This window comes from Akebia trifoliata, chromosome 1, assembly GCF_017979445.1.
Source record: "Akebia trifoliata isolate Shusen 1 chromosome 1, ASM1797944v1, whole genome shotgun sequence".
Classification (NCBI taxonomy): Eukaryota; Viridiplantae; Streptophyta; class Magnoliopsida; order Ranunculales; family Lardizabalaceae; genus Akebia; species Akebia trifoliata.
This window is the reverse complement of record NC_141375.1, coordinates 24148939-24257590: the sequence shown is the minus strand read 5'-3', so window position 1 is coordinate 24257590 and position 108652 is coordinate 24148939. Positions and strand designations below refer to the sequence as shown.

General features: G+C 34.7%; 8 protein-coding genes, 2 long non-coding RNA genes and 1 pseudogene across 21 annotated transcripts; 8 read left to right on the top strand and 3 right to left on the bottom strand.

Moving 5' to 3' along the window:
* Window positions 1–2646: 2646 nt before the first annotated feature.
* On the bottom strand, window positions 2647–9128 carry LOC147411122 (Pre-mRNA-splicing factor 3). Its single transcript, XM_086444732.1, has 6 exons — window positions 8274–9128; window positions 5178–5468; window positions 4610–5086; window positions 4320–4514; window positions 4090–4250; window positions 2647–3814 (listed from the first exon to the last, which is right to left on the bottom strand). Exons 1-6 carry the CDS (start codon window positions 9042–9044, stop codon window positions 2938–2940), a joined length of 2772 nt encoding a protein of 923 aa, XP_086300858.1. The 5' UTR covers window positions 9045–9128; the 3' UTR covers window positions 2647–2937.
* A 5317-nt stretch (window positions 9129–14445) lies between these two features.
* LOC147411120 (acetylornithine aminotransferase, mitochondrial-like) lies at window positions 14446–36470 on the top strand. Of its 3 annotated transcripts, XM_086444616.1 has the most exons (5): window positions 26976–27491; window positions 27540–27782; window positions 30619–31053; window positions 32491–33029; window positions 35897–36470. In XM_086444616.1, exons 1-5 carry the CDS (start codon window positions 27354–27356, stop codon window positions 35940–35942), a joined length of 1401 nt encoding a protein of 466 aa, XP_086300742.1. In that variant the 5' UTR covers window positions 26976–27353; the 3' UTR covers window positions 35943–36470. The 3 variants fall into 3 exon arrangements, with proteins under 3 accessions (XP_086300738.1, XP_086300742.1, XP_086300735.1); XM_086444612.1 differs by lacking the exons at window positions 26976–27491; window positions 27540–27782 and adding an exon at window positions 14446–15049; XM_086444609.1 differs by having other exon boundaries at window positions 26978–27782.
* LOC147411121 (beta-galactosidase 15-like) lies at window positions 18870–23441 on the top strand. 4 transcript variants are annotated; one of them, XM_086444714.1, is made up of 8 exons: window positions 18870–19225; window positions 19353–19441; window positions 19531–19636; window positions 19723–19825; window positions 19931–20086; window positions 20896–21059; window positions 22865–22963; window positions 23085–23441. In XM_086444714.1, exons 1-4 carry the CDS (start codon window positions 19193–19195, stop codon window positions 19729–19731), a joined length of 237 nt encoding a protein of 78 aa, XP_086300840.1. In that variant the 5' UTR covers window positions 18870–19192; the 3' UTR covers window positions 19732–19825; window positions 19931–20086; window positions 20896–21059; window positions 22865–22963; window positions 23085–23441. The 4 variants fall into 4 exon arrangements, with proteins under 4 accessions (XP_086300840.1, XP_086300830.1, XP_086300820.1 ...); XM_086444704.1 differs by having other exon boundaries at window positions 19937–20086; window positions 23085–23438; XM_086444694.1 differs by having other exon boundaries at window positions 19723–19839; window positions 19937–20086; window positions 23085–23438.
* Window positions 36471–38158: 1688 nt separating the features above from the next.
* LOC147411119 (syntaxin-43-like) lies at window positions 38159–40181 on the bottom strand. 4 transcript variants are annotated; one of them, XM_086444657.1, is made up of 5 exons: window positions 39131–40181; window positions 38879–38935; window positions 38624–38689; window positions 38492–38547; window positions 38159–38421 (listed from the first exon to the last, which is right to left on the bottom strand). In XM_086444657.1, the coding sequence occupies exons 1-5, from the start codon at window positions 39350–39352 to the stop codon at window positions 38403–38405; spliced, it is 420 nt and encodes a 139-aa protein (XP_086300783.1). In that variant the 5' UTR covers window positions 39353–40181; the 3' UTR covers window positions 38159–38402. The 4 variants fall into 4 exon arrangements, with proteins under 4 accessions (XP_086300783.1, XP_086300774.1, XP_086300798.1 ...); XM_086444648.1 differs by having other exon boundaries at window positions 38159–38402; XM_086444672.1 differs by lacking the exon at window positions 38879–38935.
* Window positions 40182–42242: 2061 nt separating this feature from the next.
* LOC147411118 (acetylornithine aminotransferase, mitochondrial pseudogene) lies at window positions 42243–42593 on the top strand (annotated as a pseudogene).
* A 3386-nt stretch (window positions 42594–45979) lies between these two features.
* LOC147411117 (uncharacterized) lies at window positions 45980–50726 on the top strand. 4 transcript variants are annotated; one of them, XR_015179027.1, is made up of 4 exons: window positions 45980–46387; window positions 46479–46563; window positions 49159–49522; window positions 50678–50726. It is a non-coding gene; the product is annotated as an uncharacterized LOC147411117 (long non-coding RNA). The 4 variants fall into 4 exon arrangements; XR_015179026.1 differs by lacking the exon at window positions 50678–50726 and adding an exon at window positions 47386–47456 and having other exon boundaries at window positions 45982–46387; window positions 49159–50660; XR_015179024.1 differs by lacking the exons at window positions 49159–49522; window positions 50678–50726 and adding an exon at window positions 47386–47826 and having other exon boundaries at window positions 45989–46387.
* Window positions 50727–57622: 6896 nt separating this feature from the next.
* On the top strand, window positions 57623–63560 carry LOC147411116 (acetylornithine aminotransferase, mitochondrial-like). Its single transcript, XM_086444623.1, has 4 exons — window positions 57623–57727; window positions 58210–58687; window positions 61213–61647; window positions 62624–63560. Exons 2-4 carry the CDS (start codon window positions 58259–58261, stop codon window positions 63161–63163), a joined length of 1404 nt encoding a protein of 467 aa, XP_086300749.1. The 5' UTR covers window positions 57623–57727; window positions 58210–58258; the 3' UTR covers window positions 63164–63560.
* A 9958-nt stretch (window positions 63561–73518) lies between these two features.
* Window positions 73519–80665, top strand: LOC147411115 (acetylornithine aminotransferase, mitochondrial-like). Its single transcript, XM_086444636.1, has 3 exons — window positions 73519–74259; window positions 78125–78559; window positions 79990–80665. The coding sequence occupies exons 1-3, from the start codon at window positions 73831–73833 to the stop codon at window positions 80527–80529; spliced, it is 1404 nt and encodes a 467-aa protein (XP_086300762.1). The 5' UTR covers window positions 73519–73830; the 3' UTR covers window positions 80530–80665.
* A 3516-nt stretch (window positions 80666–84181) lies between these two features.
* On the bottom strand, window positions 84182–87036 carry LOC147411114 (uncharacterized). The gene is made up of 3 exons (XR_015179046.1): window positions 86337–87036; window positions 86167–86212; window positions 84182–84892 (listed from the first exon to the last, which is right to left on the bottom strand). It is a non-coding gene; the product is annotated as an uncharacterized LOC147411114 (long non-coding RNA).
* Window positions 87037–87077: 41 nt separating this feature from the next.
* Window positions 87078–93663, top strand: LOC147411113 (acetylornithine aminotransferase, mitochondrial-like). The gene is made up of 3 exons (XM_086444617.1): window positions 87078–88123; window positions 90684–91118; window positions 92514–93663. Exons 1-3 carry the CDS (start codon window positions 87695–87697, stop codon window positions 93051–93053), a joined length of 1404 nt encoding a protein of 467 aa, XP_086300743.1. The 5' UTR covers window positions 87078–87694; the 3' UTR covers window positions 93054–93663.
* Window positions 93664–106347: 12684 nt separating this feature from the next.
* Window positions 106348–108379, top strand: LOC147411112 (protein GRAVITROPIC IN THE LIGHT 1-like). Its single transcript, XM_086444596.1, has one exon. The coding sequence runs from the start codon at window positions 106616–106618 to the stop codon at window positions 107981–107983; it is 1368 nt and encodes a 455-aa protein (XP_086300722.1). The 5' UTR covers window positions 106348–106615; the 3' UTR covers window positions 107984–108379.
* Window positions 108380–108652: the final 273 nt, after the last annotated feature.

Below are 108652 nucleotides of genomic sequence, written 5' to 3'. Positions count from 1 at the left end.
AACTTCTGTGTCATGGCAATTTGAAACGAATTGCCCATCCACAGAATCCACATCATTATCCCTTCCCAGTTGCTTAGACAAGGCTTGTGGTGATGATCGCTCATCTTCCGCCACTTTCTGTCGAGACGTCTCGCTATGCTGTTCTGCTGAATGATCTATAAGAGCTGAATCAAACCATTTCAGTTGCTTCGTCACTCCCAGGTCATCTTCATAGCTTAACCTCTGGTTATTCTCTCTAAAATCCTTCCTAGCTGACCTTTCTACCTCACCCAAGGTTGACGGTGTGCCATCGACTTCAAAACCCGACCAGACCTCCTGATCAACTGCGGCTAAAGTACTTCTGTCTTCAGAACTCGGGCGAATTGAAGATGGCGACTGAATTTCCTTCGAAATCTCCTTCCCGGTAGCTCCCTTATTGACCTTAACGCCCCTAATTAAGCACCCATGGGCTTTCCCCACTAGTCCAGATCTCTTATCAGATGGTCGGACTTGAGTCTTAATCCCCCCTATCTGGACTTTGGGCCTCAAGACAAGACCTGGGCCAGGGTCTGAAACTAAGGCTTTCGAAACTCTTCTCGATTCTACTCGGGTCTTCGTCACAGTCTGTCCAACCTTCTTACCCATCGGACCAACACAGCCCAGCCCATGAATACTCTTCAGATTAGCTTTCACAGGCCGCTGCTCTCCACCTTGGGCCTCTAAAAGACTAGGCCCTAACCCATAAACTTTGGGCTTAGTGGCCTCCACCATACCGTTCGATCGCAGCCACCTAGTAAACTCTAGGTTTCTAGCTGCCTTACTTAATAACTTCACCGTACGAGCGAGTTTTCCAGTCTGACGACGTGGCTGCAATATTTTGAGGCGTTTGACACGTGTCCAAAAAAACTGACGGGTTTTGAATTTTCGATTGTCTCGCACGCAATCTCCTACTAGCCTTGATATTGCCCGTTCCAAAATGCTACTACCAGATCTCTTCTTCTCCGTTCGTCTCTCTACTTCTTTTGACTGAACATGCTCATCAACTCCCTGATTTCCTAACTCAGCTAAGATATGAACCCCCACTTCGTCTCCTTTCTTCTTGTTCTCTACGGATTCCAACCGTTGCGCTTCTGTTTCTACCACCTCCACCCCTAACTTGTACCGAAAACCATCTACCCAAAGATACAAACCCCTTGGCATCTTCCATGGAGAGCATCCGACCTTTAGCTTCGCGCCGTCCAGACTCGCACAATACAGGGTATTTCGATCCACCTCTAAGAGTCCACCCAGCTGGGCACCGATTTTCTAAAAGGCTAAGTTAACCCATAAATGAAACGGAAGGCCTTTGATGCACACCCATGTTCCATTTTCACTCCATTCTGGTTTTAATATGTTACAGTCCGCATACCATGGTTTTAAATAGAAAGACACTTTACCCAGCGACACTGTTCTATTTGAATTCACCTTCAGAAACTCTGTTTTGTTACCCACCATCAGCACCCGAGTCATTGGCTCCCACGTTAACAATTTAACCTTCACCGCCTGAGAAAGGCCTTGCTTCATTACTGACAAAAATTCTTCCCAATCTGCCTCCCCTGAATTTGAGCTACAAATAAAAGCCCATCTCCATTTGCCAAAAACTATGCCATTGTTGTGAGCTTGTTTAACCATTTCACTGGGACTCCTCTTCTCTCCTGACGTCTCAGAACGTTCTGTATTAGAAACGAAAGATTTATTTAAATCCTTCACCCACGGATTGACTATCCCACCCTCTACCATTGGCGCCTTCATCTTCTCATCTGGAATAAATCGTATTTTGATCGCTAGGCTAACTTCCCCCCATCCTTGACCTCCTACTCCTGCTGGGAACACAATCCCACGAGAACGAGAATTTTCAGAGAACTGTTGAAGCTTCAGAAATCTACCATATAGATTTCGCTCTTCCTGAATCAGGAATATTCTTCCATCCTTCGCATACTTCGCCTTGAAGCTTTTCGATGAGGTCCTCACTACATCAAGTTGTTTGGATACCCATAAAGCTTCCTCCTCCATCAACTGAATTGTTGACTCCATTCTTCTTCCTTTCTCCTTAATCTCAAGCCCTCTTCTACGTCGAACCCAGACCTCTTTAAGCTCATAAACTTTGCGTTCTACCTTTATCATTTCCATGGTTAGTTTGAGCTATAGGTTTATTCGGGTACCTACCTATTTCTCATGATTGATTGTTTTCATGGTACCTTAGTATCTGGAGCAGTTATGGCATACTCCTTGATCTTTGCACCGAGTTCTTCAGCAGAGAGATCATCTAGGACAGCAAGAATGTGTTTCAGCTCCGTTGCCTTCTCTACAGGCATACTGAGGTCCTTACAAAAGTCATGGCTCTTAGACAAAATAAAATGGATGAAGAAAAATATCCGTTCAGCATGACACCATATTTTCAAAATTCATTGTAGATTGATCGTTCTAGCAAGGCCTCTCTCACCGGGTTATACTTTCCCTGTATCTTAAGTTTCTTATTATTTTTACATATCCAAAATATTAAAACAGTGATCAAAACGAGTTAAGAAATTCCAGATTGATGGGCATGCCATGCAGTGTAACAATGATGGTTATTACGGCTTATCACTACAGCATTTTCATCATAATAACATGGGGCCAATAAACAGATTAATGTTAAATCCTGTCAAAACTCAAAGACAGTTTATATTATATGTAAAGCAATCCGCAATTTAATATATAGAAAGTAAACCACTTCACAACCTGTCTGCGGTTGTCAACTGAATAGATAAATCAACAAGGTTGGATGCACGAATGGGTAGAGTCTACAGATTGGCCACAACGCGAATAACCAAAAAAGATCCAAGTGGGGAAAGACAAGCATACCTATCAGGAGTTCCTTCCAAAACCATCAATTTCTGATGGGAAAAAAGACAATTCATCCACTATTGGATTACCCACTTATGCTTGATCATCGACAAAATTAACTGCTAGATCCCAATAATGAGCTACCCCAGCATCAGAGAACACTTTGCGTGCAGCAGCTTCGGTCCTGCATTGATGAACAAGAAACCTATTGAAGCTCGGTTTAGCGACACTGCCCTGCCACACTAACAGACATTTGTTGACTGGTTTGTCCTCATTTTCATCCTCGTCGTCTTCATCTGCCACAGCAGTGGCCCAGTTTATCCGCTTAAGCATCAGTTTGCCATACCTCTTGATTGGCTTACAGCCACCTTCGACAATCACCACACACATACTGTCAGCGATCACTGCACAACCCGTCAAACGGTTCTCCTGGGCATTAACATCGACCTTAAAGCGCGTCTGTGGATGTGAGAGGTCATTGATCTTGTAAACGGACACGACAGTCTCCAGCGTGTTTGGGTCCTCGAAGAGCTTCCTCTCTTTCTTTTCTCGGCGCTCAGCTGGAGTGAGCTTACGTGCAATGTTCCTGTCAACATGGGCTTGTTCACGCTCAGCTGCTGCACTCCGGATTTCCATTTCAAGCCTAGTGGGATCTTGGGTGGCTTCGGAGCCAAGGACTTTCATGAGATTGCTCATCTTGATCTTGGCCTTCGGGGGTTCGATCAGGCCCTGTCTTATCATCTCTTGCCTATCTTTTTCTTTTGCCAGACGTCGTTGAGTCCGTAATTTCTTCTGCTCTTTCTTGGTTAGTTTCAAGGGTTGTGGTGGTGGTGGGGCAGGCTCAGCTGGGGGTTCGATAGGACGTGGATGCTCTATGTAGATTGTGATCTTTTCCATTTTCAATTTATCTTCGGTAATGCTTCCCTTGGTGATGTCACCATAGGTACCAGAAGGCAAAAGCGACACATCCCTGATTTATTCAACGTACATTATTAGTTATTACATGTGCATCTATTAAAAAAAAATATGATAAGGTCACTGAATATCAAATTGGTAAAAACTCTTCATCTAAGAGGGGCATGAAAGTCACAAACTCAAGGGGTTCCCTCAATGAGTTTCTTCACATACATGTAGTGACCCAAATCCACTTCATTAGAGTATGTGGACGAATCCACGGTCAAGTGTTCCCATCACCGAGGATGATGGCACTTGCCTAGTATAATATGTCAAAGTAAATTAACTTACCACCACTCGACATCAGGGATCGGGTCCTTGGGTTTTTCTTTGATGATAATCCTCTCTGATACCTCTATCAAATTTGGGTTGATATCAGGCTCAGTTTTTGCCTTTGCAAGCTGGGCTTGCTTCGTCTTCAACTCTTTCGCTTGTGCTTCTCCAAATTGACTCTGAAAAGAAAGGTAAATTATCAAGACAGAAAACCAGGAAGTCATTAGTCTCATTGTCACATACACTACCTTGAATTTAATTATCTCTGCCTGTTTGGACCATTTGCCTTCCTCTACAAACTGGAAAGTCATCCTCTTGGGCCTCAATATCTTTGTCTTGTCAATACCCATTCTTGGGTCAAAATGGGGATTTGAATCTGGATCGACATCCAATTCAGGCTTAAGAATTTGGAATGCTTCTTTTTTCTGTTTGTTGATGTTAACCTGGAAATTTTACAAATAACATGACACTAGCAACTTCAGTAACAAAGAAGATATTAATGAGAAGAGCAGCCAACTGATTGGAACAAAGAACAAACCTTTAGGGTGCTGAGGTTTGTCAGCTTGGGCATATTGATCACATTCCCATGTTCATCAATTTCTCTACCGAGTGCATCTAAACGGAGAACAGGAGCTTTGGCTGGCTTCTGCTGTACAGTCACATCTGTGGGCATCAGCTGCCCGGGAAACATATTTATGAGAGGAGCAAATTCAGGGTCATGGTGAAATCCCATCTTGGCAGCAAGTTCTTGTGCTCGTTTTACAGCATCGTAGTTGGGTAAATTTGTAAGGCTGGCAAGAGCAGTCATGCCACTGGGCGATGGATTAATATTGGCCACAGTGACAGCAGGTAAAGTTGATGCGCTTGCTAACGGCTGAGGAGGAGCAACCACAGTGGTAGTTGTCCGGGGTATAGACCCATGCTGTGTTCCCATGCTCATTGAGGTGGAATTTGGCCCCTCATTAAATCCCACATGTGAAGTATCATCCGAGCTTGAGGTAGCAACCTTGCTCAACTACAAAACCAAGAAATACCATGTGATAAACCGTTCTCTAGTCACTCATGGAAAATATATGTTTATGGTTATACATAACTAAACAACTTACCAATGGAATCTTCTTCAGCTTTTCTGATAATTCCTTCTGCATTTGTAAAGCTTTTTTAGCTTTTGTTAAAGCATCAAGAGACAGACTTCCTTTCTTGGCGGTGGATGAAGTTGTTGGCCCATCTGTACTGGATTTTCCATGAACCTCATGAGATCTGATAACACTAACTCCCTTATTTTCATTGGTGGTAGAAATGGAAGATACCTTGGTAGGAGGGGGGTGATGACTAGGTGCCGAAGAAGTCTCAGACACAGCACTTGATTTCATGTTGTGTGGTTCCAAAGAAGCACCCTGTAGAGTGAACAGTTGCATGCTAGAATTAGAAACTGAAGATCCATTTTGTCTACATATTCTAACATATCACAAAAGAAGATTTTGTAGGCTTAGAAAGAGAAGAAACAGCATGATTTCCTTAATATAGTTGCTAGCTATATCAAAATGAAGAAGAGATAACTATAGAAAAAAACAACTTTTTACATAATTATCTGCTCTTTGCTTATCATACATTACACAAATCCTTACTATTTAACAACTTTGATGTATCAATGGAAGGAAAAAAAAAACTTTATTTTGACTAAATGCATATTTTTAAGATTTGTCAAAGTGGCTGATGACCAGGGCCAAACCATCTGAATGTGGCTAATATATATTTTTTCTCTTCCATCATCTTGATAGTCCATATGCACATATGAGTATGCACGCCTATGCATGAACTTGGCACCATCATGGGTGCTGCAGCAGGCATGAACATCTCCATGGCCACAGGAGCATATTTTACAATTAAGTAGAGCAAGCAACTTAAGATATTTGATCAAATACAGTCTTGGTTGAATCCCAGAGATAGTGCTGACAAAAAATTGCTTATAGGAACAAGGTTGTAAAAAGCTTTGACTAGCTTCAATAACTGTTAATGTGCCTTCAAGTTTTGATTTGAATAAATAAAAAATTAAATAACCAAAACTATTTTTCAAAACCTGTCTAGCGTGCAATGATATTTATTAGTTTTATGAATGAAATCAACTGCTCAAACTCTTTGGTGGTGCACTACAATCTCTATTGGAGTCTAAAATGCCAACTGACGGAAAGCTTTGATGAGCCTTGAGGGTTAGCGGTTACAAAAGATGCAAAGTAGTTCTCATTCATATAATCCCTTGCCAAACATAAAAAAGTGTCGCAGATGCTATTGTTCATTTTTAATCATATCAACCATACAGAAGCTTGAGAAGAGAACTGGGCATTACTCACCATTTAATACAACACTCCTATTTCGGGTCCAAATACTAATCATTCATTGTCAACCAATAGAAACTACACTGTGGGCACTAGAAGCTGTCTCAACCCAGGGTAAAGATTGCATTAAAGAATAAAAAATACCAGAGAAGATCCAAGTCCATTTGCACAAAACTAATGTTTGAGATCAGGAACAAATCTCAGTAAACTCTTCATGTAGTTTACTACTTAAAATGTCATAACTTCTGTTTCTAACCAGTATTGATATAATAGATCGCTCGTTAATCAATGACCATCAGTGATGCCTGATATGTATATGTTGTTCCAAGGAAATGGCTAACTGCTAAGTGGTACAGACTACATCTATGAATCCCTCCAATCTTGTATAAGACTAAATTTGAAGAGTTTGTCTTTAGATGGGAGTCTTGGTGCCCCAGTTAGTTTTTTCTTTTTTTTTCCGGTTACCTAGGTTGGTCATCTCAACTTCTTGTTGTACTTATTTCCTTCTTTTAGAAATAAAATTATACTTATAAAAAAAAAAATACATGAACAATGAAGGGAACATCAGATACTGGGTGTTTTTTAAAAATTGTGACGTTGCCTAAAATCAGATTATATGGTGAAGTCAGAAATAATTACAGAATACCAAATTGACATAAAAGGTAGCCCTCTCATTTATCATACTTTAAGTACTTTTCTTTTTCTAATTACTGGTAAAACACCTATCAAAAAAAAATTATTAGTAAAACTATCAGAATTCTCACTATAATTTGGCTCTAAATTCAGAAGAAACCCAAACCAGAAGCATAGGTAATCCCAGCAATATACAGAATTCTCTGAGAATCTTGTGTCCAAAATCTTGATTACAAATTTCTGATCCAAAGTGTAGCATAATGAAAGAAAAAAAAAATCTCTAACTATATCTACAACAATGAACATTTTTTTATCTGAAGTGCATGATACCTAGAAAGACCATTTTCAAGAATTTTACAAGACAAAATTCAGACTTAATGCATTATTTTTATAGACAAGCATGTTGGTGCTTAGTGTGTTGTCATGGGGTTTTTAATCCAAGTGCTTGTTATCAAATGCTGAGACTTCTCCAGATATAATGAATTTTTAACTGGAAAAACCTTGTGCAAAAGCTACATCAACAGGTAACCCCTGTAGTATAGTTCTATCTTTTTCTAGATTCAATCACCTCCACCCCCAACACCCTACCCCCCAAAATAAATAAAATAAATAATTTAAAACCTTGCACTTATAGACAAAGATTGCTGCTTCTCTTTGAAGGGATATAGAGGATTCATAAATGCAGATCCTTTTGTGTTTATAAAGTTTGACACCACGTTTTAGAAGTCGAGTGACCATTTTATCTAAATAATTGTTTTATTCTCAATTTCCGCCCCCAACGTTCAAATCTTTTCGTGGGGTACATGAATCAAGTTTTTTAACCGAAGGTGGCGACAAAATTGCCTATAGCATGAGTCAGGATTCAGTTTCGTGCTTAAACTAAAGTTTATGTTGGCATTTGATTTGCTTTTCTCACTTCTACTCTTCAGAAATATGACTTTCTAATACATCATTTTCTTGGTGCAAGCAGCTTTAGTTCTTCAATTCGTAATCATGGTTTCAAAACACAAGGATAACGATAACCCAACACAGTATGACTAGTCCTACAACAGGAATTCAATTTATTTCAATTATTTATTTCTAATTTATGGTTAAATTCATTTGCAGAAAAATCTGAATATATTAAACAAAAGGCAGTAAAAAACAGTGATCAATAAAATTCCACATTATTAGCCACACTCCAAGAATTCAATTAAATTTTGATTATTAAAAGGAAAGTGTTTATCAACTCACATTAACAATGGAGCTGCTCACAATTGAAGTGTATGTGCTTTGATCTTTATTATCGACTCGCTCATTTACCACTTGTTTTGTTTCTGATTTTACATCAAAAACATGTTTCTCTTCCAAATCTTCCTTCGCTCGATCATCAAATCTTCGCCTTTCTCTCCTATCCTCTCTACTACTTCCTCCATTAACATCTCTCATATGTTCTTCCTTTACTTCGTCACCGAATTCTCGTCCGTCACTCATCTCTTCTTTAATATTCCCATTCAAAACCCTAGAAGCAGAATCCTCTACAGCCTTATCTCCAAACCTCCGTTTCTCTCTCTTCTCCTCCTTCGAAACCCTAATTCGTTTATCACTCTTATCCGATCGATCCTCGCTCTCACCACGTTCTTTCCTCTTGTTGTGTGAAGAAGATCGCCTCTCAACAGATTCTTCTCGTGAAACCCTTTCATCCTTGCTTTCTTCTCTCCCATTCTTCGGCTCTTGAGATCGCTCGCGCTTCGATTCATCAACATCGTACGAGTAATCCTTCGCTCGATGTCGATCTCCATCTCTGTGTTTCTCTTCCTTAGAAGAGCGTTTCTCCTCTCGATTCTTGTGACTGTGATGCCTTTCTTCTGATTCTCTCGATCGATCGTCTCTACTACTTCGATGCTTCTGATCTCGATCTCGATCGCGATGTTCTCTGTGATGATCTTTGCTTGATTCCCTGTCTCTCTCTCTACCGTCTCTGTTTTTTCTGCTCGATTTCTCCTTCTCGTGAACCCTATCCATCTCTTTCTCTCCCTCTCTCTCTAGGGTTTCAGTGATCTTTGGGACCTCTGACCTCTCATCTTCGATGAGGACTCTGTACAAAATAGGTTTCTAATCTCAAACAACGTTTGATGCTCAATTTCAGATAGACGGCTAAGATGAGATGAAAAACATTGTTTTCTTTTCTTGGTTTTAAAACTCGTTTTCTCGTCTGGTCCTCGCTACCGAGTTGTCTCGGACGAGTCATCTCATCACGATCGGCATCGGGACAATGATTTTAAACCATTTAAAAATTCTAAAATGATTCTATAAATGAGAGAAAGAGAGAGATTACTTGATTAGAAGGAGAAAGAAGAAGCAAACCCTCAACAATTTCGTCTTGATTTAGAGGAGGAAGATGGTGTTTTTTACTAAACTCTTTTGTTCTTTGATTCACTTAGCTAAGAACTGAGAAGAAGATAAAAAATCATTTGTGGGAATGAAATGATATGGTTTGGAGATGAAAACAGAGGAGATCTTGTTTATCTCGGACGAGATTTTTGATATATCGTCTGATATGTATTGTTTGTCTTGCAAGATGTTATCAAACCCTAATATTTTGTGTGTCCGTCTCATTGTTGGGAGATATCGAGACAACTTGAGAGAAATGTCTCGGACGAATTTTAAAATCATGTTTCTTATCGATTGAATTAAATATCTTAATGATGTTTGTTGAAAATCCTTAGGTCCCATAATCTCATCTTTATTATTTGTTGGAAGGACAGTTAAGATTTTATTTTCCTCTTTTTGTGTTTCTACGGGTGTCTTTGTGATACTAATTAGGGTATATCCAGCTATGCACTCAATTTTACTTAAGTTGGAGATTTGGAGTGAAATTTTGAATAATTTTTTTATTTGATGTGGAGCATTCTAATGACAAATTAAAAATCTCTAATGATAAAGCTCAAATTTTTATTTAAATAAATTTTTTTTTAATAAATAAGAACTGTTATTGGCACCTCAACTTTTATTTATTGTACCCAATTTCTTAATTTTTTTGTCGCACCCCAATTAAAAATTAAAACACACCATTCAAACATATGATGGTTTGGTTCTAATTATTATATCAACATTACAACATGTTCAAACCATCTTAATAGTTGTTTACAATTATGATTATGCTCATATAAATATTAAATTTAAAATAAAATAAAAAAATAGAAATTTAGCAACAAAAAAAAGAGTGAGCTTCAATCGACACCACAACTATTATTTATTCCAAGTCATTTACTTATTTTATTTATGAGATTTTTCCCAAAACCTGCGCAACTTATGTCCACATTCAAGTTTGATACATTGATCATTTTAATTCTCAAAACATGATTTTTCAGTGAATTCGTCGTTTTTCACGAATTTGTAGATTATAAAAGTGATGAATTCACTGCAATTGGGAATAAAAATGAACAGTGTACTATTGAGATTCAGCGTTTTATTTATTTTTAATTGTGTGTAATAAGTAAAGGTTGGGGTGCCAACAGTAACTCTCTTAAAAATTCCTTCTTATTTAAAAATTTTCTTTCTTTCAACTTTTTCCACTAAAATTTATTCAAATATAACTATGGAGAATTTAGGTAAACATTTGAGTCTCTTGTGCATGATACATTTTGAGTAAAGGAGTGGAGCTCCTTTTTTATTTTTTATTATTTTTTTTAAATTTATTAGTAAGTTTGTTTTTATTGAGTTCAATAACTTTATATTGATTGGATTTAAACTTAGGTCTTCCATATCGTCATGCAAAGACTTTATCAACTAAGCTAGCCAATACCTACTTTGATTGGTGAGTCTTTTATCACTTTTTTACATGAATTTGAATTTGAAAATAGCCTTGAGTTAGAACTGGAGATGTCTTTATATTTGATTGTAGATGATCAAGTTTTATAGTATTCAAATATCTCTCAATTTTTTGTTGAGTTGCAATTTTCTGATTCCCCTTCTATCATACTCCCCTTCTACACTCTTGATGCGGCATGTGTCAAAACAGTAGATTTTCTTTCTTTGAGATGCACAACTACACATCTCTGTAAACATGTGTGGTTATGCATTTCGAGAAAATCTACAATTTTGTCACATACTACATTGGGAGTAGTGGAGGGGGAGTATGTTAGAGTGGTGGAGTCAGACAATCATTATTATTATTATTATTATTTTTTCATTTATTATGAATCATGTATATATATATACGGGTTAGCAGTTTCATAATAGGCTGATTTTTTGTGAGGATGATTTGTCTGACGAGGAGAACATCCTCACAAAAAAGAGGCCATTATGAAACTTCTAACCCTATCAAGAGTGGCTTACAAAAATTAGACGGTCCACAATTCTTCAACTTGTAAATTAGGGTTAGAAGTTTCGGAATGAGCCGATTTTTTGTGAGGATGATTTCTTCATTATAGAGATCCACCCTCACAAAAAATCAGCTCATTCCTAAACTTCTAACCTATGTTTTGAAAAATGTTTGGCTCTCTTTAAGGCCTCTGAATGCTCCCCATATAGATAATAAAGAGAGTTTCAATTGGCATACCAACTTTTACTTATAATGTACTATTCCTATTGAAATTGAACATCTATATGTAGTTAGGCTATGTTTGATTGCATTGAAAGTGATTTTCAAGAAATTTGAAATCAATGAAAAAATGAGAGTGGAAAATGGGTAGGGTTCGAATTTCAAAACCGATTGGTTGATTTCATTTGATAAATCATGGGGAAAAATATATATGAGGAAAAAGAAGATTAAGATGAGAGAGAGGAGGAGGATGAGAGGGGTGGCCTCGGTAATGGAAATGATAGATATGATTGTTATTACAGTGGTGGTGGGAAAAAAGAAGAAGAGATAAGGTTATGACTTTGATTTGGGGATAGAAAATAGGGTGAATTTCATTTTTTCCACGTTCATTTTCCTACATGTAATGATGGAAAAATGAAATCCACAATTTCATAAATATTTTGAAGATAGTGAAAAAATCATTTTCTATCCCCGAAAATCAAACACCCAATTTCCAACAAGATCATAATTGGTGATTTTTTTTAGAAAGGAGATTTTTTAAAAATCTCAAATCAAATTCTCGAAAAAAGATTTTCTATAAAAGAAAATGTAATTCACTAGTGTATTTGATTGTGCATTTTCTCGAGAAAGTATTATTCTTAGATACCACGATATATTTCTTAGACAAATGATTCTAAGAGAATTAGAAAAATCCATGAATGGGTAATTCTAAAACTAAAATTAAAACTAATTCTTGTTTTGACGATGGTTTTAAATTTCTTTCGAGACTAAGATGACTCATCCGATACATTTCGGTATCGTCTACCAACAAGATGGATAGACAAGTCAATGTATCGGACGAGATTTAAAACCCACGTTTATTTTTCTCATTGTTGAATGAGACATCTCAAATGTGTCGAAAATTTCGTTTGAGACGACTCAGTCTTGTTCATTGACGAGACGCCAAAAGGAGTTTTAAAACCGTGCTTTTGACATTTTCCTGTTGTAATCATGAATTTAAATCTTGTTCGAGATTGACATTACTCGGACGACCCATCTTGATCTCCTTGTTAGATGATAAGAAAACAGTGACTCAAATATCACACTATCTTGTGAGACAAGCATGACATCATGCAAATCTCGAACGAGATAAGCAATATAACTAATATTTCCCAATTAATGCGGAAAAAACAAAAATGGAGAAATCTCGCACACGGTAAACCTATAACATAAATATTTTTCTTACTAATTAGTAAAAGATTTTTACCTTTACTTGCTCAAATGGATTACCACATTAGCAATCCAACACCACAACTCTTAAGTTTCATTGAAAAACTCATATCCAAAATATTTAAAAAAAAAAAAAAACAATTTATTTTGAGCCTGATCCAAGGTTTTGAAAATGAACGGCTGTTGAACTTCCACATAAATCCCAAACTTAAAATTGAAAATTCAAAAAATAGCCTTTTCGGGAAATTGTTTTTCCCATATTCATAGAATTTGTCCCATTTTTTAAACTGTCCATGTAAACCAATTGTGATTATTCTCATAAAAATAAATATAGTGTTTTTTAAGAACTTAAATAAATAAATGTGTGTGTTCTACACAAAATGTGATTTTGTGATCTAGCAGCATTTCTCCATCCAATTTACAACTGAATAAAAAAAATATAAATATTTATTTTAATAAATATAGAAATGATAGTAAATATTGCAACCATGAACCTTATATTTTTAGAATTTTTTAAGGGCAAAATCCTATGTCTCATTGATAATCGAGATGACTCGATCGATATGAGATGACTCAAACGAGTCATCTCGATCTCGTTAATGAACGAGATGAGACGTACAACTATGGTTTTAAATCTCAATTAGACGTCTTGTCTCGTCCATGCTAGATACTGAGTAGTCTCGGACGAGTTTTTCTAATATGTTTGAGATGTCTCGTTCTAAAAAATGAAAAATGAACTTGGAGTTTAATATCCCGTCTGAAAAATTGACTTGTCTGGCCTTCTTGTCCATGCCTGATACCGAGATGATTCAGGCGATACATCTCAGTCTCGGACAAGTTTTGAAACCATGATAGTTGTAAATTGTAATCTAACATAAATTGAATTATCCATACTTGCTGAAATTGATTTTGTTTAGAAAATATTTTCTAGAAAATCTTAGAGAAACCTTGAAAAGGTGAGTTAGGTAGGGTTGTCAATGGATATTCAAAATTCAAATCCGAATCCGGATTCGATTTGAAAAAATCGGATATTATCCGAAAATTTTGGATATCAAATTCGAATTCGGATAGTAATTTCAGATTCGAATTAAGATATTGATACATTCGATTAGATAATATTTGATACGATGTAATATAAAGATATATAATAATATTTATTAAATAAGATTAGAATATTATAAAGATCTAGTGGTCTAGTAGATTGGTCTCTCCTTCAAGAAGATTTTTTTCATCAACACCATCTTCGTCTTCATCTGTTTTTTGCTTCATCAAGTTCGAGTTTCTCCTCTCGATCTATTGATTTTTTACACATTATTGGCTTCTCCTTCTTGAGTAAATCCCTACTGATGGATCTTTTTTCAATGATGATTGAAAATGGAAGGTTGGAAGATTGGATTTGAGGGGATGAACATCAAGAGGGTTTTATGCTACAGTTAAAAGATGGGGATTTTCATCTATGATTTTTTTTTAAAGTTTTGTCGGACGAATCGGATATTATCCGATATCCGATAGGATAATCGGATTCGAATTCGAAAGGTGTTTTGGGATTATCCGTCGAATTCGAATTCGAATATTAAAAAAAAATCGGATTTGGATTCGAATAGAGCTGCATTCGAACCGATAAGTATCCGTTGAAAGCCCGGGTCTTAGGTCTCCGCTTTCATTTTCCTTTATGAATATCGAAACCATTAGATCTTCCTTTCTCCGAATTTGTTCTTGAATTTGATTCCTTATAGTCGCGTTTTTTTAATCTATTTAAGCCATCTCAATCTCTTCCTGTTGTATCAATCTGACCAGTTAAACTAGAAATCAAGCTATTCTGTGAGATTAAGGAGAGTTCTTGAACATGAGTTCTCTTAGTTTATTACGCAACCATTCAATTTCTCCTGCAATCGATCGTCCTTGTTTGTTTAACCTAAAGAAAGTAAGATCTTTTGTTCGAATTATTGGTGTTGTGAGAATTTATTCCTGTCTTAATTTGGAGGTGCAAGCACCGGTTTCTGCGAATTTGGGGAAATTAGGGTTTGAGGAGAGTAAAGAGGTTATAGCGATGGAGGTTAGTGTTATAGTTGGAACTTATGCTAGAACTCCAATTGTTCTCTCGAGTGGCAAAGGATGTAAATTGTATGATATTGAAGGGCGAGAGTATTTGGATATGACCTCTGGTATAGCGGTTAATGCTCTCGGCCATGGTGATCCAGACTGGGTGAAGGCTGTCACAGAGCAGGCGAACACTCTCACTAATCTCAGCAATCTCTTCTACTCGATCCCTCAGGTGAAGTTTTTTTCAAAGTTCCATTGTTTTGTTTTTGATTCTTTGTGTTTGTTTTAATTTGTTGGTTTTTTTTAGTGTTTCATTGGGTTTTATAATAAACATTTATAAAGAAAATCTAAATCTAACTAACCCTAATTCAGAACATGGTTTCGAAAAATGCCCGAGAGACCGGTATTATTCACAAACAAGACAAGACAGGAAGTCCAAGTTAAGCTCTTTTCATGCTCTTCTTCCTTCTAGTTATGGAAAGTTGGGTTTTATTTGACATTATCATTGCTCCATGGGTGATTTTAACTTGTTAAGATCATTTTTCTGTTTCATGGCGGCTAAAAAGAAATACAATATTGTAGGTTGAGCTTGCAAAATGTCTTGTGGAGAGCTCGTTTGCCGATCGTGTTTTCTTCACAAATTCTGGAATAGAATCAGATGAAGTAGTTATTAAATGTGCGAGGAAATTTCAAAGATTTTTGCATCCTGACAAGAAACAGCCAGCCACTGAGTTTATTTCTTTTAAAAATAGCTTCCATGGGAGGACAATGGGAGCTCTAGCTTTGACAAGTAAAGAAAATTACAGGTCACCATTTGAATCTGTTATGCCTGGAGTCACTTACCTAGAATATCACTACCAAAAAATTGCAAAATTGGAACATAACGTTAAAACGGCATTAAGCCGTTTTTATTAAAAAACGGTATTAAACCGTTTTATTTTAAAAAATCGTTTTATATGACCCATATCCGATTCTTTAGATGGAATGAAAGTCCGGTTGAACTCTCTCAGTCGTCTCTCTCTCACTCGATCGTTTCTCTGATCTCAGTCGCTCTCTCACTTGATCGTCTCTCACGATCTCATCTCTCTCTCGCTCAGTTGCTTGCTCGATCGTCTCTCTCTCTCTCTCTCAATCTCAGCCGCTCTCCCTCGATCTCATCTCTCTCTCGCTCAGTCGCTCACTCGGTCGTCTCTCTCGCTCAGTCGCTCGCTTGATCTCAGTCGTTCTCCCTCGATCTCATCTCTCTCTTGCTCAGTCGCTCGTTCAATCGATCTCTCAGGCTAGGTACTCTCTCTAATCCCTCTTTTCTTTATATAGATTGTATTAGGGATTTGGATTGAAGATTTAGGTTTTTAGATGTGATTAAACACTGTTTTGTTAGTTCTATTATCTCACAGTTCTGATTTACATTGGATTCAATCTTAGATCTCTTGACTTTATTTTGATGTTTTTGATTTTCTTTTGTACTAGAAACAATGTGGTTTAAATGTACTAGTTCTGCCTATTCATGTTAATGTTTGTGGGATTTTTTAGTTATTATCCTAGAAGACATAAATCATTTTTAAATGTCAAGAGGTTAACAACAACTCCTATCCCCTCATTTTGCTGCTTGTTCTTATAAAAAATGTTTACTCTTCTTTCACACTTTTTATTTTCTTTTCTGATATGTAAAAAATATTTATGTAGTTTTCATTTGCTTCAAATAATAAAAAAGTCAGATCTACGATTTCTAGTGTACAAAATGATGCCCTAAATGATGAATACTTGTCATGAGCTATGGATTTTTTTTTTTTTAAACAAAAAAAATCGAAGTGAGGTTTTTTGTCATAGTTACTTTGATAGGAGAATAAATTGTATTGGTGTTTTTTTTTTTTTTTTTGGTTGAATTTAAATGAAAGTGGTAGGTATCATAAATTTGATTTGATCTTTGAAAAAAAAAATAAAGGCAACTTTGCCGAGGTGATCAGATTCTTTATTGATTCCCTCTTTTCCCTGTTGCCTATATTGTAATTGGCTATATTTAGGTGTTTCAGATTGATCAGTTATGTTGATTGATTCATATATTCCTCTCTTAGCCTAAATCTTTTTTAGTTGATCAATATTATGGATCAGTTTGCTTCTTACTTCTCTAAGTGATCAAATAACCACCAATAGAGGTAAAATAACAGAAATTGGTCTCCAATTAGAAGGAGATCTAACCCAATCAGAATTATAATATTTATATATCTTAGGGCTGTCAACGAATTCTTATCGGTTTGGATTCAGCTGTATCTGAAAATTTTATTTGATATCATAAACCTGTAATCTGAAAATTCTATTTGAGTGTTACTCAACTAAAAATTCTCTCTTTATCATTGTCTTTTGATCTCATAGTTCTTTCTAGTTTATTTTATTTATTTATTCATTGGGTAGTTGGGATCGCATGGACAAGTATTGCACTTTGAAGAGGGTGGTATCATGTTTCAAACTTTTGAAGCAATCCTTCCAATCATAATCATGTTATTTTAGTTGCCTACACTAAACATTTGGAATACTGTATGGGTGTTCAATATGATGCCGATTATGTGTTTTCTATTGTTATGGATGTGTCAATTCTTAATCCTTACACCACATATTCTCACAATATACAATTGGCAGATCATCTAATTGCCTTTTTTATTGTTGGCATACTTTCAGATGTTAGCCACACTTAAAAACTCCCCCGATTCAATGAGCATGTCAAGCTTGAAAGAATGCATTGATCCAAATTTGATGGACTTATATCCTCATGATTGTGTATACAAGGTAAGCATCATCTTTATGCAAATGACATTGTCCAAATAAAAATAAGAATACATTGTTTGATGTTGCATAAAATAAAATTGATTGAATAGGAAATTGCAGCCACTCAATTAAATTATAACAGGAAGAAGTTGTCAAGACTTCGTTGACTTTTCCAAAGTAGGTCACTGTTCAAGTGGCTGAGGATTAGGAGAAAAATTTGTGCAATATCTATTGGAGAGGGGAACTATGAATATAAGAGGATCACGGGGCTTAACTGGGGTATGACAAACCCGAAAGTGGAGGAAAGTATACACTCAACAAGATATGCCCTGTTAAAACACTTTATATACAGGTTTTTAACTAATGTAGGGATCTAGATTCTGGACTTCTGTTTTGGAGCTCAATTTCAACTAGTTGTTGACATGAACTAGAGAAGTCCGCTTTTATCGGTTTGGAATCTTAAAGTTATCATTATCGGGTCTTCTAACACAATAGAATCGTCATGTGTAGGTGGAACAGCTGCACAAGATTTTTAAGTTATGTGGGTCCCCATCAGAGGAATATTTGAAAAAGTCAAAGCTGCCGAATGCAACTATTTTTAAGCCGCAGCAACCGTACAAGCGTTGTTTAGCGGAAAATTTTACAGATTTCCCACCTTCTTCACTACCTTTGGTCGAAACTCTTCTTTCAATTGACCCAGATGAACGAGGCACTGCCACTGCTGCTCTCAAAAGTGAGGTAAGTGTTCGAATATAAAATCCCATATTTTAGTTTGCAAGTAGATAAATAAATAAATAAATTAATATATATATATATATAATGAAAATTTTCAGATTGCTGATTCAATATGTTAGGCTGTTGCCTTGAAAGCTTGAAACTAATTTGAAAACCTTAAGACTGTCTAGATCCCAATGTATTGAGGCTTGAAAATTGGGTGAGGTGCTGTGGGTATGGAATGAGTGTCATTACTTCATTGTTAGAAGCCTCTAAAGTAATCTCAATGCATGTCATGCTATTACCACTAGTAACAATGTTATTTGCATAAAGATGATGCTTACCTTGTATACACAATCATGAGGATATAAGTCCATCAAATTTGGACAATGTTATTTTTATTTGGAAAATGCAATTCGGGGTTGCCCATCCTACGGTTGTGTAGGCGATGACACATGCAATCTTCTCACTTCTACTAGATTCGATGATCTTCCTAATAAGTTTCTCTAATTGGGCCGGCATGGTTTTAGGGATGGTGTCAAATTTCTTCAAGGAATCACTCTGTTCTTCTGGTGTAAGCCCATCTGGAATGGAAACTAGACATATCTTTCCAACCTCGTTTTTCTTCACTGGTGAAGCTGCCATGATGACTCTAGCATGGATGCAGTTAGTGTTCACAAATGTGATCTTGAACCCTCTATCAGCGAAGCAACGTGAGAGTTTCATGAGAGGCATCACATGGCCTTGTGCCGGGTATGGAATAACTAACATGTGTGGCTGGTTGCTCATGATCATTGTCAGCTGTCGTCCCTCCACTTGTGTTTATGCTCATTTGTCTTAAAAACAATTAAGATGGAGGGACTCGTGCATAAAAATATCCATCGGTGTCCCATGGATTATGTGCCAACAGGAAGATGCCCCTCAGCCAATGGTACTTATTTTATTATTAATTTAGTCTAAATAATCACTAATTACCATTTCTTTGCATATTTTCACAATTAATTATATTTATATTTACTCATAGAGGTTATATAAATTATGTTAATATTTCTAAACAGATCAACACTTGCAATGGATGGTATTGTGATGGTTTTGAGCCTAATAATCCAAATAGTCCAAAGAAGTGGACTGAGAATTGGACTGGCTGGTGAGTTTATTATTATTTTGATTTACTTTTACTTATTTTATTATCATAAATAAATTGGTATTTTAAAATGTGTTTTTTGTTTTGTTTAGGTATAAGAATTGGGGTGGTAAAGATCCACACAGAACTGCTGAAGATCTTGTATTTGCCGTTGCTTGTTTCTTTCAGTTTGGAGGCACTTTCCAAAATTATTACATGGTTTCACCAAAATTTATATATATAAAATGAAATAATAAATTATTTTGTAAATTATATACTTAATTAGCCAATAATGAATCATATAGGCTACTTAAATCAACCAAAATGGGGACATCTTAAGCAACTTCATCTCCTTCTGAAATCAATGGAGAAGGCGCTCACCTACGGCGATATTTCAACCAGAGTTTGGTAATTCAGTAACTGTGAGTATTGATTAATTTTGATTTTTTTTTTTTGTAGCATATATATTTGAAGTACAAAATTTTAACATATAATAATTGATTTTATTATTACCATTAGGCGACGATGTACTCTACAAATGAAACTCGTAGCTGTTTTATTGGCAATGCAAACAAGACTGAGGATTTCACCATCTCCTTCCAAGGCAACCAACATACTGTACCTGTTTGGTCTGTTCGAGGTCCGATCGATCTCCGTTGACTTCCAAAGGTAAGAACCTCTTGCCGAACACAAATAGATCATCGATTTATCTTCCATCAACCCTTTAATCATTGTATTCTTCAATCTACTGGTGAGATAACGTGCGCATTGTGTTCTTCTGATTTTGTGCGGACTTCTCATCATTGAGTAGTGGTATCACTCCAAAATCCATTCAACTGAAATTTGAATGTGCTTAAAAAAACTACTCGAACCAAACCAAACCAAATGAAGATGAGATTTTTTTAATTCTTATAGATTTTTCAATTTTTGTTTATATTATATCCATCTTATTTGAGAATAATAGATCTTCTGTTTGTCGAATAATGTTATTATAGTGAATTATATCATCTGAGTAAATTTTCGTTTTTTATATGTTGAATTTTTGGCTATTTATGGAAATTAATTATTTGTAGAATCAAATATGGTGTGAATTGTTTGATGTTTGTGACATCTTTGAGGAATGAAGCATAGGAAAGCCGGATTTCAGTTTTGTTGTAGTGTGTGGTTGTTTGGACTTTAATTGCAGGAACTTATGGTAGTTTTTTTTTAAAGAAAAAGCTACTTTTATTCGGTTTGATTATCGATGTAAGGGGTAACTCTTATATTTTTAGGAAGATACCTAGTTTTGATGAAGGTGAACTTGAATCCAACATAGGAAAAGACACCCAACTTGTAAGAAGTCTCTTTTACATTGGTAGATCACTTCAGAAGCATTTAAAGCTAAATCGTGAGAATTATACAAAATTAATTTTATGTAGTTCAGAGATCTCTGTGCTTTATCAGCATATGGTATTTGAAATATGAATCCATTTTTGTAGGTGGTCTTCAAATAGGCAGCACTGTGGCTGTTCTTATAACTATGACATTAGCAGCGTCTGTGGCTGCATAGCAGGGTCCTTTATCTATGGCTGGTCATCCAATTTGCTTGCAAGTTTGGTTGGCTGTTTCTTTACTTACTGATGCTTTAGCTCTTGCTGGTCAGGTAACGGTTTTTCAATTCCCACCTGTATTGTATGTTTTATGGCATATGTAACGTTGTATTGATATGGGTGCATTTCAAATTTGTGGATCTGCATTGGTACCTTGTTTGATTAAAGACTACAAATGCTTCTTCATGATAGTTGAAACTAGGAAATAAATGCCAAAGAGTCTCTTAAGTGATAGAGACCACACATCGCAAAATGTTTAGACAACAAGCTCAATCAAAATTAGGTGAATTTTCTCACTTGGGAAGACCACAAACAAATCACTACTAGTTGTTAGAGTAATAATACCAACTCAAATATTATTTCAGATCATAACTAAGCAGAGGTATAGAGATTTAAATGCAATGAGACACTTGACAATTGCAGGTGCTACTTTCTTGCAATCCATCTGAATCATCTATTCAACGTCTTGGGTTCTATAAAACAGAGACCAATTATATTTCAAATACCAAAATCATCGGAGCTAATTTAGTGGGTATTAGGAAAGAACGGAGTGCTGAATGGACACATTTGACATAATTAAGGAGATATATGCAAGGGTTGTGACTAATATGAGAGTAAACAGAGAAAGGATGAATGAGTCTGTGTCCATATTCATTTGCCCCAGTAACCAAAATATGAGGGAAAAAAAATGCCTCATTATAGTTAAGGAATGAGGTTAGGGCCAGAGATTCTCTAGTTGATTGCTTGCAAGTAATGGGCCTATAACTAGAGGCATTTCATAGTTGAAGATGATTCTATAGCGAGAGATATTACTTGTCCTTTGCAATCTTCGACTAATTCTTATAAAACTTAGATATTAGTAATTTGTAGACCATTAAATATGGGCTTATTTTTGGTTGGCGCACACTTCTTTATATGACTTATTGCACCTACAAGGCGCCAACAACCGAAAAATAAATAAATAAATAAATAAATTGTGGAATCCTGTTGGACATTTGAAATTTTCTTCCTTAAATCAAAGATGATCCGATGGATCACGTCTCTTAACTTTGACCATACCACTTGCATTCCACGTAGGTTAATTGAATTAAAGACAAGAAGACATGGCATAATTCGACAACTAATAGATGATTAAGTTTCTTAGATGCCTCACCTAACTATTCTAAGCCTAGTTGTCAATGTATGAAATAGTTAAGGTACGTGGCTTGATTCTATGGATCAAAACTCTTTAGTAGACTAGACTCAAATGAATTTTAAATTGACTAGGTGTACTAAACTAGTAAACTTAAATAATGCTCCGGACTCTTAAAAAAAATAAGTATCGTGATAATCTGACCATCTCATGTGGCACATTCAATTGACTCTCCTGACGTGACATGAAAATCATAGATTTGTATGTCTTGGGATACTAAACTGCACTTCCCCATACAAATATGTATCTTGAGACATACAGATCTACGGTTTCCAAATTTGTCATGTTAGGAGAGTCGATTGAGGTCTTGTACAGGTTCTACCACAGGTGGAGGCATTTAGCAGCACGGATTTCAACCTGATGAGAGAAAAAAATAATCTGACGATCACCTTCTAATCTTGAACAATGTGATTTATAGTCTTGTACCACCTCATAATATTTCAGCCTAGATATTCGAGTTGGGATACAAGGTTTAAAATCTGATTTTGAGGAATTGTCTCAGTTATTATATAAACTGAGACTGTATTATTGACCAAGAGTATGAAACTTTAAACCATGCACGTAGTAAATATTTACAGTATTAGATGGGTTGCCCTTGTACGACTTTCTTATAAATTTGTAGCTGTCTTCTCTTAATGGTGCCACTCCTTGCTTATGTTGATGCAGAATCTAATTGCTATGATACTTGGGGTTCAGAAAATCACTGGACTCATTCTATTCGACATGAAAGAGAAGAGAACTTATGACCAATTGCCAGATTTGGAGGTTAATTTTTGTTCATCTTTAGTTTGTTGTGAGGCCTGTTGTCGTTAGGACTTGAAACTGCAAAGCTATGTGTTATTGTCCATGTTTCTAATCGATCTGAATTACGTGCATCATGTTGTAGATATTTGTGGATTCTGATTGATTCAATGGGTGAATATGCCCTCTCAGAGTAGAAGATTGGCCTGCACATGATCTATTTACCAAGATGGCTCGTCTTGTTTACGTGACCAAATCGGTCGAGTATGTATCAGTATACTATTTGATTGCTTTCACTCAATAAAGCTGAATCAAAACAATGGAGAGCGTCAGAGGAGCCCACAGGTCATGCAGCAGGAATTATGATTGAGGTCTTGGTGAATGCTGAGTGTGATGGTGTCATTAATGTAGTTAAAAAGAATTTACTTCTCTATTGTTTTGTGCCCTATTTTTTTTTTTTGACATAACCGTTATATTGATTACGGTAGAAATGAAAACTAATTTGACCAAAAAATTAAAATTTATTTTTTTTTTTTAAAAAAACTTTAGATATCGGTTTATGACCACTGTAGATATCGGTTTGTAACCGATGTCTAAAGTCTCAGACTTAAGACATCAGATTATAAATCGATTTCAGAAGGCTTTTTTATTTTTTATATGAATGCAGATTTGGAACGGTTTTAAGCCGTTCTAAAATCTGAGTTAAGAAATCCTTTTTAGCCGTTCCAAATTTTGAGATCTAGAAATTAGCCGTTTAAAATCATTAGCGACGCCTCGATTAAAGACGGTTCATCAACTGTTTCATACTGGTTTAGGAACGGTTATAAACCGTTCCTAATTTCCATATTTGTTGTAGTAATATACAATCAGCAAAAGTAACTATTCAACGTGACAAAACAATGGCAGTTTTTGTGGAGCCCATCCAGGGTGAGGGGTGTTCACAGCGCCACAAAAGAATTTTTGCAATAATTGCGTAGTGCTTGTGATGATGCGGGTGCCCTCTTGGTTTTTGATGAGGTAGGCAACTCTTTAATTTTGATGGATACCTACTTTATGATAGTAGGACAAATGTGCCATCATTTGGTTGGCTCCTTTGAGAAGGTTTCATGGGTTCAAAATGATCCGAGTCTTATGATTCTAGCTTTGGTCATCTATGACATTCTTTGGATAGTTAGAAAAGATGACAAACTGTTCAGATTTCTATCTATAGATTTTTATGGAAATATTCATTTCTTGGGACTGATCTTTGTCTTTCAAGACCTTTTTGGTACATTTTTGAAAGTCTTTATTTTGAGGTCCTGATTGTCTAGTTTACAGACTGAGTTGACTCAACCTATTTAAGTAGCAGGGGAGCCCATGGAGCTCTAGGAAAATACATCATCATCGTCATTTTCATACTTGTTCAATTATTTACTTATGTATCATTGTTTGCTACCTGTGATTTTTTGAATATTTCCATCGTTGTCATCATCTATCATTCTATCCCTCATCTAGTTGTGGTCAGCAACATAAAAATCCTATTTCTCCTTGCAACTCTGTTGAGAGATATATTCTGTAAATATGTATATGTCACCATCATCTCCCAAGTCCCAACTATTTGGGGTTAGCTTAACAACGTTAATCCTATGTTGCCTTCCAACTCTATCTAGAGCTAGATCTTCTGTCAAGGCATGTGTCTTCAGTTTTTTTAAAGTTCTAAGATTTTTAGAACATTTCCATGGACCTTTTTTTAAAGTTCCTTGGAATTTTTCCTCTTCCTAGGTATCGGAGTTTAGTCAAACATTGACATATACGTGAAATGACACATTGTTAGGCTAGTTGTTGCAAATGAACTTCCATTTATTCTTGAACTTCAAAACTAATATTTTATTTTGATTCAAGTCTCGAACAACTTCAACTAGCATGCTTGGTTGGAAGAAGGAAACATTCAATGAAGCTTTAGTGAGAGTTTTTGCATGGGTTTGTGATTATGGTTGAAATACTCTTGACATTTTCACTGAATCAACCTTCTTAATGTTAATCCCTTTCTTAGATTTTGAGATTTCTTTGTTTTTGGTGTTTTTTTTCTTCGATTAGTACATTTTGTTGGTTTTTGTTTTTGAAATGAACTTCGACCATACCGACGAACTCTTGTCATTTGCTTAAGTTTGATTAGGAAAAACTTTGTAATTTGCGTTGTATGGGGACAGTATTTGGTAGTGCACCACATCTTTAACATAAGCCCAATGGCATAGTTGCAGTCTATTGGACACTTTCCCAAAACAAGTACTTTGGCTTCTTTTCTAATCAACGAGAATAATTCAATCAGCTTTTTGTATGCTTGAAGAATAAACCTTTTATTCAAATATAACTATTTAGAATTTAGGTAAACATTTGAGTGTCTTACTAAGCTTTTTATTAGTAAGTTTGTTTTTATTGAGTTCAATAACTTTGTACTTACTGGATTTAAATCCAAGTCTCTTGTATCATCACACGAAGACTTTACCAATTAAACTAGCTAGTACCTACTTTGATCGGTAAGTCTTTTATCATTTTTTACTTGAATTTGATTTTGGGAATAGATCTGAGTTAGAACTGGAGATGTCTTTATACTTGACAGTAGATGATCAAGTTTTATAGTGTTCAAATATCTCTCAATTTTTTGTTAGGTTGTGATTTTCTGATTCTCCCTCTATTGTACTCCCCCCTCTACACTCACAACGTGGCATGTGTCAAAATGATAGATTTTCTTTCCTTGGAATGCATAACTACACATCCCCGTAAACACATGTGGTTGTGTATCTCAAGGAAAATCTACAATTCTATCATATGTCACGTTTGGAGAGTAGAGGGGGAGTATGTTTGAGTGGGGAGATAGAAAATCATTATTCTTTTCTTCATTTATATATATATTGATAATAAAGAGAGCTTCAATTGGCACGCCAACTTTTACTTATAAGACACTATTCCCCTTGAAATTGAACATCTATATGCAGTTTGGCTATGTTTGATTGCATTGAAAGCGATTTACATGAACTTTGAAATCAATGAAAAAATGAGGGTGGAAAATGGGTAGGGTTTGAATATCAAAACGCATTGGTTTATTTCATCTGATAAATCATGGAGGGAAAAAAATCCGAGGAAGAAGAAGATGAAGATGAGAGAGAGAAAGGAGGATAAGAGTGGTGGCCAGTGACGGAAAGGATAAATATGATTGCTATTATGGTGGTGGTGGGGGAGAAGAAGAAGACATAAGATTAAGATTTTGATTTGATGGTAGAAAATTAGGTGGATTTCATTTTTCCACATTCATTTTGTTACGAGGTGTAGGTGGAAAAATGAAATCCACAATTTAATAAATAGTTTGAAGATGGTAAAAAAATCATTTTCTATCCCCGAAAATCAAACACCCTATTTCCAACGAGATCGGAATTGGTGATTTTTTTCAAAACTAGATTTTTTAAAAATCTCAAATCAAATTCCCGAAAAAAGATTTTCTATAAAAAAAATGTAATTCACTGGTGCATTTGATTGTGCATTTTCTTGAGAAAGTATTATTCTCAAATAACACGATTTTTTCCTCAATATTTCTTAGAAAAATGATTCTAAGAGAATTGGAAAAATCCATGAATGGGTCATTGTAAAATTAAAATTAAAACTAATTCATGTTTTAACCATGGTTTTAAATTTATTTCGAGACTGAGATGACTCATCCGATATATTTCGATATCGTCCACCAACAGGATGGATAGATAAGTCAATGTATCGGATGAGATTTCAAACCCATGTTTATTTTTCTCATTGTTGAACGAGACATCTAAAATGTGTCGAAAATCTTGTTCGAGACGACTCAGTCATCTTAACAAACGAGAAAGGAGTTTTAAAACCATGCTTTTGACATTTTCTTGTAATAATCATGATTTTAAATCTTGTTCGAGATAAACATTACTCGGACGAGTCATCTTGATCTCGTTGTTAGACGATAAGGAAATAACGTGTGACGCAAATATCACACTATCTTGCATGATATCTCGCAAATATCGCGTACAACAAACCTATAACAGAAATATTTTCCTTACTAATAGCGCTGCATTCGAATCAATGAGTTTCCTTACTAATAGGTCTCCGCTGTCATTTTTGAAAATTTTTAAATACCGAAGCCATCAGATCTTCCTTCCTCTGAATCTCCGCTGTTATTTTTGGAATCGAGATTTGCATGCTGTCCACGAATTCTCCTCCATTGATCTCGCTAACTTTTCTTTGGCATCGAATCTCCTTCTTTCCTCAATAATATACAGAACTTGTTCTTGAATTTGATTCCTTAGTCGCGTTTTTTTAGTCTATTTAAGACATCTCAATCTCTTCCAGTTGTATCTATCTGACCAGTTCAACTAGAAATCAAGCTTTTCTGTGAGATCAAGGAGAGTTCTTGAACATGAGTTCTCTTAGTTTATTAATCAACCATTCAATTTCTCCTGCAATTGATCGTCCTTGTTTGTTTAACCTAAAGAAAGGAAGATCTTTTGTTCGAGTTAATGGTGTTGGGAGAATTTCTTCGTGTCTTAATTTGGAGGTGCAAGCACCGGTTTCTGCGAATTTGGGGAAATTAGGGTTTGAGGAGAGTAAAGAGGTTATAGCGATGGAGGCTAGTGATATAGTTGGAACATATGCTAGAACTCCAATTGTTGTTTCGAGTGGCAAAGGCTGTAAATTGTATGATATTGAAGGGCGAGAGTATTTGGATATGACCTCTGGTATAGCGGTTAATGCTCTCGGCTATGGTGATCCAGACTGGGTGAAGGCTGTCACAGAGGAGGCGAACACTCTCACTCATATCAGCAATCTCTTCTACTCGATCCCTCAGGTGAAGTTTTTTTCAAAGTTCCATTGTTTTGTTTTTGTTTCTTTGTATTTGTTTTAATTTGTTGCTTTTTTGTTTTTTGTTTTTTTAGTGTTTCATTGGGTTTTATTTATTTATTTTGTTTGTTTATTTGTATTTTTTTCGTAATTTGTTGGTTCATGGGCTTTAATTAGTTATTTGTTACAAATTTAATTCCTAACTTGATGAATTAGATATCAAAATAAGAATTAAATATGATGATTTGAGGTGGATTGGATTTTTCATTCATGACGTCTAAATGAAAAATATAATAAACATTTATAAAGAAAATCTAAACCTAACTAACCCTAATTCAAAACGTGGTTTCGAAAAATGCCCGAGAGCCAGTATTGTTCACGAACAAGACAAGACAGGAAGTCCAAGCTAAGCCCTTTTCATGCTCTTCTTCCTGCGAATGGATCTGTAAGAAAGACCTTGTTTCGCTTGAGATAACATGATTTCTCGTCTGAGTTATCTGGGTTTCATTTGCGAATGAGACAGGAAAATGAGATTGAAAACATGATTCAAAATTCAAATTCATCTCAATGTGAATCGAATCAATCTTAATCCTTAAAATTAAGCAACTAACTTTAGTTCTATATAGCCTAATGCCCTAATGCTTAAATATTATCGAACTACTAACTAATAAAATTTGATACCTAACATTATGTTTGTGATTTCCCCCCCTCCCATTGTATGGGTTTCCTTTGTGTGTACTTGAATTATTTTTTTCACATTTCTTGGTTTGCGTATGTGGGTGCATTGGAGCGAGGGATATCAAATAATCAAATAGTCACCCCTAATTACAGTGACTAAGTTGCACTAGAATAATATTTATAATTTTAGTCTTAAACTTACTAACATCCTCATTCTTGGAATACAAATCAACTGTCTATATCTTGTATATAACTAGCTGGAAATTTTCTCAACCAATTGTTATAGTAGTTTAATGGAAGCATCACCTAGATCTTTGATCATGAAAATAGTAACCCTTCACGCATCGAGTGCAGTAAAATTTGACATACTTTTCTTCTGCAATTATACTGACATTTAGACTCTTCAATGTTTCAATCTCTTAAACTGTTTCTTTATTCAAACTTCTTAACATGCCCCATCTCTTTATTCAAAGCAGTGACGTCTTTTCTATTTTTCTTTTCTTTTGGTACTAGGAGAGAAAATAGTTTTACTGAAAAAAGGTCTCCCAAATAGTAGCGCCAATGTCTACTCACAAAAAAATAAAAAAGAAAAAGAAAAAGAAAAAGAAAAAAATCGAAAATAAAAGAAAGAAAGATGATTAAACCGTGGTTTGTCAGACTTGTTAACTCTCCAAGGATATCATTTGGAATGTTCAATTCCATATGTTTGCTTAAGGTTATTTGAAAAGATTGATGAAAGAGTTTGAGACTTCCCCCTCTGGTACTTAATAAGGACTGAAAGTAAAGGGAAAGAAAAGGCTGAAAAGAGAGGACCCAAGGTTATAGGTTGACAAACCATCTTCTTCTTCTTTTTTATTTGTTTTTATTTTTATGCCAGACAATGCAGTGGAACCACTCTATGAATCCTTTATCTGTTGCATTTTCACCAGAAACGAAAGATGCCTCTCCACCGTGTAGGCAAGTTATTGTAGTTCTTTGTCCTTAAAAAGGCCCAGAGGATATCATTAGAAGTGTACCTCACTTGGAAAGGGTCTCAAGAAATTGGAGAAGAAAAATCTTCACCAATTCTCTTGAATCTTTGATCTTGATTGACCCATGGAAAGACCTTTAAGATGATCTTTCGTCATTTCCCCATTGAGCAATTTGGGTGTTGCCTTTTCCCTTTTCGGTACACAATTTCATCATGTTTCGTAAAGCTTTGAAAATTCTAGTCATTCTACGTTCTATTTCCACTACCATCTCTGCTTGTCAGCCACCATCACCACCATGTTCACCACCACCCACCCAACTTCTTCTCATGCCCTTCATGAGGCCACCACCACAACCAAAATACCTCGACTTCCAACCAACACTACCGCCGTGACCACAACCACCATTACACGACAACACAGCCACTACCACCATTGCCACACCCATCACCATGTCTTGTTCCTTGCACCAATAGGGCCCGCTTGGTGAGCCACTGAGGTGGTAGAGTTCATCATATGAGAAATCAACATGCATAACATTCTTCGTGGTTTGCCGTGGGATCAATAGAGTACAAATCATTATGTGTGGTGGTGTGTAGACATGATTGGGCATTGTTAGCTCATCACATGTGTCTATGTGGAATTCTTGGTGGTTTAACTAAGTTGACATGTAGCCATTCATACTACGAGGTGTGGGATCCAAAAATGTGCCATCTACAAAAGCTAGTCGACAGGTGGATTACTAATTGTTTAACAATTTATTTTTGTTTGTGTTTGTACATGACATTAATAAATGCTCTTCCCGTGTAAGAGAAAGTTGGGTTCTATTTGACATTCTCATTGCTCCATAGTTGATTTTAACTTGTTAACATCATTTTTCTATTTCATGGTGGTTAAAAAGAAAATACATGTCTATGTGGAATTTTTGGTGGTTTAACTAAGCTAACATGTAGCCATTCATACTACGAGGTGTGGGATCCAAAAATGTGCCATCTACAAAAGTTAGTCGACAGGTGGATTACTAACTGTTTAACAATTTATTTTTGTGTGTGTTTGTACATGACATTAATAAATGCTCTTCCGGTGTAAGTGAAAGTTGGGTTCTATTTGACATTCTCATTGCTCCATAGGTGATTTTAACTTGCTAACATCATTTATCTGTTTCATGGAGGTTAAAAGGAAAATACAATATTGCAGGTTGAGCTTGCAAAACGTCTTGTGGAGAGCTCGTTTGCCGATCGTGTCTTCTTCACAAATTCTGGAACGGAAGCAAATGAAGCAGCTATTAAATTTGCGAGGAAATTGCAAAGATTTTTGCATCCTGACGAGAAACAGCCAGCCATAGAGTTTATTTCTTTTACAAATAGCTTCCATGGGAGGACAATGGGAGCTCTAGCTTTGACAAGCAAAGAAAATTACAGGTCAGCATTTGAACCTGTTATGCCTGGAGTCACTTTCCTAGAATTTGGTAATATACAATCAGCAAAAGAAGCTATTCAACGTGGCAAAACAGCGGCGGTTTTTGTGGAGCCCATCCAGGGTGAGGGGGGTATTCACAGCGCCACAAAGGAATTTTTGCAATCATTGCGTAGTGCTTGTGATGATGCGGGAGCTCTCTTGGTTTTTGATGAGGTAGGTAACTCTTTTATTTTGAAGGATACCTGTTTTATGATAGTAGGACAAATGTGCATATGTGGCATCATTCGGTTGGCTCCTTTGAGAAGGTTTCATGGGTTCAAAATGAGCCCAGTCTTATGATCCTAGCTTTGTTCATCTATGACATTCTTTGGGCAGTTAAAAAAGATGACAAACTGTTCAGATATCTATCTATAGATTTTTATGGAAATATTCATTTCTTGGGGCTGATCTTTGTCTTTCAAGATCTCTTTGGTACATTTTTCAAAGTCCTTATCTTGAGGTCCTGGTTGTTTGGTTTGCAGACTGAGTTGACTCAGCCTATCCAAGTAGCAGGGGAGCCAATGGAGCTCGAGAGAAATACATCATCATCATCATCATCATCATTTTCATACTAGTTCAATTATTTACTTAAGTATCATTGTTTGCTACCGGTGATTTTTTGAACATTTCCTTCGTTGTCATCATCTATCATTCTAGTCGTGGTCAGTATCATGAATCCTATTTCTCCTTGCAACTCTGTTGAGAGATATTTTCTGTAAATATGTATATGTCACCATCATCTCCCAATTCCCAACTATTTGGGGTCAGCTCAACAACATTAATCCTATTTTGCCTTCCAACTCATCTCGAGCTAGATCTTCTGTCAAGGCATGTCTTCAATTTTTTTAAAGTTCTGAGATTTTTAGAACATTTCCATGGACCTTTTCTTAAAGTTCCATGGAATTTTTCCACTTCCTAGGTATCGGAGTTTAGTGAAACACTGACATATATGTGAAATGACACATTGTTAGGCTAGTGGTTGCAATAGATTTATTCCCGAGATTCAAAACTAGTATTTTATTCTGATTTAAGTCTTAAACAACTTCAACTAGCATGCTAAGTTGGAAGAAAGAAACATTCAATGAAGTTTTAGTGAGAGTTTTTGCATGGGTTTGTGATTATGGTTGAAATACTCTTGACATTTTCACTGAATCAACCTTTTTAATGTTAATCCCTTTCTTAGATTATGAGATATCTTTGTTTTTGGTGTTTTTTTTCTTCAATCAGTGCATTTTGTTGGTTTTTGTTCTTGAAATGAACTTCGACCATGACTATAAACTCTTATCATTTGCTAAAGCTTGATTAGGAAAAACTTTGTAATTTGTATTGTATAGAGACAATATTTGGTAGTGCACCACATCTTTAACAGAAACCCAATGACATAGTTGCAGTCTATTGGATACTTTCCCAAAACAAGTACTTTGGCAACTTTTCTAATCAACGGGAATAATTCAATCAGCTACTTCTATTCTCCAAGAATAAACCTTTTAACTATTTCCAGTAGACTTGTATCATCTGTCATGAGTTTCTCTGATAATAAATAGTTTTTTTTTTTTTTGTTTTTCATTATCATACTTACAAATTAACCATTTCTGGTTTTTGAATTATTAGATTCAATGTGGATTAGGCAGAACCGGGGACCTCTGGGCCCATGAGGCATATGGAGTATTCCCAGACATAATGACTCTCGCAAAACCTCTCGCTGGAGGTCTACCCATTGGTGCTGTCCTAGTAACCGAGAGAGTTGCTTCTGCAATTGAGTATGGTGACCATGGAAGCACTTTTGCGGGTGGGCCTCTCATTTGCAAAGCTGCCCTTTCAGTGTTGAATAAAATCATGAAGCCCGGGTTCTTGGCCAGTGTTTCCCAGAAAGGTCAGTACTTTAAGAATCTATTAATGCAGAAGTTGGGAGGGAACACTCACGTGAGAGAAGTACGCGGGCTTGGGCTTATTGTTGGGATTGAGTTGGACGTGCCCGCATCATCACTTGTGGATGCTTGCCGTAATTCGGGCCTTTTGATACTAACTGCGGGGAAAGGAAATGTTGTACGACTTGTGCCTCCATTGATCATATCGGAGCAGGAATTAGAACGTGCAGTTGAGATTCTCGTAGAATGCTTGCCTGCACTCGACGAGAATAGTTCAAAGTGGTAAGATGTTTCGATCCTTAGGTATGGGTTAGGTGTGTCAGTTCGATCCTTAGTTGTGGTTAATTGTGTTAGTTCTTCCCATTCTTACATATATTTTTAGTGGAGAGAAAATGTTCGGCAAATAGTAGGGTCTCGGTCATTTTTATTTATTTTATTTTGAATAAGAACTATTATTGGCACCCCAACTTTTGTTTATTACAATCCAATTTATTAATTTTTTTTTTGTCACACCCCGATTAAAAATTAGAGCACACCATTCAAACATTACGATGGTTTGGTTCTAATTATTATATAAACATTACAACAAGTTCAAACCATCTCAATAGTTGTTTACAATTCTGATTATGCTCATATAATTAAAAAAAAGAAAAAAGAAATCTAGCAACAAAAAAAAAAAAAAAAAGAAAAAGAAAAAAAGAGTGAGTTTCTATCGGCACCACAACTATTACTTATTCCCAGTCATTTACTTATTTTCTTTATGAGATTTTTCCCAAAACCTGCGCAATTTATGTCCAAATTCAGGTTTTGGTATATTGATTATTTTAATTCCCAAAACATGATTTTCAAGTGAATTCGTTGTTTTTCATGAATTTGTAGATTATAAAAGTTGATGAATTCACTGTAAAAGCATTTATTGGAATTAAAATGAACAATGCATTGAAATCAAAATTTCTTCATATTCAACTAATGAAATGGAGATTCACTGTTTTCTTTATTTTTAATTGTGTGTAATAAGTAAAGGTTGGGGTGCCAATAGCAACTCTCTTAAAAATTCCTTCTTATTCCAAAAATTTATTTCTTTCAACTTTTTCCACTAAAATTTTATTCAAATATAACTATTGAGAATTTAGGTAAACATTTGAGTCTCTTGTGCATTATATAATTTTGAGTAAAGGAGTGGAGGTCTTTTTTGATTTATTTTTTTTTTCAAGGTTTTTTTTTTGTTTTTAACATTTTATTGAGTTCAATAACTCTATTCTAACTGGATTTAAACTCAAGTCTCTTATATCATCACCCATAGGCATTACCAACTAAACTAGTTAGTACTTACTTTGATTGGTAAATCTTTTATCATTTTTTACTTGAATTTGAATTTGGGAATAGATCTGAGTTAGAATTGGAGATGTCTTTATACTTGATAGCAGATTATCAAGTTTTATAGAGTTCAAATATCTCTCAATTTTTGGTTGAATCGCAATTTTCTGATTCCCCCTCTAACGTACTCCCCCCCCCCCCCCCTCTACACTCCCGACGTGGTATGTGTTAGAACAATAGATTTTCTTTTCTTGGGATGCACAACTACACATCCCCATAAACACGTGTGGTTGTGTATCTCAAGAAAAAATCTACAATTCTGTCACATGCCACGTCAGGGGAGTATGTTAGAGTGAGGGGGGGGGGTTCAAAAAAACATTATTCTTTTCTTTAGAAAATCGTATATATCTATGTAGGGTCGGGTTCCGTGTACACACATATCTACTCATATATCTACAACGTGTTTTGTCCTAGTGGCTAAAAGTTTTGGATTGAGCTGATTTTTGGTGAGGATGATCTCAATGATGAGGAGATCATCCTCACCAAAAATCAGCTCAATCCGAAATTTTAAACTTTCACCAAAAATCAGCTCAATCCAAAATTTTAAACCTTGTCAAAAGTGATTTAAAAAAATGGACAGTCCACGATTCTTTAACTCATAATATGGGGTTAAAAGTTTAAGAACTAACTGATTTTTGGTGAGGATGATCTCTAGACACTTTTAGCCCACATAGGACAAATCACGTTGTAGATATATGAGTACATATGTGTGTACACAGATCTAATCCATATATATATATATAGGGAAATGTTCAACACCTTACACTTTAACCCTACGCTTTACCAAACGTGTTTTGTCTTACATGGGTTAGTAGTTTTGGAATGGGCTGATTTTTGGTGAGGATGATCTCTATGATTAGAAGATCCTCCTCACCAAAAATCAGCCCATTCTGAAATTTCTAGCCCCATGTTTACAAGTTGCAAAATTGTGGACCGTCCATTTTTTGTAAACCATTTTTTATGGGGTTAGAAGTTTTGGAATGGGCTGATTTTTGGTGAGAATGATCTCTATCCTCACCAAAAATCAGCCTATTCCAAAACTTCTAACCCATGTAGGACAAAACACATTTGGTAAAGCTTAGAGTGGCGAACGGGACCCATATATATATAGAGTCAGGTTCCGTAGACACATAAAGCCACAATGTTTTTGTCTTATATGGTTAAAAAGGTTCCGAATGGACTGATTTTTTGTGAGGATGGTCTCTGTGATGAGGGGATCATCCTTGCAAAAAATCATTCCATTCCAAAACTTCTAACCCCATCATGAAACTTCTAAAATCAGCCCATTATGAAACTTCCAACCCTATGTTTACAAGTTGAAAAATTTTATAGACTGTCCAATTTTTGTAAATCACTTTTGATGGGGTTAAAAGTTTTGGAATGAAATGATTTTTTGCAAGGATGACCCCCTCACCTCAGAGATCACCCTCACAAAAAATCAGCCCATTCCGAACCTTTTTAACTATATAAGACAAAAACGTTATAGCTTTATGAGTAGCATTATGTGTCTACAGAACCCAACCCATATATATATGGAAGGGATCAATAGGCAAAGTCTTAGACCAACATCCATACAAATGTTTCCAGACGTTAGATCAATATAGATTTAACGAAATCCGACCTTAGAACTATGTTTGCAAACAATACTTTTCATTCTATAATCTAGGGCTATACTCCTATCATAATTAAATATACTTATAAAACTATGATTGCAAACAGTACTTTTCAATGAAATTTTAAGAAAATAGTTTTTTTTGTTTTTTTTTGTTTAGGTGCACATACAAATGGGATTGGACACTGCAATTTCATCACCAATAGGCTTTACAACTTCACGGGGATAGGAGACGCTGATCCTTCTCTAAATTCAACATGTGCTGCTCTCTTAAGAACACAATGCACTAATCCTTCAGACACCACAGTACAGATGGATCCTCAGACCTCTCTATCATTTGATTGCAACTACTATGTGAACCTAAAGCAGAATATGGGTCTTTTCCAGTCCAACACTGTACTTCTTACAAACAAGGACTTGAGCAACATTGTTGATGAGTTGCTGGACTCAAAGGATTTCTCCGCCAAGTTTAGCCCGTCAATGAATAGGCTGAGTGCAATTGAAATCCTTACGGGAAATGCTGGAGTGATTAGTAACAAGTGTAGTGTTGTCAACTCTTAGTTGAGATCTCTTTGGCTTGAGAAATATCATTTGTATTCAAAATAATTTATTTATGTTGTGTCCCAACTTAATTGAGTTTCTCTTCTCTTCTCTCCACTTCTGTCAATCCAAACATAGCGTTAGTGTACACTTTGTATTTATTCTTTTAAGTTAGAGAAGCATGTTTGTTTGGATGTGATTTGATTGTTCTTGTTGGTTTTACATAAATAAAATATCAGTTTACTTGAATTTGAAATTAAAAAAGAAATCATGGTTTTTATTTTTTTGGTGATGAAATGATGTTTTTGAGGCCCCCCCTCATACCATTACAAGGGGTAACAAGCTTGAATCCTTTGGTAACTTACCCCATATACCCCTAAATCTTTTTATTTTTATTTTTATTTTTTTAGTGAAAGAGATTTAGTTTGACACTCTGGCATTTATAGTTGTAAAGTTGAAATCACCATTCATCAAATGGGATGCAAATATCTTCTTCTGCTATGTCACATTGGCAAGGAGAAGATGCTGAGAAATGTTACAAAGGCTAACAATGGCCCAAACAATTATCGATAACCAGAAAAAAGTAACTCACTACTCGGGCATGACGGACACAATTCTTTTTTTACCCAAATCACTATTTTGCAAACTTATTCAATATATGCAATTTTCAAATAATATTCTCACTGGTTGATGTGCTGAGAGTCGTTACTGATATAAGGTACATTTCATTTTTTAGGAAAAAATTCTATGCATAAAAGAATTGATATAAGAAGAGAAGCCATCTCTTCACATAGCCATTTGAGAAAATCGAAACCTTGTCCCCTGCTACTACCTACAACACCCTTCCCTATATCCCTCTCAACAACTTTCCCAATAGAAGTATTTAACTCCTCTATTAACAATTCTAACTGGAGGTAGTCACTAAAAAGCCCCCTCATTACCGAAGTTCCCTAGGAACATGTTCCCTGCTTGTTTGCAACGTAAACTGTCGCAAACACAAAATTTTGTGTTTAGAATTACTGAAATTTACATAATTTTATGATTAGAGTGCTTGGTTGTGTCAAATGGAAAATTTTACGTTTGCTTGATTATTACGTAAACGTATAAAAAAATTATTTTTCTTTTTAAAACATTGTTTGAAGTTAAATAAAAAAGGATAAATAGTTACATATTACTTTAAAAAAAAAAAAAATTATAGACAAAGCATTTTCATATAAGTCATACAATACTATTCTCTTTAAATCAGGATTATAATAGAACTCCAAAAATTCTTTAATTACCTACAATTTACCTTAAACATTTATTACATGATACTAACTTCCACTTACTAATTTTCCATTTTGGAAAGAAACCACATTGCCTCAAACATGTCAATATTAACATTAGTACTGCATATACATAACTTGCCCCAAACTCATTTTAATACCCTACATCTAATGAAAAATATTTTTTTAAAATTTATAAAAAAAAATAAATATAAATTAATACAAGTAAGACTATTATCCCATAATTATTTTTTTTTTAATTTAAAAAATAAATATACATTAATGAGATAAAATTCTATCCTTCGTTTTTCTTATATTAAAAAAAAAAACATCAATATTTAAAAAATCATTTTTTTTTGTTTTGCAATTTCACTAGTTCCAAGTAGGATTCTATCTCACGATTTTTTTATTCAAATAATAATTATATTAACGTTGGATAATGTTTAAGAAGTTGGGAAAAACTATAGAGAAAGAGAGAGGGGAAAGTTAACATAATATAAATTTTTGTGGAAGTATTTTCTCCGTAACACTTTACGGAGATTTCGTTGTAATTTTAATTAAGTTTTGTGTTGCTTTACGGTGGGAGCCACCAGAATTTCAGCATCCAAGCACCCACATCCCACAAACAAACGTAAACTTTTCTGTTTGCATTTGTTTACGGTGCAAACAAGCAGGGCCGTCATCAAAAGTGATGAGGAAAATTGTCCATGAAAAGATACTCATGATCTCATTCACGATCACGGCATGCACAAGTTACAATAATATCTCCTGGAGGACAAGTAGGATGAGCATTATGAAGCACATAATAACAAGTACCGTAGCACACTTCACCATTCCTCCTTTCCTCTGCATTCTCTCAACCTACAAAAGTCCACACACCCTGAATGACAATGACCCAAGCAGGAGCAATACATACTAAAATGGATAGATGAACATGAAAGAAAGAGGACTTTCCCGTGGCTGCAACATTCTGAATGTTGTAGTCTATCCGATCAACAACGGTCCCGTGTTTGAAGAAACAAATTTAGTTAGCCACCCTTGGAGGAAACCTATGGAGTCAGTAAAGCTGGGAATTTGCTAACCTGGTCTATCACAAGTGCCAAGAGATCCTTCATGCTTTGACCAAGCTCGTCTACAGATTCCACCACCTACAAAAACAAACGTACATCGTCGTAAAGAGTACAAAGGTTTGTCTAGGATCTACAAATGGTCTGATTTGGTTACCATGCTATTGTAAGGTTACCAATTCATAAACTTATTTACAGGATTTGTTGAAAAGAGGAGTACAAGATCTCAAACCGAACAACAACATTAGATAGCGAAATGTTTGCATATACCTGACTGATCTCTCCCTCTCTCTCCCTTCGTACGATGAATGCCTCACTTTTCTTTTGCTTTGACATTTCGTAATCATTAAAACCCAGAAAAGACAAAAGCAATCCAATAAGATTGAGTTTGAAAAACTATTTATCATGAACACGAGGCTAGTATTTATAGATCAATCATGATTCAAGCCACCATTTAGGAATACTAATATTACATGTGTTATGGAAACTGATTACTTAAATTTGACAAGGAAAACAACTTACTATATTGCTGAAATCATCATCCACTTCAGATTTATTTCCATTCAAATTGATCTCCAAATCAACCCCATCTTGACCATACACCACAGAGCAATGATTAATAAAATCTGAGAAGCACACCACTACTACTCGAGCTATTAAGATTTTGATGTCTGCATGTAGCATCAGGCAAGGTCTATTACTAAAACTAAGAAGGGAAAAAAGAAGGAAGTGAGATGGGTCCATGCATATTCGAATAAAATAAAAGTTCAAGCACCCAAAGAAGGGGAGCAAATTTGTTAGTAAATTTTGGATTGGAAAATCAGGAGGTGATAGTGTCGAACCATGTGCCACAAATCTCTAATCTTCAATGGGTCCGCTGTAGGTCTGGCTAACCCTATGTTTTCTTTTGCTGATAAAGTTATCACTTAAACAATATAAAAAAAAAAAATGCAACCATAACTCTTTTTGCTGTCTGAGACACTTCAAATAACTAGACTACTTCTTTAGGAACTCCATTGAAAGGTTCTGAAGGTCAGTGGCAAGAGAACGATGTAGAAGAAACATAAAAATATTATATCTACCCATCAGGAAAAGTCACAAGAGAGTATGAGACCTTATACATGCAAAATTATCGACATGAGTTAATATTCTAATGGCTAAGTTAATGGCAATGATAAACAAGAGTGTCACTAGTGCTATAGCCTGTAAGGGAAAGAAAGGAAGGTAAGATGTTAATAAAACACATGAATATATGCAAATCACCCTGTTATCACGAATTTTATAAGAGTCATTAACAATATTTAATTTAACAACTTTTACAAATATACAAGGTTATGATCATCATCAAACCTTGTCCAAAAAATTATGGGTCAGGTGAACGTATCATGTTCCTTCATTCAATTATGTCTGAAAAGCCGTCTTTTGTTAGATATATCAATAATGATCGTAGATGCGTGATTCTCAATTACAAATACCACTTCTACGAAGGTTTGGAGTCGTCACCATTCATTTTTGTAAAATGGTGTGAATGGTCACCCGATGTACATTTTTTAGAAAAAGTGTCATTTTTGGCGTTTAGGTTTGGAGTCATCACCATTCATTTTTGTAAAATGGTGTGAATGGTCACCCGATGTACATTTTTTAGAAAAAGTGTCATTTTTGGCGTTTAGTGACTCTTGTTCGAATAAGGTGCTACTCAACTTGAGATCGGAGTAAGCAGCTCGATTGAAAAAAAAAGAAAGGTGTTAGGTACATTTTTCTCCCCACCAAGTGGTGGTAACCTTAACTCAACTTGACCATTTTTTGATGAAAAATACAAAATAAAATAAGTGCCACGTGTCGATAACTTGTACCATAAGTAGGGATTTATTTTTGGCTTGATTATAGGATCATCCCATTGAAGGAGATGATCCTTATAGATCCTTAGCCTTGGGAATAACACATTTTAAAAAGTGTTGACTTCGATTACGAGTCCATTATTATGTGCCAAGAAAGACCCAAAAATCGATTGTCTCAAATCGATTTAAGAGGTTCAAAATTTGATTTTGTTTTGAAAATGGTTACATCCCCTATACTTTCAATTGAACCGAAGTCTGATCTATCGGAGATAGGGGAGGGAGAGCATTACATCCTATGTCTTTCTAAAAAGAAATTAAAGAAATGAAGGGGTAGTAGAAGAGGGATATGGAGAGGGTAGAGAACGAAGGGGTATTCTTTTGACCTACCTTGAAGCTTCAATTTGTTCATATTTTTTTTTTCTTCTTCTTCTTTTCAAGTTTTTCTTCTTTAAGTCCTTAGTAAAATATGATAATATATTTTAGAATAATGTGAGAGTATGAGAGTATAGTAGATGGTAGTTGAGAGTAGATAGGTGAGTTGAGAGTAAATTTTTCTTAATTTTTCATTATTTTCTTTGAGTTGAGAATGATGGAGGTTTTATAAGATTTTAAAGGTATTTTTAGGGGTAAAATGGGATGGATTGATGAGAATGAGTAAAATGATTAGGGGTTTGAGAAATGGGTATATGCAAATTGGAGGAGATAGAATGGTATTTAGGGAAGGAAGGTTAAATGGGTCATTAGAAACCCAAATGGTTCAACCCATTTGGGTTGAGTGTTAGGTGAAGTGAAATTAATGGTGTATAGTTGACAGAATGGGGGTGTAAGATGGTGGTTGCGTGTTTGGTGAATTGAGGAGAGTGGATTTTAATTAAAAGAATAGGTGATGTAAAATGGTGGTTGATTAGGTTTTGGGAGGGTGAGGGAGATGGTGACATGTGTCAAGATGTGTGGAGATTAGAGGTTTAGATGAGTTGATGAGAGGGGATGAGATGTTTGATTTGAGAGAATGAGGGTTTATAGGGAATGATGAGGGTAGGTTAGGAGGAGGTATAAGAGATTCTAGATTGTAGTTTCTGCAAAGAGATGAGAGAAATCTGTTAGGGTTTGAGTTAAAGAAGGCGAAATGAAGGAGAAGAGAGATATCTGATCTGTTCGGGGAGGTGTTTACAATTTCTAAAATTATTATGTGTGAAAAATCACACGTGGGTTATTAACATGTTAATTCGATCCGCGCCGTTAGATCTATGATGATCCAACGATCACGATAAGTTGTATGGATGTTGGTATGAGATTTTGATTGTAGATCCCTTCCATATATATATATATATATATATATGGGTCCCGTTCGCCACCCTACGCTTTACCAAACGTGTTTTGTCCTACATGGGTTAGAAGTTTTGGAATAGGCTGATTTTTGGTGAGGAGATATCCTCACCAAAAATCAGCCCATTTCAAAACTTCTATCCCCATAAAAAATGGTTTACAAAAAATGGACGATCCACAATTTTTCAACTTGTAAACATGGGGCTAGAAATTTCGGAATGGGCTGATTTTTGGTGAGGAGGATCTTCTAATCGTAGAGATCAGCCTCACCAAAATTAGCCCATTCCAAAACTTCTAACCCATGTAGGACAAAACACGTTTGGTAAAGCATAGGGTAAAGTGTAGGGTGTTGAACATTTCCCTATATATATATGGAGTATTCCCAAACATAATGACTCTCATTGGAGGTCTACCCATTGGTGCTGTCCTAGTAACCGAGAGGGTTGCTTCTGCAATGGAGTGTGGTGACCATGGAAGCACTTTTGCTGGGGGGCCTCTCATTTGCAAAGCTGCCCGGGTTCTTGGCCAGTGTTTCTAAGAAAGGTCAATACTTTAAGAATCTATTAATGCTGAAGTTGGGAGGGAACACTCATGTGAGAGAAGTACGCGGGCTTGGGCTTATTGTTGGGATTGAGTTGGATGTGCTCGCATCACCACTTGTGGATGCTTGCCGTAATTCGGGCCTTTTGACACTGACCGCGGGGAAAGGAAATGTTGTACGACTTGTGCCTCCATTGATCATATCGGAGCAGGAATTAGAATGTGCAGTTGAGATTCTTGTAGAATGCTTGCCTGCACTAGACGATAATAGTTCAAAGTAGTAGGAAGATGTTTCTGATCCTTAGTTGTGGGTTTGGTGTGTCAACTCGATCCTTAGTTAACTAACACACTTAACCACAACTAAGGATCGAGTTGACACACCAAATTCCAAGAATCTTCATAATAGTACGTTCACCAAATTCCAAGACTCATCATAATTCCGAGTTGACACACCAAATTGCAGTTGAGATTCTTGGAAAGAACGTTCTTCCCATTCTAACATATATTTTTAGGGAAAATGTTTGGCACCCTACTATTTGCAAATAGTAGGGTCCCGAACATTTTTAGTGGAGGGAAAATCTAGCCATGCACTCAATTTTACTTAAGTTCAAGTTTTAAATAAAATTTTTATTTGATGTGGAGCATTCAAATGACAAATTAAAAATCTCTAATGATAAGATCAAATTTTTTACTTAAATCTTCTTTTATTATTATTATTATTATTATTATTATTATTATTATAAAAGAACTATTATTGGCACCCAACTTTTATTTGTTAGAACCGAATTTCTTAATTTTTTTATCACCACCCGATTAAAAATTAGAACACACCATTCAAACATTACAATGGTTTGGTTCTAATTATTATATCAACATTACAACACGTTCAAACAATCTCAATAGTTGTTTACAATTATGATTATGCTCATATAAATATTAAATTAAAAAAAATTAGATATACAACCTGTGCAACTTTTGTCAAAATTTAGGTTTTGGTACATTGATCATTTTCATTCCCAAAACATGATTTTTCAGTGAATTTGTCTTTTTTTACGAATTTGTAGATTATAAAAAGTGATGAATTCACTGTAAAAACATGTATTGAGAATTAAAATGAACAATGTACTGAAATCGAAATTTCTTCATATTCATCAAATGAAATAGAGATTCACTGTTTTCTTTATTTTTAATTGGGTGTAATAAGTAAAGGTTGGGGTGCCAATAGTAACTCTCTTAAAAATTCCTTTCCTATTCTAAAATTTTTTTTTCTTTCAACTTTTTCCACTAAGATTTTATTCAAACATAACTATTTAGAATTTAGGTAAACATTTGAGTGTCCTGTGCATGATATCATTTTGAGTAAAGGAGTGGAGGTCTTTTTTTTAAAGCTTTTTATTAGTAAGTTTGTTTTATTGAGTTCAATAACTTTATACTGACTGGATTTAAATCCAAGTCTCTCGTATCATCACACAAAGACTTTACCAACTTAACTAACTAGTACCTACTTTGATCGGTAAGTCTTTTATCATTTTTTACTTGAATTTGATTTTGGGAATAGATCTGAGTTAGAATTGGAGATGTCTTTATACGTGATAGTAGATGATCAAGTTTTATAGTGTTCAAATATCTCTCAATTTTTTGTTGGGTTGCGATTTTCTGATTCTCCCTCTATTGTACTCTCCCTTCTACACTCACGACGTGGCATGTGTCAAAATGATAGATTTTCTTTCCTTGGGATGCATAACTACATATCCCCGTAAACATGTGGTTGTGTATCTCAAGGAAAATCTATGATTCTATCACATGCCAAGTAGAGAGGTTGCATGTTTGAGTGGGGGAGACAGAAAATCGTTATTCTTTTCTTCATTTATTATGAATCTTATATATATATATATATATATATATATATATATATATATATATATATATAATAGAGAGCTTCAATTGGCACACCAACTTTTACTTATAAGACACTATTCCTATTGAAATTGAACATCTATATGTAGTTAGGCTATGTTTGATTGCATTGAAAGCGATTTACATGAAATTTGTAATCAATGAAAAAATGAGGGTGGAAAATGGGTAGGGTTTGAATATCAAAACCCATTGGTTTATTTCATCTGATAAATCATGGGGGGGGGGGGGGAATCTGAGGAAGAAGAAGATGAAGATGAAGATGAGAAAGAGAAAGGAGGATAAGAGTGGTGGCCAGTGATGAAAAGGATAAATATGATTGCTATTATGGTGGTGGTGGGGAAGAAGAAGAAGACATAAGGTTAGGGTTTTGATTTGATGGTAGAAAATAGGGTGCATTTCATTTTTCCACCTTCATTTTGTTACGGGTGTAGGTGAAAAAATGAAATCCACAATTTAATAAATATTTTGACGATGGTGAAAAAATCATTTTCTATCCCCGAAAATCAAACAACCTATTTCCCATGAGATTGGAATTGGTGATTTTTTTAAAAATCTCAAATCAAATTCCCGAAAAAAGATTTTCTATAAAAAAATGTAATTCACTGGTTATTTGATTGTGCATTTTCTTGAGAAAGTATTATTCTCAGATAACATGATTTTTTCCTCAATATTTCTTAGAGAAATGATTCTAAGAGAATTGGAAAAATCCATGAATGGGTCATTTTAAAACTAAAATTAAAACTAATTCACGTTTTAACCATTGTTTTAAATTTATTTTGAGACTGAGATGACTCATCCGATATATTTCGGTATTGTCCACCAACGAGATGGATAGACAAGTCAATGTATCGGATGAGGTTTAAAACCCACGTTTATTTTTCTCATTGTTAAACGAGACATCTCAAATGTGTCGAAAATCTCATTCGAGACGACTCGGTCTTATTCACAGACGAGATGTCAAAAGGAGTTTTAAAACTGTGCTTTTGACACTTTCTTGTTGTAGTCATGATTTTAAATCTTTACTAACTTTGTTGGGATAGTCAGACTCTACCTCCAAAACATTGATCTTAATTAATGACCCCATGAAAAACACTATCCTTACTAACATAATAAGATTTTAAGTCTTCTACGTCTTTTGTTCAAATGGATTACCATATTAGCTACACCACAGCCCTCTAGATTTATCTAAGGTTCTGAAAATGGGCGGCTACCGAACTTCCACCTAACTCCCAAATTTAAAATTAAAATTCAACGGTGAAAAATAAATTTTATCTTTGAATTTTTTTTTTTTTCAAATTTCATAGAATTTTGTCCTTTACAACCATAAAGCATCGGATCATATTTTTGGATGCCACAAGGTGAGCCCAAGGACCCCTAGTAAGGGTACTGAGGGTGGAATCCTTACTAACTTAGTAAGACTAGTCGGATTCATAACTGATTAATTCATCAACACCATTGATGTTCTGAATCACGCTATCCTCATGCAACATTGTTTTATAACTTGGACAAGGCAAAGATGACTTGTCCAATATTTTGAATTTTTTTTACCCATCTTTTAAACTGTCCATGTAAATCAATTGTGATTATTCTCATAAGAATAAATATAGGGGTTTTTAAGAAGTTAAATAAATAAATGTTTGTGATCTACATAAAATGTGATTTTGTTTCCGCTTCTTGAAGCGTTTTTTTCGCTTTTGAGGTGAGAATCTGCATCTCACTCTTAAATTGGCGTTTTTAAACACAAATTGAAAAAGCTAATAAAAGATGCTTTTATATTCGCGTTTGCGGGAGTTTCTAACACCGAAAAACGACTCAGCAGAAAAAATCGAAGTACCCTCGATCTCTTCTCCACATCTCTTCTTCCCTTCTCTGCGACAGAATCGCACAACAGCTCCTTTTCTCGACAAATCACGCATCTGTTCATCTCTTCTTCTCGAAAATACCTCGTCCATCTGTTCTTTATCTCTCTCTCTCTCTCTTCTTCTCAACAGCACGCAACTGTTCTTCGTTCAACCGAAACCCCACAGACACCTCTAGATCTCTATTGACAACGGCACGCATCTCCGATCAACGATCGATTCTTGGGTTTCTTCTCGTATTAGTTGTGTTAGTAGAGCCCCCGTTCAATCGAGCATTCAATGGCCGAGTTATCGATAAGGTAACTCTCTACTAAGTATTTTAAAACTTATAAATTTTCTATTTTTCTTCGTTTTCTGTTCTTAGATCTGTTTTCTTCTCTGATTTTGTAGTTGCGAAACATTTGAGCTCACAGGGACGAACAACAGTCAACTTTGGCCCAACGGATCTGGTCTGTTGTAGGACGTTGCAGGGAAGGTAAAGTTTCTACAAATTCTTGTTTCATCTAGTTCGCAATTATTTTGATTTAGGAAATTTGATCTTTTAGAGTGATTTGGTTGGTTCTTATACATAGTTAGCATTTTTCAAGCTTATGAAATATTTTGTGTGAGAATAGTGTAGGTTGAGTTCTGAATGAACATCTAAGAATCCAATCGATAATGAAAAAAAATTGAAATTCAGGAATAATTTTAGTAAAATTTGAATTTAAACCAAAAACATAAAATTTATTATTTTTATTGCCCTTCAATGCCTCTGAAGGTTAGGTGGCAGTCCTGATCTCACCACCTCAGTAAAATGAAAAAGTCTGTCCTTACTATTTAGGTGTTGGAAATTCCACCGTCATGTGTATACTTCAACACCCTTAGGTACAACAATTTTTTTTTGAAAAGAGGCACCAATCAAATGAAAGTTAGATTTCTTTGAATTCTAAATGATAAATATCTCTCAAGAACAAATGGCATGACTGACCAACATTACAATGGGTACCAATCTGAACTTCATTGTTGTTGTTAACATTCTCGTGGAACCTTGTGTCACTCAAGCTATATTTCTTGGTTACATACCCATTGTTATTGTTATTGTTGTTGTTGGAATCGTTGTCATTGTTTGGCTCCTTGTACTCATAGCTTTCACCCAAGTTCCACACATCCCAACAACATTAGTTAGTAATGATGGTTCCTTTGTATTTGGTACTTTACCAACTAAGCTACTTGACACCTTTGCCTCAATAGAGACTATTATTTCATCAAAAAATTTATGCTTTGTATGGTAGTTGTTTATTATTTATTTTGTGCTCAGGATTGTCCTAAATCAAATTTGAAGATTGAGGTAGAAGACAAATAGATGGAGCTGAGAATTATTATCAGAAGGTATAAGATGGATTGTCTTGACCTCTCCCTTATTCAAGGTCTCTTAATGCACTCTCCCTTCGACAATGGAGCTTTCTTCCTTGGATTAGATGGCTCTGGTAATCCATCACTAATTTATCTTAGAAGAGAACTAGGGATTTGGACCATCCATGGCCTACTTGTGTCAAACTTTGACATTCATACTTGTATAAATGTAACAAATGGTTGTGTATCTTTCACAATGAGAGTTAGTAGATTTATAAGATAAATTTGCTTATTTTAGATTTTTCCATTACTTTTCCCTATGTATTATGCAAGTATTTTGTTTATCAGGAAAATTTCATATGTCCATTTTTAAGAGGAGATGCCACCGAAATTTCTATAGAATTATAAATTTTTTTTTAGAATTATAATTTTTTAAAATTAAATAAATTATTTTTATAAAATTTTCATATAAATTTATTATATTTATATATATTTAATGTAATTATATATTTATAAGGGTATTCTGATAATTTTTGATACATTCTGGGTGCACTATCAACCTTAAGGATATTCTGGTCATTTTACCCTAATACAGTAGATTTCAGAAGCTGTATCAAACAATAATTACCAGATTCTGGTAAACAATACAGTACTTTTACAAATCTCTATCAAACAAACTTTTTAGTGTTTCGGCTTCTGACAGTAGATTCAGGCAACTGAATCAAACGGGGCCTTAGTAAGACTAGTCGGATTCATAACTGATTAGTTCATCAACACCATTGATGTTCTGAATCACGCTATCCTCACGCAACATTGTTTTATAACTTAGACGAGACAGAGATGACTTGTCCAAAATTTTGAATTTTTTTTTACCCATTTTTTAAACTATCCATGTAAACCAATTGTGATTATTCTCATAAAAATAAATATAGGGGTTTTTAAGAACTTAAATAAATAAATATTTGTGATCTACATAAAATGTGATTTTGTGATCTAGCAGCATTTCTCTATCCAATTTACAACTGAATAAAAAAAAATAGAACTATTTATTTGAATAAATATAGACATGATAGTAAATATTGCAAAAGTGAACCTTATTTTTTTTATAGAATTTTTAAAGGGCAGATAACCGAGATGACTTAGCCGATACGAGATGTCTTAGACAAGTCATCTCGATCTCATCAATGAACGAGATGAGACGTCCAACCAATATTTAAAACTATAGTTGTAAACATGGTTTTAAAATTTGGTTTTGCATCTCGTCTTGTCACGTCCATGCCGGATAGCAAGTCATCTCGGACGAGTTTTTTGATACGTTTGAAATGTCTCGTTCAAAAAAATAAATAAAAAATGAATGTATATCTTGTCTGAAAAATTGACTTGTCCGTCCTTCTTGTCTATGCATGATACCAAGATGACTCGGACAATATGTCTCGGTCTCAGATGAGTTTTGAAACCATGGTTGTAAATTGTAATCAAACATTAATTGAAATCTCCATATTTGATGAAATTGATTTTATGTAGAAAATATTTTCTAGAAAATCTTAGAGAAACCTTGAAAAGGTGACTTGGGTCTCCGCTGTCATTTTTAAATTATCGAAACCAATAGGATTTCAATTTTCAATCGACATTTGCATCAGTAATTTACAGAATTTGTTCTTGAATTTGATTCCTTAGTCGCGTTTTTTTAATCTATTTAAGACATCTCAATCTCTTCGTGTTGTATCTATATGACCAGTTAAACTAGAAATCAAGCTTTATCTTTTGTTCGAGTTAATGGTGTTGGGAGAATTTCTTCGTGTCTTAATTTGGAGGTGCAAGCACCAGTTTCTGCGAATTCGGGGAAATTAGGGTTTGAAGAGAGTAAAGAGGTTACAGTGATGGAGACCAGTGTTATAGTTGGAACTTATGCTAGAACTCCAATTGTTGTTTCGAGTGGCAAAGGCTGTAAATTGTATGATATTGAAGGGCGAGAATATTTGGATATCTCTGGTATAGCGGGTAATGCTCTCTGCCATGGTGATCCAGACGGGGTGAAAGCTGTCACAAAGCAGGCGAACACTATCACTCATGTCAGCAATCTCTTCTACTCGATCCCTTAGGTGAAGGTTTTTTCCAGTTCCATTGTTTTGTTTTTGTTTTAGTTTGTTGGTATTTTTTAGTGTTTCGTTGGGTTTTATTTTTGTTTTTGTTTGTGTCTTTGTATTTGTTGGTTCATGGGTGTTAATTAGTTATTTGTTACAAACTTAATTCCTAACTTGATGAATTAGATATCAAAATAAGAATTAAATATGAAGAAGATGAAATAGTGATTTGATTTGAGATAAATTGGAGTTTTCATTCATGACCTCTAAATGAAAATATACAATAAACATTTATAAAGAAAATCTAAACCTAACTAACCCTAATTCAAAACATGGTTTCAAAAAAGGCCCGAGAGACCAGTATCGTTCACGAATAAGACAAGATAGGAAATCCAAGTTAAGCCCTTTTCATGCTCTTCTTCCTTCTAGTTATGGATATGTAAAAAAGACCTTATTTCGCTTGAGATAATATGATTTCTCTTCTGAGTTATCTGGGTTTCATTTGCGAATGAGACAAGAAACTGAGATTGAAAACATGATTCAAAATTCAAATTTGTCTCAATCTGAATTGAATCAATCCTAATCCCTAAATTAAGCAACTAACTTTAGTTCCATATAGCCTAACACCCCAAGCTTAAACATCATCGAACTCCTAACTAATAAAATTTGATACCTAACATTATGTTTGTGAATTTTTCTCCCCATTCTATGGGTTTTCTTTGTGTGTACTTGAATTATTTTTTTCTCATTTCTTGGTTTGCTTATGTGGGTACATGTGAGCGAGAGAGATCAAATAGTCACCCCTAATTACAATGGCTAAGTTGCACTAAAATAATATTTATAATTTTTGTCTTCAACGTAATGGCGTCCTCATTCTTGGAGTACAAATCAACTGTCTACATCTTGTATATAACTAGCTGGAATTTTTCTCAACCAATTGTTATAGTAGTATAATGGAAGCATCACCTAGGTCTTTGATCATGAAAAAAGTAACCCTTATTGCATCTAGTGCGGTAAAATTTGACGCACTTTTCTTCTGCAATGATGCTGACATATAAACTCTTCAATGTTTCAATCTCTTAAACGGTTTCTTTATTCAAACTTCTTAACATGCTGCATCTCTTTATTCAAAGCAGTGACATTTTTTCTATTTTTCTTTTCTTCTGTTACCAGGAGAGAAAATAATTTTACTGGAAAAAGGTCTTCAAAATAGTAGCGCCAATGTCTACTCAAAAAAAAAAAAAAAAAAAAAGAGAAGAAAAAGAAAGAAAGATGATTAAACTATGGTTTGTCAGACTTGTTAACTCTCCAAGGATATCATTTGGAATGTTCAATTCCATATGTTTGTTTAAGGTTATCTGAAAAGATTGATGAAAGAGTTCAAGACTTCCTCCTCTGTTACTTAATAAGGACTGAAAGTAAAGGGAAAGAAAAGGCTGAAAGGAGAGGACCCAAGGTTATAGGTTGACTAACCTTCTTCTTCTTCTTTTTTATTTTTATGCTAGACAATGCAGTGGAACCACTCCATGAATCCTTTATCTGTTTGCATTTTCACCAGAAACGACAGATGTCTATCCACCGTGTAGGCAAGTTAGTGTAGTTCTTTGTCCTTCAAAAAGCCCATAGGATAGCATTAGAAGTGTACCTGACTTGGAAAGGGTCTCAAGAAATTGGAGAAGAAAAATCTTCACCAATTCTTTTGAATCTTTGATCTTGATTGACCCATGGAAAGACCTTTAAGATGATCTTTCGTCATTTCCCCATTGAGCAGTTTGGGTTTTGCCTTTTCCCTTTTAGGTACACAATTTCATCATGTTTTGTAAAGCTTTGAAGATTCTAGTCATTCTACGTTCCATTTCCACTACCATTGCTGCACATCAGCCACCATCACCACTACCCACCCAACTTCTTCTCATGCCTTCATGATGCCAGCACCACCACCTTCACCACAACCAAAATACTTCGACTTCCACCCAACACTACACTACCATTGTGACCACAACCACCATTACACCACAACACTGCCACTACCACCATTGCCACACCCATCAGCATGTCTTGTTCCTTGCACCGATAGGGCTCACTTGGTGAGGCACTGAGGTCAGTGTTTCCAAGAAAGGTCAGTACTTTAAGAATCTATTAATGTAGAAGTTGGGAGGGAACACTCACGTGAGAGAAGTACACATGCTTGGGCTTATTGTTGAGATTGAGTTGGACGTGCCCGCATCACCAATTGTGGATGCTTGCCGTAATTCGGGCCTTTTGATATTGACCACGGGGAAAGGAAATGTTGTACGACTTGTCCCTCCATTGATCATATTGGAGCAGGAATTGGAATGTGCAGTTGAGATTCTCGTATAATGCTTACTTGCACTTGACGAGAATAGTTCAAAGTAGTAGGAAGTTGTTTTCGATCCTTAGGTATGGGTTAGGTGTGTCAGTTCGATCCTTAGTTGTGGTTAAGTGTGTCAGTTCTTCCCATTCTAACATATATTTTTAGGGAAAATGTTTGGCACCCTACATTTTTAGTGGAGGGAAAATCTAGCCATGCCCTCAGTTTTACTTAAGTTAAAGATTTGGAGTGAAGTTTTGAATAAAATTTTTATTTGCTGTGGAGCATTCAAATGACAAATTAAAAATCGTTAATGATAAGATCAAATATTTTACTTAATTCTTTTTTTTTTTTTAAATAAGAACTATTATTGGCACGCCAACTTTTATTTATTACAACCCAATTTCTTAATTTTTTTTTGTCACACCCCGATTAAAAATTAGAACACACCATTCAAACATTACGATGGTTCTTTCTAATTATTATATCAACATTACAACACGTTCAAACCATCTCAATAGTTGTTTACAATTATGATTATGCTCATATTAATATTAAATTAAAAAAAATAAATAGAAATCTAGAAAAAAAAAAGTGAGCTTCTATTGGCACCACAACTATTACTTATTCCCAATCATTTACTTATTTTCTTTATGAGATTTTTTTCAAAACGTGCACAACTTATGTCCAAATTCAGGTTTCGGTACATTGATCATTTTAATTCCCAAAACATGATTTTCCAGTGAATTTGTTGCTTTTCACAAATTTGTAGATTATAAAAGTGATGAATTCATTGTAAAAGCATGTATTGGGAATTAAAATGAACAATGTATTGAAATTGAAATTTCTTCATCTTCAACAAACGAAATGGAGATTCATCATTTTCTTTATTTTTAGTTTTGTGTAATAAGTAAAGGCTGGGGTGCCAATAGTAACTCTCTTAAAAATTCATTTATAAAAATTTCTTTCTTTCAACTTTTTCCACTAAAATTTTATTCAAATATTACAATTGAGAATTTAGGTAAACATTTGAGTCTCTTGTGCATGATATCATTTTGAGTAAAAAAGTGGAGCTCTTTTTTGATTTATTTTTTTTTAAAGCTTTTTATTAGTAAGTTTGTTTTTATTGAGTTCAATAACTTTATACTAACTGAATTTAAACCCAGGTTTCTCATATCATCACGCTGTAGACACTCCAATTTGCACGAATCCGTTAGGAAAATCCAAATTTCCTCGAATTGATTTCAATTTAGAACTCAAGTTTTTCGACGGACCTACATTGTTACTTAGTATCATTTTCATGCATACATGCATTATGTCACATAATTTTGCATGCTCAACCTTGTCCCTAACCCAATCTAATTTCATACCACTTCTATGATATAATTCAGATCCATATCCGTTCTCCATTAACCGATCCATCACCCACATCTTAATTCTAGGTCCATAATACCATTACCCTTAACCCAAGGTCTATAATACTATTATCCATAAACCAAGTCCATCTCCAAACCCATTATCCATAAACTAAGTCCATAGCCATAATACTCATAATTCATAGCCCAAGTCCATTCTAAGCCCATTCTCTCACACTCCCTCAAAAGATGACACATATTGATCTCTCATAAGTCTCCAATGCCCAATGCATTATCTAATTGGAGAGTCAATCCCCCTTGTGAAAATCCAAGAATACCCTTCTCAAAAAGGTTGGTCAAACCAAAAATGTTCTTGGGTCTTTGGTAATAATCCATAAAGTTGAGAGAACTTCCAATCATACCCTCAAAAGGTGAGAATCTTCAAGTACATACATGGAGTCCTCCCATTAATCCATTTCAAAAATACATTTCCACCCCTTGCTTTATAAGTTATTTACAAATGAACCAAGATCTATTTTTTACCTACAACTTCACTTTTACACATGTCATTCTCTTACTCACCCTCCTAAAAAGTACTTTTGTTCTCCCATTGGTCCATTTCAAAAATACACTTTCACCCCTTGCTTTATAAGTTATTTACAAATGAACCAAGGTCTACTTTTCACCTACCACTCCACCTTTACACATGTCACTCCCTTATTTATCTTCCCAAAAGTATTTTTTGTTCTCTCACCTCTATTTATAAAAATTAAAGATCAAAGAATGTTTTTAGGATTTCTTCACAAATGTTATCTTTGTCCTCATACAAATGAAAAATCCTAAAAGAAATAACCTAAACCTTATGTCTATTCTTATTATTTTTAGGGTTGGATCACTTTATCCCCAAAAGTTCTCCAAAAACTCTATAAATCTCCTCATTTTCTATGAATAATTCATGCTCTGAAGCCCTTATTTCTCAACCTAAAACTCTACCAAGATCTCTACTCATCTCTCATCTCTCAACCTTCAACTCTTTCAACCCTCACCTACATCCTTCAACTCTCAAGTTCATCTCTAGTTCAAGTTCATTTAAGACTTCCAAAGGGACAAGGTGGGTATAGTAGTTGTTATTTATTTTTTAAGTTGCATCTTCTTTTCCTATCCCTCTCATTTTTTTTCTTTTTAATAGCCTTTAGGATGTAATGGAGAATCCTCCTTCATCCCGAGTAGATTGAATCTCAACTTTGGGCATGGAATGCTTGAGGCAGTTTGGTCGAAAGGATGGAGGTTAAAGCCCTTCTTTACCCACTTTTATTTCATGCATTATAATATACACCATGCACATACACCATATTTGCTTGGCTATGATGAAGAATTGTATAACTCTCTTGATGGGGTTAAAACACTAAGTTTCTAGCTAAGCATGCATACATTAAGGTTGTGGATCTAAAGGGAACTCTATTCATGGAACTTCTCTAAAATCCTAAACCAACATTCCAACTCATGTAAAATGTGATGACTTCGTGGGATATCCTCTTTTATATGATATTCCTCATGTCCATACTGACATTAAATCCTTTTTCAAAATGGTACATATGCACCATGTGCACCCACCCACTTCATGCATCTCATGCATTTTCTTTTTTATGTTAATCTTTTAAAAAATGGCCAAATCTAAAGGTAACCACCATAGGTGGAGAGAATTGGGTGCTTAACACTTTCCCATTCTCTAACAAAATCTCTTTACCTAGATTTTAGGTAGACCATACATTTTCCACGAATGAGTCACTAAAATATCATGAAAAATGACTTTTTCAAAAATTGATTTGGGTGCCCAATCACATTCATTTAAAAAAAATGGTGGCGACTCCAAACAACGTAGCATTGATGTTCAAAGATGAACATTTTCATGTCTACACACGCAAAGAATTTACCAACTAAACTAGCTAGTACTTACTTTGATCAGTAAGCTTTTTTTTTTAAATCATTTTTTACTTAAATTTGAATTTGGGAATAGATCTGAGTTAGAACTAAACTTGATAGTAGCTGATCAAGTTTTATAGTGTTCAAATATCTCTCAATTTTTTGTTGGATTGTGATTTTTTGATTCTCCCTTTATTGTACTCCCGACATGACATTTGTCAGAACGGTAGATTTTCTTTCCTTGGGATGCATAACTACACATCCCGATAAACACATGTGGTTGTGTATCTCAAGGAAAATCTACGATTTTTTCACATGCCACGTCGGGAGAGTAGAGGGGGAGTATGTTTGAGTGGGGGATTCAAAAAATCATTATTTTTTTCTTCATTTATTATGAATTATATATATATATATATATTTTGATAATAAAGAGAACTTCAATTGGCACGTCAACTTTTACTTATAACACACTATTCCTATTGAAATTGAACATCTATATGTAGTTAGTCTATGTGTTGATTGCATTTAAAGCAATTTTTCATGAAATTTGAAATCAATGAAAAAATATTGGTGGAAATGGGTTGGGTTCGAAAATCAAAACCCATTGGTTGATTTCATCCGATAAATCATGGGGAAGATGAACATGGGAGAGAGAGAGAGAGAGAGAGAGAGAGAGAGAGAGAGAGAGAGAGAGAGAGAGGGGTGACCGGTGATGTAGAAGATAAATATGATTGTTATTATGATGGTGGTGGGGAAGAAGAAAAGATAAGGTTAGGATTTTGATTTGGGGATAGAAAATAGGGTGAATTTCATTTTTCCATCTTCATTTTCCCACGATTATAAGTGAAAAAATAAAATCCATAATTTAATAAATATTTTGAAGAGGGTGAAAAAATCATTTTCTATCCCCGAAAATCAAACACCCTATTTCCCTCGAGATCGGAATCGGTGATTTTTTTTAATTGCAAACCAAATGCCTGAAAAAAGATTTTCTATATAAAATGTAATTCATTCGTGCATTTGATTGTGCATTTTCTTGAGAAAGTATTATTCTCAGATACCACGATTTTTCCTCAATATTTCTTAGCGAAATGATTCTAAGAGAATTGGAACAATCCATGAATGGGTCATTCTAAAAGTACTTCACGTTTGACCATGGTTTTAAATTTCTTTTAAGATCCAGATGATTCATCCAATATATTTCGATATCATCCACCAACAAGGCGGATAGACAAGTCAATGTATTGGACGAGATTTAAAATCCACGTTTATTTTTCTCATTGTTAAAGTAGACATTTCAAATGTGTTGAAAATCTCGTTCGAGACGACTCGATCTCGTTCACAGACAAGATGTCAAAACGAGTTTTAAAACCGTGCTTTTGACACTTTCCTGTTGTAATCATGATTTTAAATCTTGTCCGAGATTGACCTTACTCGGACGAGTCATCTCGATATCATTGTTAGACGATAAGGAAATATCGTGTGATTCAAATATCACACTATCTCCTGAGACAAGCATGATATCTTGCAAATCTTGAACGATATAAGCAAGATAACTGATATTTCTCATTAAATGCGGAAAAAAAAACGGAGAAATCTTGCATACGGTAAACCTATAACATAAATATTTTCCTTAGTAATTAGTAAAAGATTTTTAGCTTTACTTGCTCAAATGGATTACCACATCAGCAATCCAATACCACAACTCTAAGTTTCATTAAAAAACTCAGATCCAAAATATTTTTTTTTTGAAAAAAAACAATTTATTTTGTGTTTGATCTAAGGTTTTGAAAATGAATGGCTATTCAATTTCCGCATAAATCCCAAACTTAAAAGTGAAAATTCAACGGTGGAAAGTAGCCTTTTTTGAAAAATTGTTTTTTACACAATCATAAAATTTGTCCCATTTTTAAAACTGCCCATGTAAACCAATTGTGATTATTCTCATAAAAATAAATATAGTGTTTTTTAAGAACTTAAATAAATAAATGTTTGTGATCTACAGAAAATGTGATTTTGTGATCTAGCAGCATTTCTCCATCCAATATAATTATTTATTTTAATAAATATATAAATGATAATAAATATTGCAACCAATGAACCTTATTTTTTTTAGAATTTTTTAAGGGCAAAATCCTATGTCTCATTGATAACCGAGATGACTCGATCGATACATGATGACTCAAACCAGTCATCTTGATCTCGTTAATGAACGAGACGAGACGTCCAACCGAGATTTAAAACCATAGTTGTAAACATGGTAATTTTATATCCGGATTCGATTTGAAAAAATGGGATCTTATCCGAAAATTTTGGATTATAATTTCAGATTTGAATAGATAACAGATTCGAATTCAGATATTGATACATTTGATTCGATAATATCTTATTCGATGAAATATAAAGATATATAATAATATTTATTAAATAAGATTAGAATATTATTAAAATTAAAATAATAATATCTCCCATCCTTTCTCACATATAATAATATTTATTAAAGAAGCCTTTTTAAGAAGATTTCTTCTTCCTCATCTCCCCTTACAGGTTACAAGAGGGGCACCGACGATTTTTACAAGCGATCTCTGGCAAGAATCACCGCAAGCATCCCACGTAAGTAACCCCAGCTGCTTCCCCTTCTCTCTCTCTCTCTCTCTCCTTCTTTAGTTTTGTCGGACGAATCGGATATTATCCGATATCCGACAGGATAATCGGATTCGAATTCGAATGGTGTTTTGGGATTATCCGTCGGATTCGAATTCGAATATCATTAAAAAAATCGGATTCGGATTCGAATAGAGCTGCATTCGAACCGATAAGTTTCCGTTGAAAGCCCTGGTCTTAGGCTCCGCTGTCATTTTTGAAAATTTTGAAATTTCGAAACTTCCTTTCACCGCGGTCAATTTTGAAACTGACATTTGCACCAGCTGTCCACGAACTCTTCTCCGTTGATCTCAGCAACTTTTCTTTGGCATCGAATCTCCTCCTTTCCTCAATAACTTACAGAATTTGTTCTTGAACTTTATTCCTTAGTCGCGTTTTTTTTAATATATTTAAGACATCTCAATCTCTTCCTGTTGTATCTATTTGACCAGTTAAACTTGAAATCAAGCTTTTCTGTGAGATCAAGGAGAGTTCTTGAACATGAGTTCTCTTAATTTATTACCCAACCATTCAATTTCTCCTGCAATCGATCGTCCTTGTTTGTTTAACCTAAAGAAAGGAAGATCTTTTGTTCGAGTTAATGGTGTTGGGAGAATTTCTTCGTGTCTTAATTTGGAGGAGCAAGCACCGGTTTCTGCTAATTCGGGGAAATTATGGTTTGAGGGGAGTAAAGAGGTTATAGCTATGGAGGCTAGTGTTATAGTTGGAACTTATGCTAGAACTCCAATTGTTCTTTCGAGTGGCAATGGCTGTAAATTGTATGATATTGAAGGGCGAGAGTATTTGGATATGACCTCTGGTATAGCGGTTAATGCTCTCGGCCATGGTGATCCAGACTGGGTGAAGGCTGTCACAGAGCAGGCGAACACTCTCACTCATCTCAGCAATCTCTACTACTCAATCCCTCAGGTGAAGTTTTTTTCAAAGTTCCATTGTTTTATTTTTGTTTCTTTGTATTTGTTTTAATTTTTTGTTTTTTTGTTTTGTAGTGTTTCATTGGGTTTTATTTTTGTTTTTGTTTGTTTCTTTGTATTTGTTCGTAATTTGTTGGTTCATGGGCTTTAATTAGTTATTTGTTACAAACTTAATTCCTAACTTGATGAATTAGATATCAAAATAAGAATTAAATATGAAGAAGATGAAATAGTGATTTCCTTTGAGGTGGATTGGATTTTTCATTCATGACTTCTAAATGAAAAATATAATAAACATTTATAAAGAAAATCTAAACCTAACTAACCCTAATTCAAAACATGGTTTCGAAAAATGCCCAAGAGACCAGTATTGTTCACGAACAAGACAAGACAGGAAGTCCAAGTTAAGCCCTTTTCATGCTCTTCTTCCTTCTAATGGATCTGTAAAAAAGACCTTGTTTCGCTTGAGATAACATGATTTCTCGTCTGAGTTATCCGGGTTTCATTTGCAAATGAGACAGGAAAATGAGATTGAAAACATGATTCAAAATTAAAATTCATCTCAATCTGAATCGAATCAATCCTGATCCCTAAAATTAACCAACTAACTTTAGTTCTATATAGCCTAATGCCCTAAAGCTTAAACATTATCGAAGTCCTAACTAATAAAATTTGATACCTAAGATTATGTTTGTGATTTTTACCCCCCATTGTATGGCTTTTCTTTGTGTGTACTTGAATTATTTTTTTCACATTTCTTGGTTTGCGTATGTGGGTGCATGTGAGAGAGGGATATCAAGTGATCAAATAGTCACCCCTAATTACAATGACTAAGTTGTAAATATTTATAACTTTAGTCTTAAACTTACTGACATTCACATTCTTGGAATACAAATCAACTGTCTATATCTTGTATATAACTAGCTGGAAATTTTCTCAACCAATTGTTATAGTAGTTTTATGGAATTTTCTCAACCGATTTAATCATGAAAAAAGTAATCCTTCATGCATCAAGTGCAGTAAAATTTGACGTACTTTTCTTCTGCAATGATGCTGACCTTTAGACTCTTCAATGTTTCAATCTCTTAAACTGTTTCTTTATTCAAACTTCTTAACATGCTGCATCTCTTTATTCAAAGCAGTGACGTCTTTTATATTTTTCTTTTTTTTTTGGTACTAGGAGAGAAAAGAGTTTTACTGAAAAAAGGTCTCCTAAATAGTAGCGCCAATGTCTACTCACAAAAAAAGGAAAAAGAAAAAGAAAAAAACGAAAATAAAAGAAAGAAAGATGATTAAACCATGGTTTGTCAGACTTGTTAACTCTCCAAGGATATCATTTGGAATGTTCAATTCCATATGTTTGTTTAAGGTTATCTGAAAAGATTGATGAAAGAGTCTGAGACTTCCCCCTCCGTTACTTAATAAGGACTGAATGTAAAGGGAAAGAAGAGGACTCAAGATTATAGGTTGACAAACCATCTTCTTCTTCTTTTTTATTTTTTTTATTTTTATGCCAGACATGCAGTGGAACCACTCCATGAATCCTTTATCTGTTGCATTTTCACCAGAAACGAAAGATGTCTCTCCACCATGTAGGCAAGTTAGTGTAGTTCTTTGTCCTTCAAAAAGCCCAAAGGATTGCATTAGAAGTGTACCTCACTTGGAAAGGGTCTCAAGAAATTGGAGAAGAAAAATCTTCACCAATTCTCTTAAATCTTTGATCTTGATTGACCCATGGAAAGACCTTTCAGATGATCTTTCGTCATTTCCCCATTGAGCAATTTGGGTGTTGCCTTTTCCCTTTTAGGTACACAATTTCATCATGTTTTGTAAAGCTTTGAAGATTCTAGTCATTCATTTCCACTACCATGTCTGCTCATCAGCCACCATCACCACCACCCACCCAACTTCTTCTCATGCCTTCATGATGCCCCCACCACCACCACTTTCACCACAACCAAAATACCTCGACTTCCACCCAACACTACCGCCGTGACCACAACCACCATTACACCACAATACCGCCACTACCACCATTGCCACACCCATCACCACGTCTTGTTCCTTGCACCAATAGGGCCCGCTTGGTGAGCCACTGAGGTGGTAAGAGTTCATCATATGAGAAATCAACATGCATAATATTCTTTGTGGTTTGCCGTGGGATCAATAGAGTACAAATCATTATGTGTGGTGGTGTGTAGAAATGATTGGGCATTGTTAGCTCATCACACGTATCTATGTGGAATTTTTGGTGGTTTAACTAAGCTCACATGTAGCCATTCATACTACGAGGTGTGGGATCCCAAAATGTGCCATCTACAAAAGTTAGTCAATAGGTGGATTACTAATTGCTTAACAATTTATTTTTGTTTGTGTTTGTACATGACATTAATAAATGCTCTTCCCGTGTAAGAGAAAGTTGGGTTCTATTTGACATTCTCATTGCTCCATTGGTGATTTTAACTTGTTAACATCATTTATCTGTTTCATGGCGGCTAAAAAGAATATACAATATTGCAGGTTGAGCTTGCAAAACTTCTTGTGGATAGCTCGTTTGCCGATCGTGTCTTCTTCACAAATTCTGGAACGGAAGCAAATGAAGCAGCTATTAAATTTGCGAGGAAACTTCAAAGATTTTTGCATCCTGACGAGAAACAGCCAGCCACAGAGTTTATTTCTTTTACAAATAGCTTCCATGGGAGGACAATGGGAGCTCTAGCTTTGACAAGCAAAGAAAATTACAGGTCACCATTTGAACCTGTTATGCCTGGAGTCACTTTCCTAGAATTTGGTAATATACAATCAGCAAAAGAAGCTATTCAACGTGGCAAAACAGCGGCGGTTTTTGTGGAGCCCATCCAGGGTGAGGGGGGTATTCACAGCGCCACAAAGGAATTTTTGCAATCATTGCGTAGTGCTTGTGATGATGCGGGTGCCCTCTTGGTTTTTGATGAGGTAGGTAACTCTTTTATTTTGAAGGATACCTACTTTATGATAGTAGGACAAATGTGCATATGTGGCATCATTCGGTTGGCTCCTTAAGCCAAGTCTTATAATCCTAGCATTGGTCATCTATGACATTCTTTGGGTAGTTAAAAAAGATGACAAACTGTTCAGATATCTATCTATAGATTTTTATGGAAATATTCATTTCTTGGGGTTGATCTTTGTCTTTCAAGATCTCTTTGGTACATTTTTCAAAGTCTTTATCTTGAGGTCCTGGTTTGCAGTTTGTGTTGACTCAGCCTATCCAAGTAGCAGGGGAGCCAATGGAGCTTGAGAAAAATACATCATCATCATCATTTTCGTACTTGTTCAATTATTTACTTATGTATTATTGTTTGCTACTGGTGATTTTTTTAACATTTCCATTGTCGTCATCATCTAACATTCATCCCTCATCTATTCGTGGTCAGCAACATGAATCCTGTTTCTACTTGCAACTCTATTGAGAGAGATATTCTGTAAATATGTATACGTCACCATCATCTCCCAATTCCCAACTATTTTTAGATTATGAGATTTCTTTGTTTTTGGTGTTTGTTTTCTTCGATCGGTACATTTTGTTGGTTTTTGTTCTTGAAATGAACTTCGGCCATAACTACAAACTCTTATCATTTGCTAAAGCTTGATTAGGAAAAACTTTGTAATTTGTATTGTATGGGGATAGTATTTGGTAGTGCACCACATCTTTAACAGAAGCCCAATGGCATAGTTGCAGTCTATTGGACGCTTTCCCAAAACAAGTACTTTGGCAATTTTTCTAATCAACGAGAATAATTCTATTAGCTTTTTCTATGCTTGAAGAATAAACCTTTTAACTATTTCCAATAGACTTTATATCTTCTATCATGAGTTTCTCTGATAATAAATAGTTTTTTTTTCTTTATCATACTTACAAATTAACCATTTCTGTTTTTTGAATTATTAGGTTCAATGTGGATTAGGCCGAACTGGGAACCTCTGGGCCCATGAGGCATATGGAGTATTCCCAGACATGATGACTCTCGCAAAACCTCTCGCTGGAGGTCTACCCATTGGTGCTGTCCTAGTAACCGAGAGAGTTGCTTCTGCAATGAAGTATGGTGACCATGGAAGCACTTTTGCGGGTGGGCCTCTCGTTTGCAAAGCTGCCCTTTCAGTGTTGAATAAAATCATGAAAACCGGGTTCTTGGCCAGTGTTTCCAAGAAAGGTCAGTACTTTAAGAATCTATTAATACAGAAGTTGGGAAGGAACACTCATGTGAGAGAAGTACGTGGGCTTGGGCTTATTGTTGGGATTGAGTTGGACGTGCCTGCATCACCACTTGTGGATGCTTGCCGTAGTTCGGGCCTTTTGATACTGACCGCGGGGAAAGGAAATGTTGTACGACTTGTGCCTCCATTGATCATATCGGAGCAAGAATTAGAACTTGCAGTTGAGATTCTCGTAGAATGCTTGCCTGCACTCGATGAGAATTGTTCAAAGTAGTATGAAGATGTTTTCGATCCTTAGTTGTGGTTTAGGCGTGTTAGTTCAATCCTTAGTTGTGGTTAATTGTGTTTGTTCTTCCCATTTTTACATATATTTTTAGTGGAGGGAAAATGTTTGGCTTCTTACCATTTGCCCTACGTGTTTTGTCATACATGGGTTAGAAGTTTTGGAATGGGCTGATTTTTGGTGATGATGATTTCTATGGTGAGATCATCCTCACGAAAAATCAGCCCATTCCGAAATTTCTTGCCCCATGTAGGACAAAACACATAAGGTAAATAGTCGGGTGCTGAACATGCCCCTTAGTGGAGATGAATTTCTCGTTTGATAGAATGTTTAGGAAGTTGTATTTCTGTTTTTCAATTTGGTAATGTTAAGTGTACTTCATATGTCACTTCTAACCTCCCCCCCCCCCCCCCCCTCTCTCTCTCTCTCTCTCTCTCTCTCTCTCTCTCTCTGAGAAGCTCTCTTTATGTAAATTGTGGTTAAAATAGGGGTGATTTGGATGTAGGGCTGTCAACAATTGCTTATCAATTTGGATACAGTAATATCCAAATCCGAAATTTTTATCTGATATCCGAATCCGACAAATATTTTAAAACTCTATCCAAATTTGATTATCCAATCGGATAATATAAAATTAGAATTTGAATATAAAAAAAAACATAAATTTTCCTTATCCAAGTGAAATTTCATTATTAAAAAAGTAATTTGTTATATACTATATTATTTATATAAAAATTTAATCAAGTGTTAATATTCGATTTGAAATGTTAGGATATGAATCTGTATCCGATAGGGATTTGAATATATAAAACTATTCGAATCTGAAATCTAAAATTTTCGAATAATATTCGATTTTTTTAATTCAAATTTTGAAAATCCATTGATGAATATTTGAGATATTTGCATTTGTGTATCTCAAGGAAACATATCTATGGTTTTGTGTCTGTAACATGTCAATCGAGTATTGATCGAGTCAAGACTTTCTAGTTAGAAAATCGTTATTCCAAAATTAATAATCAATCGAAATGATTTCATTGATTAGAATGTCCAAAGCTGAGTTGGTCAAAAGGGTCTCATGGATCATTAGTAATTTTGGTTTTTAATTTAAATTATTGCTTTGTTGTATAGGGTTTGGTGATATAAAATCACCATTATTTTGTTTCTTAAGGTTAATGGGTTTTATCTAAGGGTATTTTGGGTAATATCATTTCATTAATTTATGATAAACAAAAGGAGTTCTTAGATGATAGTAATTGTCCATAAAAGGGATTTTTCTGAAAAGGGTTTTTTTTTTTTTTTTGTTGTTGTTAGAGTATGAGAAAACATTGAGTCTCTATGTATGTATTTTTTTTTTCTTATAAAACTTAGATGCTTAAGGTTTTTGAGGGTGATCTTCACATGGTTGTTGCGGGTATGTAACAACGGGAGTGAGATCAATTTCTTATTTGGGTTCTTACTAAAGTTGGGTGTAGAGATTTTGTGGGTTTTACTGGAGAGTTGGAGGTAAGTATAAACTTATATACTTATAATTTCTTCTTGTAGTAGTTGATTTCTACTTTTCGATTTGCCCGTGAATGTAGCCTTATTGTGGGTGAACCACGTATATCTTTATATTGCAGTTGTGTTCATTTCTCCACTCTCTTTATTTTTTTTGTATTTGTTTTGCAACACATCTCTTTATTTTTCTTGGGTGTTGGAATTGATTGCTTTGGTGTTAGAAGAGATTAATTTTAATAATCGATTTTCCATGTGTGGCTTGAGATCTAGTTATAACAAGTGGTATCAGAGCATCCGAGTTGTGGTATCAGATCTAGTTTAATAATCAATTTTTTTTTGTATTTGTTTTGCAACACATATCTTTATTTTTCTCGAGTGTTGGAATTGATTGCTTTGGTGTTAGAAGAGATTAATTTTAATAATCGATTTTCCTTGTGTGGCTTGAGATCTAGTTATAACAAGTGGTATCAGAGCATCCGAGTTGTGGTATCAGATCTAGTTTAATAATCAATTTTTTTTGTATTTGTTTTGCAACACATATCTTTATTTTTCTTGGGTGTTGGAATTGATTGCTTTGGTGTTAGAAGAGATTAATTTTAATAATCGATTTTCCTTGTGTGGCTTGAGATCTAGTTATAACAAGTGGTATCAAAGCATCCGAATTGTATATGTAAGGTGTTTGACAAATTATTTGTAAGAGATTTTTGCAAGAAAAATGATGAGTATTCGATTTAAGGTAAAGAAATTTGATAGGGAAAATGGTTTTGAATTGTGGAAAATGAAAATCCGTGACTTGTTAATTCAACAAGGGCAACACAAGGTTTTGTATGGGAAAGACAAGAAACCGAAAATAATAAGCGAAGATGATTGGGAAAAAACTTGATTTAAAGGCATGTGCAACCATTTGTTTGTGTTTAGCAAATAATGTGCTATTCAATATTGTCGAGGAGAAAACGACAAAAGACTTAAGGGTGAAGTTAGAAAGCTTGTATGAAACCAAGTCTCTAACAAATTGAATTTTCTTGAAGAGAAAATTGTATTCCATTAGAATGAAAGTATAAAGATTTTGGAGCACTTAAATGAGTTCATCAACAGTATTTGTTAACTTGAAAACATTGGTGTAAGAATGAAAACAAAGGATAAGGCGATGACTTTCTTATAAATGTTGTCGGAGTCTTATGACAATTTGGTCACTACTTTGAGTTGCACCAAAGAAGATGTTCTTGACTTGGATGATGTGTTTAGTGTATTACTTGTTGATGAGCTCAAAAGGAAAGCATCTTTGGAAAGCTCGGGAGACCCGAATATGAAAGTTCACATGTCAAGAAGCAAATCAAAGCATCAATCAAAATTTAAATGTCGTTTTGACAAAGAAGGTTGTTGGTATTGTGGCAAAATGGGACACATAAAAAGGAATTGTTGGAAAAGAAATGAATCGAGTAAAAATTCAAGTTCCAACAAAGAGATAGGTAACAAGAAATAAAGTCCAAAGTAAATAAAAAAGTCAATCAAGTTGAAGAGTTTACTTTCAGGTTTATTGAAGATGAAGTGTTCATGGCTAGAGACAATCCTATGTTCCAACAAAATTTGGTTCTTGATGGTAGTGCTACTTATCACTTGTGTCCCTATCAGTCTTGGTTTAGTTCATATGAACCATGTGAATGTGATTCGATTTTGATGGGAAACAACTCAACTAGCAAAACGGTTGGAGTTAGCACGATAAGGTTGAAAATGTTTGATGGGATGGTAAGAACATTTAAAGGTGTTAGACATGTGTCGAAATTAAAAAAGAGTTTGATATCTCTTTCTGAATTAGACTTGGGTAGCTATAAATTCACTAAACAAGGTGGAATTCTCAAGATCGCCAAAGGAGAATTGGTTGTCATCAAGAGCATACGGTTTAACAACTTATATAAATTAGTTGGAAAAACAATGATTGGAAATGTAAACATGGTGGAAGAAAATGATGACTTTTCAATTCAGTTATGGCATCAGAGGTTGAGCCGCATAAGTGAAGAAGGCATAGTGCATTGATAAAAGTTGGAACCAAGGAGAATTTAGCAGATATGCTAATGAAGATGATTCAAGTAGAGAAGTTGGAAAAGAGCTCAACTCTCTAAGTTTCAAGTCAATGTAAAGTTGGTTGTTTGGCAATGACATGTAAGTGATTTTCTATCAAGGTGGAAATTGTTTGATTTGATCATATAAAATCACTATTCTTTTGTTTCTTAAGGTTAATGGGTCTTGTTCAAGGGTATTTTGGGTAATGTCATTTCATTAGTTTATAAAAAACAAAAAGGTTCTTAGATGACAGTTATTGTCCATAAAAAAGATTTCTCTAAAATGGGTTTTCTCTCTGTTAGAAAGTGTGAGAAAACATTGAGTCTCTATGTATGTATTTTTCTTCTCTTGTAAAACCTAGACACTCAAGGTTCTTGAGGGTGATCTTTACATGATTATTGCGGGTTTGTGACAACGGGAGTGGAATCAATTTTTTGTTTGGATTCTTATTAGAGTTGAGTGTAGAGATTTGGTAGATTTCACCAGAAAGTTGGAGATAATTATAAACCTTTATATTTGTAATTTCTTCCTTAAATATTGAATTTCTACTTGTCAGCTTATCCTAGATGTAGTCCTATTGTGGGTGAACCATGTATATATTTGTGTTGTGGTTGTATTCATTTCTCTACTCTATTTATTTTTCTTATATTTGCTTTACAATATATTTCTTGGGGTTTGGTTGTTGGAATTGATTGCTTTGGTGCTAAAAGAGATTAATTTCAATAATTGATTTTCGTGTGTGGCTTGAGACTGCTTTCTTCTTTTGATATTTAGTAGATATTAGATGTATTAATTTGCTAAAACTCTATAATCTAACCAATCAGGCTTGAAAAACTTCGACTATATGGGAAAATTTAAAAAATGCAGACAATTTCGCAACAATTAGAATGTTTAGTTGTATGTAAGGTTTGCTTAGAATATGACTGTCCCACAAGAAGGTATTGGGTGGTTGAAAATATTAAGTCCAGCCCATCTAAACTTGTGTTGGGCTTCAAAGTCTAAACTCAGCCCAAGTAAGACTAAAATACTAATATATAATGATTCATGCATGTGGTAGTTACCCAACTCCAAAAAGCCCATGATATAAATCACCAATCAAGGTAGTAAATTTATAAAAAAAATAAAAATAAAAATAAAATAAACAAATTGACTGGTGATTTCTAACTATAAGATTTAATTACTTTTTTTTTTCCTACTGGAATCCACCACCAATAAACTTATTTTATAAAGCCCTTGATACTAATATGTTAAAATATTAGTATAGTTAGAAAAATCAAATTAATTTGTGGTTTCTAGCTATATGTTAATATATTATGGGCAGAAAATGCAATTCGGGTAAAATTTCTACCATCTCCATACCCGAATTGAAACATACACACCCATACCCGAACTTTAGGATAATACCCAATTCTAAAATTTTACCCAAGCTTTAGGTGGATTACCATACCTAATTTCTTAACTGATTCTTGGATCACCCAAAATTTTACTCTATTGTTTGGATATTTTTTACTTTAATAACAAAAATTATAAATTTTTTTTAATTATTTACATATATTTATATATAGAATATGAAATTATACTTTTGTTCAACGATAATTGGGTAGGATATGACGTATATTCATACCCGACCCTACAAATTTTTTGGGTAAATGGGTTACGGGTAATATTACCTAAATTCTTAATCAGATAGAAAAAACTTAACCATATCCGATTTGTTCGGGTCGGATGAGTCAGGTAGATGAGTATTATCCAACCCATTGCCAGCCCTACAATGAACAAAACAAAAATCAAATTGACTGGTATTCTAATAAGATTCAAATCTTTCTTCTTCTTTTTTTCTAACTGGAATCGACCAATAAACCTGTTCTTAAAGCCCTTGATACAAATGTATCAAGATTATTTCTTGAGTGTAGGTATATAGTTTTTGCTACCCTTCAATAAACTTGTATGAAAAAATCAAAATGATTGGTGATTTCTAGCTATAAAATTCAAGTAAATTTTTTTTTTTGGAATAATGCTGGAGTGACCTTAAGATTTCTAATCAATGTGCGTGCAGGGGGGGGGGGGGGGATGAGAAGAAAAAATTCTTTTTATTCCTACCTTGCAAAATTGTTCTAATTCAATTATTAAAATTAGAAATCAAACTAATTTAATAACAATGTTTAATGACAAGTTGGTAATTATGACCCATCATGGTTCGCTAGAACCAAAATAATGACTTCATATAGTAATTTTGGACCTAATTTACTTGATTCATTAATTTGTTTAATTGGAATTGGTTTTGTGGGCTACTCGAGACTGAACCTGGTTTGTAGAGGTAATTCATTCATGATAAATCGACGTGATTAATAGAAATCGGTCTATACACAACTGGCGTGGTAAGGACGGGAACCGTAGATCATTTTACTTGTGTAATCCCCAAGAAAAAGATCTACGATTATGTGCCCTTACTACATCAATCGCGTATTATTTATCGTGTCGATTTATAATGTCTCATATATATATATATATATATATATATATATATATATATATATATATATATATATATATATATATATATATATATATATATATATATATAGATAAAGAGTCGTGATAATCTGACATACGTCCTCATTACAGAACCATAGATCATTTGCCTTGAGATATACAAGAAAACGATTTATGATTTTACTTATCCCGAAGTAATTGATCTACGGTAATATGATAGGGGCATATGTCGACGGAGTGTCAGAAAATCATTATTCATGAAATTTTAAAAAATAAAATCTAGATTGGATTTTCTCATTGTAGTTTCATTGGATTTCATGAATGCAATAGGAAGCACAAAATAATGACGTGGGGCCTAATTCAATAGGAACTCGGAATTAATAATGTAGATTGAAGCCTTAATTCATGGGCCGTGGGGGCCAGAATATGGACATTTAGTGGACCTAAAATGTAACTACGGGTGCGTGCCATACATAATCGAGTATCACTTTTTGACCATTCTTTACACGTAGACCAATCTATATTTAATTTCAAAAGGATTGCTGTATTGTAGGTAAAGGTTGGTGTGCCAATAGAATTTCTTTAAATTTAACAGTCCAATTAGAAAGTCTTATGAGTTAGTCTTCCCAACTGATTTATTATTGTTTTGGAGAAGAATCGTGCTGGAGTAACATCGTGGAGTACATTACTAATGTGGGTGTGTGTCATAATCATATATACTTGTCATCGAGATACATCCACGTCAGAATGTCCCCCACAATGTTGCTTTGACGTTATCCTTCAGAGAATATTTGAGATATCCTACTGATCTTGACTTAAATTTGAAATCTTTTTTTTGTTTATATATTTTCCTCAAAATTAGTCATTTTCAAAAAAAAATTTCATTTTCAACCTTAAGAGTCAATTTATTCAACCTATCAAACCTAATGCAACATAGAATTATTTGAAAAAGTAGAAAAAGCGACCGAATTTCAATTAGAAAAGTAAAGGGTTCTTATAAAATATTTTAAAGAGGTCAAAAAGTGAAGATTCTTCTTAAGGATCAATTGGTTAAAAGAAATCTGATAAATCCTGGGGAAAAAAAAATTTGAGAAAGAAGAAGATGAAGATGAGAAAGAGAAAGGAGGATGAGAGTGGTGGCCAGTGACGAAAAAGATAAATATGATTGCTATTATGGTGGTGGTGGGGGGAAGAAGAAGAAGAGATAAGATTAGGAATTTGATTTCATGATAGAAAATAGGATGAATTTCATTTTTCCACCTTCATTTTCCTACAGGTATAAGTGGAAAAATGAAATCTACAGTTTAATAAATATTTTGAAGATGATGAAAAACTCATTTTCTATCCCCGAAAATCAAACACCCTATTTCCCACGAGATTGGAATTGGTAATTTTTTTCAAAAAGAGATTTTTTTAAAAATCTTAAATCAAATTCTCGAAAAACGATATTCTATAAAAAATGTAATTCACTGGTGTATTTGATTGTGTATTTTCTTGAGAAAGTATTATTCTCAGATAACGCGATTTTTCCTCAATATTTCTTAGAGAAATGATTCTAAGAGTATCTTTGATTGCATGGAAAGTCACTTTCCATGGAATTTGAAATCCATGGAAAATTAGTTGTGGAAAATAGATAGGGTTGGAAAATCAAATTCCATTGTTTGATTTCACTTAGATAAAATCATGGAAAAAATATAAGAAAAAAGAAGAAGAGGAGAAGGAGGAAGAAGATAAGAGGAGGGGGAGAGGAAGAAGAAGATGACGAGGAAGAGGGAGGGGGGAGGATGCGACGACGGTGGCGACGGCGATGATGGGGCAGTGACGGCGACGGTGACGGTGGCGGCGGCGACGGAGGTAAGTGAGGAAGATGGGGGGAGAACGTAGTGGTGGTGGTGGCGGAGGAGGTGAGGGATGGAGAAGAAGAAAAAGAAGAAGAGAGAGAGAAGGTGGTCGGAGACGGAACCGACGGCAACGGCGATGACGACGACGGCGAGGTTAGTGTAATGGTGGTGGTGGTGGTGGTGGTAGGGAAGAATTGAGGATGGAAAATATGGGTGGATTTCATTTTCCTACCCATATGGGTGGGAAAGTGAAATCCATGATTTAGTGGACTTTTTGAATGGGGTGGAAAATGAATTTCCATTTCCATGTGCAATCAAACACTTGAAAAATGTCATTTTCCATGGAAATTGATTTTCCACCCTATTTTCTATGTGCAATCAAACATACCCTAAGAGAATTGGAAAAATCCATGAATGGGTCATTCTAAAACTAAATCACGTTTTAACCATGGTTTTAAATTTCTTTCGAGACCGAGATGACTCATCTGATATATTTCGGTATCGTCCACCAACGAGATAGATAGACAAGTCAATGTATCATTTGAGATTTAAAACCCACATTTATTTTTCTCATTGTTGAACGAGACATCTCAAATGTGTCGAAAATCTCGTTCGAAACGACTCGGTCTTATTCCCAGACGAGATGTCAAAAGGAGTTTTAAAACCATGCTTTTGACACTTTCTTATTGTAATCATGATTTTAAATTTTGTTTGAGATTGACATTACTCGGACGAGTCATCTTGATCTCGGTGTTAGACGATAAGGAAATAGCGTGATTCAAATATCACACTATCTTGTGAGACAAGCATGATATCTGCTCGCAAATCTCGACAAGATAAGCAATATAACTGATATTTCCCATTAAATGCAGAAAAAACAAAAATGGAGAAATCTTGCGTACGGCAAACCTACAACATAAATATTTCCCTTACTAATTAGTAAAAGATTTTTAGCTTTAGTTCTCAAATGGGTTATCACATCAGCAATCCAACACCACAACTCTAAGTTTCATTGAAAAACTCAAATCCAAAGTATTTTTTTTCGAAAGAAACAATTTTTTTTGAACTTGATCCAAGGTTTTGAAAATGATGAACTTCCACATAACTACCAAACATAAAATGAAAATTCAACGGTGAAAAATAGCCTTTTTTGGGAAATTTTTTTTTTTTCCACATTCATAGAATTTGTCCTCTACAATCCTAAAGAATTGGATCATGCCTTTGAATGTCACAAGTGAGCCCAAGGACCCTTAGTAAGGGTGAAATCCTTACTTAGTTGGGATAGTTAGACTCTACCTCCAAAACATTGATCTTAATCAATGACCCCATGAAAAGCACTATCCTTACTAACATACTAAGATTTTAAGTCTTCTACGTCGTTTTGCTCAAATGGATTACCATATTAGCAACACCACCGCCCTCTAGATTTATCCAAGGTTTTGAAAATGGACAGCCATCGAACTTCCACCTGACTCCCAAATTTAAAATTAAAATTTAATGGTGAAAAATAAATTTTTTCTTTGAAGTTTTTTTTTTTCTTCCAAATTTCATAGAATTTTGTCCTTTACAACCATGAAGGATCAAATCATATTTTTGGATGCCACAAGGTGAGCCTAAGGACCCCTAGTAAGGGTACTGAGGGTGGAATCCTTACTAACTTAGTAAGATTAGTTGGATTCATAACTAATTAGTTCATCAACACCATTGATGTTCTAAAATCACGCTATCCTCACGCAACATTGTTTTATAACTTAGACGAGACAAAGATGACTTGTCCACTATTTTGAATTTTTTTTACCCATTTTTTAAACTGTCCATGTAAACCAATTGTGATTATTCTCATAAAAATAAATATAGGGGTTTTTAAGAACTTAAATAAATAAATATTTGTGATCTACATAAAATGTGATTTTGTGATCTAGCAGCATTACTATATCCAATTTATAACTCAATAAGAAAAATATAACTATTTATTTGAATAAATATAGACATGATAGTACATATTACAACCATGAACCTTATTTTTTTTTAGAATTTTTAATGGGAAAAATCCTATGTCCCGTTGATAATCGAGATGACGCAGCCGATACGAGATGTCTCAGACAAGTCATCTTGGTCTCATCAATGAACGAGACGAGACGTCCAACAGAGATTTAAAAGCATAGTTGTAAATATGGTTTTAAAATTCGGTTTTGCATCTCGTCTCGTCTCGTTCATGCTAGATACCGAGTCATCTCGAATAAGTTTTCTTATACGTTTGAGACGTCTTATTAAAAAAAAAAAATGAACATATATCTCGTCCGAAAAATTGATTTGTTCATCCTTCTTGTCCATGCCTGATACTGAGACGACTCGGGTGATACGTTTCGGGCTCAGACGAAGTTTGAAACAAAAATTGAATTCTCCATATTTGATGAAATTGATTTCATTTAGAAAATATTTTCTATAAAATCTTAGAGAAACCTTGAAAAGCTGACTTGGGTCTCCGCTGTCATTTTTGAAATATTGAAACCAAATAACCAATAGGATTTCAACCGCCATTTGCGTCAATTGTCCACGAATTCTCTTCCATTGATCTCAGCGACTTTTCTTTTGCATCAAATCTCCTCCTTTCCTCAATAATTTACATAATTTGTTCTTGAATTTGATTCCTTAGTCGTGTTTTTTTAATCTATTTAAGACATCTCAATCTCTTCCTGTTGAATCTATCTGACCAGTTCAACTAAAAGTCAAGCTTTTCTGTGAGATCAAGGAGAGTTCTTGAACATGAGTTCTCTTACTTTATCACTCAAGCATTCAATTTCTCCTGCAATCGATCGTCCTTGTTTGTTTAACCTAAAGAAAGGAAGATCTTTTGTTCGAGTTAATGGTGTTGGGAGAATTTCTTCGTGTCTTAGTTTGAAGGTGCAAGCACCGGTTTCTGCGAATTCGGGGAAATTAGGGTTTGAGGAGAGTAAAGAGGTTATAGAGATGGAGGCTAGTGTTATAGTTGGAACTTATGCTAGAACTCCAATTGTTGTTTCGAGTGGCAAAGGATGTAACTTGTATGATATTGAAGGGCGAGAGTATTTGGATATGACCTCTGGTATAGCGGTTAATGCTCTCGGCCATGGTGATCCAGACTGGGTGAAGGCTGTCACAGAGCAGGCGAACACTCTCACTCATCTCAGCAATCTCTACTACTCGATCCCTCAGGTGAAGTTTTTTTCAAAGTTCCATTGTTTTGTTTTTGTTTCTTTTGTATTTGTTTTAATTTATTGGTTTTTTTAATTGTGTTTCATTGGGTTTTATTTTTGTTTTTGTTTGTTGTTTTTGTATTTTTTTCGTAATTTGTTTGATCATGGGTTTTAATTCGTTATTAGGAGCGGTTTAGCAGCCCTAAAGTTTGCCAAACATTTTTAAAAACATGGGTTAGAAGCTTTGGAATGAGCTGATTTTTTGTGAGGATGATCTCTATGATGAGGAGATCATCCTCACCAAAAATCAGCCTATTCCAAAACTTTTAACCCCATCAAAAGTGATTTACAAAAATTGGACGGTCCACGATTTTTCAATTTGTAAACTAGGATTAGAAATTTCAAAATGAGCTGATTTTTGGAGAGGATGATCTCTTCACCGTAGAGATCATCCTCACAAAAAATCAGCTCATTCCAAAGCTTCTTAACCCATGTGTTTGAAAAATGTTTGGCAAACTTTAGGGCCGTTGAACCTCTCCCTTAGTTGTTTGCTACAAACTTAATTCCTAACTTGATGAATTAGATATCAAAAATAAGAATTAAATATGAAGAAGATGAAATAGTGATTTGATTTGAGGTGGATTGGATTTTTCATTCATGACCTCTAAATGAAAAATATAATAAACATTTATAAAGAAAATCTAAACCTAACTAAGGCGGTGTTTGTTTGCGTTATTTTTCAGTGCTTATTGTTGGAAAAAAAAATTTAGTATTTTTTGTCAAAATAACACGTTTGTTTACTCCATATTTTCAGTGCTTAAACTGAAAATAAGTGAAAAAAATTCAGCACTATTTTGATGCTGAAAAAAAGTGTTGAAGTGATAAGCACTTCGTTTTTTTCATGGACAAGTATGCTCTTCGTTTTTTTAGGCACGGATAAGTATGCTCTTATACTTAAGAGGATATTACCTCTTATATCTCATAGATAAGTATATAAGCACCCAACAAATTAATAAACCCACACCATGGCTAAATTATTTTGTCTTATATGGGTTAAAAGTTTTGGAATGAGTTGATTTTTGGAGATCATCCTCACCAAAAATCAGCCCATCCCGAAACTTCTAACCCTATCAAAACAAGTTCAAGAATTGTAAATCGTCCATTTTTTTTTTTTTTTAAAGCTTTTTGACGAGAATGATCTCTAGACCATATAGATCATCCTCACTAAAAATTTGCTCATTCCAAAAACCTTAACCCATATAAGACAAAAAAAATTGGCTATAGTGTGGATTGCCCTTATTAATTCATAGGATGCTTGTATAATTACACATCCTTCATTTCCATCGAAAATTATTCATCCAAAATTAAGTTTTTTTAATGTTGATTTCAAATTTTGGTGAGTTGTATGATATTATTATTTTTAATTTGAAATTTATGGGCTTTTAGAAACATAAATTATTATTTATAAATTAAAATTTTGAGTATTACTTATTATTTAAAAATGAATTGTATTTTAATTTTATAAGAAATAATATATTTTATTGTATTTGATAAGAAATAGGCATTTGAAACATGCAAACAATGTATAATATGATTGTAAGGGTAAAAAAGACAATTAACCAATTTTAGCAATGTGTAACAAACATGATTCAGCATCCAAACAAACTACTTTTTCAGCACTTAAATCCCGAGAGACCAGTATCGTTCATGAGCAAGGCAAGACAGGAAGTCCAAGTTAAGCTCTTTTCATGTTCTTCTTCCTTCTAGTTATGGATCTGTAAAAAAGACCTAGTTTCTCTTGAGATAACATGATTTCTCGTCTGAGTTATTTGGGTTTCATTTGCGAATGAGACAGGAAACTGAGATTGAAAACATGATTCAAAATTCAAATTCATCTCAATCTGAATCGAATCAATCAATCCTAATCCCTAAATTAAGCAACTAACTTTAGTTCTATATAACCTAACGCCCTAAGCTTAAACATTATCGAACTCCTAACTAATAAAATTTGATACCTAACATTATGTTTGTGATTTTCCCCCCATTCTATGGGTTTTCTTTGTGTGTACTTGAATTAGTTTTTTCACATTTCTTGGTTTGCGTATGTGGGTGCATGTGAGCAAGAGAGATCAAATGATCAAATAGTCACTCCTAATTACAATGACTAAGTTGCACTACAATAATATTTATAATTTTAGTCTTAAACTTACTGACGTCCTCATTCTTGGAATACAAATCAACAGTCTATATCTTGTATATAACTAGCTGGAATTTTTCTCAACCAATTGTTATAGTAGTTTAGTGGAAGCATCACCTAGGTCTTTGATCATGAAAAAAGTAACCCTTCTTGCATTGAGTGCAGTAAAATTTGACATACTGTTCTTCTGCAACTGCAATGATGCTGACATATAGACTCTTCAATGTATCAATCTCTTAAACAGTTTCTTTATTCAAACTTCTTAACATGCTGCATCTCTTTATTCAAAGCAGTGACGTCTTTTTTATTTTTCTTTTCTTTTGGTACTAGGAGAGAAATAGTTTTACTGAAAAAAGGTCTTCTAAATAGTACCACCAATGTCTACTTGCAAAAACAAAAAAAAAAAAAATGAAAAAATGAAAAAATGAAAAGAAAAGAAAGAAAGATGATGAAACCATGGTTTGTCAGACTTGTTAACTCTTCAAGGATATCATTTGGAATGTTCAATTCCATTTGTTTGTTTAAGGTTATCTGAAAAGATTGATGAAAGAGTTCTACTTAATAAGGACTGAAAGTGAAGGGAAAGAAAAGGCTGAAAGCAGAGGACCCAAGGTTACCGGTTGACAAACCATCTTCTTCTTCTTATTCAATTTTTATATTTTTATGCCAAACAATGCAGTGGAACCACTCCATGAATCCTTTATCTGTTGCATTTTCACCAGAAACGAAAGATGTCTCTCCACCGTGTAGGCCAGTTTGTGTAGTTCTTTGTCCTTCAAAAAGCCCAGAGGATAGCATTAGAAGTGTACCTCACTTGGAAAGTGTTTCAAGAAATTGGGGAAGAAAAATCTTCTCCAATTCTCTTGAATCTTTGATCTTGATTGACCCATGGAAAGACCTTTAAGACGATCTTTAGTCATTTCCCCATTGAGCAATTTGGGTGTTGCCTTTTCCCTTTTAGGTACACAATTTCATCATGTTTCGTAAAGCTTTGAAGATTCTAGTCATTCTACGTTCCATTTCCACTACCATCGTTGCACATCAGCCACCATCACCACCATGTTCACTACAACCCACCCAACTTCTCATGCCTTCATGATGCCATCACCACCAACTTCACCACAACCAAAATACCTCGACTTCCACCCAACACTACCGCTGTGACCACAACCACCATTACACCACAATACCGCCACTACCACCATTGCCACACACATCACCATGTCTTGTTCCTTGCACCGATAGGGCTCGCTTGGTGAGCCACTGAGGTGGTAGAGTTCATCATATGAGAAATCAACATGCATAACATTCTTTGTGGTTTGCCGTGTGATCAATAGAGTACAAATCATTATGTTTGGTGGCGTGTAGAAATGATTGGGCATGGTTAGCTCATCACATGTGTCTCTGTGGAATTTTTGGTGGTTTAACTAATCTGACATGTAGCCATTAATACTGTGTGGTGTGGGATCCAAAAATGTGCTATCTACAAAAGTTAGTCGACAGGTGGATTACTAATTCTTTAACAATTTATTTTTGTGTGTGTTTGTACATGACATTAATAAATGCTCTTCCCGTGTAAGAGAAAGTTGGGTTCTATTTGACATTCTCATTGCTCCATCGATGATTTTAACTTGTTAACATCATTTTTCTATTTCATGGTGGCTAAAAAGAAAATACAATATTGCAGGTTGAGCTTGCAAAACTTCTTGTGGATAGCTCGTTTGCCGATAGTGTCTTCTTCGCAAATTCTGGAATGGAAGCAAATGAAGCAGCTATTAAATTTGCGAGGAAACTTCAAAGATTTTTGCATCCTGACGAGAAACAGCCAGCCACAGAGTTTATTTCTTTTACAAATAGCTTCCATGGGAGGACAATGGGAGCTCTAGCTTTGACAAGCAAAGAAAATTACAGGTCACCATTTGAACCTGTTATGCCTGGAGTCACTTTCCTAGAATTTGGTAATATACAATCAGCAAAGGAAGCTATTCAACGTGGTAAAACAGCGGCAGTTTTTGTGGAGCCCGTCCACAGTGAAGGGGCTATTCAAAGCACCACAAAGGAATTGTTGCAATCATTGCGTAGTGCTTGTGATGATGCGGGTGCCCTCTTGGTTTTTGATGAGGTAGGCAACTCTTTAATTTTGAAGGATACCTACTTTACGATAGTAGGACAAATGTGCCATATGTGGCATCATTTTGTTGGCTCCTAGCTTAAGGGTTCAAAATAAGCCGAGTCTTATGATCCTACCTTTGGTCATCTATGACATTCTTTGGGCAGTTAAAAAAGATGACAAACTGTTCAGATAGATCTATAGATTTTTATGGAAATATTCATTTCTTGGGGTTGATCTTTATCTTTCAAGATCTCTTTGGTACATTTTTCAAAGTCTTTATCTTGAGGTCTGGATTGTCTGGTTTGCAAACTGAGTTGACTCAGCCTATTCAAGTAGCAGGGGAGCCCATGGAGCTTGAGAAAAGTACATCATCATTTTCATACTTATTCAATTATTTACTTATGTATCATTGTTTGCTACCTGTGATTTTTTGAACATTTCCATCGTCGTCATCATCTATCATTCTATCCCTCATCTAGTCATGGTCGGCAACATGAATCCTATTTCTCCTTGCAACTGTATTGCGAGAGATATTCTATAAACATGTATATGTCACCATCATTTCCCAATTCCAAACTATTTGGTGTCAGCTCAACAACGTTAATCCTATTTTGCCTTCCAACTCTATCTAGAGCTAGATCTTCTGTCAAGGCATGTATCTTCAATTTTTTTTTTTTTTTGAAGTTCTGAGACTTTTAGAACATCTCCATGGACCTTTTTTTTAAGTTCCATGGAAATTTTCCACTTCTTAGGTATCGGAGTTTAGCCAAACACTGACATATACGTGAAATGACACATTGTTAGGCTAGTTGTTGCAAATGAACTTTCATTTATTCCCGAGATTCAAAACTAATATTTTATTTTGATTCAAGTCTTAAACAACGTCAACTAGCTGGCTAGGTTGGAAGAAGTTAACATTCGATGAAGCTTTAGTGAGAGTTTTTGCATGGGTTTGTGATTATGGTTGAAATACTCTTGACATTTTCACTGAATCAACCTTTTTAATGTTAATCCCTTTCTTAGATTATGAGATTTCTTTGTTTTTGGTGTTTTTTTTCTTCGATCAGTACATTTTGTTGGTTTTTGTTCTTGAAATGAACTTCGACCATATCTACGAACTCTTATCATTTGCTAGAGCTTGATTAGGAAAAACTTTGTAATTTGTATTGTATAGAGAGAGTGTTCGGTAGTGCACCACATCTTTAACAGAAGCCCAATGGCATAGTTGTAGTCTATTGGACGCTTTCCCAAAACAAGCACTTTGGCAACTTTTCTAATCGACGAGAATAATTCTATCAGCTTTTTCTATGCTTGAAGAATAAACCTTTTAACTATTTCCAATAGACTCGTATCATCTATCATGAGTTTCTCTGATGATAAATATTTTTTATTTCTTTATCAGACTACAAATTAACCATTTCTTGTTTTTGAATTATTAGGCTCAATGTGGATTAGGCCGAACCGGGTACCTCTGGGCCCATGAGGCATATGGAGTATTCCCAGACATAATGACTCTCGCAAAACCTCTCGCTGGAGGTCTACCCATTGGTGCTGTCCTAGTTACCGAGAGAGTTGCTTCTGCAATTGAGTATGGTGACCATGGAAGCACTTTTGCGGGTGGGCCTCTCATTTGCAAAGCTGCCCTTTCAGTGTTAAATAAAATCATGAAGCCTGGGTTCTTGGCGAGTGTTTCTCAGAAAGGTCAGTACTTTAAGAATCTATTAATGCAGACGTTGGGAAGGAATACTCACGTGGCAGAAGTACGCGGGCTTGGGCTTATTGTTGAGATTGAGTTGGATGTGCTCGCATCACCACTTGTGGATGCTTGCCGGAATTCGGGCCTTTTGATACTGACCGCGGGGAAAGGAAATGTTGTACAACTTGCGCCTCCATTGGTCATATCGGAGCAGGAATTGGAACGTGCAGTTGAGATTCTCGTACAATGCTTGCCTGCACTCGACGAGAATAGTTCAAAGTAGTAGGAAGGCAAGATAATTGATATTTCCCATTAAATGCGGAAAAAACAATAACGGTGATATCTTGCACACGGCAAACTTAACATAAATATTTTCCTTAATTAGTAAAAGATTTTTAGCTTTACTTGCTCAAATGGATTATCACATTAGCAATCCAACACCACAACTCTTAAGTTTCATTGAAAAACTCAGATCCAAAATATTTTTTTTGAAAAAGACAATTTATTTTGAGTTTAGTCCAAGGTTTTGAAAATGAATGGCTACTGAACTTCCACATAAATCCCGAACTTAAAATTGAAAATTCAAGGGTGAAAAGTAGCTATTTTTTTTGGAAATTGGTTTTTCCGTATAAATAGAATTTGTCCCATTTTTTAAAGTGTCCATGTAAACCAATTGTGATTATTCTCATAAAAATAAATATAGTGTTTTTTTAAGAACTTAAATAAATAAATGTTTGTGATCTACATAAAATGTGATTTTGTGATCTAGCAGCATTTCTCCATCCAATTTACAACTGAATAAAAAAAATATAACTATTTATTTTAATAAATATAGAAATGATAGTAAATATTGCACCACGAACCTTATTTTTTTTAGAATTTTTAAAGGGCAAAATCCTATTTCTCATTGATAACTGAGATGACTTGGCCGATATGAGATGACTCAAATAAGTCATCTCGATCTTGTTAATGAATGAGACGAGACATCCATTGGAGATTTAAAATCATAGTTGTAAACATGGTTTTAAAATTTGGTTTCGCGTCGAGTCTTGTCCATGCCAGATAATGATTCGTCTCGGATGAGTTTTCTAATACGTTTGAGATGTCTCGTTCAAAAAAATGAAAAATGAACTTGGAGTCTAATATCTTGTCCGAAAAATTGACTTGTCCATCCTTCTTGTCTATGCCTGATACCAAGACAATTTGGGCGATACATCTCGGTCTCGAACGAGTTTTGAAACCATGATGGTTGTAAATTGTAATCAAACATAAATTGAAATTTCCATATTTGTTGAAATTGATTTTATTTAGAAAATGTTTTCTAGAAAATCTTAGAGAAATCTTGAAAAGGTGACCTTGGTGGGGCTGTCAATGGATATTCGAAATTCAAATCCGAATCCGGATTCGATTCGAAAATTTCGGATATCAAATTCGAATTTGGATAGTAATTTCAATTTCAAATACGGATATTGATACATTGGATTCGATAATATTTGATTCGATGTAATATAAAAATATATAATAATATTTATTAAATAAGATTAGAATATTATTAAAACTAAAATAATAATCTCTCTCATCGTTTCTTACATTTATGTTCTGTTTGGTTGGATTGAGAGAAGGGAAGGGAAGAGAAACTCATTAAGAGAAGAGAAGAGAAGATAAATTATTCTTGTCAAATGACTATTATACCCTTCATAGTCTAAAGAACAAAATTTTACTTGTACAATGATACAAAATATAAACAATCAAATGTTCAAGATCACATAGATCTCTGTAAGATCTCTCTCGCTCTCTCTTCTCTATCATCTTTTCTCAAATCTACAAAAATAACTTCAAATCTTTAAATGTAAATATTTCTCTTTATATGATTGTTTTCTTTTCATTGAAAAAATGGATAGTAATTATTCTGCTATTGCAAAAAATTCATTCCCAAAATTACAATTAGATGACAAAAAATGATCATCTTGGATCCAAAATCCAAAAATCTTCTGCAAAATTACTACCAATTGGTGAAAAAATTGATGTAGAAATCGAAAATGACGGAGATTTTGATGATGATCATCATCATGTACTTATTGCAAGTGATGTTAAGAATGGATTGGAGATCTCTGATGCGATTTTTAACCTCGCAATATCAATCATCAGCGCCGGAATTATGGCCCTTCCAGCTACCATGAAAGTCTTAGGATTGATTGTTGGGTTGGTTTTGATAATCTTAATGGGAATTCTTTCGGAGATTAGTGTCGAATTGCTTGTTCGGTTCACTGTTCTTTCCAAAGCATGTCCTCATGAAGATGTTCAATCTGCTTTGAGTCATCCCACGAGGATTTTATCCGAAATTTGTATAATTGTGAACAGTGCGGGTGTTTTAGTAGTTAATTTGATAATTGGTAGGACCTACAATTGTATTTTATTATAAAGATAGCATTTGGGTGGGTGAGATGAGCTAAAAAAAAAAAAACGTGGGTGCAAATAGTCCAGCCCATTAGATCATATGAAGAAAATGCTTTCAAAAGTTTACAAATTATATTTTCCAGAAAACAACCAAAAACTCTCCAAATTGTGCCAGTTTCCACAAAATTTCTTCAACAGTAACCAAAGAAAAAAAAATAATTCAAACATCATCTAGGCTAGCAAGCCAAAAGCAACAATCCTGTCAGAAATCACCCTTTCTTTTTAACAGCCGACCTTTGTCTTTCAACCTCTCTCTCTCTCTCTCTCTCTCTCTGTAGTTTGAACGTAAAACTCAGCTCCAAGCATTTCATGTATGTCAAGATTCAGATAGGCACTCATGTCAATTGTTTCCATGATAACTTCAATAGCTAGATTGAAACCTAAACTAGATAAGACCTTGCTGCATTTGCAATCCTACATATGTTCGGCCTTGTATCTAGTGGAGTGCAACTCTTTTCTTATTCTTCAAGACTCATGGACCATCTATTTGATTTGCTGTTCTGTTCTGAATGCTGGAAACTACGGACTTCAGCTTGAAAAAACAAAAGATCAATAAAAGAAATGAATTGATTATTTGCCACACATAACTGTTATAAAATCAAACATTAGCCAATAATAAAAAGTCAGTAATCATGCAGGCAGGCACACACGCACATCCATTGTCACTTTAGTTGAAATTAGTTCTCGAGTGTCCTCTAGTTTGACACTTTATCTTCCGGTAAAGTCACTTAAGGCAACATTAATGGGAGATTGGGAACACATTGAAGTGTGTTAAATTGTAAGATTTCTCACTCATAGCATACTCCTTGAACTGTTAAAACTCAAAATCTTTTTGTTTGGATTGTCAAAGCTGGACTATAGCTTTAAGTCACTGGCTACAAAACATTGAATTCTTTTTTTCCTTCTGACAAGTATAAAAAGAATTTTATTAAAGGTATGCTTGATTGCACATGGAAATGGAAATTCATTTTCCACCCCAATCAAAAAGTCCACCAAAACATGGATTTCACTTTCCTACCTATATAGATGGGAAAGTGAAATCCACCTATATTTTTCATCCCCAATTCTTCTCCACTCATATCTTCTTTTTCCCTACCACCACCACCACCACCACCACCACAACCATCACACTATCCTCCTTGTTGTCGCCATCTCGCCGTCACCACCATCTCTTGCCACCTTCTCTCTCTCACCTCCGCTGTCACCACCACCACATTCTCCCCTCACCTTCCTCATCATCTTCTTCCTCACTTACCTCCGCTGCTGACGCCACCGCCACCATCACCACCACGTTTTCTCTTTTTTTTCCTCACTTACCACCATCGCCGCCTCATCCTCCCCTCCCTCTTCTTCCTCTCCACCTCCTCTCATCTACTTCCTCCTCCTCCTCTCCTTCTTTTTTCTCATATTTTTTCCATGATTTTATCCAAGTAAAATCAAACAATGGAATTTGATTTTCCAACCCTACTTATTTTCCACCACTATTTTTCCATGGATTTCAAATTTCATGGAAAGTCACTTTCCATGCAATCAAACATACCCTAAAAAGAGTTGAGATGACCCACTATAAACTACAGAAACAGAAAACAACAAAGAGGGAGCATTCTACTAGGCCCCACAAATGCTATCTTTAAGAATCAAAGATTCTACGACATCATCTCCCTAGAAGATCCTCAAACATTAGCTTGCTGGCTTGTGAAGCTCATCAAAAGCATGCAGAATTGTCACAGTTGGCCTCTGGTAAACTTGCTTCACACATTACTCATTAAATAGTTGACAAACACATGAAGATTGAAAAGTTGGTGACTTATAACCTGCTCCTTTGCCAATATATTGTCAAATCTGGTCACAACCAATCAGAATACACAACAATGAAAGTGCAACCATATGATCATCATTCCATGTATATTGGGGATTCTATAGATAAATAGCAAATCTCTTTAGCAATAAAACATCAATTTATTACAATTAAAACAACACAAAATATTGTGTCCACTAATTATAGCCTCCAGTTTCAACTAAAAGGGAAAAAGCCATGCACTATACAACATAACGGTATCAATATTTATGCATTTTAAAAATAATAAAGATTTTCATACCTAGATACCATCAGGCAAATTCATCGAGGAAAGCATCAATACTACATCTTGACTAAAGTTTATCTCTATTCTCTAATTCTTTGGGGCAATCTATAAGATAAGTTGACATATGAGTTGATTAAAAAAATAAGAGTAAACAAACATAAAAAACCTCCAATAAAGCTATTTAGATTGAGTTAGCCATCAGGTTACTTCGCAGATTACTCAAATTCATTTTGTACTAAATCATGTTAAAACAACATCAAATACCCTTTTCCAAGAAAACATTCCACATGTAAATGGACAATCTTAACTCATGTACACATGAACTTTTTTGTCATTATCAAGCAAAACATATCAAAAATTAAAATCCTATAATGGCCAATGAACAAATGGGACCTCAAAAGAAAGGTAGTGAATCACAGCTCATAAAGACCAGAGAAGGCAGACAAGTAAATAACAAGCACAGACTCAAACTCATAAAAGAACCAATATAGGATTGAATTTTTCCTCACCCCAAAGCATATTCTCACAACTTGGATATAAGGAAAAAAGTAATAGGTTAAGAGGTATTCCATCCAGTTTATGACAACTCATTTGAGAAGAAATGTGTAAAATCTTATCAGCAACTTGGTAAGCTAATAGAATGAGATTAAAGAAACGTTGTGGACAAGTAAACAAAAAAACAATATGTTTTGATAAGCAAAAAAAGATAAAAAGACACTACACTGAACTACTTTTATAGCTTAATTAATTGATCCAATATAGAAACAAGGTTTTAATTACTTAAATTATTATATGTTCTCTGTTTACAAATCATATCCCATTTAACCAGAAAAATATGTAAAGAAAACATCCTTGAACTCCCTAAAAAAAAGCTCCAAAAGAAAAGGAGACCAAGAGTACTATTAATAGCATCTTGAAGGGAATGATCCTTCCCATGGAAAACATGGCTATTCCTCTCATTCTAGATACCCCAATACAACAAAATGGGTCAAACTCCATAAAATCCTTGCTCTATAGTTTAAAACCAAAGAATGCCAACTTTAAAAAAGAAAGGCGTTTGAGGTCGGAAAACACCAAAACATGTGAAAGAGGAGAGCAAATGAGCTCAAACTTCAACAGTTCATAAAGTGGTGATTAACAAACTCACCACTAACTTTATAAAGGGCACAACAATTCATAGAAGTGGCGCCCCTAAGATGATGTTATCTTGAGTTAAAATGTTCTCCAAGCACCTGACCACCATACAAAAAAAGGCTACAAATTCTACTTCACCAATTACTTGAACACTTAAAAAAAAAAAAAAAAACAAATAATACATTTCGGAGAAGTAACATTAGAAGACAAGCATTTCAAGAATCGGTTAATCATTTTGCCATTACCTCAATGACACGCCCCACGACTATATCCCCAATCTCTGGCTTGTACCTACAATCAATCACATTAGTAGTAAATTTTGGTTCTACAAGTTCAAATGGGCACAAAAGCGAACGAATCCTGCAACATAGATACAAAACTACTAAAAAGAAAATCTGGGTTTTGGGTTACCAACCTAGCTCTCAAAGTTCGAACATAAACAAGCTTGTGATGATACCTCGGGTCGTCTCCTTCGTTTCACATCTCTACTCTCTAGGGTTTCTGAAATCAATCTAAATTTGTTTGTTTAGTTGGTGTGTAAGTAGAAATAGCTGACCTGTCAATATTACTTATCTTTGGAAATTTTGAGAATAAGGAGGACAAAATTGGAGTGAAAAGTTCTGTCTCTTCTCTTCCCTCCTCGTTTCTCCAATTTTGGAGAGAACAAAATTTGGCTCTTTTTCCCTTCTCTTCCCTCCACTTTTCTTCTCTTCTCTCCCCACTTAACAATCTAAACAGACCGTTAAAGAACCCTTTTTAAGAAGATTTCTTCTTCCTTATCTCCCCTTACAGGTTACAAGAGGGCACCGACGATTTTTTCAAGCGATCTCCCGCAAGCATCCCACGTAAGTAACCCCAGCTGCTTCCCCTTCTCTCTCTCTCTCTTTCTCTCTCTCTCTCTCATCTCCTTTGCTTTCTCTCTCTTCTGTAACAACAATGGTGGGTCTTAAAGAACTAGATCTAGTGGTCCAGTAGATCGATCTCTCCTTCAGGAAGATTTTTTTCATCGACACCATCTTCGTCTTCATCTGTTTTTTTGCTTCGTCACGTTCGAGTTTCTCCTCTCGATCTATTGATTTTTGAGACATTATTGGCTTCTTCTCGTGCAAATCTCTACTGATCGATCTTTTTTCATTGATGATTGAAAAATGGAAGGTTTGAAGTTGGAATTGAGGGGGAAGAACATCAAGAGGGTTTTATGCTACAGACATTCATCTATGATTTTTTTTTTTTTTAGTTTTGTCGGACGAATCGGATATTATCCGATATCCGACAGGATAATCGGATTCGAATTAGAATGGTGTTTGGGGATTATCCGTCGGATTCGAATATCATAAAAAAACAATCGGATTTGGATTCGAATAGACCTGCATTCGAACCGATAAGTATCCGTCGAAAGCCCTGGCCTTAGGTCTCCGCTGTCATTTTTGAAAATTTTTGAAATGTCGAAACTTCTTTTACCGCGGTCATTTTTGAAATCGACATCGATCTCACCAACTTTTCTTTGGTATCCAATCTCCTCCTTTCCTCAATAATTTACAGAAGTTTTCTTTGGTCTCAGCAACTTTTTTCCTCCATTGATCTCAGCAACTTTTCTTTCGTATCGAATCTCCTCCTTTCCTCAATATTTTACAGAAGTTGTTCTTGAATTTTATTCCTTAGTCGCGTTTTTTTAATAGATTTAAGACATCTCAATCTCTTCCTGTTTTGCATCTATCTACCAGTTAAACTAGAAATCAAGCTATTCTGTGAGATCAAGAAGAGTTGTTGAACATGAGTTCTCTTAATTTATTATCCAGCCATTCAATTTCTCCTGCAATCGATCATCCTTGTTTGTTTAACCTAAAGAAAGTAAGATCTTTTGTTCGAGTTAATGGTGTTGTGAGAATTTATTCCTGTCTTAATTTGGAGGTGCAAGCACCAGTTTCTGCGAATTTGAGGAAATTAGGGTTCGAGGAGAGTAAAGAGGTTATAGCAATGGAGGCTAGTGTCATAGTTGGAACTTATGCTAGAACTCCAATTGTTCTTTCTAGTGGCAAAGGATGTAAATTGTATGATATTGAAGGGCGAGAGTATTTGGATATGACCTCTGGTATAGCGGTTAATGCTCTCGGCCATGGTGATCCAGACTGGGTGAAGGCTGTCACAGAGCAGGCAAACACTCTCACTCATCTCAGCAATCTCTACTACTCGATCCCTCAGGTAAATTTTTTTTCAATGTTCCATTGTTTTCTTTTTGTTTCTTTGTATTTGTTTTAATTTGTTGGTTTTTTTTTTTTTATAGTGTTTCATTGGTTTTGTTTGTTTCTTTGTATTTTTTTTCGTAATTTGTTGGTTCATTGGCTTTAATTAGTTATTTGTTACAAACTTAATTCCTAACTTGATGAATTAGATATCAAAATAAGAATTAAATATGAAGAAGATGAAATAGTGATTTGATTTGAGGAGGATTGGATTTTTCATTCATGACCTCTAAATGAAAAATATAATAAACATTTATAAAGAAAATCTAAACCTAACTAACCCTAATTCAAAACATGGTTTTGAAAAATGCCCGAGAGACCAGTATTGTTCACGAACAAGACAAGACAGGAAGTCCAAGTTAAGCCCTTTTCATACTCTTCTTCCTTCTAATGTATCTATAAAAAAGACCTTGTTTTTGTAACATGATTTTATTGTCTAAGTTATCTGGGTTTCATTTGCGAATGAGACAGGAAAATGAGATTGAAAACATGATTCAAAATTCAATTTCATCTCAATCTGAATTGAATCAATCCTAATCCCTAAAATTAAGCAACTAACTTTAGTTCTATATAGCCAAATGCCCTAAAGCTTAAACATTATCGAACTCCTAACTAATAAAATTTGATACCTAACATTATGTTTGTGATTCCATTCCCCCCCCCCCCCCCCCCCCCCCACCCCCAACCCCACCCCACTCACCCACCATTGTATGGGTTTTCTTTGTGTGTACTTGAATTATTTTTTCACATTTCTTGGTTTGCGTATGTGGGTGCATGTGGGCGAGGGATGTCAAATAATCAAATAGTCACCCCTAATTACAATGACTAAGTTGCACTAGAATAATATTTATAATTTTAGTCTTAAACTTACTAACATCCTCATTCTTGGAATACAAATCAACTGTCTATATCTTGTATATAACTAGCTGGAAATTTTCTCAACCAATTGTTAGTAGTTTAATGGAAGCATCACCTAGATCTTTGATCATGAAAAAGTAACCCTTCATGCATCGAGTGCAGTAAAATCTGACGTACTTTTCTTCTGCAATGATGCTGACATTTAGACTCTTCAATATTTCAATCTCTTAAAAACTGTTTCTTTATTCAAACTTCTTAACATGCTGCATCTCTTTATTTAAAGCAGTGACACCTTTTCTAATTTTCTTTTCTTTTGGTACTGGGGGAGAAAATAGTTTTACTAAAAAAGGTCTCCTAAATAGTAGCGCCAATGTGTACTCACAAAAAAAGAAAAAAGAAAAAATAAAAAATAAAAACGAAAAGAAAAGAAAAGAAAGAAAGATGATTAAACCATGGTTTGTCAGACTTGTTAACTCTCCAAGGATATCATTTGGAATGTTCAATTCCATATGTTTGTTTAAGGTTATCTGAAAAGATTGATGAAAGAGTTTGAGACTTCACCTCCGTTACTTAATAAGGACTGAATGTAAAGGGAAAGAAGAGGACCCAAGGTTATAGGTTGACAAACCATCTCCTTCTTTTTTATTTCTTTTATTCTTATGCCAAACAATGCAGTGGAACCACTCCATGAATCCCTTATCTGTTGCATTTTCACCAGAAACGAAAGATGTCTCTCCACCGTGTAGGCAAGTTAGTGTAGTGCTTTGTCCTTCAAAAAGCCCAGAGGATAGCATTAGAAGTGTACCTCACTTGGAAAGGGTCTCAAGAAATTGGAGAAGAAAAATCTTCACCAATTCTCTTGAATCTTTGATCTTGATTGACCCATGGAAAGTCCTTTAAGATGATCTTTCGTCATTTCCCCATTGAGCAATTTAGGTGTTGCCTTTTCCCTTTTAGGTACACAATTTCATCATCTTTCGTAAGGCTTTGAAGATTCTAGTCATTCTACGTTCCATTTCCACTACCATCTCTGCTTGTCAGCCACCATCACCACCATGTTCACCACCACCCACCCAACTTCTTCTCATGCCTTCATGATGCCACCACCACCACCACCTTCACCACAACCAAAATACCTTGACTTCCACCCAACACTACCGCCGTGACCACTACCACCATTGCCACACCCATCACCATGTCTTGTTCCTTGCACCGATAGGGCCCGCTTGGTGAGCCACTGAGGTGGTAGACTTCATCATATGAGAAATCAACATGCATAACATTCTTTGTGGTTTGCCATGGAATCAATTGAGTACAAATCATTATGTGTGGTGGTGTGTAGAAATGATTGGGCATTGTTAGCTCATCACACGTGTCTATGTGGAATTTTTGGTGGTTTAACTAAGTTGACAAGTTGCCATTCATACTACGAGGTGTGGGATCCAAAAATGTGCCATCTACAAAAGTTAGTCGACAGGTGGATTACTAATTGTTTAACAATTTATTTTTGTGTGTGTTGGTACATGACATTAATAAATGCTCTTCCCGTGTAAGAGAAAGTTGGGTTCTATTTGACATTCTTATTGCTCCATAGGTGATTTTAACTTGTTAACATCATTTATCTGTTTCATGGCGGCTAAAAAGAAAATACAATATTGCAGGTTGAGCTTGCAAAACTTCTTGTGGAGAGCTCGTTTGCCGATCGTGTCTTCTTCACAAATTCTGGAACGGAAGCAAATGAAGCAGCTATTAAATTTGCGAGGAAACTTCAAAGATTTTTGCATCCTGACTTGAAACAGCCAGCCACAGAATTTATTTCTTTTACAAATAGCTTCCATGGGAGGACAATGGGAGCTCTAGCGTTGACAAGCAAAGAAAATTACACGTCACCATTTGAACCTGTTATGCCTGGAGTCACTTTCCTAGAATTTGGTAATATACAATCAGCAAAAGAAGCTATTCAACGTGGCAAAACAGCGGCAGTTTTTGTGGAGCCCATCCAGGGTGAGGGGGGTATTCACAGCGCCACAAAGGAATTTTTGCAATCATTGCGTAATGCTTGTGATGATGCAGGTGCCCTCTTGGTTTTTGATGAGGTAGGCAACTCTTTAATTTTAAAGGATACTTGCTTTACGATAGTAGGACAAATGCGCCATATGTGGCTTCATTTGGTTGGCTCCTTTGAGAAGGTTTTATGGGTTCAAAATAAGCCGAGTCTTATGATCCTAGCTTTGGTCATCTATGACATTCTTTGGGCAGTTAAAAAAGATGACAAACTGTTCAGATATCTATAGATTTTTATGGAAATATTCATTTCTTGGGGCTGATCTTTATCTTTTAAGATCTCTTTGGTACATGTTTCAAAGTCTTTATCTTGAGGTCCTGGTTGTCTGTTTGCAGACTGAGTTGACTCAGCCTATCCAAGTAGTAGGGGAGCCAATTGAGCTTGAGAAAAATACATCATCATCATCATTTTTATACGTGTTCAATTATTTACTTATGTATCATTGTTTGCTACCGGTGATGTTATTGAACATTTCCATCGTTGTCATCATCTATCATTCTATCCCTCATCTAGTCGTGGACAGCGACATGAATCCCTTTTCTCGTTGCAACTGTATTGAGAGACATTCTGTAAATATGTATATGTCACCATCATCTCCCAATTCCCAACTATTTGGGGTCAACTTAACAACATTAATCCTATTTTGCCTTCCAACTCTATCTAGAGCTAGATCTTCTGTCAGGGCACATGTCTTCAATATTTTTAAAGTTCTGAGATTTTTAGAACATTTCCATGGACCTTTTCTTAAAGTTCCTTGGAATTTTTCCACTTCCTAGTTATCAGAGTTTAGTGAAACATTGACATATATGTGAAATGACTCATTGTTAGGCTAGTTGGTGCAAATGATTTATTCCCGAGATTCAAAACTAGTATTTTATTTTGATTCAAGTCTTAAACAACTTCAAGTAGCTTGCTAAGTTGGAAGAAGGAAACATTGAATGAAGCTCTAGTGAGTTTTTGCATGAGTTTGTGATTATAGTTGAAATACTCATGACATTTTCACTGAATCAACCTTTTTAACGTTAATCCCTTTCTTAGATTATGAGATTTCTTTGTTTTTTGTGTTTGTTTTCTTCGATCGGTACATTTTGTTGGTTTTTGTTTTTGAATGAATTTCGATCATAACTACAAACTTTTATCATTTGCTAAAGCTTGATTAGGAAAAACTTTGTAATTTGTATTGTATGGAGATAGAAGCCCAATGGCATAGTTGCAGTCTATTGGACGCTTTCCCAAAACAAGTACTTTGGCAACTTTTCTAATCAACGAGAATAATTCAATCAGCTTTTTCTATGCTTGAAGAATAAACCTTTTAACTATTTCCAATAGACTTGTATCATCTGTCATGAGTTTCTCTGATAATAAATAGTTTTTTTGTTCTTTATCATACTTACAAATTAACCATTTCTGTTTGTTGAATCATTAGGTTCAATGTGGATTAGGCCGAACCGGGAACCTTTGGGCCCATGAGGCATATGGAGTATTCCCAGACATAATGACTCTCGCAAAACCTCTTGCTGGAGGTCTACCCATTGGTGCTGTTCTAGTAACCGAGAGAGTTGCTTCTGCAATGAAGTATGGTGACCATGGAAGCACTTTTGCAGGTGGGCCTCTTGTTTGCAAAGCTGCCCTTTCAGTGTTGAATAAAATCACGCAGCCCGGGTTCTTGGCCAGTGTTTCCAAGAAAGGTCAGTACTTTAAAAATCTATTAATGCAGAAGTTGGGAGGGAACACTCATGTAAGAGAAGTACGCGGGCTTGGGCTTATTGTTGGGATTGAGTTGGACGTGCCTGCATCACCACTTGTGGATGCTTGCTGTAATTCGGGCCTTCTGATATTGACCGCGGGGAAAGGAAATGTTGTACGACTTGTGCCTCCTTTGATCATATCAGAGCTGGAATTAGAACATGCAGTTGAGATTCTCGTAGAATGCTTGCCTGCACTCGACGAGAATAGTTCAAAGTAGTATGAAGATGTTTTCGATCCTTAGTTGTGGGTTAACTGTGTCAATTCAATTCTTAGTTGTGAGTTAGGTTTGTTAGTTCGATCCTTAGTTGTGGTTAATTGTGTTAGTTCTTCCCATTTTTACATGTATTTTCTTAGTGGAGGGGAAATGTTCGGCATCGTACCATTTGCCCTACGTGTTTGTCATACATGGGTTAAAAGTTTTGGAACGGGCTGATTTTTGGTGAGGATGTTAGAAGTTTTGAAATTGGCTGATTTTTGGTGAGGATGATTTCTATGTTGAGATCATCCTCACCAAAAATCAGCCCATTCCATTCCAAAATTTCTAACCCCTTGTAGGACAAACACGTAGGGCAAATGGTACGGTGCCAAACATTTTCCCTCCACTAAGAAAATATATGTAAGAATGGGAAGAACTAACACAATTAACCACAACTAAGAATCGAACATGCCCCTTAGTGGAGATGAATTTCTCGTTTATTAGAATGTTTAGGAAGTTGTATTTGTGTTTTTCAATTTGGTAATGTTAAGTGTACTTCATTTGTCACTTCTAATCCCCCTCTGAGATGCTCTCTTTATGTAAATTGTCGTTAAAATAGGTTTGATTTGGATGTAGGGCTGTCAATGGTTGCTTATCAATTTGGATACAGTAATATTTGAATCCAAATTTGATATTCGAATATGATTATCCAATTGGATAATATACAATTAGAATTTGAATATAAAATAAAACATAATTTTTCCTTATCTAAGTGATTTTCATTATTAAAAAAGTAATTTATTATATATTATATTATTTATATAAAAAATTAATCAAATATTAATATCCGATTTGAAATGTTAGGATATGTATCCGATAGGGATTTGAATATGTAAAACTATCCGAATTTGAATTTGATAACCAAAATTTTTGAATAATATTAGAATTTTGTCTATCCATTGATGAATATTTTCATTTGTGTATCCAAAGGAAATATATCTATGGTTTTGTGTCTGTAACATGTCAATCGAGTATTGATTGAGTGAAGACTTTCTAGTTAGAAAATCATTATTATAAAATTAATAATCAATTGAATTGATTTCATTGATTAAAATGTCCAAAGCTGAGTTGGTCAAAAGGGTCGCATGGATTGTTAGTAGTTTTGGTTTTTAATTTAAATTATTGCTTTGTTATGTAGGGTTTGGAGATATAAAATCACCATTATTTTTTTTTCCTAAGGTTAATGGGTTTTATCTAAGGGTATTTTGGGTAATGTCATTTCATTAATTTATGAGAAACAAAAAGGGTTTTTAGATGGTAGTAATTGTCCATAAAAGGGATTTTTCAAAAAAGGATTTTTTTTTGTTAGAGCGTGAGAAAATATTGAGTCTCTATGTATGTATTTTTTTTTTCTCTTGTAAAATTTAGATGCTCAAGGTTTTTTAGGGCGATTTTCACATGGTTGTTGCGGGTATGTGACAACGGGAGTGAAATCAATTTCTTATTTGAGTTTTTATTAGAGTTGGATGTAGAGATTTGGTGGGTTTTACTAGAGAGTTGGAGGTAGGTATAAACTTACATACTTGTAATTTCTTCCTTGAGCAATAAATTTTTACTTGTCAATTTGCCCGTGGATGTTGCCCTATTGTGGGTGGACCACGTATATCTTTATATTGTAGTCGTATTCATTTCTCCACTCTCTTTATTTTTCTTGGGTGTTGGAATTGATTGCTTTGGTATTAAAAGAGATTAATTTCAATAATCGATTTTCCATGTGTGATTTGAGATTTAGTTACAACAAGTGATATCAAGCATCCAAGTTGTGTATGTAAGGTGTTTGACAAATTATTTGTAAGAGATTTTTGCAAGAAAAATGATGAGTATTCGATTTGAGATAGAGAAATTTGATAGGAAAAATGATTTTGAATTGTGGAAAATGAAAATCCATGACTTGTTAATTCCATAAGGGCAACACAAGGCTTTGTATGGGAAAGATAAGAAATCGAAAATAATGAGCGAAGATGATTGGGAAAAACTTGATTTAAAAGCACGTGCAACCGTTTGCTTGTGTTTAGCAAGTGATGTGCTATTTGATATTGTCAAGGAGAAAATGACAAAAGACTTAAGGGTGAAGTTAGAAAACTTGTATGAAACCAAGTCTCTAACAAATTGAATTTTCTTGAAAAGAAAATTGTATTCCATTAGAATGAAGGCACAAAGATCTTGAAGCACTTAAATGAGTTCACCAACATTATTTGTCAACTTAAAAACATTGGTCTAAGAATGAAAACAGAGGATAAGACGGTGATTTTCTTATGAATGTTGTCGAAGTCTTATGACAATTTGGTTACTACTTTGAGTTGCACCAAAGAAGATGTTCTTGACTTGGATGCGGTATTTAGTGTATTCCTTGCTGATGAGCTTCAAAGGAAAGCATCCTTGGAAAGCTCGGGAGTCCTGAATATGAAGGTTCACATGTCAAGAAGCAAATCAAAGCAACAATCAAAATTTAAAGGTCATTTTAACAAAGAACGTTGTTGGTATTGTGGCAAAATGGGACACATATAAAGGAATTATTGAAAAAGAAAGGAATCGAGTAAAAATTCAAATTCCAATGAAGAGTTAGGTAACAAGAAATAAAGTGCCAGAGTAAATAAAAAAGTCAATCAAGGTGAAAAGTTTACTTTTGGGTTTATGAAGATGAAGTGTTCATGACTAAAGATAATCCTATGTTTCAACAAAATTTGGTTCTTGATGGTGGTGCTACTTATCACATGTGTCCTTATCAATCTTGGTTTAGTTCATATGAACCATGTGAAGGTGGTTCAATTTTGATGGGAAACAACTTAACTAGCAAAACGGTTGGAGTTAGCACGATAAGGTTAAGAATTGATGGGATGGTAAGAACACTTAAAGGTGTTAGACATGTATCGAAATTCAAAAAAAGTTTGATATCTCTTTCTGAATTAGATTTGGGTGGTTATAAATTCATTGAACAAGGTGGAATTCTCAAGATTGCCAAGGGAGCATTCATTGTCATTAAAGGTGTACAGTTTAACAACTTATATAAATTAGTTGGAGAAACGATGATTGAAAATGTAAACATGTTGGAAGAAAATGATGACTTCAATTCGGTTATGGCATCAGAGGTTGAGCCGCATAAGTGAAGAAGGCATAGTACATTGATAAAGGTTGGAACCAAGGAGAATTTAGCAGATATGCTAATGAAGACGATTCAAGTAGAGAAGTTGGAAAAGAGCTCGACTCTCTAGGTTTCAAGTCAATGTAAATTTGGTTGTTTGGCAATGACATGTAGGTGATTTTCTATAAAGGTGGAGATAGTTGGATTTGGTGATATAAAATCACTATTCTTTTGTTTTTTAAGGTTAATGGGTTTTGTTCAACGGTACTTTGGATAATGTTATTTCGTTATTTTATAAGAAACAAAAAGGGTTCCTAGATGACAATTATTGTCCATAAAATGGGTTTTCTCTTTGTTAGAAAGTGTGAGAAACATTGAGTCTCTAAATATGTATTTTTCTTCTCTTGTAAAATCTAGACGCTCAAGGTTTTTTAGGGTGATCTTTACATGATTATTGCGGTGTTGTGATAACAGGAGTGTAATCAATTTCTTATTTGGGTTCTTACTAGAATTGGGTGTAGAGATTTGTTAGATTTCATCGGAAAGTTGGAGATAATTATAAACTTTTATATTTGTAATCTCTTCCTTAAGTAGTGAATTTCTACTTGTTAGCTTACCCGTGGGTGTAGTCCTATTGTGGGTGGACCATGTATATATTTGTATTGTGGTTGTATTTATTTCTCTACTCTCTTTATTTTTCTTGTATTTACTTTGCAATACATTTCTTGGGGTTTGGTTGTTGGAATTAATTGCTTTGGTGTTAGAAGAGATTAATTTCAATAATCGATTTTCGTGTGTTGCTTGAGATCTAGCCACAACATGCTGCTTTCTTCTTTTGATATTTAGTAGATATTAGATGTATTAATTTGCTAAAACTCTATCATCTAATCGATCAGGCTTGAAAAACTTTGACCATATGAGAAAATTAAAAAAATGCAGACAATTACGCAACAATTAGAATGTTTAGTTGTAGATATGGTTTGCTTAGAATGTGACTGTCCCACAAAAAGGTATTGGTTGGTTCAAAATCTGAAGTCCAGCCCATCTAAACTTGTGTTGGGCTTCAAAGTCCAAACTCAGCCCAAGTAAGACTAAATACTAATATATAATGATTCATGCATGTGGTAGTTACCCAACAACAAAAAAGCCCATGACATTAATCACCAATCAAGGTAGCAAATTTATAAAAAAATAAAAACAAATTGACTGGTGATTTGTAACTATAAGATTTAATTACCTGACCTTACAAATTTTTTGGGTAAATGGGTTTCAGGTAATATTACCTGAATTCTTAATCGGATAGAAAAACCTTACTCATATCCGATTTGTTCCGGTTGGATGAGTTGGGTAGACGAGTATTATCCAACCCATTGCCAGCCCTACAATGTACAAAACAAAAATCAAATTGACTGGTATTCTAATAAGATTCAAATCTTTTTTTTTTTTTCTAACTGGAATCCACCAATAAACCTGTTCATAAAGCCCTTGATACAAATGTGTTAAAATGTATCAAGATTATTTCTTAAGTGTAGGTATATAGTTTTTGCTGCCCTTCAATAGTAAACTTATATGAAAAAATCAAATTGATTGGTGATTTCTAGCTATAAAATTCAAGTATTTTTTTTTTTTTTTTGGAATAATGCTGGAGTGACCTCAAGATTTCTAATCGGTGCGCGTGCAGGGGGGGTACTAGAGTTGCATGATGAGAAGATGATGATGATGATGAATTTTTTATTTTTTTTAATATTCCTACCTGGCAAAATTGTTCTAATTCAATTATTAAAACTAGAAATCAAACTAATTTAATAATAGTTTTTAATGATAAGTTGGTAATTATGACCCATCATGGTTCGCTAGAACGAATAGATTGATCCATATAGTAAATTTTGACCTAGTTTACTTGATTCATTAATTTGTTTAATTAGAATTGGTTATATGGACTACTCGAGACCGAACCTGATTTATGGAGATAATTCATTCATGATAAATTGACAGGATTAATAGAAGTCAATCTGTACATGGCTGGCGTGGTAAGGACAGGTAACCGTAGATCATTTTCCTTGTGTATTACGTCAACTGTGTACTATTTATTGTGTCGATTTATCATGTCTCATAGAGTTCCGAACCGATCCTCATTCTCATTGCAGCCAGAATGGGCAATAATTGCTTAGGTTGGAGCAGAATCGTATCTGGAAATAGTTCTTCGGATCGATCATAGATTCTTGACCCCATCATTTGGCTTCCAGTCCAATTGACCTCTCTTGTTGCCATCCCCAGGGAGAAAGTAGAGAGCCAAACTCCCAAGAAAAAGATCTACGATTATCTACCCTTACTACATCAATCATGTACTATTTATCGTGTCGATGTATCATGTCTCATACATATATATATAAAGAGTCATGATAATCTGACATATGCCCTCATCACAGAACCGTAGATCATTTGCATCAGGATATATAAAAAAAGATTTATGATTCTGAATATCCCGAGGTAAATGATCTACGGTTATGTGATAGATGTCAAAGGATGTCAGAAAATTATTATTCATGAAAATTTAAATAAATAAATAAATAAATAAAAATCTTGATTAGATTTTCTCATTATGGTTTCATTGGATTCCACGAATGCAACGTGGGGCCTAATTGAATAGGAACTCGGAATTAATAATGTAGATTGAAGCCTTAATTCATGGGCTGTGGGGGCCAGAATATGGACATTTGGTGGACCTAAAATGTAACTACGGTGCGTACTCTGTCACTTATTTCCACGTGGGACTAATAATGGATTCCATCCCAACTTGATTAGGACCTAATTTGGAACCGATCCAAAGCCTAAACAATAAATATTTATTTAAACACCCTCCCATCAAGTTAGTGAGTATTTGAAATACCCCCCCTATGTTTCCAAATTGATAACATGACTTCTTGACTTGGTTCTTCTTTATTGGACTGCAACCGGGGAGGGCTGTCTTGAACTTAGCCCGATTGATGGGTGAGCTTGGATCGAGTTAGTTATATATTTTTTTTATTCCATCTCATTATCACGACTTATGGATAATTGAGAATTATTAGTATGGGGTTTCGAATGGTTTGTTTAAATATTCACTCAATGATGGATTTAAATGTTGTATGGTGATTTTCCCTTTTTTAATGTTGCATTTTTTTTTTTAAAGATATAAAATTTATTTGTCGATCAAAATGAAATTAGGTTTGACCCACACAAGTAGCAGCCCTTCTTCTTTATAAACTAACAAAAAAATAACCTATATACCCTCATTTTCATCGTCAAACCAAAAATCATTAATTTTTCTTCCTAAAATAGTTATCTTTAAGTTTTTCAATCTTTATAATAAATTAATTTTTATTGAACTAGTTTCATCTTCAAACCATCATTTTGATTAGAGAGTTGCTATTGTCACCAGGGTGGATTTAGGGTGGGGGCCGTGGGGTCACTTGCCCCGACTTTCATACAAGACTTTTCAAATTATATGGATTAATGTGCTATTGAAACAGATTTTAACGACAGATAAAGAAATTTGCCACTAGTGTCCCCCACAAATTTTTTGTTCCACTCTTAATTGTACCTCACAAATTTTTTTCTACTCTTGGTTGCACTCACATGAGCAAAATCCTAGCTCCGCCCCTGATCGTCACATCAACTTTTACTAATACCACATCAATTCCTATGTAAATCACCAAAGAATTGCACATAGTTGGCATGGCAATAGTCTCTCTCTTTTGAATATTGATTTAATCTCTCATAGAAAATCCAAGAATTTTTTATATACAAAATTTCATCATATTCTACTTCAAAATTTCAGTTGACCTGAGTCATCTCTCAAAGACTAATGAAAATTGATTTAAATGCCCTTTTCTTCAATTTTTAATAAAAAAAATCTTGAATTTTCTCTCAAAAACTAGTCATTCCCCCTCCTTCCTTTTTTAAAAATCTCAGCTCCACCTGCGATTCCTTCATTGATTTTGCCAACCATTATTAAAATCATAGTGTTGCTTAGGAGTATTTTTTTAGTTTCCACAATTATATTAATCATTTTGAACAATTTCAATTTTTGAAATAAAGAGGACATTAAAGTCATTTTCTTATGGGTCCAAAACTAGGGGAAACCCTTCACGAGTATGGCATTTTATTCAAATTGAAATTATATAGTGGATCTTGTACTTGAGAAAATTGCATAATTACCCTACTCTACATCTCCCTTGTCTTCCTTTTAGCTCACATTTTTAGGGTATTTTTATTCAACATTATAATCATTAAAGTCCCATCCCAAAAAAGTAACCTTGACTGGCATTTTCTATTTGAGTTTTTTCATAGACTTTATGAACTGGCCCCATTAGAGGATCCAAAGTTTCAAACTCAATCTACAAGAATCTTCAATCATGTGTAGACCAATCTATATTTAATTTCAAAAGGACTGGTGTATTGTAAGTAAAGGTTGGTGTGCCAATAGAATTTCTCTAATTTTAACACTCAAAAGCCCAATTAGAAAGTCTAATGAGTCAATCTTCCCAACTGGTTTATTATCGTTTTGGAGAAGAGTCGTGATAGAGTAACATCGTGGAGTACATTACTAATGTGGGTGTGTGTCATAACCATATATACTTTTCATCAAGATACATCCACTTCAGAAATGTCCCCCCACAATGTTACTTTGGCGTTATTCTTTGGAGAATATTTGAGATATCCTACTGATCCTGACTTAAATTTGAAATCTTTTTTTATTTATGTATTTTTCTCAATATTAGTCATTTTCAAAAAAAAAAAAAAAAATTCATTTTCAACCTTAAGAATCTATTTATTCAACCTATCAAACCTAATGCAAAATAGAATTATTTGAAAAAGTAAAAAAGTGACGGAATTTTAATTAGAAAAGTAATGGATTTCTATAAAATATTCTAAAGAGGTCAAAAAGCGAAGATTCTTCTTAAGGTTCAATAGATTAAAAAAAATTTGCTATAAACGTTAAAGAGTTTGAAGATGATGGAAAATTTTAAAGAAAAATCAAGAGTTGTTTGCTTGGAGAATGAGGATAAGAGCACTTAGGCTTTTTAGAATTCGTCTCTGAAGACAGATATTAAGACATGCCATCAATTTTAAAACATAGGGACTAATTAAAATATTCACTAAAACGTAAGGGGGTGCATCTAAATCATCATTTTATGTTTCTAAAAGAAGGGGTACCCTATTAGGGAAGCAACAAAGTCGAGGTTTGGGAATAGTACAACAAGTGAAAATTAAAAAAAAAAAAAAAATCGAAAAAACATTTGATAAATTAAAAAGTACAAATAATGATATTGAGAATTTTAAAAAAAGTGCAAAAAAAAAAAAAAAAAAAACAAATATATATTTTATATATTAAATAAAAACAATAATACTTAAAAGAGTTCGTGATAATCTGACACCCCCCCTTCTTACATACGTCCCCATCACATAACCCTAAATATTTTGCTTCGAGATACATAATAAAATTTTTATTATTCTATGTATCTCGAGGCATATGATCTACCATTTTGTGACAGGAACGTATGTCAGAGAGGAGCATTAAAAAACCATTATTCTATCTTAAAAATGCAAACAGCAAAAAAAATTAAAATAATAATCCATGATTTTTAAAAAAACATAATTTAATCGATAACTATTAAAATGGTAATTTAATCAAGATTTCTTTTTAAAAAATAGCATATTTTTGCCTCCATTAATTAGTGTTTGGGCGAAGCACTTTAATTTCAGTCCGTTGGACCTTTTTATTGTGGTGCCAACATCTTACATGATTATTGTACAGCGCCTTTGTTAGTCATACACGTGGCCCACCAATCACTGTTTCCGTACATCTTATTATATTATGAATTAGTTTTGCAATCAGCCCAGGGGGACTGTCATCCCCATCTCCTGAACATTGAATCATCCACGATAATTACAAATCCAGCGTTTTGGATTTTAATAGATACGTCCTCTTATATCTTCAAACTAAGGGAATACCCCTTGGCTCATGTCTTTGTTGAGAAACTACATAAAATGACTGGATTGCCAAAAAAAACTTCAATCTTTGTAAAAATTCTTTTATAAATCATTTTCTTCAACTTATAATTTTTATTTATTATTTTATCACCTCCATCTTCAACCTAAAGAATGGATTTTGTTAACGTGTGCTCTAAGGGCATACATGTTAAAGTGCACTAAATACACTTTGGAAATTGGATTTTACATAAAAAATGCCCTTAAAATTTTATTTTTTTAAAAAATCAAAATTTCTTGAGATTCCAATTTCCAAAGTGTATTTATTGCATTTTAATGTGTGCCCTAACAAAACCTCGAAAGAATATATCCCCTTCATACAAAACAAAATAGGGTTTTCAAACCAGATGATAAGTTTTATTTGGAAGAAAATTCAGAGACTTGTACCAAGAGATTGAAAACAAACTTAAATGAATTCAATTAATTAAAAATAGTATCTTATAGATCATAGGTAATGGATTTTTGGACAAATTAACAATGTTTTAAAACCTCAAACTGTTGAACCAATTTTGGTCAGGCCAAATTGGTGTTATTAGCAAGTCGAACTATTCCATCCCAAAAGTGAAATATCAAGTAATTTTTTTTATTATATATCTTCCCCTGATTAGGCATCTTTAATCTCTTAAGTAAATTTTTTTTACCCAACTCAACCTTATGATTCTATCTACTTTAACCCTATAATCTCTTGAACAAGATAAGATTCTATAAAAGATGATGAAAAATCGGGATGGAAAATCAAAGGCTTTCTTCTATAGCGGACTATGATAACGTTCAAAACGATGAATTGAAGATGAAGTTCTACAGATTCAAAATTATTTACCATAAACTTTGAAAATGATTGGACACAGGTAAAAGATGACGACATTTAGTTCGTTTTTCATTAATTTATAAGAGAAGATATGTCAAGGTGATATCATCAATTTCAGCATAACGAGGTATCTCAAATATTCAACAAAATGTGGAGGGGTATGTCTAAATCATTCAAAAATTTAAGGTTCGCAAAGTTTGATTGATCGCTTCATAGACTGGATGTGGGTCAATCAGGTCACCATTCCAATTAATCTAATTGAATGAGTTGTTCGATTTTCTCAAAAATGGATTTTTACAGTTTGGTTGCCCCATGAAAGCTTGCGTGTTTGGTTCAACTTGGTCCTATCTGGATTGGTCATGATTTTAAAACAAGTGAAATTATTCAACTCTTTATGTCATGAGATTGAAGATAAGGGCATTTTGATCATTTTATGGTAGTCTCACTCTCGTAAGACTTAAGTTAAGTGATATATCATGGATTTGAAAACAAAGAGGTCTCGAGAATTTTATAAAAATCAAGAGTGGTGTATTTTTATAATTTAATGGAGCGATAATATAATAGCACGAGATGTTTTATTGCATGTGGAAAATAGGGTAGAAAATCAATTTTCATGGAAAATGACATTTCTCATGTGTTTGATTGCATTTTTTCATAGAAATTGGTTTTCCACCTAATCAGAAAGTCCACTAAAACACAGATTTCACTTTCCTACCTATATAGGGGGGAAAGTGAAATCAACCCATATTTTTCATCCCCAAAATATCATATTTTTCTACTTCATTCATATCGTCTTTTTCCCTACCACCATCACCATAGCCACCATCACACTAACCTCATTGTCATTACCATTACTGTCGTCGTTATCACTCTCTCTGACCATCTTCTCTCTCTCTCTCTCTCTCTCTCTTTCTCTCTCTCTCTCGTCTTTTTCTTCTCCTTCCCTTACCTCCGTTACCACCACCACCATCATATTTTTCCATTTTCTTCCTCACTTACCTCCGTTGCCACCACCACCACGTCTTTCCCCTTCCCTCTCTTCTCATCTTCTTTTTTCCTTCTCCTCCTCTCCTTCTTCTTCTTCATCTTTTTTAGATATTTTTCGCATGATTTTATTAAAGTAAAATCAAACAATGGAATTTGATTTTCCAACCCTACTTATTTTCTACCATTATTTTTTCATAAATTTCAAATTTTATAAAAAATCACTTTTCTATGCAATCAACACATACCCTTTATGTCATGAGATTGAAGATAAGGGCATTTTGATCATTTTATGGTAGCCTCGCTATTGTAAGACTGAAGTTAAGTGATATATCATGGATTTGAAAATAAAGAGGCCTCAAAAATAATCAAGAGTGGTGTATTTTTATAATTTAATGGAGTGGTAATATAACAGCCCTTTATTATTTGGCTATTTTAGAAACACCCCCTATAAAATTGGTGATATTAGATTTACTCCCTTGCAAAATTGAATATTAAATTTACCCCCCCTTAAGTATACGTTAACGTTGTTTTTTCTTGATGATTTAACAGTGAAATTTTGATATTTTCAAGTTCTGACTTAGTAATTGTTTAAAGAGCATTTTGGCGGGAAAAAATAATCAAAATTTCACTATTAAATCATGGAGAAAATGTAGCATAGACTTACAGTCAAGGATGTAAAAGTAATATCACTAATTTTACAGCGTGGTGGACATATGATTTCCTCAGAGGACTGAAAGATATTCCGTGCGATGCTCACGTGACCTCCTTCGTGTGGACAAGGCATCATCAGGTTCTGTGTTAAAATCTTACCAATGAATGAATCTGAATTATCTTCCTAGCGAAATTAATGGTCGAGATTAAAGATCAGGTAGACCACGTATACAGTTTGTTACCTTAGAATAATCTTCTTTTATGTAGCTGGAAGCCTAATAAATATTTTTATTTTTATTCTAATTGCTTGGTTGGTTCATTTATTTTCTTGTAACGTCATTTTTGCTCTCTTTTAGTTCTAATAATTATTAAAACTTCTTGAAAAGCGAGTCTTAGCATCTCCCCTAGGAGTAGGAGGAGTATGCTGTAGTACGTATGCCTTAGATCTAGACCGTAAATGGAAATCGTGATTCACAAATACAAATCTGGAGGAACACCGCAATGTTCGATGATGGGGTGGACACAGCTACATTATCCTCCTTGAGAATCCTTTATGAAAATTAATGAAGAAATGATATTGTAGTGCAGTGGGGGTATAAGTCTCCATGCTTCTGCCTATTAATTCCGCAATGGGCATTCGTAGTGCATTCTGTCTTTTGGAAAGTTTCGTTTGGATTCATCCAGTAATAGAGAGAAACCATTACCTGTTATTTTTAGGGAGTTACTATTGCCACACCAACTATGTGCATTAGTAAAAGTTGGTGTGGCCATAGCAGCTCTCTAATTTTAGGGTGATTTTAGACATACCCTTCAATGTTTTGGTGAGTATTTTATATACCCTTACTAGTTTCATACTAATGACATACCCTTGACCTTATTCTAATTTTGAAGACTAAAAAACAAGACCTACAATTACATTTGATAAAATGAATCATGTTTCTCCATTTCACTTTTCTGTCGAAACCTGAATCTTCAAATTCATATTTATTTGGAAGATTAATAAAAATAGCCTAAATGCCCTCATCTTAACCTCTAACCAAACAAAAACAGATTTTTCTATTAAAAATTCATCATCTTTAAACTCTCCAATTTTTAGTATATAAATAAATTTTAAAATATTCAATTTTGAGTTCAACTTCTTGTAGAAAACCCTGATTTCTCTTAAAATAAATTATACTTTTTTTTTTTCAAAATTTATATTTATTTGTGAGGTTTGAACCTCAAAGGCTTGAAATAAATATAATTTTAAGATTGACAATGAGGGAAAAAATTTTATTCTAAATATTGAAGATGAAGGGAGTTTTGGGGAAAAAAATAAAGGATTTTTTACTAGACATTGATGATTGATCACGAGTGTTTTTAGGTCATCTTAACTCGTCTTTGAAAGAAGATTGAGGTCAAAAGGCATGTCATCATTTTTAGACCTATAGGGTATCTCAATGTATTTACCAAAATAAACATGGAGAGTTAGGATTCATTTTGAGTTCTACCTGCTTCATTGACATTATTAAAAAAAAAAAAAAAAAAAAAAAACTCAAGTCCCTATATCTTGAGCTTGAGGAAATCAGGAGTCAAATTGCAATTCAACTTCTAGGAGTACAAGATCATGATAGAAGATTTATTGCATTATTATAATATATTTGCTTTATCTCAAAACTATTTTATAAAATAAAACAAAACGCCATTTTTTTCAACCTTCTCTGCTCATCTTCTTTTGTTTCCCGCGTTTAAAATCCCCATTTTCACGCTTAAAAGAAACCTAAGCGCAGATTAGAAATACTCTCCTCGATCGAAGAGCTAAAGCTACAAATTTTGCTTTTTTTTCTTCTTTCTCTCTCTATATCAGCTTTCCTTCAAACACGCTCAGCTTTCCTTTAAAATCCCCTTTTTTTCTTTCTATCTTTAAAACCCTTAACCCAATTCCTCTCTAACCCAAATTCTTCTTCTAATTCTTAACTTCAGATGGATTCAATTAAACCCCACAACAAAAAAGCCTCGAATGTTAACGGATTAATTCGCACTTTTGCAAAAGTTCTTCGATTTAAAGCTACTGGAATTGGAATTGGAATTGTCCATGGTGACAGAATCCGTAAAATTAAATTTCAAGATAAGGGTTTTGATGTTTCAAGTGCTGGTAAGAATGGGTTTCAATCGTTGGACGAAGATGAAGAAAAGCTTCGGAACAAAGCCGCCATGGAAGCTCTCCTTGCGAAGCTTTTCGCGAGCCTTTCGTCTGTTAAAGCTGCTTACTTTGAGATTCAATTTGCTCAGTGTCCTTATGATCCTGATACGATTCAATCTGCAGATGAGGTAGTTGTTTCTGAGCTGAAACTTCTCTCAGAATTGAAACAGAGTTACTCGAAGAAACAAATTGACTCTTCTTCACCTCAAGTTACTCTCTTGTTAGCAGAAATTCAAGAACAGAAGAGTGTTTTAAAGACGTATGAGGTCATGGGGAGGAAATTTGAATATCAGCTCAAGCTCAAAGACTCTGAGATTACTCTTCTTGAAGAGAAATTGGAAGAATTTGACAAACAGAACAGATTGATGGAGAAGAAATTAGACCCTAATGGGTCTGTATATCTTCTTGATGATCTCTACTTATCGGGCTTAAATCCAAACCATTTTCTTATAGTTCTTCGATCTGCGGTTAAATCGATTCGAAGCTTCGTCAAGTTGATGATCGAAGAGATGAAATCGGCAAATTGGGATCTTGACGCAGCGGCCAAGTCGATTGAACCAGAGCTCATATTTTCGAAACCCAATCACATAGGTTTCGCATTCGAATCGTTCGTTTGTCGAGAAATGTTTGATGGATTCCAATTTCCCAAATTTTCTCTCTCCATCGATCAAATTCAACATCAATGCCATTTCTTCGACAGATTCATGAAGTTCAAATCGATAAACCCTAGCGAATTTCTCCTCCAAAACCCTAATTCTACCTTTGGGAAATTTTGCAGAACTAAGTACCTGAACCTCGTTCACCCAAAGATGGAATCTTCCTTCTTCGGTAATTCGAACCAGAGGAACCTAGTGGTTTCGGGTCGATATCCGGAAACCCATTTCTTTTCCAAATTCATCGAGATGGCCAAACATATCTGGACCTTACATTGCTTGGCTTTCTCATTCGAACCTCAAGCTTCGATTTTCCAAGTAAAGAAGGGTTGTCGATTCTCTGAAGTGTTCATGGAGAGCGTGATCGAATACGGATCCAACGACCCACCAATGATGGATCCACGGGTCGGGTTAACGGTAGTACCCGGATTCAGTATCGGTAAGACTTTGATACAATGTCAGGTGTATTTGTCTTCAGCTAAGGAGAACCGCTGATGTCAACGTCAATGGCTGAGATTCTGTTTCGCTTTCGGCCGAAAAACCCGACCGAAATCAGAACCTGAGTCATCTGGGCACACACGTGAAGCGGTGCGTACTGCAGAGTACTTGATGATAATGATGATATTGGGATTATCGAGAAAAAAAAAGAACGGTCAGGATGTGGGGACTATCTTGAACGGTAGCTGGTGTGTCATCTTTACTTTGTGGCGACAGAAAGGAAAACGTGTGGACGGTTTGTGGGACCTATGTAATTTAATTCCTCTTTTTTTTTTTTTCTTTTTATTAGAATCCCTAAAGTTAGAGAGGTTGATATTCGAACTTATATAAGTTGAAGTAAATTATGTCTAATTGTATCTTTCCTTTAATTTTTAATTTATATATATATATATAGGGAAATGTTCAGCACCCTAAGTTTTACCACACACTTTAACAAACGTTTTTTGTCCTACATGAGTTAGAAGTTTTGGAATGGGCTGATTTTTGGTGAGGATGATCTCTATGATTAGAAGATCATCCTCCCCAAAAATCAGCTCATTACAAAATTTCTAACTCATGTAAGACAAAACATGTTTGTTAAAGTGTGTGGTAAAGCTTAGGGTGCTGAACGGGACCCATATATATATATATATATATATATATATATATATATATATATATATATAA

Bases quoted from the DNA above. Each gene is read 5' to 3' on its own strand.
- LOC147411115 (XM_086444636.1), top strand. From the start codon at position 73,831: ATGAGTTCTCTTACTTTATCACTCAAGCATTCAATTTCTCCTGCAATC. The intron at 74,260-78,124 runs GTGAAGTTTTTT...ACAATATTGCAG, and splicing joins TCTACTACTCGATCCCTCAG to GTTGAGCTTGCAAAACTTCT. The intron at 78,560-79,989 runs GTAGGCAACTCT...TTGAATTATTAG, and splicing joins CCCTCTTGGTTTTTGATGAG to GCTCAATGTGGATTAGGCCG.
- LOC147411122 (XM_086444732.1), bottom strand. From the start codon at position 9,044: ATGGATAGGGTTCACGAGAAGGAGAAATCGAGCAGAAAAAACAGAGAC. The intron at 5,087-5,177 runs GTAAGTTGTTTA...TTGGTTTTGTAG, and splicing joins AGCTGAAGAAGATTCCATTG to TTGAGCAAGGTTGCTACCTC. The intron at 4,251-4,319 runs GTAGTGTATGTG...CTTTCTTTTCAG, and splicing joins CAGAGATAATTAAATTCAAG to AGTCAATTTGGAGAAGCACA.
- LOC147411112 (XM_086444596.1), top strand. From the start codon at position 106,616: ATGGATTCAATTAAACCCCACAACAAAAAAGCCTCGAATGTTAACGGA.
- LOC147411120 (XM_086444612.1), top strand. From the start codon at position 14,621: ATGAGTTCTCTTAGTTTATTACGCAACCATTCAATTTCTCCTGCAATC. The intron at 15,050-30,618 runs GTGAAGTTTTTT...ACAATATTGCAG, and splicing joins TCTTCTACTCGATCCCTCAG to GTTGAGCTTGCAAAACGTCT. The intron at 31,054-32,490 runs GTAGGTAACTCT...TTGAATTATTAG, and splicing joins CTCTCTTGGTTTTTGATGAG to ATTCAATGTGGATTAGGCAG.
- LOC147411116 (XM_086444623.1), top strand. From the start codon at position 58,259: ATGAGTTCTCTTAATTTATTACCCAACCATTCAATTTCTCCTGCAATC. The intron at 58,688-61,212 runs GTGAAGTTTTTT...ACAATATTGCAG, and splicing joins TCTACTACTCAATCCCTCAG to GTTGAGCTTGCAAAACTTCT. The intron at 61,648-62,623 runs GTAGGTAACTCT...TTGAATTATTAG, and splicing joins CCCTCTTGGTTTTTGATGAG to GTTCAATGTGGATTAGGCCG.
- LOC147411121 (XM_086444683.1), top strand. From the start codon at position 19,782: ATGGAGAAGGCGCTCACCTACGGCGATATTTCAACCAGAGTTTG. The intron at 19,826-19,936 runs GTAATTCAGTAA...TATTACCATTAG, and splicing joins GATATTTCAACCAGAGTTTG to GCGACGATGTACTCTACAAA. The intron at 20,087-20,895 runs GTAAGAACCTCT...CCATTTTTGTAG, and splicing joins ATCTCCGTTGACTTCCAAAG to GTGGTCTTCAAATAGGCAGC.
- LOC147411113 (XM_086444617.1), top strand. From the start codon at position 87,695: ATGAGTTCTCTTAATTTATTATCCAGCCATTCAATTTCTCCTGCAATC. The intron at 88,124-90,683 runs GTAAATTTTTTT...ACAATATTGCAG, and splicing joins TCTACTACTCGATCCCTCAG to GTTGAGCTTGCAAAACTTCT. The intron at 91,119-92,513 runs GTAGGCAACTCT...TTGAATCATTAG, and splicing joins CCCTCTTGGTTTTTGATGAG to GTTCAATGTGGATTAGGCCG.
- LOC147411119 (XM_086444648.1), bottom strand. From the start codon at position 39,352: ATGGACCCATCTCACTTCCTTCTTTTTTCCCTTCTTAGTTTTAGTAAT. The intron at 38,936-39,130 runs GTAAGTTGTTTT...GAAATGTCAAAG, and splicing joins ATGATGATTTCAGCAATATA to CAAAAGAAAAGTGAGGCATT. The intron at 38,548-38,623 runs GTTAGCAAATTC...TTCTTCAAACAC, and splicing joins TGGCACTTGTGATAGACCAG to GGGACCGTTGTTGATCGGAT.